This window comes from Dysidea avara, chromosome 5 (assembly GCF_963678975.1).
Source record: "Dysidea avara chromosome 5, odDysAvar1.4, whole genome shotgun sequence".
Taxonomy (NCBI): Eukaryota; Metazoa; Porifera; class Demospongiae; order Dictyoceratida; family Dysideidae; genus Dysidea; species Dysidea avara.
This window is the reverse complement of record NC_089276.1, coordinates 27,625,235-27,762,516: the sequence shown is the minus strand read 5'-3', so window position 1 is coordinate 27,762,516 and position 137,282 is coordinate 27,625,235. Positions and strand designations below refer to the sequence as shown.

General features: G+C 37.9%; 2 protein-coding genes and 2 long non-coding RNA genes across 11 annotated transcripts in view; 3 read left to right on the top strand and 1 right to left on the bottom strand.

The window, feature by feature from the left end:
* Positions 1–23,291: 23,291 nt before the first annotated feature.
* LOC136256505 (uncharacterized) lies at positions 23,292–24,575 on the top strand. 8 transcript variants are annotated; one of them, XR_010701520.1, is made up of 5 exons: positions 23,292–23,393; positions 23,458–23,515; positions 23,584–23,939; positions 23,983–24,144; positions 24,197–24,575. It is a non-coding gene; the product is annotated as an uncharacterized lncRNA (long non-coding RNA). The 8 variants fall into 8 exon arrangements; XR_010701523.1 differs by having other exon boundaries at positions 23,458–23,787; positions 23,858–23,939; XR_010701521.1 differs by having other exon boundaries at positions 23,458–23,787; positions 23,837–23,939.
* Positions 24,576–25,427: 852 nt separating this feature from the next.
* LOC136255157 (uncharacterized) lies at positions 25,428–37,231 on the top strand. The gene is made up of 3 exons (XM_066047877.1): positions 25,428–25,640; positions 35,073–37,148; positions 37,214–37,231. Exons 1-3 carry the CDS (start codon positions 25,509–25,511, stop codon positions 37,229–37,231), a joined length of 2,226 nt encoding a protein of 741 aa, XP_065903949.1. The 5' UTR covers positions 25,428–25,508.
* On the top strand, positions 37,086–91,538 carry LOC136256021 (uncharacterized). Its single transcript, XM_066048932.1, has 46 exons — positions 37,086–41,712; positions 41,930–42,067; positions 42,128–42,334; positions 42,391–42,528; positions 42,588–42,794; positions 46,972–47,121; positions 47,173–47,379; positions 47,425–47,601; positions 51,487–51,690; positions 53,746–53,883; positions 53,930–54,142; positions 54,900–55,049; positions 55,101–55,310; positions 55,361–55,513; positions 57,733–57,948; positions 57,993–58,127; positions 58,178–58,375; positions 60,158–60,304; positions 60,356–60,562; positions 60,614–60,754; positions 69,891–70,097; positions 70,154–70,426; positions 70,521–70,781; positions 70,833–70,943; positions 75,311–75,399; positions 75,451–75,620; positions 75,679–75,730; positions 77,354–77,422; positions 77,472–77,586; positions 77,637–77,795; positions 77,921–77,993; positions 78,285–78,384; positions 80,913–81,058; positions 81,113–81,242; positions 81,301–81,407; positions 81,457–81,574; positions 81,641–81,794; positions 81,846–81,912; positions 81,962–82,028; positions 82,089–82,186; positions 82,238–82,364; positions 82,660–82,701; positions 82,745–82,822; positions 82,873–82,918; positions 90,791–90,928; positions 90,979–91,538. Exons 1-46 carry the CDS (start codon positions 37,353–37,355, stop codon positions 91,239–91,241), a joined length of 10,956 nt encoding a protein of 3,651 aa, XP_065905004.1. The 5' UTR covers positions 37,086–37,352; the 3' UTR covers positions 91,242–91,538.
* A 34,871-nt stretch (positions 91,539–126,409) lies between these two features.
* The window catches only part of LOC136256659 (uncharacterized), a 13,436-nt gene continuing 2,563 nt past the window's right edge, over positions 126,410–137,282 (bottom strand). The window contains exons 2-3 of the long non-coding RNA XR_010701587.1: positions 126,919–127,695; positions 126,410–126,872 (exon numbers count right to left, since the gene is read on the bottom strand). This is a non-coding gene — a long non-coding RNA (uncharacterized lncRNA). The remainder of the gene's footprint in view (positions 126,873–126,918; positions 127,696–137,282) is intronic.

Here is a 137,282-nt window from a genome sequence, read left to right as displayed (position 1 = left end):
AACTACCTGTTGGCAGCAATCCCTGCATGCTACATACAGTCTAGTATTTTATTACTAGCATGGATCCCACTACCTATACTCTCTTTGGCTGTATCTGAATCAGTTGGTTGACACATAATACTTTCAATTCTCTGTGGTGAAATAGTAGTTACTTGTTGTGCCTTAAAGTTGAGGTTACAATACACATCAGATTGTAACCACTTTGTGTTCTTAATTTCATTATCTGATCTGGGGCTTATGTCAATTACCCTGCATTTTATTGGCAGCTTCATCACATACAGATTTTGTTGTTGTGATGCTTCATTTCATAACCAGTAAAGCAAAATACAGAAGAGACCAATAGACAACCGATAGACAACATGTGTGTTCATCATTGTATGTGTCATCCTGAATTCCATCTATGTAAGCATTACTCGTTCCATCAGCTACAAAAAGCTGCCAAAGCTTGTTGGAAGCCATTAATATCAAGTGAACATCTTTTTTTAGAACTGGCAAAGAATTGGTAAACACTTAACATTGCTCCATTGGTTGTTAGTTGTACAGTAACAGCCATCTGATTGCTCCTCACTTATCATAGGAATTCGATCTTAGCTATTGGGGTCAGATGGCATTTAATTTTGTCCCATATCACATCAGTTTTTGTTAGTGTAAACCATACATATGATATCAAATATCAATCTTATAGTCACTCATCTGCCTATGCTTGAATATATAGTAGCACACCTTGAAGTTATATAATAACCAGGACTGAGGTGTCCCATACAGAATCCAGTAATTGTTTTGTACACTCCACAGCGGTGGATCAGGGGTTCAAAGGATTCCATGAAATCCCCCTTTTGGTAGAGCCTTAATGTCACTTGATGAGCTGCTGACAACTTAAATTCAGCAAAGCTAAAATCAGTTATTCAAAACTTATTACACAACAAAACAGTCATTTTACCTCTCTTTGCTGTAATATCAATTGAAACTGTTACTTTGCACTTTCATATACAATAAGCACCTCTAAAACAATTATCGTCTTTATGCTATAGAACTATTGCAGGTAAGGTTAACAGTGAAACATTGCTGGGGAGTGAATATTTGTTTCAATAATAACTAGGTACCTAGACTGGAGTCACCATTAGCTAACATGCTCCAGAGTGGCACCAACTCAATGTGCAGTACTGCCAATATGGTACGTCATGTACAGCTGACCCACAGTCGTACGCTTAACTAACCAATCATGACTGTTGATCAACAGGTAGTGCTACCATTTGTCTTGGAGTACTGCATAGAATAACAAATGTCTAAAATCAGTGTTGATTTTCACATTCCTGTGCTATGATCCTAGTAACAACAAATTACCCAACTAAAAAGATTTAGTCATAAAACATCCAGTGAGTCATTTATTGGAACTAGCTATGTGAATAGATTTCACAGAGTAGTTGTTCATCTATAAGCTAGGGATGACAGCCACACTGATATAAACTAAAAGGCACAGGCACTACTAGACTCACTGGCACTAAGCTGGGTAAATTATTGCACAACAGCTATGTTGGGAGATGCTTAGCATTTCTAGCAGTGATAAAGATACTATTGTACCCATAGATCAGTAGAACATTTGTTTAAACCCTAGACTTCTGTTACAAACTCTTGCAGCCTAGTGCAGATGGTTGAGGAAACAGAGGAATAAACACAAAGTGCTTTAGTGCACAAACAGTGTAGTCATGGGTAGGAGTTGAAATGTGCACTGTGATGAAAAGCAAAAATACAAGTTCACTAGAATAACTGTGTATACATGTTATAAGGCTTCTACCTTTCTTGTGGTTTACTAGAGGTAGGATGTATTAGGGGAAAGTTTACCAACTCAGCAAGCTTCACATGCCTACACTATGATATTTTAAAACCTCTTTTACACTACACTATAAGTGCATACTTTTACATAAGCAGCTAGGGGACAAAGACTAACTGTGTATACATAATATTATTATTGGCTACTATTACTTTGTGAATGATATGTGTGTGTGAATCTAAGTTGCCAAAGAATTAACTTCATAGAGGAAGCAAGTTGCATATGTCTATTGTAATCCTTTTTGGCCAGACTGTCATAGCACATACTTGATAACAGTTTCGTCACTTGGGCCTTCATGGCATCATTTTTTAAAACTTTACAGTCAAGCTGTGTTTGGATACATACTGTATACAAGTAAAGCAAATGTTTAGCTTCATGTGTGAAACTGTAGTAGTGATCTTTAGCAATTTTAGGGTCACACACAACTTTGCATATAATTAGGTAAGTCTAAACACCATTGCAGTGTATATATACATAACTGACTTAAGAACATTAACATCACTGAGTACAGTATTCAGGTATCTGATAGTCTGTAGGTTGAATCACACTTGAATTAGTCCATTTTTCTTTCTTTCACCCTTCCTAGTCCCACTTTCACCATTCACTTGCTTTTAATCATTTTCTCTATATATGGTAAAGTGATGACATCACTACATCTACTTATAGACCAACTGCTGACACAACAAGGTCAGTATAGTTGTAGCAGTCAGAGATGAAGTTAGTAGTAGCTGGTTTGTTGTTGGTTAGTTTGTGTGCTTGTACTGGTACCTACACTAATGCTGTAACAGGAGTATTCAGTAGGACCAACAGCTGTGATGAACTGAAGTTACCCAGTGTATCATCAAATTCCTTTGCACCAATTCATGCTCTAATTACCACTGTCTACATCACCCAGCCAGCCTCAGTGTTTGTACACTACCAATTGAATGTTAATAACACTGCTACTTTTATGACCAAATTACAGATTGATAACTTCGATGTTGGGTCTATTGTACGTGTTGGTACTCAACTGTACAAGACAATGACTGGGTTTTGGATGGGACACCTCAATCCTGGATATTATACCTTCAAGGTGCTCCATTCTGGATCAGCGGTCTATGTCCCTGTAAACATGGACTGGCAAGCAGCTAAGTTGGATATAATTTGGTTTACACAAACTACCACTGATGTACTCTATGATGATATCAAATGTTATCCTATTCCAATAACATCAAATAATTATGATAATTGGGGGCCAATCACAAATCTAGCTGTTAATGTACAGTTACCATCTGATGGGCCAATGTTAAGTGCTTACCAATTTTCTGCTAGTTCAACAAACACCATGTTTGCTTCGCTTGACATTAATGGCTTCCAGCAACCTTCAACAGCTTTCATTGCAGACAGTGTAAGCAGTTATTATGTTGATGTTCATGGAATTTGGGCAGGTGATTATAAAGATGGCATACATTACTTCAACGTTATTTATCGATCTCCTTCTGTCTTTTATTTTACTGACTGTCAGTTAAAACATCGAAACAACAAAAATCTTTATGTTATGATACTACCTACAACATGTAGCGTGATTAAAGTCAATCCCAGGTCAGATTACGAAGTCAAGAATACAACATGGTTACAAACTGACGTATGTTATGACCTCAACATAACTAAGACACAACATATAATTGTCTTCTATCAATTCACCACTGAGAGTGGAAATCACTACGTGTTCAACCGACTGACTATCAGCTCAAATCCAATCAAACACACAGCATCTATTACAGGTAATGGGAGGCATGCTGGTAATACTGGACTGTGGCAGGGAGCACTACCACCAGGTATTTATAAGTTCTGTCTGGAGTACACCAGCAATGTTGAAATACCTACTATCAATACTGATGTCCCATGGCATACTAGGTCATTGACCATTGTATCTTGTTGAGGAGTTACAAACCAATAGTACACAGACATTGATGCATTCCACACATGTATGTAGTTTAATGACAAAATCAGCTTTTTTACACAGAGTGTCATAGTACATGATATTATGTATGCGTTCCATGCGTATTGAAGTGTGTAAAAATACATTACTCATGCATGCATAAAAATAATGGTGTGTATCTTTGTACTCAGATATGTTTGTATGTATAGCTGTACATTCAACAAAACTGCGAGTACAGGTCATTAAGTTGGGTAGTATTTGCATGACCTTAAATATGAATATATTACCTTGTAGAGAGTTCAGCTGCAAAGAAATCACTCTGTATAAAATTCTGCCACAAACAAATTGCCCTGTAGAAAGATCAGCTAGAAGAAGTTACCTTGTAGATAGTTCAGCTACAAACAAATCTCCCTGTAGAGAGATCAGCTAGAAGAAATTACCTTGTAGAGAGTTCAGCTACAAAGAAACCACCATGTAGAGAGTTCAGCTGCAAAGAAATCACCCTGTATAAAATTCAGCCACAAACAAATTGCCCTGTAGAAAGATCAGTTAGAAGAAGTTACCTTGTAGAGAGTTCAGCTACAAAGAAACCATTCTGCAAAGAGCTCAGCTGCAAACAAATCACCTGTATAGAATCCAGCTACAAACAAATCACCCTGTAGAGAGATCAGCTATAAGAAGTTACCTTGTAGATCGCTCAGCTACAAACAATTCACCCTGTAGAGAGAGCAGCTAGAAGAAGTCACCTTGTAGAATGTTTAGTTACAAAGAAACCACCATGGAGAATATATGTATTATATATATATAATTTGTACATTTACTGATAAAATCAGAAATATTTAAAGTACATTTGCTTCATCTTTTCTTCTTCCTGCGGTAAAGAAAAAAGATAGGTTAAAAAATCCCAAAGCCGGCCGTATACAAATGCAAAAAGAAGTGAAATCTAATCCAAAACAGCCAAGCTGTAAAAAAAGAGTGCGGCCCTCAAAAAGGCTATGGTGAAAAAAGATGTGAAATCCAAGGTGGCGGCCAAGAAATGGCTGTGATGGTAGGTTAATGGTAAAAATTTTAATAACGACAATTCAGCTGAATTTTGGTGCCGCTTGGTCTAAAATTCAGCTGAATTGTCGTTATTAAAATTTTTACCATTAACCTACCAACCATCACAGCCATTTCTTGGCCGCCACCTTGGATTTCACATCTTTTTTCACCATAGCCTTTTTGAGGGCCGCATTCTTTTTTTACAGCTTGGCTGTTTTGGATTAGATATCATATTGCAGAACACATCAATTTGCTAAAGCACTGCATAAAACATACATGTAGTGATCTACGAAACATTGTGTGTTTTAAGCATTTAAGTATTATAGGATCCATGTATTACACAATGCAGTGTTATCAATACACTACACACACATCACATGTTCAACATGCATGTATAGCTATGTATACTGCCATACACTACGGTAATCACTGACCTCTAGATAGAGTAGAAACATTACTAACAGTGTGTGCTGCATGTGTATTTCTTGAGGCCCTTATGAACCCTTTGTCACAATGGATCATGCAGTGACACAATCATACTCTGCAAATCACACCAACATAATACAGGATTGTACCCATGATATCAATAAGCTGATTTTGGTAATTTGGTGATTTTTTGTTTCTCATCAACACCCGCATGTATTTTTGCTGTTGCATGTATTTCCCCATTATTACAAATTTAACCATTATTTATTGAATAACAAACTATTGAACATGTACAGGTCAGTTTTAGGATTGCCACACTCATACAGTAGATAGCTGCCTCGTGCACTGTAGAGCACCAAGCAATGCTTATGGATAAGCAATGCTTAATGGATTGTCAGATTTATGCAGTGAACCTTCCAGCATTATAAAGTTTACAGAATTTTGCAAGCAAGGTATATAGCTAAACTAAACCGACTAGTGTCTAACAGACATCTTGAGTGCCACTGTGCATGTCTGTGGAGCTGACTGTTCATTGAATACCTTGTGAAAATAGGACATAGCCTAGCTATTGTGGTATGTAGCTAGTGTGATAGCTAATGGATAATGGTAACGACCTGCCTGTCTGCCCACTCGCTCTCAACTTTTGGGAAAATCACCAAAATAATAGCTAGCTAGTGCCCTAACCTACAACTACATACTTACACATGTAGCTATACATGTATATATATGTATCTTTAAATGTATGGCTACATCAAGTATTGTAAATCTCAAATCAGGGAACTCTCGGCATTGGACTTGCAGGCTTTATTTAGTTCAGTGAGTTGTCACAGTTTCTCACTGAATTCTGAGCAAAGTGCTGGTATGATATGTACTGTGCTACTTGACAATAATGGACCCAGACCCTACAAATTGCAAACATGCTTGAGCTAGGTGGCTAGGGGTCACGAGACTAGGTACTGTATAGCAGGTTATTTTCGAAGCAGAAATTTTTTTGAAGAGGCAAAATCTGAATTTTGTAGGTTTAAATTTTGAATATCACATATTTCGAAGTCCTGCCAGTAGATTTCAAATAAATGGAAATTTGTGTCACAAATTTATGAAGTACTTACGTGCATTCCTGACTTACTGGTGTCAGATATCACTAAAACTTCACAGTGAGACATTTTACATCCTCTACAACAGTAAACTCAAGCAAGTAACTGATGCTAAATATCTAGGTGTTATCATTGACTCAAAACTATCATTTAATTAACATACTGACATGACCTGTAAAAAAGCAAATAGCACTTTATCATTCCTTAGACGTAATTTATACCATTGCCAAAGGAAAGTCAAAATAGATGCCTATCAAAACTTATGTAAGACCTATCCTGGAATATGCAGTGACAGCATAGGCTCCTCACACTCAGAGGAACATCAACAAGCTCGAAGCATAATCCAACGTCAAGCAGCAAGATTTGTTATGGCAGACTTCTCAATTTACAGCAGTGGTACAACTATGTTATCCAACCCAAAATGGGAACATATTAAAATTTTAGTAGGGCTGGGTGGTATAGAAATTTTGCTATCACGATATATCATGGGAGAAGTATCACGATATTACTAATTATCACGATATATCATGGGAGAAGTATCACGATATTACTAATTATCACGATATATCATGGGAGAAGTATCACGATATTACTAATTATCACGATATATCATGGGAGAAGTATCACGATATATCATGGGAGAAATATCACGATATTTTTCATAGTTTTATTTTGACTGGTGCTCTACTATGAAACCACATCTGCCTACTGCACAAGTTACATAACCTGCAGCAACATGAATGGATATTGGTGTGCAAAATTACACAATACATGGCATGTACACACCATTCAAATATCGAGCTATGCATGGAGATATAGACATCAGGTGTAGACCTACGATTAAGTGTAGTGAGGATGTGTCTTGTACACCCAAGTGCTTGATATAAATTCAGGAGTTCTACAGATTCCTATGCATGACCAATAGACTACTAACTGAAGCTCATACTGAGTTTTCCATCATCCATGCATGCACATTTATATCCATGTAGAATTATTCTTTCCTCAATAAAACTCCAAATAATAAAATTCCCTTTAGTAGTTACTATCATTTTCGCATAAATGCTCTATTAGAGTATACAGGTGACTGCTCTATTAGAGTATCTCGATCTATAAAATCTTTAATATCCTGGATCTACAATCTGGACCTTTCCTGGATCCTTCCCTTCAGTCCTGGAGCTAAAACAGCAGCAGTGTGACGTCCTGCCGTATGCATGTTTACAGTGGTTAGCTAATACGGATATTATTGAAGAACACCGCGGTAATCACTAGTCTCGCGTGGCCAGACCGCTTTTTTTTCTCTTTGTCTTTGGGTAGGGAGAAAAAGGGTCTGGAACAGTTTGAATTCCACACTCGTCTTGGCACTATCCAGATAATTGGGGGTGTTAGCCAAAGAAACGTGATGCGTTTTCAAAAAGCCGCTTCGTCAATCAATTACAAGCGCGTATTTGTAAACCGATCAGCATCTAAAGCTTCCTTTGAGGCAACAATAGACGGAATCGTTGTTAGTTGTTTAGGTAAGTTAAGTCTTTGTTTATTGTTGTGCTATGGCATTCTTGTTACAATGGAATTTTAAGTGCATGGGTTGCAGATTATGACGTAGCCTCGTGACGTGTCAAGACGATTGTGGATTCGAACTGTTCCAGACCCTTTTTTCTCCCTACCCAATCAGACCTCTCAACTTGGAAAGTTAACCTTGAGACACCCCAAGTGCATGGCCTCATGCAACAGTGGGGTTCACGCACACACATTTTATTAATAATAGAATGTCAACTAGCTATACTGCATGCATACTGCTGTTAGGCCAATGAAACTTGATTAGCAGTTTTGCGTCATCGCCCGCATGCTTTTGATACACCCGCATGGAATTTCATTATTGGTATTTCAGATCGAAATACTCTAATAGAACGGTCACTTTTACTCTAATAGAGCAATCAGCTATACTCTAATGGAAAAATCACTTGTTATAGATTAGTAACGTACCTTAGCTATTTAATGCAAGAGTAATCAGTGTAGATCTCACTGTTTTTTGGCAGGAATCTTCATGTTTGGATGTGTGTTGTGCTTTTGGAAAAATAATGAATAATGAATAATAACTGCCCGCCCGCATCAAATTTTCAAAAATCTGAGCGAGAAACTGGTAATCAAGTTTCATTGGCCTTACTTGCAGCTTTTTTCTGTGCTCTATGGTGTTAATCTATACTAGTCTCGCGTTACCAGACCACTACGCCAGGCGCTTATCGATATCCTGATTATAAGCATCGATATCATGATTATAAGCATCGGCTGTTATTATTACAGCCGGCGCTTATAATCAGGATATCGATAAGCGCCTGGCGTGTATTGGTTTGGCAACGCGAGCCGGACTAAATCTATACATGGAATCTAAGCAACTTGGAATTCCAAGCACGGTGTACCATCACCTGAATCATAAGTCTGCTTATTCAGCTGTATGCCTATCTTTAGGCCCCTATTCGGTGATTATTAGTTTCTCATCCAGCCTTTCTAATTATTATGATGCGGGCGGGAGGGTATTACCATTATACCATTATTTTATAATATTAATGTTCTATACCATATGCGTATTTTGTACCGTACCATACGCGTACGGTATAGACATACGCGTACTGAGGATTTTCTGTCCGTTCGAACATTGCGTACTGCGTGTTTGACTTACTTCACATGGATAATAATTCAGTACGTAATACAGCTGTACGCGATACGCAGTACGCAATGTTCAAACGGACAGAAAATCCTCAGTATGGTACGTACCATATGCGTATTATGCCTTTTCTCAGTGTCTTCTCGACTCTTCTAGCCTTGCCATCACCTAGCTACAAATGGACTGTCTTTACAAGCATTTCTAGCTGAGTAAACTTAGAACACAACATAATACTCTGCTTATAGCTACTACTGAGCTGTAACTATAGATTTATTCATCAGCACACACATGCATTTTATCAAAAATGCAAAAATGTACCTTTTTTACACACAAAATTTTACCCATGCATATTTTGAACTTCGTGGTTTCATAAGTGTTTGAACATATACCTTATAATTGCCTGCAATTATCCATGAGTGTACAGTAGCTACTAGTATCTAGCAGCATTTTGATACTAAGAGCAAGTTTACACACCATACCCAGAAATGCCTCCCATAGACATCAGTACAGAGGGCATTATTCATCTTTTAGAGAATCTTGATACATCTAAAGCTCCTGGCCCTGATAAGGTTCCAACTAGACTTCTAAAGGAACTTGCTTTTGAGTTTGGACCCATCTTATCTGTGATTTACAAGGCATCATTGGAACAAGGTCAATTACCTCATGATTGCATGGAAGAATGCAAATGTGGTTCCAATATATAAGAAAGACGATAAGTTTTGCCCATTGAATTATCGGCCGGTTTCCCTAACATGCATATGCTGTAAAGTGTTCGAGCATATTATTAGTTCTAACATTTATAAACACCTGGAGGATAATAATATCTTATGCAATAATCAGAGTGGTTTTAGAAAGGGTCACTCTTGTGAAACCCAACTTCTATCAACTGTGGATGACTTTCTACAAAATCTGAATTCAGGCTTGCAAACTGATGTGCTGTTACTAGATTTTAAGAAAGCGTTCGATAAAGTTCCACACCAACGTCTGTGCCATAAGTTATCACATTATGGGATTCGTAACAATACCCTCAATTGGATTCAGAATTTTCTGACAAATAGAACTCAACAAGTGATTATAAATGGATATAGCAGTAGCCCTAGTAATGTGATATCTGGAGTCCCTCAGGGGACGGTCTTAGGGCCATTATTATTCCTCTACTATATCAATGATCTACCCGGTAATGTTAAATCATCTGTTAGGCTTTATGCTGATGACGTGTTGCTCTATCAAGCAATACATTCTGCTGCAGATCATGATATTTTACAACAAGACCTGCATTCACTAACACAATGGGCAAAAACATGGCAAATGACGTTTAATTTATCCAAATGTGAGCTACTGCGCATTACAAACAAACAAAACCCCTCAAGGTATTGTTATCATATGGATGGTGAGGAGGTGAGATCAGTGCCTAATGCAAAGTATTTGGGAGTTATTCTGGATGAGCATTTAACATTTAATGAACATATTAAGAAAATTGCTAATAAAGCAAACCAAGTTAGGGTTTTTTTACAAAGAAACATTAGTTCTTGCCCAGCTAGGGTGAAAGAAGCCTGCTATATATCTATGGTGAGACCAGTTGTTGAATATTCTAGTGTTGAGTGGTCACCTTTTACAAATAAAAACATAAACTTAGTTGAGTCGGTGCAGCGTAGAGCCGCAAGATTTGTGACTGGTGATTATGGTTTTATGTCTAGTGTCACAGGGATGTTAAACTCACTTGGATGGACATCTTTGGAGTGTAGGCGAGAAATCTCACGGGTTATCATGCTTTTTAAAATATTACATAATGAAACATCCATTTCCAGTTACCACTTTCCTATGCCAATAACCACATGTACAAGAGGGCACTCTTACAGATTCAGACAGGTATCAGCCCACTTAAACATTTATTTGCACTCTTTTTTCCCTGCCACTATCAAAATATGGAACAGCCTCCCAGCTACTGCAATTGAAGCAACCAATGTAGATGACTTTCAGAAAAGGATTGTAGACTATTTTTGTATTAATCCAGCTATATAGTTTAAAATGTTGTACATTTTGTTTTCTTGCATGTATCTGTGCTTTATACTCCCTAATGGAGGTCTGCACAGTATTAATAATAAATAAATAAATAAATCAGTGTAAGGAGTCAAGTGTTACACCATTTTGTTTGCTGGTACGTAATATGTGTAGAAAAGGTACACTGTTAAAAATAAGGAGTAACCACCACTCTGAGAGTTCCCAGTGTAGGGAGGATTTAACACCCCATGGAGAGTAGCCAACACTCTGAGAGAATAACCATTACTCTGAAGAGTAAGTGACACCACCTTCAGAGCATGTGTTACTCCCCAGTTACTCCTTTAGAGTAACGGTTACTCTCTAGGGGTGTTAAATCCTCCCTACACTGGGAACTCCAGTGAGAGTTGTGGTTACTCTTCATTTTAACAGTGTACCTTTTCACAAATCCGGTCATTTTAACTCAACTATTCTAAAGAACGTACAGTATACCAGCTTGTGTATTTTCAAATCAATAGCATTTCCACATACTGTATGTAGCTAGGTGTTATCATGTTTTTCGTAAAGCTTCCAACCCAGACGATTGACCTTTATTAATTTTGACTATGTAGAATTCCATCAGATCCTACCAGATCAGCAGGACTTAACACAATTCAAGACTGGATCTGCCAACAGTGTGATGAATTCATGATTGTTTTTATCATATGTTGTTCTAAATCAAGATGCATGTCAGTTTCATCACTTATATATAGTTATGCAAGATATCATGCCATCAATATTCTTTTATTTTAAGGAATGCTTTATTTTAAATAGGTTTATTATTATTATTGGTAATACTGTGCAGACCTCTACTAGAGTATATAGTGCACAGGTCACAACATACATACATGCAAGTATACAAAATAAATAATAGCTAGCTATAGTTTTTGTTTGAACTGATCAATATCATTGCATGGAGTCAATCACATTTTGGGGTAGATCATTCCAGATTTTGATTGCCGAAGGGAAAAAGGAATAAAAAATCAATCCGTGTCATTGGTTGCATAAATCTCATATTATGCATGACCTCTGGTAATATGGGTGTCAGAAATGGATTGGCTGGGATATCAACAAGGTGGTTCATTTGCATCATGCATGCAGTAAAGCAAATTATACCTTAATCGCAGTAAAGCTAAATACATCTCATGCAGCTCTAGAGAATAGAATAGCTAAATATGATTGCTCTATTAGAGTATCTCGATCTTCACTGAACAGAAATCGCTAAGCGAGACTATAGCGCCTCCCCCTCCCTCTTCCCCTAAAATAAATGAAAGCAGAGTGCCATCCGGGGTAGTCAATAGGTATGGCAGTGCAAAAACCTTCTGCTTGATATTATACGCATACCAGGTTAGCTATATACTCAGATGGTACGATTTTCCGTACCATACGCGTATGGTTGTACCGTACGCGTATACGCATATGGTATGTACCATACGCGTATGGTACAAAATACGCATATGGTATAGAACATTAACACACTGATTTACAGACCTTGTCCAAATTGTCTTTTCTTACTACAAACATTTCCTTCACTACTTTTCGTGATCACCAACTGTTTTTCGACAGTCAACTGAAAGCCTGCTTTGATGAAGTCGATAGAGCACAATTGCAACTGGAACTGTAGCAATTTTCTAAGGAAAACAACAGTTCTCCTGGTGATATATAGCGCAATATAGCGTTCATCAACAAAAATTATAACAGTTTGGTATCACGTGTTCTTCTGAGCATGCGCAGAGTAAATAATGGCTTACCATGCGGTAGCTTAAGAAGGATGCGGGCGGTGGATGAGAAACTAATAATCACCAAATAGGGGCCTTATGATGATTGTAGGTATCACTAATCCTTTCACTAGGTCAGAATCTGGCCTCTGCTCTGGCACGTGATAAGGTAAGTGCGCCCATAGATATTATTATTACTATTATTACTAATGTTTTACAGCACATAGGTACTGAAAGCCAATGGAAAGTACTGCCAAAGGCTAAATTACACTAACATAAAATTAATTAACTACAAAACTTAAAGTACACTAGAAGATAGAATTAGATAATTAATTAGTTACAGAACTGATTAGTTTCTTATAGGAAAAGTGGGGAGGTAAAGTTATGGTAATTTGTTGTAAAGTGGAGGTTTTGTCGTTCTAACACACTGGCTACAGGGACAGAGGTAGTGGAAGGTATGTACATCATTGTCATTAAACTCTTGTATGAAGTGATTCCACATATAGATGTACAATTTGTGCTTGATAGATGTTATTTGAGCTGTTAAATCCACTGTAGGTAGAGAGTTCCACAGGTGGGGTATACGGTGGAAGTAAAAATGATGAGTTGAGTTTGTGGAGCACCTGTGGTGAACCAATTTTGCAGATGAACCGAATCTAGTGTTCGATGAGCTAAATTGTAGATAGTTGTTAATATTGAAATGAGAAGTTGGTGACTTGTATGACTTGATGAAAAATAAGATGTCATTGATTTCATATATATACATTAAAGGTAGCATCTTTAGGGTCACCAAGCGAGACTTATATGTTGAATGAAAGTCATTCAGAATAAATTTAGTTGCTCTCCTCTGTATTCTTTCAAGAATGTTTGTGTTTGATTAATGAGGGCCTCCAAATTTGGGAACAGTATAGGAGCTGAGATCTCACAAGACTGATGTATAACTTTCTTCTAGCTGAAATTGGGCAACTAACTGAGAAGCTTCTTCTTATGAGACCTAACATCTTGTACGCTTTACCTGATATTAGTTTATAATGACTATCCCAGGATAGATCCTGTGCCACTAGCACTCCGAGATCTTTAACATACTCAGCAGTAGCGATGGGTTTGCTATCCATTGTGAAGGTGGTGTTGAATGTGTCAAGTGTGGTTCTGGACCAAAACTGAATGTGGACAAATTTTGCAAAGTTAAAACTAAGATCATTATTTATAGACCAATGAAAAGCGTTGTTTAAATCTTGTTGAAGGAGATCTACTTCAGATATGTCTGGATTGATTGTGTGTTTAAGGCACTTGGTATCATCTGCAAAAATAAATGGCAGAGAGGACTTTAGGCAGTTAGGAAGATCATTGATGAAAAGGACAAAAAATAGTGGTCCGAGAATGCTGCCCTGTGGGACACCAGATAGGACAGGAAGAGACTCCGAGCAGCTGTCATTAATACGAACATATTGGTGCCGATTAGTTAGGTAAGCCTTAAACCAGTTAAACAGTTTTCCAGCAATTCCACATGATCTCAATTTGAGCAATAACTTACAGTGAGACACAGAGTCGAAGGCTTTTTTGAAATCTAAGTAAATAACATCAGACATCTTGTTGTTTTCTTTGGCATCAAGAAGCTCATTAATAAATAATAACAACTGTTGCAGGGTAGAGCGACCAGGTAAAAATCCAAATTGATGTGGAGTAAATGAGTTTGATACAAATTGAGTAGTTTCCTTGAAAATAATTTTCTCAATAACCTTGGAGATGATACATAATAAAGAAATGGGGCGATAATTTGAAATAACAGTGTGATCACCAGTTTTGAAAACTGGAATTATACAGTGAGTACGCCACTCAATAGGCAAGTAGCTCTTAGTAAGAGTTAGAGAAAAAAGATATGTTATAGGGTTGGTAAGGATGTCAGCACAATATTTTAGCACCTTGGGACTGATTCCATCGGGGCCCATTGCCTTGTTTGGGTCTAAAGAGGACAAAGCCTCATAGACATCTGTTGGTGTGATGGATATGTTATTTAACAAAGTATCATCAGAGCTATCTTCAGTTGTAGACTCATTTATTTCTGAATGTGGGCTTCTAGTAAAAACTGAATAAAAATAATTATTAAACAGGCTAGCTTTACTTTCGTCACAAGTAGCTTCATCAGAACCAAGGTACATACATCGTGGAAAGTACTCACTTTTAGTAAGAGATGATATATATTTGAATATAAGATGGTTGTTTCTGTTGGCAAAATTATGGATCAGATTTGATTCGAAGTTGCTTTTGGCTTCAGCCATTAGTAATTGAAGTTCGTTTTCTGCATCTTGCAGCTTGTGCTTGTTATTATTTGTAGGGTGTTTTTTGTATTTTCTCCTTAAGGAATGAACACAGTTAAGATGGTGTTTGATGGTAGGAGTGAACCACTTGGGATACTGCTTTTTTCTGATGGTAAATTGGGGAACAAAATTGTGGATAGCATCTTTGAGAATTTCCTTCAGTATATTCCACACAATCTCAATATTATCAGATTTGCAGTATTCATCATCAAAGTTATAATGCTGAACAAAAGCATACAGACCCTCCCAGTCTGCTTTAGAGTAGTCATAAGTGAGGTATGAGACATGAGGTTCAACAGTGTTTTCCCATTTGGATACGTTAAAAGTTACCATAAAATGATCAGACGAGAGGCCCGGAGGACAAGAATCAAGCACAGTTGGCTGATCAATATTAAAGTTAGTTAGTATGACATCAAGGATGTTACCCTTGATGTGAGTGGGCTTGTTGACTGACTGCTCTAGGTTCATATCAAACATCATATCACAGAAATGACAGGAAAAGTCAGACTGACCTTGGTAATTGTCCCAGTCTATGTCGTGCAAGTTGAAGTCTCCTAAGATCATTACATGATCATAACTGGACAAAGTAAACAAATAGGTCAGAAGAATGGAGTGATAAACTTGGTCAGCATCAGGTGGAATGTATAGTAAACATATGACAATTTCTTTGCTGTACAGAGAAACTAATACTGTGATGGCTTCCAGTATATTGTGACATTCTATCAGTCTTGAGGTGATGTTGTTGTCTATAGCAAGCATGACTCCTCCGCCACGAGACTGTCGATCATTTCTGTAAATGACATAACCAGTTGGCAAGATTTCGTTGTTTAAAATGTAGTCCTTAAGCCAGGTTTCAGTAATAGCTATAATCTGGAAATCAGAACTATACACATAGTGCTGAAAATTGTTCAGTTTATTAACTAGACTACGAGCATTCCAAAGACAGAAAGGTACTGTACCATGGTCAGGTAGTCCTTGACAACGGTGACCACCCTGAGCTAGTCAGGTGGAATTCATGGTTTCAGTGCCTGTATGTGAACTTTGATCTGGGGGAGAGGCACTGGCAGATCTGCCTTGGCTGTTAAGTACTGGAGAAAATGACTCAATATTTACAGCATTAGAATCCTTTTGAACCCTACCATCAATAACACTAGCAAATATCTTTCCGTTTAGAAAAATGTTACTCCCTCTGATTCTAATTGATTTCCGGTCGCAACCGTCCTGTATAAGTTGCCACCTTTCTTTCAGGAGCAGAGATTCAATTTGTCTGACTTGAAGTGGTAAGTCAGGTTTCAAGTTAATGCCTTCAGGGCATTGCTTTTTATTGGCTAACAAGTTAGAAGCATAAGCTGTAGAGTTGAGTTTCACTAAGATAGGTCTAGGATGTCTAGGACTGGAAGAGTATTTGCCAAGACGCACAGTGTGACGTATGGCACTTCCAGAAGTTCTTGAAGTGTCAATAGCAGAACAGACATCTAACACCTTACAAAAATCATGCTTTACTCTTTCTAGTTTGTCAGTACCAGATGCACACTCTTCGATACCGAAGATCACAACATTATGCTTTCGTAGATCATCGTCTGAAATGTCTTGAGAAAGATTGTTGTTTTGAGGTTGCAAAGCATTAGCAGCAGGATTTGTACTTGGAGGATGTGCTGTAGAGTTTCGGGAAGGTAAACGGGACAAAACAGAATTCAACGAGTCTTTCAATTGCTTAATTTCGGCTGCTTGGTTAGCCAAAACACAGTAGACACAAAGAAATGGCTCAGATTCATCTTAGTTGGAGATTTCGGCAAAAATACGAGCTGATAAACCCGCACAACATCTGTGCATCCAGCCTTTACACCGACCTTCACAGTATATTGCTTCTACATCCTGGCCGTTAGCTGCATGCTCGTCAATGATTTTTGAACAGATACAGCAGAAAGTGGAATTGCTACTGTTACTTGTTCCTTTAGTAGTAGTTTTCTGGACTTTGGAGCTTTTGTCCTCTCGACCAGGATTAGAGGAGAGACGCCGTTTCCTGGTTCGTTCCATTGATCTCCAATTAAAGCTCACTTATACACACGGAGACCTCCAATTCTTCTTGCTGGGATGCAGAATCGCCGGTGAACTTTTTTCTTCCAATAGTAGCCACAGTCCAAATAGCAGTTAGGTAGGATTGGGGGTAAATTTCTCAGAGATCACAGATTGACAATTAAGGAACACAATCACGTGGTTATACCTTACTATGGTGCGCCTAATTCCGGACAGTTCCTAACTCCGGACACTTCCAATGTTTGGCGTCATATCTCCAAAACTATCTACAGCATTTACTTGAAATTTTAGGTGATTAATGCTTCATATACAATGATGCTGTAATCCTATAATCAGCTTAAAAGTCCTGCTAGATTTTCTAAACGAGGTGATTATTTATTGCCGCGTGTAGCAAAATTATCAAAAATTCTTCGATAATCGCTGTTTATTCCCAAACTCAAAGAGCTATCTGTCTGATTTTCATACAGTGCAGAGGGACAAATATGCCTTACCACTGTACCAAGTTTCGTTTGCAAACAATCAGCCAAACACGTGCTATGGACGATTTTGTAAGAGCCAGTTTCATTGGAGCTGCATAAATATTTGCGTAAATACACCTAGATTTGAAATACTCATAACTCGGAAACGAAAGGTACTATGACTCTCAAAATCGAGTACCGTACGCAAGGAAATTTTGACGTCAAAAAAATTTGACGAATTCAGACTTCAGCAGATTTGACGAATAAAATGTTGACGAAAATGAAGAAATTGTAGGCAAAACTTGTACTTTTAAGGGCGTTTATAAACATTTGACGAATTTAAATTTGACGAATTAAACCGATTCGTCAAATTCGTCAAATTTTTTGGACGTCAAAATTTCCTTGCGTACGGTATGAGGTGGGAAATAGATGTACGTTTAACGTGGCGGTGTTTAAAATTCGAAATCAACTTCTGAAGTGCTGTATCAGGCGTGATAAAAAGTGTCCGGAGTTAGGAGCATGCGCGAAATTTACACATAGTTGAATATTGGAGTGCAGCTCCTCGACGGATAGAGATATTTTGATGAAATTTGCAGGACTGATGCACCATAGGATAGGCTTTATCACCATATTTTAAGGATTGAGAAACTCGCTTGCATGGCGGAGATAGAGCACCTAAAGCAAAAACTGTCCGGAGTTAGGAGCACTTACCTGCCGTCTATCTTAGTAACCAAGTCCATTCAAAGTTGATCAATGCTAGAAACACTTATTTACTGCTAAACGAAAACGAGAAGTCACCTTACTATGCTGTCTTGGGTTACAGGTTGGCTCCAGTCTTTTGTAGATTTGAGCGCCTATCACGTGAGTGCCATTTCTTATATTGAGTTGACGAAAAGTTTTCGATTGTGGGTTTGAATTTTGTTTATAGGCGAAAACCTTAAGAATTCTTGAGATCTGGAGCGTGACCTTTAGAAATTAGCACCTAACCGTGAGACCTTGAGAAGAGGCCCAAAAACTTGAGTCTAGAGTTGAGAGATCTGCGGGCCAATGACAAAGAGAAAAAAGCAGTCTGGCCACGCGAGACTAAGTAATCACCGCGATGATTTGTTTGCATGTAATTGAGCAGGATTCACAGGCTGTACCTTTTCCTGAAATTAATACTAACCACGATAACTCGATAATACCGTTTCCAAGAATTTTTGACGATACTCGTATCGTTACAGCAGAATATCGCGGTTTCACGATATAACCGAGATACCGCCCACCCCTACAATTTAGTCGAATTATCATTACCAAATTATATAAATTCCAATTCTTGCACCACCAGAGGCCATGATTACAAACTGTCCATCGCTTTCTCAAGAATTAATAATTAAAAATATGCTTTTTTTCCATCTATAGCTACCATTATTATTATTATTATTATATATTTGATTAGCAGAGCCCACCTGGGGCATAAAGCTAATTTACAGGTACAATTACAAATATGAAATTATAGTATCTGTTCAGCAAAGTTCTGAAACTATCTAATTGATCAGCATGGGGGCAATCGGTTCCATTCGGGAATGGTACGTGGAAAAAAGGAATACTTAAAACAGTCTATGGTAGGCTGGTAATGGAGGAACTTCATGTCATTTCTTGATCTGGTGGTAGTAATTGGTTATGGAGTTGGTAGATAATTTGTTGGAATTTGTAAGATATTATTGATTATTTTATAAAGTAAAATTAGACAAGTGCTCTCTCTTCGAAGTTGTAAGGTTGGCCACTTAAGTGATGACAACAATGAACTAATACTATCTTTAACATTCTTTCTCCAAGGTTGGTTCAATACAAAGCGAGCTGTTCTATGCTGAATCATTTCAAGTTTATTAATTTGATTTTGGTGGTAAGGATCCCAAATAGATGAAGCATAATCTAGTATTGGTAACACAAACTGCTTGTAGCTTAATTCTTTCAATGCTTTTGAGCAAGTGCGCAAGTCACGATTCAAAAATCCAATTAATTTCATTGCTTTGCCACATACATAGTCAACATGTGGTTGCCAAGAAAGTTTATGGTCAATGATAACTCCAAGATAGGAATGTTGTTCAACGATGTTAAGAACTTGACCTGACATTGAGTATAAGAATTCACTTTTGTGGTGGTGTTTGGACAGTTGCATAATACAGCATTATTTTATTGATGTTAAATTTCATTTTCCACTTGTCAGCCCAGGAAGAAAACCTTTGTAGATCTTCCTGGATCATTTATATAAATCAGAAACAAGGTGAGCCTAACAACTGAGCCCTGGGGGACACCTGATGTAACTTTGCATTGGGTAGAATATGAGCCTTTGACTACAACTTGCTGTGTTCTATTAGACAAAAATGAATTTATCCATTGCAGTGGCTTCCCTCTTATTCCATAGAATTGCTTTTGTACAAGCCTTGAATATGCAACCTTATCAAAGGCTTTAGAGAAATGCCAATGTCAACCTGGGTTCTATTGTTCATGAACTGGGAGAAGTCATGTATGGTGAGAAGTAACTGCGATTCACATGAGTGTTTTGTTCTGAATCCAAACTGGTTGGGACATAATATTTGTTGAGTTTCCAAGTGCTTCCATCTCTACATGGAACAGATTGCCAGCATTAAATGTAACAGCAGAGACAATTGTTTTACTGATTTAATTAATTAATTATATGTAATGCCTCGACATGCAAGTGTAAACGTACATGTAAAAGTGTGTTATGTGTGCAAATATTATTAACTGTTACTTAATCACAATGTGTGCAATCTAGTGATTGAGAGGCTAGTCAATTGCTGGAGGTATCCAGCTCGTGAGGATTGAGAATGGATGAAGACAATTAATAACTTCTCCATCCAACTTATTTTGAATTAAAAGTTTATTTCTGCGTATTTTGATTGCTTTATGTTGTGTTCCCTTTTGAAACAGTAAATTCCATCTTTCTTTTAAGAGAAGTGATTCAATATGCCGTTCTTCTTGAGACATGTCTGGTTTAACCCTGATGTATTTGGGCAACTTGCTGACTTTAGATAACAGTGATGTATCAATAGCTCTGTTGAATCTGACAAGTATTGACCAAGGTTTCTGAGATTGATCATGGTATTTACCCAGTCTTAAAATGTCTCTTATAGATAGAGGTTTTATTGTAGTACTGCTTTCAGTTTCAGTGACTATAGTGGTAACTTTATCTAAGTCATGATTAAATCACTCACGCCCTAGGTGTTCCCTTGCTACACCGTAAATTACCACATTGAATTTACGGTCTCCTTCATTGGCTGTTTGTCACCTTGGTGGTAGTAGATGGCTGGATTTGTTTGTTAAAAGTAGGTTTAAAATTGTTGGAAGTTGTCTGTGTTTCTTGCTGAAGTTGATGCTGAGAAGTAGAAGATTGAACTGGTTGATTTTCAGATGCTGTGGCTTTACTAAAGTAAGACCATCTCCTTTGATAGGTCTTCTACCATAGTCTTCAACTCCTGCAGCTGTTTATCCCGTGTGATCATTATTATTATATTATTACTGTGCAGACCTCTGAAAAGAGTATGATGCACAGATCACAAACAAACAAATAGCTTAATCAATATTATTAATTGTTGCTAGACCAGCTAGTCTTTGCTTAAATTGATCAATGTCCTTAGAGTCAATCATGTGTTGGGGTAGAGAATTCCAGAGTTTGATAGCGGAGGGAAAGAAGGAATATAGATAAGAATCAATTCTTGTCATCGGTTGTATAAATCTCTTGCTATGGCCTCTTGTACAGTATCATGTAACATTGGTACAGGTGTTAGGTAAGAATTTGCTGAGATGTCAATGAGGTGATTAGTGATCTTAAATATCATAATAGCTTTCTGCTCTTCTCTACATTCAGCAAGGGTCGGCCAGTTAAGGTTTGTTAGCATTTGTGTAACACTGGCATAATGGGAGAAGTTATTCATCACAAATCTAGCTGCTTGTCTCTGACTTCTTTCTATCATATTGATATCCTTTTTTGTGTGTACATGCTGACCAAATAATGGCTGCATAATCTAATATAGGCTTTACCATCGCTTTGTAACAATTACTTTTAATTTCAAGTGGGAAGTTATGCAAATTTCATTGCAGAAATCCTTTGGTTCTGTTAGCCTTGTTGGTAATTTGCTTTATATGTTCAGACCAAGTAAGATTGTGACTAATTAATAGTTACACCTAATGGGCAACTTCCTTAATTTCTTTGTTTTGAATAGTTTTATATTGGTTTAGAATTGGATGTTTTTTTTTGGTTATTCTGAGAAACTCACACTTTTGAGGGTTAAGTACCATTTTCCATTCATCAGCCCACTTTCCAAGAGAATCTAAATCTGTTGGCAGTCCTGCTCTGATTGAATAGTAGCATAAAGTAACACATCATCAGCATACAGTTTAATTTTGGATAATATCCCATTTGGCAAATCATTATTAAAGCACAGGAAGAGCAATGGGGCCAAGACAGTGCCCTGGGGTACACTGGAAGTTACTGTAGATGGATCACTCTGCTGACCCTCAACTATTACACGCTGGGATCTTTGTAGAACAAAATGTTGTATCCAGTCCAGTAATTTTCCTCGGATACCATAATGATAAAGTTTGTGGAACAAATGCTGGCGGAATACTTTGTCGAATGCCTTAGATCAGGCGGCAATGGGGTCAGTAATAGGGATCTTCACTTTCTTGTAGTATTTTGAATAGAGCTTGAGATAGTCCAGCACATTGCCAGTGAATCCGAGGGGTCCGCAACTCTCTTGAAATCTCGACAACTTCTTTGAAATCTTGATGAAATCTGAAATCTCAGGTTATTTTAAAATCTGAAATCTAAGAAAATGTTGTTAATTTCTGTACATTTCCGGTTATTTTCTGTATACGTTAATTTTAGGTTGGTTACGCGCCCGCAGCCGGCTAAAAGTGGTTTGAGGGCGTGCGCTGTGTCCTTTCCAATGCCACACATATATTTGATCAACTCGAGTAATGAACCAGCTTTAGTTTACATAATAATAAGCTGTTTAGATCGGTTTATTATGCATATACGAAAGTTGGCTTTTGTATTAAATATTTGGTTCATCGAAGAGGATGTGCCCTAGTCTGGCACAGCTGCCCTTCACAAACAGGAAGGGTCTGGAGCATAGGCGATTCTAAGGGGGGGCCAGGGGGGGCCAAGGCCCCCCCTGTTAGAAAATAACTTTTAAAAAATCTTGGGGAAAAGTTGCTGTATAGATTGGCATTGTTATTTTTAGCATTTTTCATGTTTTTAGAACAAATTTTAGGCTGTTTTCAAGCCTTTAAATTGCAAAAATCCTGCAGCTTCTGGGGGTTGCACCCCCAGACCCCCCTGAAAATTCTACTTTATACTATAGCCAAACAACAATAGTTATGCTGTTCCCTACTGGCCCCCCCCTGTAGGTCAGGTCTAGAATCGCCACTGGTCTGGAGACTCTAGCATAGTGTACTTGTGCGAATAGAATGTAATTAGTGGGAGAGATGTGGTTTTCCGCAATTAGATTGCACCATTATCATTACTCATTGCGATATTCATATCCATGAAACGCTCAAAAAAACTCACCACTTCTAACTTACAAGACTACTTATTATGATTATTGATTATTATTATTACTGAGCAGTCAACCCTGCTGGTGTGCTCAGATTTGCCCAAATACATGCACAATAATGATTGTAGTCCGGTTCTAAAAATGTCAGCATCTGCAACTTCAATAAGATCTACTGGTATAGATTTCCAATCATTAATTGTTTTTGAAAAATAACTATTTTGGTGTGCTGTGGTAGATACATGTGGTAAGATGTAGTGCAGTGGATGGTACTGTCTCGTGGATTGTGATGTTGGTAGGTAGTATGGAGGAATTGTAAGTGATATCTGTTGGTAAAAAACTTTGTGTAATGTTTGTAGTCGAGATAATTTGCGGCGAGTCTGGGGAGTTGGCCATGATAGCTGATCTAACACTGAGGTGACAGAACTAAGTCTACCATAATCATTCATTACCCAATGTGCTGCTCTTCGTTGTACTTTTTCTAGCTCTGCAATATCTCCAGTTTGGTGAGGGTCTCAGACATCAGATGCATATTCTAGTTGAGGCCTGGCCATTGCTAGATAAGCAGATTCTTTAACTTGTTTTGAGCATTTGTTTAAATTGCGTTTCAGAAAATTAAGTGTTTTAGATGCTTTAATACTAGAAATGTGTGGTGATCAAGATAGTGATGTATTAAGGATTACTCCCAAGTAAGTATGTTGATCAGATAGATTTAAGATGTGGTTATTGAGGGTATAGACGTGATTGAATGGTGTCAAGGATCTTGTACAACATATGACAGTACATTTACTAACATTGAATCTAAGTTTCCAGGTGTTTGCCATTCTGATAACCTATTCAGGTATGTTGGCGTCTTCTGCACTGTTAATAACTCTGTAAAGTAGGCAATCATCAGCAAACAAGCGGAGTGGTGAGTTGATATCTTTCGTAATGTCATTAATGTACAACAGAAACATTAATGGTCCGAGCACTGTGCCTTGTGGTACTCCAGAAAGCACTGGTACTGGACTCGAGGATTCACTATCTAACACAACACACTGGGAGCGGTGAGTAAGCCAAGTTTGGATCCAATTATAACTATTACCATTAATTCCATAGAATCTTAATTTAGTCAGTAGTCGCTGGTGTGGCACTGTGTCAAATGCTTTGGAAAAGTCTAATAGGATGATGTCTATTTGTGGTGATCTAAAGCAAAGGATAAATCTTCAGTTAGTGTGATGAGTTGAGTTACACATGAATGGTTTGCTCTGAATCCATGCTGATTTTCAATTAGTATGTTGTTCTGATTTAGGTGGCTCATGATAGAGTGATATATGATAGCTATGCTCCATGACTTTAGCACAAATGGAGGTTAATGAAATAGGACGATAATTAGCAATATGACTACGACTACCCTTTTATGTACTGGACATATAATTATTAGCTATTAGCCACTTATCGTACTCTTTGTACTTTTTTTAATATGCCATCCTTATTCCTTCACGATAAGTCGAGCGATAAGTTGCCGGCTCTAATTGGACAAGACTCGTGACAAGCAAAACAGAAGCCATAGTTCCCCGCCTATCAAGTGAGCCAAAACGGATATCCACGTCACTAAATGAGCAGGCAAGCGATTTGATTGGACGCACCAGTTTTCGGTAAGTTCGCACAGGTACACAGTGCTAGAGTCCCCAGACCCTTCCTGTTTGCGAAGGGGCGGCCGCGCCGGACTAGGTGTGTCCCGCCCCTGAAAAGTCTAGTAGGAGAGTACAGTGAGGTTGCCTTTGTTTTGCAGAAGTATTTCGAGAAGATTTTGGTTTTGAATTGTATAGCAAGAAAATTCAACCATTTCTACTTTAGTAGCTATAGCAAGTAGGCGTGGTTCGTATCCGATAAAACTTTTAAAATTAAATTAAAACGGATTTTTTCATAATTACGTCACAACGCAAAAATAACGAAAAAATGTAGGGGCCGAGTGGGGTACTTTGTACAGAAGGGATAATGTTTCGAGATGTTCCACGTGAAGAAAGCACGAGAAAACTCTGGTGAGGCTTATTAACTATCTGCTCTTGTATTTCCGATCCACGACAACGCTAAAAAATCGATCCATAGGGATGTGAAGATGTTTTGTACCTGCTATCAGTCAAAATTTTAATCGCCTAGTGTGTTGTTTTGAAGAGTTATTTGCTCTGATAGGGCCTATCATGTATAATAAAGTTGATAGCAATAGGCGCCCGCTTCTCTGCAAACTTTTGGGGTTGCTGGACGTAGCATACGTGACCCTGAAAATACGGAAGTATACAGGAAATATACCGAACTTTAACAATTTCAGATTTCAAAATCAGAGATTTCAAAGAGGGCTGTACGAGATTTGGAGTTGAGGACCCCTCACTATATGACGATATAGCTAGGCGATAGCTTAACGCGACTGATGGAAATGTCGACTAGCAGAAAAGTGGTGTTGGTGATGGTTTTTCATTGTGTTATACTGAGGGCTGTTCTTTCCAGCCATTTTCGTGGAGCAGTCATAATGGCAAGACCCAGGTTGGACGGATACAGAAAGGTGATTCATGTGCTGTGTAGCTAACTTACAATTCGTGAGGAGGAGCATGCCTCTTTTACCCCCCTGGTAAGGCCACACCAAGTCAAACCTTAGTTTCTGGTCACCCGCCCGCATGGTAAACCTGGAACCCTAGTTTATGAGGACTATTATTAATATTACAGGTGCTTAAGTGCACGTGACCCAGCAAGACACTTATTTTTTACTGCAAAAGATCGATATACTCTAATAGAGCAGTCAGGGATTCCAATAGAGCAGTCACACTACTCTTAACTCTAATATTAGGTATATATGCCACACTAATAAAATGTTTCTAACTATAGCTAGTTTTGTCCTTGATTATATAGCTGTTCAGATTATAACTGTTACTAATGCTTCTGTAACCAAAGTAATTTCAGTAGCATTAACTACTAGTCCATGCAGATGGGCCATAGCTTTAACTTTATAATTCAAATGTAGTCCTCTAATGATTAGTCTAGTAACTTCAAATTCCTTATCACTGAACACTACAGGGGTATGGAAAGCCGGCAACATTTGGTGAGCTTAAACTTAAACTTTTCCATAACTAAAATTAGATTGGTAAGTAGAAACCCTTATAGTTTAAACATTCCCAGATGATCACTAAAAAACACTAGTCTGGAGCACTCAATGACTCAAAACTTTGACAGTTACTTTTTTCAAGGTTACTGAATAGAAGGCTGGAAACACATAGCTAGTGGGCTAAGACTTCACATTTGAATGAAGAATTTCTGATGTGAAAATAGAAGTTAAATTTCATTTTGGATCATGATCATTTGAACAACTTAGCTATAAGTCATAGTAATACTTTCCTGACATAGCTAATGAGACATTTATTTCACTTGGAAAGCATAAGTATAGCTACATGAGTAAAACATTTCCAATAGTATATTCTAAATAAATAAATAAATAAATATACTTAAATGCTATACATCAGTGTATAGCTAGCCATGATCCATCAACAACTTTCCTAGTGCATTTTTTGCCGAAGCACAACTACTTATGTTGTTGGTTAAGTTTGACTAAAAACAAAATCAACATGAATTTGCTAAATTGAGCAAACAATAATACCATACAGTATGTTGTCACAGTAGAGTCTATAGTCCTGAAGTCCTGATCATCCGCCCGCCCGCATCCATTTGTAGGCTTGGGAGTGACCAGAAACTAAGGTATGACTTGGAGTGGCCTAATGTCTGCCTCTGGTGGTCTGGCTCATGAAGCTTCTGTTTTTTTATCAACACTTGGCTCGTCAACTTTCAATTAAGTGGGGCGATGATTACTCTGTTGTCATGGGGTGGTTAAGGTGCTGTCTATCTTTCTCTCTCTTGCGGTCCTCCATACAATGCATCCGCGGAGCCCGCTCATCCATCGGTCGCTATGTTAAGACTCCCCCAATTGTGGAGCTGATTCGGGCAGAGTCTCAGTTTGTCGTGGACTAAGAAAGTCCCGGTTTGTCCAGCACATGCCATTTATGGGCTGGGGGTGGTAGGCAAGGGCAGTCCATCAAGCCCGGGAAAAAAAACAAAAAAACTTAAACTACAATACCGTATAGCCTAAACATTTCGAGGGGCAAATATTTCGAGGTTGAGCAATGTTGCTAAAAATAAAATTTTTGCGGATTTACAAACACTCTCAAAATGTATTAGACTATATGGAGGTCTAAATAGAAATTTTCACTGATAACACCCAAAACTGCGAAATCAGCGAAAATTTCCCCCATCGAAGTATTTAGGCTACACGGTACACATAGCTAGCTGAACTAGCAGGTGCTGTTTGAAGCGGATAGTTTTCAAGGCAATGGCGCAGTAATATAAACACAAATTATATTCGTATTCTATGGTTAAAATAATGGTAATTACCACAATAATTTTGTTAGCTTAATTGACTTGATGTGTCAAAGCTAATTATGTGATGAATATCATACAAAGTCATACTAGCTATTTGAAAAAAAATTAGACGACTACTTGCTAAAATGAGACACACTTTAATGCCTTGGCTAGCATCTTGAAATGAGACCATCAAATTAGTCAAAAGTAGGGATAAAAAGTGTGTCTTGTTTTAGCAAGTAGTTATTATTATATTTATTACTATGTAAACTCAATTAGAGTACAAACACACAGATATTAGTTATAATTACATCAAAGGCGTAGGAACAGTTTTCAGAGTGGGGGGGGGGGGGGGGGGGGGCAAAGGTAGCCATAACCAATCAACCATAAACTGATTAATACCCATGCAGACACACAGGGTCCAGCTCCTCTGTACCCAGTTCATATGTGCGTTTATATAAAGGTGCTGTGGGGTGTGTTATCACTAGCTAATAGCCCTACACCTATACTACATAGCTATATCTCTTCACTCCCTATCCTGCCGCTATGCTCCTCTACACCTACTGCATGTGCTCGATGCATGTATATATCACGTGAGGAATCACGGTCACGTGAAGGTCTTTTCTTTAGGCGAGCTTTACGTACTTCACACTGCAAGGATTACAACATTAATAGTGGTTATCCGCAAAGTGAAACATCGTTACCTTTAAGGAACTACAAGCTGGGATGTCTGCTCTAGCAGGTGTTCCCAAACTGAGTGAAGATCACGTGAATACCACACTGCGTTCACAGTTGGCCACTTTGAGTTTCAACATCCTTGTTTGTTTCTCTTGATAAATCTTCACCACAAAGTCTTAATAATTTCTGGTTTAATCGTCGGTAATCAACAACTCCCTTACACTCACGCACTACAGTGTGACTGCCCTCTTAGACTTAGATCTGTTACCACCAGAGTTAAACTTTCCCACATCATATAATGCCACGGATATGACACTCTTTCTACTGTTTAAACTTCTCACTGCATGGGATCCAGAAAATATTTGAACAACAGATATCATGTGCAAGCATAACAGAAATAAAATTACAGGCGCTTTTGTGTTATTTAATCATACAATGAATGGCTTGACAGTTGTGGTGGACTGGTGATGCCACACCCCAGAGCGCTTTTGCATGATGATTGTATGGCTTCTTGTATGGAGGTATGTATTTCTGTGTGTACATATAACTTTGACTGATTGGCTACTAGTACTTGCCCCAAAAAGTGGGGAGCCAAAACATGCTTTTGAAAATAGTGTAGGGGCCCGGTCCCCCCGGTTCCGATGCCTATGGTACATCATTAAATAATCAGACAATTGCTCTTTAAAATGTTTAAGGATGATGTAGTTACTAAATGTTTGGGCAGATTGTTCCAAAGTAGTTGTCTAATCTTGTTTCCTTACTTTTTATTGCTGGATTGTTTCTCATTTCAGCTGTAACATTTTTGATTTTTGAGCTTGTTTCCTTGCATGTATATTACCCTACTTCCTTTTAAATTTTTTCAATACCTAGTTTGTTTACTTTTTATGTCTAGCTAGCTAGCTAGCTATATTATATTTTGTTTTCCATATAGTATAAATATCACTTGAAGCAGCTATCTTTTACCTTTTGTACGTAATAAGCACCTCATTTTGTCTTTTAAAGCTATTACAGCAACTGTTAAAGGCTTCAGCTGCATTTCTAATGGCCTAAATGTTGATGATTTAATAGTAAACATGGCTGGAGAGTTCACCATTAAGAGTGGAACCCTTGCTTTTAGAAGTCTGGACCCCGAGGTGGATCCGCCCCTCAAAGGCGTTAATAAATAAATGGATAAATTAGCTAGTTACCTTGCAAAAAAAGCTAAACTGGTAAGACTATAAAACGACTACCCAAATGCTAGAGACAATTCCTTGGGTACTACACCCATTCACCTTCGTCTTATGCACACGTACTTACAGTTTGTTAAAATCACGTCTTTGGGTTGTGAGGTGCCGCAGCTATTAATTATCCTTCGAGAAGAAGAACCGAATGAATGATGAAAGCAAACAGCATGGTGCAGTGGACAGAATGTAATCGGAACAAAAAATTTGTGAATCCGCTGTCATTACCTTGGCTGTCTGAAATTTCTGGAGCATACACCTAGCGCAACGGGTCTTAAAGTAGGCAGGCAGGCAGGCAGAGTGAATTTCGAAAATTTTAAAACTCACTGTACATTGAAACATTCGACTTTTTGCTTTGTTTAACCAAGTTTTTTTGGGTAAAACTTATTGCAAGGCTGTTTTTTAAAGTGCGAAAAATTATGAAGTCATATGATTACCAATCCCTACTTACTAAGTACTACCATACTTAATGATAAAACTTTTTGTTATGAACTCCTGATATCACATGTTATCCATTCATTGTGCACATAGTAGCAATTACACAATTCCATAAATTTTACAAAATATTTAGCCACCTGTTGGTGACTGAAGCTTGGGTTCTTAGCTTTGCTCTCTTCTGAAGTCTTGGACACTGCATCAATCTGACGTTTACGAGTCTTCGAAGCCCAAAACTTTGCAGAATTCTCTCAAGGCTTTATATGAGGTTTTAACTTCTCAACTTGTCACACAAAACATCCACAGTCAATTAATTGTCCTAAAAGCAGTACCACATTAATAAACAACTGATAGCAAATTATACATCACTCTTAGTATACATGTGTGTTCATAATATATCTATTTGCAGTATATCTAAACATTTTGAGGAGGGGGTAGGGGTTAATATTACAGATTATCAGTGCCTACGACAAATTTTCATATGGATGGCTCTATATGTGTTCTTCATCAAGTAAAAACATAAACTTTGAAATTAGTAAGTTTCCCTTGAACAATTCAGACATTAATACCATACCTGTTTCACTGCCCATACAAAAGTCTCAATAGTAGCAGTGAAATTTATCCCGTATTTCACTGACAGCAGTGAAAAAGTTGTAATTGCAATTTCATTGGCTAGAATTTATGTTAACAATGTAGCGCCAATTAGTGTTGACGCGTGTTTAGTACATAGTGACAAATTGTGTACATAGCAACGCTAATGCACAGCATGCATAGCTATATGCAGCTATATGCAGCGAGTATGGTAATAGCATGGGTGGCAGTGAAATTTGGGATAAATACCACTCTTGTTGTATTGGAAATGGTAAATTTCCATAATGGTAAATTTCCAATACAACACTCGTGGTATTTATCCCAAATTTCACTGCTACCCATGCTATTACTAGTACATATATGATACGTACAGGTTATCTAATAACACATAATGCAATATCACATTATGCTTAATAATACACAATTACTGTAATTCAGTAAACTTTTATAGTGCATAAATTTTCATGTGAACATACAATGTTGGAAACGACACAATTTTTTGTACCACAATATAAAATATGCACGTCTGCCTTGTTCTAACTATCAAGTTCACCTCCTGGTGGAGACTTAATAATTGGGATCAAATACATTACATTGCCTATTATATTCTCCAACATTGTGAAATGGAAATACAATTGCAATACTTCTATCAGCACAGCATTATGCACATACAATTAAATACTTCCTATATAAGCACATGAACTTATAAATACAATTAATTGTGTTGCCTTGAATTATGGCTGGTCCAATTTGATTGCCTGGTCATATTTATTTGCTGGGGGTATAGAGCCTTACAGTCACAAAAGAAATATCATATAACAGGATAATTTCGAAGGGTAGAGCAGCTGTTAAATTATATTTCAAAAGATTTAATTTTCCAATGTTTTACCGTCATGCGTAACATCACTAAAAATAATTTTGTAAGAGTACATTAGATTAAGTGAAGACAGCAACCATGAGTAAATAGTACATTTGAAGTTGAGAGTCAATAGATGTTATTATATTTATAAAGAAATGTAGACCACTCCACTAGGACAAAGTTGGTTTTGCCAAGGAAAAGCAAATAGCTAGTCCTCATGATTGATTTGCTGTAGGAGTAGCTGTTACAGTGTTATTAAAAAAAGTGAAGTTGTGACCAGGTGCAGAAGAGATTTTGTCTATTTATTCTTTACCTGGGATAATAAGATGTGAAGTTTTCTGGTAGTAGACAGTATCTGTCCAACTTGGCAAAGGCAGCTTTATATTCAAATAGTTAAATTTTTGTAGAAGCTGTGCTCTTCAAATATTTCGAAAATTAAACTCCTTCAAAAATAACCTGTTATACGGTAAACGCTGGGTTTTGAATAAACACCAGGTCTCAAATGAACACTAGTGCAGTAACAATTCTATGCAGTGTTTAGAAGCAAGAAAGTGAAGAACATTTATCAAGTTTCTTTTTACCAAGTTTCTGTTTTGTCCAATAGCATCATGCGATAGTCAGTGGAACAGCATAACTACTAGTCTTTCGGGACAAGGAAAAACAGCCACTGCATCATACAGTATAGCAGTACTGGGTTTGTATCTTCCCACAAAAAATTGACTTTACAATTACCTTTGTGATGCCTTGGAAGTGTTGGTTTGGTGCAGTTAAGTCAAAAAGTTCCTTCACTACAACCTGAAATACTTTTTATAAGTTGCGATGAAATTAGATTTTATTATTCTGTGGAATTTTCTCCTGACTGGCTGACTTACTAATGTATTCACACAAGTGCTATTCAATAATACGTAAGATTACAGGCTTGATCTCTTAACTGTTAGGCTTTACTTCAGCCAGACAAATGCCTTATAGCATACCTCTGTATGTACACTGCACACATCATGCATTTATCCTTGTCCTCACTCTGGCTTAGTATCACAATTCTCTTTATTGATGGTACTGCAAAGGTGTCAGTTGGCCGTTTTGGATTCTGAATCCCAAAATAGATACAAGGTGTATATTTTGGGATTCATTGAATCTAAAATTGAAGGGTCAGTAGAAAAAGGGGACATGTGCCATTTTAGATTTTCCATTTTCTAATAATTAGAATAGCTACATGAATAATGTTGTCACTAAGGAAACAACAGAATTTGAAAGTTCATGGCAGTCTCAAATTAATTTTTAGCAAATATCACAATAATCAATTATGTCCCTAAATTATGTTTAATGCCCACTATGTGGTCACCTAAATTTTCAGATGGCACTTGTCCCCTTTTGCCGCTGGCCCCTTCAATTATATTCAATTCTTGAATAGTGATTTGGTTTTCCATACATTTAGTTCCAATAGTAGGAGTGCAATTAATTCCAAATTGCACTGGTAGTTTCTGTAATTGCACTAATACTGTCACTCCGACAGTATGGTGTGATTCTGTTGCCATAGTGATAGGTTCCCATAGCATAGCAATAATATGGTTGCTTAGCTATGGTTGTTAGGTAACCATTGCTAAGGTAAAGTAATTTTGCACCATAGTAATGGTTGCTAGTGCAGAAGGGTGGTCACTATGTGATTAGTAGGCAATCACACACATTTTCATGCAATTATGGAATAATTGTACTCGTAACAGCCAAAATTGCACTCAAATGTGTGTGATTACCTATACATAATTAACCCGGCAAATTGTATTCAATTCTTGAATGTAATACTAGTATTTTAAAAATTGCTAATTTGAAAATGAAGTAGGGATATATGCAATAAAAAGTAGTGAAACAAGAGATGAATGATTACAGCATAGCTTGGTGGGAAAGTCCCTACTTTGGCATTGAACAAAATTATAGCTAATGTGCCAATGTAGGAACTTTCCACTGAGCTATGCTGTAATACTATCATTCATTTCTTGTTTCACTACTTTTTATTGCATAGATCCCTACTTCATTTTCAAATTAGTAATTTTTAAAATACTAGTTTGTTTAGTTTTTTTGTTGTAGCTCAGCTAGTTATAGTGCCACTTGTAACTGTTCTATTAGAATATCATGCATGACTGTTGTATTAGAGTGACTGTTCTATTAGAGTATCTTTAGTCAACAAAGAGGTGTGCAGCTAGCTAGACACCGTTGTTTGCTGTTAAGCTAGATTGTTAAGAGGTGTGGTCTCTGCACTCGTATTGCCATTGGTCCACCTAGATCTTTATTTTGATGGGTGTGGTCATGAATCTATCGCGAATGGGATCCCAATTGTGAAGTTGCAGCTATCTAGCTAGTATGCCTCTTATAGTAATGCCAGGACTGAAGTGCTTCTGAAATCCAGCTCTGAAATAATTCTGTGGCATTTAAATATGCTGCTAGTGTTGATATGGAAAATTAATGCCTTGATATGGTTTCGTTGGATGAAGAAGACAAGCATCTTGATTGAAGATAAAAGAAATGACAAGGAGCAGAGAGCCTACACTTGTCAGAACCCCAAAAGGCACATCCCATTGGTGAGTTTATTATTGTGGTGTAAAATGGTGGCTGTGCGCTGCTTTGTTTGGCCACTAGGTTTGTGACTGTGGTCAGTGAGTGAGTGAAGTGAGTGAGTGAGTGTGTATGTGAGTGAGTGAAGTGAGTGAGTGAGTGAGTGAGTGAGTGTGTGTGAGTGAGTGAGTGAAGTGAGTGAGTGAAGTGAGTGAGTGGGTGGGTGGGTGGGTGGGTGGGTGGGTGGGTGGGTGGGTGAGTGAGTGAGTGAGGGAGGGAGGGAGTGAGTGAGTGAGGCAGACCAAATTTCAAGATTTGGCAATTTAAAAAAAAAATTCTATATCCGGTCACCGGTAAGTGTTTTCTTGTTTTTAATGCTGTACTTCATGTTAGATGGACTAATATTATTTCATAAAGGTTATTTTTGTGGTGTAAGATGTCTCTAGGATGATTTTTGAAGGCGGCATTTTAGGCGGCACGCATCATTTTCAGAGGGATCCCTACTTAAGCAGTACTACTGTACTATTTCATAATTTGCCTTTCAGTAGGCCGACATTTAGTCTTATAGTATAAATTGCTAACTATTTTTAACATTTCTCTAAATAAAAAATATTCCAACAATAAGGCCACCCAGGCCCATCACGAACAAATGTGACTGGATTTTGGAGAAACGATCCAAATCGCACATTAGAAGTTTCGAGATAAACAGTTTTAAAGAATTCAAGCCAGCATAACTCTCCAAGGATAGCAAGCATGCATATGAAATTTACACTAGTTTTCTGTGTAGAGCTGTAATCGGCAGAACATACTGTAGTCAAAACTAAGTGAACGAGCATATTTTGTGATACAGTGGAACCCCTCTTTTAAAAGACACCCCTGAACTGAAGACAGCCTCTCAATAAAGGACACATGTCTAGGTCCCAAATCAACAGTACCAGTGCTTTATGAACCCCTGAATAAAGGACACCTCTTCATGAAGGGCAAAAGTAATGGTGTCCGTCTTAGAGGGGTTCCACTGTACAATTAGAAAATAATGTCTTGTACTCTTCTTTCTTGTGATGTGGTGTTATAAAAGTTCACTAATGTTGAATTATGCTACAAAAGTAAGCCAACTAACAAGTATATGAAAAAGGTACCAGCAAGTTTATGAAATATTATAACAGAAAGCAAACAAAGGTGATACATACTGTACCTGTATATACAGTATGCATATTGTGTGTAGTTGATAATGACATTCCATGTGATAAAATTTTGCTTACAGATGGAGCTTTCTTATCATGTTTCATGGCGAAGAGATTCTACAGCTGGTAGTTTTTGTGATGCTAATAAAATCAGGACTGGTAGTTATTTACCTGGTGAAGGTAGCCTTACGTGTCAGTATGGATGCTATGGCATCATCACCCCAATGTCATACATTTGTACTGACTACAGTACTGAAGAGAACTGGTCATTTGGTGAACGTCGTTTAACTGACTCATTTGGACCATTTTTAGGGGACACTATTACAATAGGTTATGTAGGATGTTGCTGGGTTGCACCATTTAATAGCAGTTGGAACATATTGACAACATTTTCTCTGACTACAAGAAGTGATACTGGTCAAATAAATTCATCACCACGAGCCATGACTTCTCCTGTTCTGCGTTTACAGGAAGGATGTAACCACACTATTCCTCTAGCAGTTAGTGATCCAGATGATGACATCATTAGGTGTAGGTGGGCTGTGGGTAGGGAGTGTGGGGGAATTTGTGATGCATTTCCTGGAGCAGAGCTTGATAAGGATCAATGCATTATAAGTTACAATGCTAATATGGGTACAGGATATAAAGTGGCTGCAGTCATGATAGAAGATTTTATCCCAGGTTCACGCCAACCTCTTAGTAGGGTTGCCATCCAGTTTTTAATACTTGTTGTTCCTTCTACCAGGCTATGTTCTCAACAACCAGAATTTATTCATCCAACTACTCAACTGGAATCTTGTGTTTTACTCACACCAAGTGCAACTTTCACAACTCAGTTGGTAGCTGACAGTGGTGGTACAAGTGTTTCTATTATAGAAATTCAAACTGTATCACCACGTGGAACCAGAAAAGGAGACCTGTTAAATATACCAGGCACTAATCATTATTATGTGAATATCACTTGGATACCTGAGACTAGCCAACTTAATGAAACACATCCATTTTGCTTTGCAGCAATCAACTCAGTAGGCCTGTCTAGTGAGCAACTGTGTATACAGCTAATGGCTGGCTATCATCCTCCTGTTCCAATTTCAGAAACTGCTATCCCTAATCAACAACTAGTCCATCCATCTAAAACCACTTGGTACATTAAATTTGACAAGGAGGTGCAACGTCCTACAAAGATGGCTTTTATCATCTTTCATGATATGAATTTGGAAAGGATGGTGTACAAAATTGATGCTTCATTCTCACTTGAGGTAGCCTTCAACCATTCAACATTGGTATCAATTATGCCAAGATATAAGTTTAGGGAAAGATCTAGCTTTTACATAACATTCGAAAGAGGAATAGTTAAAGGTCTTCGGGGGTGCGGACCTCTTAATGAGCAAGTTACAAATAAAACATTTTGGACCTTTAGAACTTTGGATGTTACTCCAGCAGTAATAAGATTACTTGTAAAGCCTCGAGTAACTAGTGGCAACATAACTGTAACATGGGAGAGTAATAAAATTGTAACATGGGAATGTAGTCTTGTAGTAAATTCCACAACATCTTCAGTCAATTGTTCAGGAGCTAACTGGAGAGGATATAATCTCAGTGAGGGTAGGTATGAATTAATGATCACTGCAACTGATGATGCTGGGAATATGGCAACATTAGTACACACATTTAATATTGATCTGACACCACCTACTGTTACTATAGTACAAAAACCAAACCCATTGTCCAGTGATATTAGACCACTGATAAGGCTAACATGTAATGAGGCTTGTTCTTTTAAATGTCAACTGTACAATGGTTCAAAGGAGAATGCAATTTCTGTGCCATGTAATGGTGGAAGACTTTTTACACCTATCTTACAAAACAATGCCAGCTACATGTTGTCTGTGGTTGCCATGGATACTGTTGGTAATAAAGGTCAGCCTGTAAGCTATCAGTGGGAAACAGATTTTGTCAAGCCACAAATTTTTGGCATAAGTAACACAAGTGTCCCTTGTAGTAATATCAGTCCAGACCATACAGGCAGACCACAAGCAACTGATGACAGGTCAGTGATTTCTTCATTGACATACTATGATACAAACATTGACTGCTCAATTAGAAGGACATGGGTAGCTAGAGATGAGGCTGGTAACACAGTTAATCTTGTACAGGTGATAAGACGTGAATACTCTCCATCACTATCATTTTTGCCACGTTTTTCATACCCCTGTGAAAGTGCATCAAGCACAGTTGAAGTACCGACAAGTACTGCTATTGCAAACAATCCATGTAGGCTTCCTTTAAGGCTTACATTTGAAGACTCCATTGATGAACATAAGTGTCCAAGTGAATTTGTGCGTAATTGGACACTTAATATGTGTAAGACAAATGCATCTTATTTACAAGACATAGTTTTGTATGATGTTTGTCCACTTTATGCTTGTGGTAGAAATGAAAGTTCTCCTAGAGGGTTTTGTGTACTTGGAGAATGTGAGTGTACTAGACCATGGTATGGTGATGACTGCAGTCAGCTGATTTATGTACCAATAGCTGGGCAAGTGAATGACTCCGTAATGCAAGAAGCTGAACAATACTCAGTTATGTTAACAATATCTCAAGGCTCTCCTCCTTTAACATGGAGTTTGGTCTCTGGACCACCTCAGCTAAGGGTAGACCCATTAACCGGGTTAATTAGCTGGAACAGAGCACAAGCTGGTAATCACACTGTTACTGTGCAAGTTGAAAATCAAGTTGGACGAGCACAGTTCACATGGGAACTGCAAGTAATCCCAGGATACACTGCAATTTTAAATCCTATTTCTCCTAAACTTTATCCTCATTCACAACAAATTGTATTCATTGGAAGAGTAGAATATGTAGAAAACAATTCAACTCAAAATTTTCTTGCAGGCTTTGTGCCAGTTGATATTGACATTATCAGCAATGGAGTTACTAGAACAATACGGACATTCACTAATACAGATGGCAACTTTACAGTGACATTTTATCCTGCAGTTTTAGAATATGGTTCGTACCAAGCTGGAGCAAGACATCCAAGTCAGTTATTAGCTCTCCCTCAAGCACAATGGGGATTTCAAGGGCTGAAAGCTACTCCAAGTGCAGTATCATTGACTGGAGAGGCAGTCAGTAATTTTGAAGAGGTCTTTTATAATGCAACTTTTGTACATAATGATGGACCAGGAACATTGAGTGAATTAACTGCTATTTCATCATTAGCTAGTTCAGAACTTTTCAGTGTACAGTTAATACTACCATCCAATGTTATACTACAACCAGGTGATAAAGTGTCAGTAGATATCAAACTTTCAACATCAGGGCCAGTGAGTGGGGTTTTTTTCATTACTATACAAACCATTCCAGGAACATCATTGCAAATAAGGGTGAACTTCCAAATTGCACCAATCCTTCCTAGCTTTGTGATTAAGCCATCTTCAGTCAATATTAGAGTACTTCGAGGTAGATCGCAAGTGCTGGAGTTTAACATAACCAATACCGGTAGAATTACTGCTAATACTACTCGAGCATTACTACCAAACAATGGATTTATTTCATTTATTAGCTTTGGCAATCAACCAAACATCACAGCTGGCTTAAACTTACAAAGAGGGCAAAGTGCCATTCTGTCTGTATTAATCCAAATTCCTACTAACCAGCAACTTGGTGACATCTCTACCTCAATAGCTATAATAAGTGCTCAGCTGTCAACATCAGTCCCCTTTAGAATAACTGTATCTTCCAATGTGTTGATGAATTTGACAGTTATTGTGGAGGATGAGTTCACATATTTTGCATCTGGTGGACCATTAGTCAATGATGCAGCTATTACACTGATCAACTACCAACGTGGTATTAGGATCACACTAACAACTGAGGCTGGCAATGGTACAGTGACATTTACCAACATTCATGAAGATCGTTATGAGATGTTTGTAGAAGCATCTGATCACCTATCGATTCGTCAGGTCATAGTCACATCAGTGGATGATGAAGTGATGACAGTGTTTATGCAGAGACAAACAGTGATGTACACATGGAGCGTGACTCCTGTTACATTTGAAGACAACTATGTTCTCACTGTTGAAGCAGATTTTGTAACACATGTACCCATACCAATAGTGACAGTAACTCCAGAGGAAATAGACCTCGAACTATTTGAACTAGGTTTCTACAGTGCTTTACAAATAAACATCACCAACCAAGGTCTTATCAGAGCAAATGATAGTCAGTTACAGTTTCCAGATGGTCATCCATTTCTGGAGTTTACCTCGGATACAACTGAGCTGGGTTATATAGAACCTCTCTCATCTACTATTGTAACCATTAATGTATCACGTAGAAGCATTCAGAAGCGTATATTACCAGCAGCTGCAGTGGCAGGAGCTGTATTAAGAGTGGGAGCAGGTTTAGCAGCTAGGACAGCTGGAGCAACAGCAAGAGCAGCAGTGGCAGCAGCAAGGAGTGTAATACGAAGAACAGCGAGAAATGCAGCAACCTCAACAAGAGTTCAGTGGATTACCTATGCTATCCAGGTAGCATACAACTATGTGTGTGGCGGCTTAATAACACGAACAACTCCAATAGTGTTGAAGAAGCTGGTGCTTATTGAGTCACCAGTGCCTCAACCAGTTATAGCACAAATTGGTTGTGGTGGCTGTGGCATAGGAAGATCAATTGGTGGGCCTACATTTAGCTTCAATGGATTTTCAGCTAGGACTCCAGCTTTTTGTGACCCATGTATTTCAGCCATGGTTGCTTGTGCTCCAGCTCCTAGCCTTCCACTTATTGGGTGTATACCATTGTACTTAGGTGGGTCACGTCCTTGGAAATCAACTCTAGATACAATCAATTGGATTAATTGTGTAATAGGTAGTATTTGGACACATTGGCTAACTTGTGGGCTCAATGTTGCTGAAATGTGTCTAGGTGTTGACATTGTTAAAAAACGACAAAGTGTGGGTAGAAGTGTAAACGAGTTAGTCGAAGCCATATATCCTGTTGTTCAAAGTATGAACCTTGCTATTGAAGTGCTTGGAGATGAGACTTGGTTGTATGTTGGAGATCCCTTATGGGTATCAAATGCTTTACAACCAACCTTGGATGACAGCAGTGAAGCAGGTGTACTGATATCTACTACAGAACTCTCTACTATCCTGGCTGGACCTCCTCCTAATAGAACAACAACAGAAATGGTTCAAAGATTAGTGGAACGACTAAACAATACATTACATGGTTGGAATAGTGGTCAGTTAGAACCAATAGAAGGAGCAAACATGGCATCATTTAGTGCTGTAGATGAACTGAATAATTACATAAACACCTACAATGATATAGCTATTGACAAGGGGTTCTCATCATATATAGAGGCTTACAATTTTGCTAGTAGTGAAATTAATCAACTAGAGAGTTGGGAAGAGGAAGAAGGTGTGTGTGCTGTAGTTAGGATTCGTATTGAACAAGAATTGGCAGTGACTAGGACTGCATTCCTAGCTAGATTAGAAATTGAGAATATGGAGGCTGCTCCACTTCAAGATGGGCTGTTGGACTTTGTAATAACTAACTCTGGCATTGGAGAACAAGCCACTCACTTGTTTGCTATTGGTAATGGAAGTTTGTCTGGTTCACTGACTGATGGTGATGGAGGGTGGACACTACCTAGCGAAGCATCAGGAAGTGTAGAGTGGCTCATAATACCATTTTCTGAAGCTGCTCCAGAATCTGATCGATCTTATGCAGTTGGTGGCACTCTAAGGTATTCTTTAAATGGTGAGGATATCACAATTCCTCTAGTTCCAACAGTTATCACTGTTACACCTGACCCTTCTCTACTAGTTCACTACTTTTGGGAAAGATTTGTAGTTGGAGATGATCCATTCACTGATGAGGTGGAAAATTCTGTGCCATTCACTCTTGGAGTTGCTGTGAAAAATGCAGGTCACGGAGTAGCCAGTAGTCTTCAGATCACTTCAGGACAACCAGAAATAATTGAGAATGAGAGAGGACTGTTAATAAGTTTCATGATAATTGGTGCAATGATCGGCAATGGAAGTATTGAGCCATCTTTAACAGTGATGTTTGGAGATGTCCCTCCAGACACAACCAAAGTAGCAAGATGGCAGATAATATCAAGTTTACAAGGAGAGTTTAGGAATTACTCTGCTACATTTGAGAACATCAATCCACTTGGTGATCCAAACCTCTCAATTCTTGATGAATTGGAAATTCATGAACTGATCAGAAATGTAAGAATATACAATTCACCAGAAGATGACGGAGTACTAGATTTCCTTGTTAATGAATTAGATGACCTTCCAGCATTCCCTGATGCTTTGTACAGTAGTAAAACACTTGAACGTTACAATGTTAGTGGTGGTACCATATTGTCTGTGAGTAGTATAACAGCAACAATACTGGAGGTGAGGACATTCACTAACACCACAGGATGGGTCTACTATAGATATGAGGATACACAAGGGATTTTCAAATCAACTGCTTTGACTGTGAATGGCTCAAAACAAATTAATAACCATACTACTTCTATGCCACCTGAAAACTGTTGGATATCAAGCGGGGTCAAGAGTTTAAACAGTGACACTAAAACATTTCATTTGCACATTTTTGACACTATTACATCAATTGGTGAAGTTGTTTTTATGATGAATTTGTGTGGATCAAATTGTCATGGAACTGAAATGACCTTTGTAAAAGTTCCAACAGGTAATTCCATTTAGGAAGATGTTTAATAGAATGTGTGTCTGCTGTATGTTGTAAATGTTTATGTGCATGAATTACGTTGTATCGATTAATTATTTGCTGGTGACATGCTTTAATATGTATGTGGTTTACATGTAAGTCATAATTAATAATTGTAAATTAAATTATCTCTGTCAAATGAATTATTACAAATCTTTGTTATTAAATTTTGATTCACTAGCACCCACTGTGAATTTCAACCAGTCAACATACAATGTTGATGAAAGTGATGGACCAGCACAACCTGTACTAGTTCTTAGTAACCCATCATCAACTGATATTACTATCAGTGTGTTTAGTACTGATGGATCAGCTACTGGTAAGAATACATTATTTTCTTCAACTCAACACATTGAAGATTCCTGTTTATATTTTACAGGAGGAGGTGTTGACTACAGTTCTGGACCATACAATGTGACAATACCTGCTGGACAGATCAGTGTTCCATTTGATGTTCCAATAAATGATGATAATGTGGTTGAGGAAATTGAAGAATTTCTCCTCACAATTGATCAATCCTCATCACTCAATGGTGTGATTATTAGTAGTCCAAATGTAGCAGTTGTGAATATATCAGATAATGATGGTGAGTAGCAAATTGGAGTCCCTTTTATACTGAACTGTGTGATGCACCATATATAGAACCGATGGTGAGCTTCAACCAGTCAACATACATTGTTGAGGAAGATGATGGACCAGTACAACCTGTACTAGTTCTCAGTAACCCATCATCAACTGATGTTACTATCAGTGTGTTTAGTACTGACAGATCAGCTACTGGTAAGAATACATTATTATTACCTTCAACCTTAACACATTGAAGATTCCTTTTTATACAGGCGGAGGTGTTGATTACAGTTCTGGGCCATACTATGTGACAATACCTGCTGGACAGATCAGTGTTCCATTTGATGTTCCAATAAATGATGATAATGTGTTTGAGGAAAATGAAGAATTTCTTCTCACAATTGATCAATCCTCATCACTCAATGGTGTGATTATTGGTAGTCCAAATGTAGCAGTTGTGAATATATCAGATAATGATGGTAAGTAAATTACATGCGAATGTATCATGTACTGTACGGTGAGTTTTTTTTTTGAGGGGGAATATTTTGCAAGTTGCCACCATCCAAAATATTGAGGGGGGATATTTTCACTCTACAGGATGCAGAAATACATAAACAATGCCATTTTGATCTAACTGCAAAGTTTGAAGGGGAAAATTTTTGCAAATAGCTGCCAATCCACAAAAATTTCCCCCCTTGAAGACAACCTGGTATAAGGTATCAAAGTAGGGATTGCCTCAAAAATGACAAGTGCTGCCAAAAATGCTGCCTTTAAAAATCATCCTAGAGACATGTTCCATGATGAAAATCACCTTTGTAGAATAATATTGGTCCATCTAACATGAAATATAGCATTAAAACAAGAAAACACTTACCGGTGACCGGATATAGAGTTTCTAAAAATCACCAAAGCTTGAAATTTAGTCTGCCTCACGGCCTGCCTCACTGCTTGCCTGATCACAGTCACAAGGCTAGAGGCCAAACAAAGCAGCTCATGGCCACCATTTTATGTCACAACAACAAATTCACCGGTGGGGTGTGCCTTTTAGGGTTCCCGATGAGTGTACACCCAGTATGCCTTGTCTTTCCTTTTATCTTCTGTTCTTCTTCTTCATGCAGCAAAACCATATTGAGGTGTTAATTTTCTTTATCAACACTTTCCTTGAGCAGCATATTTAGATGTCACAACATTATTTAAAGCGCTTGTGCTACTGTATAGAGGTATTGGACACCCGGATAGCTGTAACTTCAACTATGTAATAGCTAACTGTCAAGCACATCTTAACAATCTATTTTCGAATGGCCATACCACTTATTGGTCTGGCTGTATTATAATGAACACACCCCTTGATAGCGGACTCAAGATACTCTAATACAACAGTCACACTAATAGAATGGTCACATGTATATAGCAGTATGCTATAATAAAAAAGAAAACTAAACAAACTAGTATTTTAAAAATTGTTAATTTGAAAATAAAGTAGGGATCCAAGTGATAAAAGTTCTGAAATAAGAGATGAATGATGATATTACAGCATAGCTCAGTGAGAAAATCTCTACTTTGACGTTGATCAAAATACTTGTTATTACATGCCAGTGTAGGGATTTCCCCACCGAGCTATGCTGTAATACCATCATTCATCTCTTGTTTCAGTACTTTTTATCACTTGGATCCCTATTTCATTTCTAAATTAACAATCTTAGTTTAAATTTTCAAGACTTTTGAATTACTTTAATTTACTGTATTTTTTGGGTACAACAAATTAATATATTGCAATATTTTCTATCACAATACAATACAATATGTGTGATGAAACATATTGATAATGGTTAATTGTACTATTGTGTGCAGATCCAGTATACAGGCTCTGCCTTTACCGGTACTTTAATCATAATCGTAATCATATATTACATATTGCAATATATTGCTGTGTTACAATATAACATGTAATATTGCAGGGTTGTAATGGGCTGTGGCTTGTGGATAATTAACCTATTCAACTGCCACACTCCTGGAGGGCTGGCACCAAAGCCACCAGAATGTAATAATTGTTGATGTTTAGTGGTGACTAGAAGCCACATATCCTAAACAAACAGTGCTGGTTGCAGTACTGCCTACTTGTATTGTAATACTATGGCCATAAGCAGCTTTTGGCTGGTTGGTGTACACCACATGACACTATAATGCTATCTGCTCTATCTTACGTAGCTTATATCCATGAGTTATTAACACAAGTATAGCACTTTTACATCGCCAAAGGCCCTATTCCAAATATTGCAAAACAGCAATATATTGCAACATTTTAAAGGCAATACGTAATATGGTATTCACCCATATTGTTGCATCCCTACTGTATGTACTAGCCTTTCTGTAAAAACATTTAATAATTTTAAAGTGTGTAGTTACATGTCAATGAATGTTCAAACTCAAAGTCATTAGCTTGTGCCAAAAATGTTTTGATGTATAAATATCATCTCTGTCACTTAAAAGGAATAGAACCATTTGCTGGAGGTACGTATGTCTAGCTTACTCAAAAGATAGTTGCTTAACTGACCCTAAGAAAAGTGACAGATACAGTGGTTGTTGTTCATTGCTGAGTTCTTAGTAATTGTTGCACAGCAGAAATTTCCATTGTTCATGAAGTGCATATCTTGTCAAAGGTCCCTAAGACAATCAATAAAATGGCATTTACACCATATCACAAGGTTTTTGTGAAACCTGCACACTTACATGACCAGCACATTACCACATAATATCCAATTCGCTCAACATGCACAAACTGTTGGCTACTAACTATCATATAGTTAGCACTAAATATTGGTGTTGATTTCAAGCACTAAATGTTTAACAGTAACATAATCTTACAGTATGGTAGTACTGTATGTTAGGGATCATGTAATGGAGGTTTGCACTAAAAATGTTCTCTAGAAACCAGCCTCACAATACCTTCATGGTGCCTTGGCCATATTATTTAGGTGTAATGAGCCCAAAAGTGCCTTCAGTGCAATCCAAAACACTTCCATTAGGTTACAACATTTTTAAAAATTATTCAGTGAAATTTTCTGCTGACCAACTGAAAAAAGCTGATGCCGCGGAGGAATTAGTGATGGGGGGGGGGGGGCTTACACAATCAACAACCTGGACAGAATTCCCATCACCTTCCAAGGTCAAGTGCTTTCCGATGCCCAGCAGAACCTACATATAGTTTGATTCTGCATATAGTTTGAAATTTAGAAATGTGTTATGCACACTTAACTATATACTATTGTGTGTGAGTTTATTTACACTAGCTAATGGCTATGGCTATGTACTGTACACAGTGCATCACTTTTTACTTCATCCGCTACTCCTGAATCACTGTGATACCACCTTTTATGCAATAGGCCAGTCGAGTGATCAGCAAAGTTCAGTAGGTCACATGATTTAAATTGGATTCAATCACAATAACTCAAATAAAGTGTTGGCAGCCTTCCTTCAATGTACTGTACGATATTAGTTGTGATCTATTCACCCAGGTTCAACCAGTAACTGCTTTCCAATTAGAATAACCCAATACAGTTGCTGTTCCCATCTAGTTTATTCATGAAACACATTGCTGTTGTTCCCATACACTATTACAACAATCAATTATCCTTGGAAACAGCACCCCAGCTGACTGGTCACAGAACACAATTTAAACCAATTCCTGACATGAACTTCAACTGTGTGCACAAAAGTATAGGAATCAATTGTGGGCTCCCATTGGATGCATCATGTGATTTGCTAATCGATAAGTTGGGATCTACATATGTACGTAAGTCAGTCAGCTTTCTAGTACATTAGCATCCTACACTTACTATGTATTGACACTGCTTAGTACTCTAATTTTCACACATTTCTGTTACTGTGAATGCTGTGAATTAAGTTTCAAGCCAATTTTTGGGGCACTGCTCCGGGGCTTATGCCCCCCTGGCTCCTGTTCCGCTGCCCTTGCTTCAGACCAGTGTAACTTTATAACAGTTAATTAAGGCTATGAGCTTGGGTTTTCAATGAGAGACGTCACTTCAGCCCGACAGGTGCATTCTGACATACCACAGCATGCATCATGGACTTAGTTTGTTCTCTTTGTGTCAAATTTCTTTGTTGATTTACAGTAGAACATATATGGTTTTCCTGTGCTGACTATCACATTTATAATGGTAATCGTCAGTATTTTCATATTGACTGAATTGATTGCAAGGTTGCTTCTCGTACTTTTCTTCATGCTGCATAAATTAATTATGCATATCAACACATACCCCATCCATCAAAAAGTGAAATGGTCATTGTGTTTCATTTTCAACTATGTTTCACCCGTTAATGAAACACAATGACCACTTCACTTTTTGATGGATGGGGTATGTGTTGATATGCATAATTAATTTATGGTATGTATGTTACCATTCTTTCACTTGATGTGGTATGCATAGGTTCACCAGTCAAAATTATGTTTTAAAAAGTAAACAAACAAGTACAAGGAAAAATGAGGAATTTAAGTTTGATTAGGCATCACAATAAAAGTTGTGAAACGAGGGAAGTCATCCATACACATGAATTATACTAGTGCACATTAATTCCCTATTTCAATCACCCACTTGTACAGTAATGTGTTATCTATTTTGTATTTGTTCATTGCAGTTTTGATAGTGAAATTCTCTCAGTCTATATACCCTGGGACTGAGTCACTTGGTAGAGTTCCTGTAACTTTGTTGTTAGAAGGAGGTACATCAAACAGTGACATTAGTGTAACTGTGATGCCATCTGACCAGTCACCATTATCAGCTGAGGGTAAGAGATGTGTGTCCTAAACTGACTATATAGTTAGTGTTGACTGAACAGGTAATGGAGTGGACTACATTTCTACTCCTATCACTGCCACCTTCACGGCTGGAACTAATAGTACTACAATTGATGTACCAGTTAGTACAGATGACAGTGCAGAAGGACCAGAGACGTTTGATCTTACCTTTACCATTCCTTCATCATTAAGTCGTGTTGTTCCTGGGGACATTGTTATGGCTGTTGGAAACATTACTGATACCACAAGTAGGTGCTAAGCATTGTATTAATGCTTTATTGTTTCTTAAATAGCTACCGTAAACTTTAGCCAGCCATCATACAGTGTTGATATAGCTACTGTAAACTTCAGCCAACCATCATACAGTGTTAATGAAACTGCTGGACAGTTGAAAGTTGTACTTATTCTCAGTAATGCATCATCAACCATCATTACTGTACAAGTGCTTAGTAGTAACATATCAGCATATGGTAAGTGTCATACTATGAACTGCAGCAGCTATGTTTTAGATACTGTGAATTGGATTTTATCTAACTTTTAAATTGAAAACCTAGTGAAGTCAGTTACAATTGAGGCATCCAAGGCAGCTGCCTCAGTAACAGTAAGGATACTGAGGATAAATTCCTGCAAAATATTGAAATGTAGTAGTAGAACAGTCACAGATTCTAATAGTGACCACCATATCAAGAAGTTTGCGGAAATTTGCTACGTTTTTGCTCCAGCCGCACCGATTTGTTCATTATAAAGTGGATAAATTCTATTGTACAGACACTTTATACTCACGTATCTTTTCACTCCAAATACGTATTTCAGATTCCCAAGTAGCATGAGAAAGAGCAACTCATGGTGAACAGAATGATACTAAATGAAGCTCGGTACACGAAAAACCCGCTCGTCATTTCGACAATACAGGAACACAATTGATTTCAATACATTTCCTATCGGGCATTTTCACTATTCTTATAGATTCGATCATATCTCGTGACATGTTTGGATTTTTCAGGATTCCCTGCTAGATTCTTGTAGCCTATTCTTGAGCATTTCTAACAAGCCATAGTGAGCACTTCTAGCGTAAACTATGTTTCGTCAAAACGATGCCAAAGTCAGAGGTAAAATATGTAGGCGATTCTGAGCGAGATTAAAGTTGTGTTTTGGCACGGAATTCGTCGAGTTAGGTTTGACAAGCAACTCACAGCCAAGCTTTAACTATAAATAACTTCCCAGAAATAATCCAGTACTTTAAAACAATTTTATTAATGAAACACTGTATGTGTGCAAAAGTTCTAGTACACCAATACATCTGTCATGAACTGGCACTATGGAAGGATAGCTAATCTTTGACGCTCAGTGTAGTAGAGATGTCCCAAAACCTATAAAATGAAAAATCAGCAACAATAAAGCCTTTAATCAATGAAATATAGCAAGTTGAATCAATTACAGTTGCTTAATTGCTTTAATCTTGATTGGACAAATCCCCTAATTAGTCATGGCAGCTGGCCTGAAAGTTCCGTTTTTGAGCAAAACTTCTTCATATGAGAGCTGTTGACTCTAATTAGCAGGTTTCAACTATAATCTGTGTTCTAGCAGTCATTACATGCCTTCCATGGCTTCTACCAGCTGAACCGCATGTTGCTTCCAGGTATTAACCATATATAGTGCTACGAGGTTGTCTGTGTAAATAGAAACCACTTTAATGATGCATGAATATAGACAGTGGTTTTCTCTATATTGCTAAGGCTTCTACTACTCTACTTATAGTATCTTCTAATAAGGCCATCCACCATACTGCATTGAGAAATAGCCAGTTCGATTAATTCCAATCGTAATTATGATTAAAGTACCTGGTAAAGGCAGAGCCTGTATACCAAAAGGCCTTATAAAGACCTAAGATGTTTATATTAACTTCACTAAGTATGTTTGAAAAGTAGGAGAAAGAAGAAAAAATCCATGACTGGACCTGGGCAGCCTTGAACCTGCAGCCATCCGATTAACGCTTGAACGCTCACAGGAGTCTGTCAGGCGGTCAGAATTTTCTTCTTATGTTTTTATGTATTTGTATCCATAGAAACCCTAGAGAGTGACTTATTATCTCTAAGTACTCCAAGTGGAACCAAATGGACATTGTTTTATTATGATTAAAGTACCTGGTAAAGGCAGAGCCTGTATACCAGAAGGCCTTAGATGTTTATATCAACTGCACTAAGTATGTTTGAAAAGTACGAGAAAGAAGAAAAAATCCATGACTGGACCTGGGCAGCCTCGAACCTGCAGCCATCCGATTACCGCTCGAACGCTTACAGGTGTCTGCCAGGCAGTCAGGATATTTTCTTCTTATGTTTTCATGTATTTGTATCCATAGGAACCCTAGAGAGTGACTTATTATCTCTAAGTACTCCAAGTGGAACCAAATGGACATTGTTTTATTATGATTAAAGTACCTGGTAAATTCGTTAGATATTTTCTAATATGAGCCCTGAATAGCAATGATGAAAACCAGACTGGATGGACACTGCAACTGATAGACTGTTAACTATAACACAAGTAAGCCTGGCTTGTACGTTGCATTCAATGACATGAATTCTAAAGTGTCAAGTGTGTGAGTCTGTCAGTTATGGTTATCATCCATGTTTGGTCAATGGTGAAATGTAAAGCTTAGCTTATAGCTCAAATGAATGACCACAGAATGACTCTGAGCAGTCTTAGAAATGATGGAGTGTACATACGCTACAACTATATTATAATCTCGTGTTTGCATTAGTGTGCAATGGGCCCATGTTGAGAGAAATTTGTGTCAACACAATGATGTGTGAGAAGTTTATTTGCATTTCTGCATTTAAGCAATCTGAGACTATTCTCAGGACATTGAATATTAAACCTTTCTCAGCATCTGGGGGCTGTGCCCCCAGACCCTCACATCAGGGATCACCTATCACTTCAATTTATAACCCCCCTTTTGAAATTCCTGCGTATCGGCCTGATAACAAATATGATATGCTATCATTCCTACTGAACTAATTGTTTACAGTAACTATGATACAAACTGTATTAATAGAAGTATAGTTGGAGTTATAGCATGCAAACTAATCATGTGTAACAAAAGTTTGAATAAGATACCCTAATAGAGCAGCCTATAAACACATATAAAAATGGCTATTTGATTATACTAGTTATATATGACCAGCCTTTCCCCATATTAGTTTTAATACTCAACTCTCCACATTATAGGGCATATAGAATCTAAGAAAGGTGAAGGATAACTGGTGCTGTTCACTACCTGGATGGCTTGAAAGCTTTCTTCATTCTCTAATAGAGCATACACATGTTAGCACAATAATATTGTTGTTTAATTTTGCCTTTTAGATGAAACTTCTAATTTAAAAGTTATGGAAACATTTAAAAACTTTAGAAGGTTACAAAAATGGAAAGGTGCATACAGCATTAGAGTGACTAGTGCAAAACTAAATGTAAGCCTTAAAATTGGCCTAGACCAGAGCTTGTAAATTTAAACAATCAAGCTTAGTAGCAGCTTTGCCAAGATTTAAATGCTCATATCTATGATTTACAAAGGTCACACCCTTTTTCATAGTGCAGCTGTTTTAGATGTCATCGAATATACATGGTGTATGCCTGTGTTGTCATGACATTCTACAGTGGTTTACAGTAGGATTCTCAACACTGTTTGCTTTTGCTCCCCAAATTTAGAACCATCTGAGCTTTAGCCACTTTGCACCAGGTCACACCAGTGGTTACACATGGACTTACAGTGTGTTGGCGGGTGAACATCACACATAACTATAACCAGTACTTGAATCAACTGTATAAAAATATCAACTGTATAAAAATGCTACTGTAACAAGCTTGACACAGTTGCAAGGCTACAGGCTTAGCTACAGTACATAGAGCATGACTACCATTTCATGCCAGGATACTAAACTCATCAGTGGCATGTACCTTTTTGGCTTCTGTTATCTGTCCTCTGCACCAGCACTTTGGGTGATTTTCCTTGTCCTTTCCCTACATTTCTTGTTCTATAGGTAACCCACCCACCATTGCCCACCCCTCTTCTACCACCTGTAATATTAATGCTAGACTGTGCCAAATCGCAGGTGGTATGCTTGTACTATACTAGTACAATTCAGTAGATGCCAATGTATGTAGCTGTATCATTGGTGAAAGGTCATGGATGTAGCTTTATCCACTGGCAAGCTATAACTAATTGATAATTTTGCAAATACTGTACATTTGCATAATTATAAATTTGCAAAATAGTCAGCATTTTGCAAATTGGGTCGCAATAAATTGGTAAGATTTCAATATAATATGTATTTATTATCAGTAAAAAATATTTTCTACAGGAGCTGTTGATTATGATTCTGGACCATACACTGTCATGTTTCCTGCTGGAGTGACCAGTGTTCCATTTGATGTTCCAATAATTGATGATATTATATTGGAACAAAATGAACAGTTTGGTCTCACTATCGTATCATCCTCACTACCTAATAGATTTACTGCTGATAATTTTAGTGAAGTTACAGTGACTATTATTGATAATGATAGTGAGTGGCATTCGATATTACATGTAGAATTGTTCATCTCAAATCATTACTCCTGTAATGATAACCATAATGAAACAGTGTGGTAGTACTGTTTAGATCAACACTTATTAATTCCTTGTTTCTTGTTCCCAAAAGAAATTCAACTAGTGCGGGTATGCGGCTATTATTATTAATAATTAAAATTTATTATTTTTGAAAATCATCAAAACACTGCAGAACAAGTATCGCAGATAGCCAGCTGGCTGCCTCAGTGAAGAGAAATGAACCATCTGTAGGCTCAAACAACCTGCAAAACGATTGGCTTTGCTTGTGAAACTCCAATAAACAATCATATTTGTGTGCTAAGATATGCTAACTTCATAGACAAATGCTGGAGGCACACAAATTACAAATAATTTCCATGTTTTTAATTATTTATAAATACCAAGTACAATAATAATTACCAATGCGGGTGACAAAACTGGACGCCAGCAGGTGACGAAAACAAGGTATTAACATATGTTGGCCTTAAGTAGGATTGGCATTTGCCACTTAAAATCTGCCTTTAAAAGAAGCCTAGAAACATCTTACGTGACAACAATCACCTTTACAGAATAGTATTAGTCCATTTCACATCAAACGCGAATAGAACAGTCACTCTAATACAGCAGTCACCCTAATAGAACGGTTACATGTGTATAACTATATGCTACAACAAAAAACTAAACAAACTAGTATAAAATTGTAAATTTGATAATGAAGTAGGGATCCAAGAAAAGTACTGAAAAACAAGAGATGAATGATAGAATTACACCATAGCTTGGTGAGAAATTCTCTGTGGTGTTTCTTGTGAATATACTCTCCTTGGAGAGTATAACCCACTTCTGACACCATGTAGTGTTCCTTGTGAACATACTGATTATATGTCAGCTCATATGTGTTTTTGTACTACAAGAAGGCCAGGTATGTTTACAGACATAGTCATATGATAGTCCTTATATCACATCTCCCTTCCTTGGGTGACTTTATCTTCTCATCTTCAGTAGGTACTGCAGGCTAAGTATTCTCAGTTGACGTCTTACTTTTTGGTCTGGTCTCCCACATTGACTCGACTGAGTCTTGACTGCTCTCAAGTAACCTTGTGTGCCCTTCCTTGGGGTGACTTTCTCTTCTCATCTTTAGCATGCTCAGTGTTCTCAGTTGAACCTGGACTTGACTGAGTACTATTGAATAGACTGCTCTCCATTAAGGGTATCCTTGTGTGTGCCAACAGCTCTGACTTGCTGGTTAGGTGATCCTGTTCTTTAGCCTTCAAGGCGACAGTGTACTGAGCAATCTTCAGCAGGCACCTCAGGCTAAATGTTCTCAGTCGGCTTCTTACTTTGCAGTCTGGTCTCCCACCTGGACTCATCTGCATAGACTGCTCTCCTTTGAGAGTAACCTGGCATTATCTGACATGACATGGCCTTGCTGAGTCACGACTAGTGAACCTGCCTCCTTTTCCATAGATTCAGGCTTCCTTTGTGGCTATTACCAGTCACTCTGTGGTGACTAATCCACTTCTGACACTATGTATGAGTAATACTCATTATATGTCAATTCATACATGCTTTATACTACAAGAGGGCCAGGCGTGTTTACACAGGAATGCGCATAGACATAGTCACATGATAGTCCTTATGTTACAATCCCTACTTTGGCATTGATCACAATCATCATTATGACTTGCCAATGTAGGTACTTTGTCACCGCGCTATGCTGTAATGCCATCATTCATCTATTTATTTGTTTATTTATTTATTTATTCATTTATTTATTTATTATTGCTTTACAACACCAGATGCAAGATTACAGTATTAAGATTGATTGTACAAAAATATTGTAGGGTCAGATGGCAACATGTGCCAACTGCTCTTGTTCAGTACTTTCTATCACTTGAATCCCTATTTCATTTTTAAATTGAAAATGCTAGTGTACTATAGTAAAATCATTCAGGGTTGTAAATGGGTCAGTAATGCCGACCTGGTTATTTAGCTATTCATGTGAATTATTTTTTTATCATACTGTTCTATGTAGTAACTGTGGTAAGTTTCAGTCAACCATCCTACAATCACAATGAGGGTACTGGGCCAGCACATCTGGTGCTTGTTCTCAGTAACCCTTCATCAACTGTTATTACTGTGGAAGTGATGGACACTAACATATCAGCTATTGGTAAGATAGGATGTAAGTATATATGAATTAATGTTGTCTTACACAGGAGAAGGTGTTGATTATGATTCTGGACCATACACTGTCACATTTCCTGCTGGAGTGATCAGTGTTCCATTTGATGTTCCAATAATTGATGATAATATTTTAGAAGATGATGAGGATTTCCATCTTAATATTGTCAGCATTACAACATTGCTAATAAACCGTGCATCTGCTAGTGGTCAAACCCAGACAACAGTCACTATAATGGATGATGATAGTAAGTCCAGATGTAGTGTATCATGGAGTAGTATCAAAATTGTATTACCTAGTAATGGTGATTGAAATGTGAGCAAATGCACACCCTAACTATCAATTACTAAAATACGAAGCAAATTATAGTGATGCTCATTATATATAGTGTTTCAAATGAAGAGCAGTACAAGAAACACCCCTACAATCAATCCAGTTACTATAGAAATCATGGACAATTTTTGTGATATAGTAAAAGCAGTATAGCATGCTAATGGTGCATCAACACACCTAGCTATGCAGTAGTAGAAACAGGATGACAAAGGTAAAACCATGATGCATGATTTGCAACTGCTACAGTTAATAAAAAGGTATGTCTCAGACCAAAGTGACCTTGACTATTAAGAAAATCAAGCTGTGTAGCCTTAGTTAATTGAAATGAAAACTTCTAGCTGAAAATTTCTTGCTAGGGTTCAATATGGATAGGAATGGTATTTGAAGATTTGAAGGCACAAGGCCTAAAAAAAATTTAAGGGACAGTTAACAGTCTAAACTTTCACCCAAAGTGGAGATCTGTGAGGAATAGTAGTAGATGAATCGTGCTTGATAATGACATGACAAACCTGATCTATATTGTGCTAGAGACCTTTGAGAAGACTAAAGTCTGTAAATGTTGGAAGTGGAATTGTGACATTCTACTGTAATTCACATATAGAATATAAAATCAATGATGAAAGTAAAAAAGGTCTGAAACAATCTAATAATGTGTGTGGACTATTTTGCAGTTTTGGTGATGCAGTTCTCTCAATCAACGTTCTCTGCTTCTGAGTCAATCGGTAAAATTTCTGTAACTTTGTTGTTAGAAGGAGGTACATCAGACAGTAACATTAGTGTGACTGTGATACCATCTGACCAGTCACCAATATCAGCTGAGGGTAAGAGATGTTTTGTGTTAAACTGACTATTTATTTAGTGTTATTGATCAGGTAATGGAGTGGACTACACTTCTACTCCTATCACTGCCACCTTCACTGCTGGAACTACTAGTACTACAGTTGATGTACCAGTGACCAAAGATAATATTGGCGAAGGATTAGAAACATTTGACCTTAGTTTTACTTTGATTCCTTCATCACCAAGTGGCATTGAATCAGGGAGTATTACCACAGCTATTGGTCAGATTATTGATACAACAGGTCACAATGTTGGTTAAATTGGAATGTTAGTCAATTTATTGTTGCAACAGGTCTGCTGGTTAATTTTACTAGTAACAACTTTACTGGTTCAGAAGCAGCTGGTTTTGTTACTACTGAGATTATTTTATCATATTATGAAATAGCAAACCTCTTAATTGATATCAAAGTAGTGGTGTCAGAGTTTTCATCTAGATCAGCAACAGGTGCTTCACTTATTGCATTATATCTAGTAGTGTTGTATATTTTTTAATAGAGCACTATGTAGTGTGTAGGTTCAGGATGTTATGTTATGTGATTATTGTACTGCACAAACTTTGCTATTATCTGCCATTCAGCAGCAGTTTTGTCTTGTAGTATGCTCCCAACTTGGAAGCATTGGTTAATTTGTTGTAAGAGGTGTACCGATAATCAGATCGGTTAAAATATCGGCCACCGATATGGTAATTTTTACCAATATCGGTATCGGTACAGAACAGCAGGAGGACTGATATCACTACTGATATTTATACAGTAGCAATAGTTTGTACATAAATGGATTATGTGTTGGTTTTCTATGTTATATCCATGTGGCTCTTCTGTCAGTGGTTTATTGATCACTCTACAACAAGCGCTACACTACGAGAAGCCATATAATACACACAATTCTAATAGAACAGTCACCACACATAACACTATATTATATTGACTAATCCTCCATAGTTGCTGAATATGGAACTAGCATATGCATGCACGGGCACACTTAACTTGCTAAGAATATTTTGCAAATGAAATGCACATGGTCTTGTGTATGTCAATCTTTAGGCTCATAATGTATAGCAATCTCATGACTGTCACTTATCCCTATACAACTCTTGGGCACTTAAAGCAGTATGATTTAGACATTTGTGCATAAAACCACTCTACATCAAAATTTTCTGTCCCAAGATGTGTGGAATAGCTCTGGCTTTGGGGGGGGGGGGGGGGGGGTGGGGGTGTAAAACCCCCTACTCCATATATACCTACTACCTTGGTGCACCCCCTCCCCTTTCCAAAGCCTGGATCCACCCCTGTAAGCTTATTACAGTCTTTACAAATGAAGCAGTTATAGAGTACCTGATAACCAAGGAAACTTGCTGTATCAACTTTCTCACAAGCCATTAAAATGCAAAGTAATGCAGAAATATCTGTTTAAGGTTTCATGGTAGCAGTATACATAAAAATGTTTGTGGATGCCTAATTTCACAATAGAAACCCAAGCTGTATATCCCGGATTTCAAGTCCGTTGTCCTATTCAAACTTGTGCATGTGTTTCATTTATGTAAAGATGGCTGTCAGTGACAGTCATTCAAATGCTCACACCATACGCATGCACTACTTTAAATAGGACAACGAACTTGAAATCCAGTGTACCACCACTGGCAGAGTATAGCAATGAATACATGCACATGTTATTGTTGTTATTGTTATGTTGTAGGGTATGTAAATGTACACTTTTGTTTGCTTAAAACTAGCTGCAATGCAAATATCGGATCAACTATCAGTTATTGGCTTTTTTGGTGGCATCAATATCGGATGTCGGTACATGCCAAAAACTCATATCAGTACGCCTCAATTTGATTATCTTTGCAGGTTATGATGCACTGTGTAACTTATATTAAGCTTGGAGTACTACTACAGTTGGCATTAAGTATCTGTGAGTTGCAATAATCAACTCTACCTGATTAATCCACTGGAAAAAGTTCTGTAATTAAGAATGCACTGTCAGTTCAAATCATACTAAAGCATTTGACTTCTACTGCAACAATCTCCTGACTGTTGTATTAGGGTATATACTTTGTTAGGGTATTTTGATCTATCTGCCTGGTCTCAGGTTAAGCTATTTAACCTGATAAGTTGTTAAGAGAGATGGTATAATGGTGCTGAACATTTGCAAATTGATATAAGTGAAGCTATCCACTCCTCGTGTAATAATGTAGCAAAACACTTCTTGTGTTTTCTGTATTATACATCTACAAGGAAGTGTTGGTTACTGCATCAGTGTGGTTCCTCACAAAAGATGACAACAAAATAATTGTACGTAAATGAAAATAAAGGCAGGGAGTGGACATTTGTTAGAACCCAAAATCTCATGCCCATAAGAGAATGTTATTATCATGTACACCCCCTGGGTTGTACAATGCATCATCCAATTTCTATCACTTCGTGCAGGTAAGCAGAGAGACAGAATGAAAATCATTTTTTGCAACTTTTAAATGTTTGCTTTTGAGAAATATTATTCTATTTCCAATGCTAGATTTGATACAAAAATGTGAAGACATTTTTCACAATGTAAAATATTTCAGTGACAAATTTAATGAGCGTATCGTACTATTAGTGTATGGTAAGGCTTTTACTATTTAGTGTACACATGGCTGTTGTGTTAATTGTTAATTATGTTACTTAGGATCTGGTATTGACTTTGAATCCACCTCAATAATGGTCACATTTAATTCTGGAGAAAATCAGAAAATGGTCAATGTACCAGTGACTTGTGATAAACTAGTTGAAGGAACTGAGATATTTAACCTCAGTTTATCAATAGTATCAGTATCACGTAATGATGTGATAGTTGAATTGGGTCATCCATCAATGGCTACTGGAGTAATCATTGACTCAACAGGTTAGTACTGTGCTAATGGATAGTTTAACATTGTCAATTTACAGTTGAGATGATGTTTGATCCACCATTATACATTATTAATGAAAATGTTGGGTCACTATCACCCACAATCAGATTAAGTCAGCCAACCCCTGAAGCATTCAACTTGATTGTTACCTTAATGGATGTAAATACAACAGGTAAATTTATATGTGATGGTGTAAACATTTTACATCCCGTAACAACACAGTAGGAGACGACTATACACTACAAAGTGTCACAGTACCAGTTGCTAGAAATGCCTCTCAGTTACTCTCATTTGATATAAACTTGAATGATGATGATGTTGTTGAATGTACCGAAGTGTTCGACGTGATCATCTCCCCTAGATCTTGGTGTGGACTGGCTAGTGGCAATAATGCTCAAGTAATTATCATCAATGATGATGGTAAGGTAGTTGTGTGTTTCTTGCTATGTGAAAACCCATACATACGTAGGGTGATGTTTAATGTACAGTGGCGGTTTTGTTTACTAGGTTTAGTTAAATGCTATTTAATTGTTAGTTCAGTAGTAGGCTGTTAGTTTGGCTAGCTCAGCATTGTTGTGTTGACATCATAAAGTACACTGTATAGGGATGATGAAGGTGTGGGAATGTTCTCCTCACAATGACATTACAGCACTGGTTGGGTAAAATCGAGCCCAAAGTGCCTTCAGCCAAAACATTTTCGTCAAGTTGCTACAGAATTTAAAAAAAATATTCAATGGAATTTTCTGCTGACTAACTGATGCGTTCATCAAGCGTAGTGGAAAACTGGCTACAACTACAGCCCTAATTCTTTCACAGAAACATTTCAAATTCACTTAAGAAGAAACTATTTCCATATTGATACAAATACAGTGCAGTTGATATTGTCATACCTTTTAGCTATCCTCCTTTACCATAGGCCTTCAGTCAAGATTCTCCACCATAAGTATAGGGCTTCCATTTACAGGCACACACATAATATTGAACCAATATATTGGAATTCATGTGTTGGTAAGCTGTTCTACATTTTTAGGAAATACACACATGTAAGTGAAATTAGTTTAACGATTTTTATGTACTGCTACTTGTCAACTAACTGGCAAAGTTTCATGACTACTTGCATTTCTAGATGCATTAGCTGTGACAAACACTAACGTACGTTTATTTGTTGCAAAATTTGTGTGTGTTTGTGGTAGCTATGCACTGGAGTGTAGCCAAAACCCAGGTCTGAGCATGGGCACCAGCAATTGTACACTACAAAACATCAGAATCAAGATACTCTAATAGGACAGTCACCCTAATACACCATGTACCCAAGGAAATAGTTATTCACTAATAGTGGCCATTCTAATAAACTGTTAAAGCCAACCTCCAATTCAATTTCAGAAGGTAGATGGTATATGTATTTAGCAGAAAACAATTTAAGACCGAAGTACTCTAATAGAGCAGCCACCCTAATACAATCAACTGAATAATACAGTACCATAAACAACTCTTAGATTTAATCTTAAAGGGCCTAATTTTCAAAACTTTTCTGGGGGCATGCACTGCTTGTAGCTGCTTGCAGAGTTTCCTGCCAAATAAGATAGAAAATCTGAGCAGTTGGACGAGCGAAGTAGTATCACGAGTGCTCACAAAGGGGTGGTGGGGAGGGCAAGAGATAGACTTCAAAATGGACGATTGGAGTCCGGACACGAGATTACAGGGCTGTGCTGGCTTCTTAGTGGCTGATATGTAGCAAAATCAACAGAAAAAACGTCTGGCCAACATTAACAGGCCATCAACCAGTAAACCACTGATTCTTGCCAAGCTAGGTCCTCACAATGCCAGAAACCACCATTTGAGCTCTCCACATCACCCAGAAAAGACATCTGTTAAAACCAGCCTCGAGTAGTTTGAGTAGTACTGAGGGTCAAAACTAGTAGTACGATAGTGTAGCTATCCACTGGTAGTGTTAGTTTGATTTTGCCTGATGTGCGATTTGGATCGGTTTTGTAAAATCTGGTCACATATTAGCTGTAACACGGGCATTCGGGCTTTGCCTGGTATGCCCTCTTGCCCGTGTTACTGCTATTACATGTGTGTGTGTGTGTGTGTGTGTGTGTGTGTGTGTGTGTGTGTGTGTGTGTGTGTGTGTGTGTGTGTGTGTGTGTGTATGTATAAAGCTAGTGGATAAATATGCATGTGCTATTTATGCACATTTAGTGGCAGCAGTTGACGTAATGTTTACTGAAGAACAACCATGTACAGTACAGGAATCTGGTGGTTCATTTAACATGGAGTTCACACTTGGTGCTATAACTTCCCATGATATTCCTATCATGATCACCATCACAGACATTACTGCTACAGGTAATATATGCTATATTTAATGGTACACTGAAGTCATCATATTTTGGGTAGCCGGATCAGATTACAGAATATCATCACCACTAACTGTTACCATCCCTAGTGGAGAACTGTCTGTCTCATTTAGTGTGGATATCATTGATAATACAGTACAAGAAAAAAATAAAACATTATCTCTGACTGTTGATCTACAGTCTGGTTGTCTTCCAGTGACTATTAATGGTGACCATTCCTTCACTATTACTATCATTGATGATGAAGGTAATGATGTACTAGTATGTTGTATGTATTATTATGTGATTACTCTAATAGAGTTGACTGTTCAGTTTAATGACACTAAATATTTTGGAACAGAAGAATCTGGTTACATAATAGTGAGCATAGATCTACTCGGAGGAACAGCAAGCCATGACTTTAATGTTTCTGTGATTACATCACCTGTGACTGCTACTGGTGAGTAAATAACATTTTCTATATCAAGAAAACTCTTTGGAAATCTACAATTCAGTAGGGATCATATATATAATTAAAAGCAATGTAACAATTTATCATCTATGTACACCTGCAGCTATACTAGTAAACATCTAATTCCTACTTAAGTCACGTACAACCTATCAGTAGTATATCCATGACTGAAGTAGGGATTAAATGATTAAATGTCTAACTGCAGAAGCACATATATCTACCTTGTTTTATGCTTTTTATGATCCCTCCTAAATTTCCAATTTTTGCTTACACTTGCTTGTTCATTTTCGTTTTTCAAAATTGTGACCGGATCTGCAAAAACCCGGCACAATCGTGCAAGCCAAAATTTACAGTATAAAGCATTGAATACAATGGAAGAAATAGGGCGTCACTATTCAGTGGACTGGACTACTGGACTGGAACACTGGACTGGACTACTGGACTGACATATTTTTGGTTTTTGCACATTCTATGGTTGGATTTACGGAGTCTTGCTAGTAAGAACTCTTTGGGCACCTGCAGCCCACTTCTAAACGCTTCTAAACACTGAAGACAAACAGTGGAATATGCGAAAACTGTCTCTTAATAATTTCGCTACTGTTCATTATGCCACTATACAACACTTATTCCTTACCTGGTGTGTAGTAATGCTGCAGGCAGTGCAGGGAATTCCGGCAGTGAACGTGACAGCAATAGTTAACCAGCAATCAACTAGCCAGTAGACAATATCCTTCAAGATATATCCTTAGAGCAAGCTTGAGGAGCAAGCTTGAGGAGCAAGCTTGAGGAGCAAGCTAGTCTCATTAGTCTTGCTCTCACTAGTCTCGCTGTTTCAGTGTAGGGGCTTATCAAATAAAGATTATAAGTGCCCATGCTGAAAAATCTCTAATTGGTAAGTCCCTGCACTGACTAGAGAGGTCTGGCCAAGGATATCTCGAAAGGTTGTCTACTGGCTAGTCGATCGCTGGTTAACTATTGCTGTCATATTCATTTCCCTGCACTGCCTGCAGCATTACTACACACCAGGTAAGGAATAAGTGTTGTATAGTGGCATAATGAACAGTAGCGAAAATATTAAGAGACAGTTTTCGCATATTCCATTGTTTGTCTTCAGTATTGAGAAGTGGGCTGCAGGTACCCAAAGGGTTCTTACTAGCAAGACTCAATAAAACCAACCTCAGAATGTGTAAAAACCAAAAATATGTCAGTCCAGTAGTCCAGTCCAGTGTTCCAGTCCAGTAGTCCAGTCCACTGAATAGTAACCCCCGAAGAAATATTTGCATATTATTGAAAAAATTCTGTAAAATTTATAAACGTCTTTTTCATAGTGAAAGAAGGGACTAACAATAAAACCTGGATATCATCATATTTGCCTATTGGAAAATCTGTGTTTCGTTGCAGTAGACCCAAGGATATGCATTATGAGAGTTTGTTTATGTTACGTCAAAGCAATCATACGGGATCAATTTTCTTCATGCATTTCACCTTTTTATGCAATGGAGAAAGGCACTAAAAGGTATGCTTACTGTACAAATTGATTTTTCTGTTGTTGCTACTTTGTAGGGCTGTAACTCTGAAAGTTATTGGCATATGAGGCTGAAACTTTACCAGATGGTACACTTGGCTAAGTAGATTATAAATATCAAGACACACGGTAGTGTGTCGTGCGGCCCAAGAAGCCGGCGCGCCACACCGTGAGTATATTTACAAGAAGAAAGTAAACGCGATTTTCACACCTTTGTAGCTCCGTGATTCCTCAACCGATTGAAACCAAAGTTGCTACAGAAGTGCCGGCTAGGTAGGGGAGTCCACATTCCAAATTTGAAGAAAATCGCTCCAGCCATTTCCGAGATACGAGCGGCCAAAGTTTGGGTTTTGTTTCTTCGTTTTTTTCTTCTTCTTTTCGCACACTTTGCAAAATCCGAAATAAAACACGAATGCGTGCTCCAATCGGGCTGAAATTTGGCAAGGGCTCATTAAGGCGAACCTCAGTACCCAGTTTGGTAGGAATCCGATGAACATTCACGGAGTTATGACCTATTATTTGCGTAAAATAAGGTCGAAGGTCTGTCACGCCCACAGGGTAAACCGCTTGAAGGAATGAGCTGAAAATTGCTATGTAGATGGAGTAACTATCGTAGGAGTGCCTTTTTGTGGTTTGAAAGGAATCCAGTTAAATGCCATCGAAATACAACACAAAACCCAACCTGTGTCACAATTACACGATCGATTTTTATGAATAAAAAACTAATAGTTTTCACGTCTACCAGGTAAACCGCTTAGAGTAGTGAGCTGAAAATCGGTGTGTGGCTGGAATAATTATCATAGAAAGTCCATGCAGTAGTACAGAAGAATCGGATTACAAACCACTGGGTTATGATTCCACAGCCAACTACGTGTAGCATATGCGAGATCGAGATACTCTAATAGAACAGTCACCCTAATAAAGCATTCAGCTACGTTTATAACTTACTCCATTATAGAATTATATTACATTGCAAGTTATTCTGTAGGGAGTTCAGCTACATACAGTTAATCTTATAGACAATTCAGCTACAAGCAAGTCACTCTGTAGAGAATTCAGCTACAAATATGTTGCTGTAGAGATTCAGAACATTATAAGTCACACTGAAGAGAATTCAGCGATAAACAAGTCACCTTGTAGAGAGTTCAGCTACAACAAGTCACTCTGTAGAGAATTCAGCTACAGACAAATCACTGCGTAAAGGGTTCAGCTACAAAAAAGCTACCCAGTAGAGAGTTCATCTTGATCAGCTACAAACAAGTCATGTTCAGCTACAAGTAACTCACTCTGTAGAGAGTTCAGCTACAAACAAGTCATTCTGTAGTACAAACAAGTCACCGTGTAGCTGGAGAGTTCAGCAACCAATCAAAAAACCACTCTGTAAAGAGTTCAGCTATACAAACATGTTATAACTCTATAGAGAAAGTTTTAACTCTATATTGAGATCAGCTAGAAACAATTAGTCATCCAGTAGAGAGATCAGCTACAAGACATCACCTTATAGATAGTTTAGTTACAAAAAAACCACCATGTAGAGAGTTCAGCTGCAAACATATCACCCTGTAGAGAGTGCAGCTATGAACAGATCACCCTGTAGAGAGTTCAGCTAGAAAAAGTCATCCTGTAGAGAGATCAGCTAGAAGGATCACCTTGTAGAGAGTTCAACTACAAACAAATCACCCTGCAGATAGTTCAGCTACAAACAAGTCACCCTATAGAGAGATCAGCTAGAAGAAGTTACCTTGTACATACAAAGAAACCATCGTATAAAGAGTTCAGCTGCAAACAAATCACCCTGTAGAAAGTTCAGCTACAGATCACCCTGTAGAGAAATCAGCTAGAAGAAATCACCTTGTAGAGAGTTCAGCTACAAAGAAACCACCATGTAGAGAGTTCAGCTGCAAACAAATCATCTGTAGAGAGTTCAGCCAGAAACAAGTTCACCCTGTAGAGAGATCAGCTAGAAACAAGTCACCCTGTAGAGAGATCAGCTACAAAGAAACCATCCTGTAGAGGGTTCAATTACAAACAGATAACCCTATAGAGAGTTACTAGAAACAAGTCACCGTGTAGAGAGATCAGCTAGAAACAAGTCATCCAGGAATTAGCTAGAAACAAGTCACTCTGTAGAGAGATCAGCTAGAAACAAGTCACCCTGTAGAGAGATCAGCTACAAAGAAACCATCCTGTAGAGAGTTCAGCTACAAACAAGTTACCCTACAGTGAGATCAGTTTGAAACAAGAGATTTCAGCTACAAACAAATAAACCTGTAGAGAGTTCAACTATGACAGATCACCCTGTATAGAGTTAAACTAGAAACAAGCTACCCTATAGAGAGATCAGCTAGAAACAAGTCACCCTGTAGAGATTTCAGCAACAAACAGATTATCCTGTAGATAGTTCAGCTAGATACAAGTCACCCTATAGAGAGATCAGCTAGAGGAAGTCACCTTGTAGAGAGATCAGCTAGAAAACAGTTGCCTTGTAGAGAGTTCAGTGACAAAGAAACCATCCTGTAGAGAGATCAGCTAGAAACAAATCACCCTGTAGAGAGATCAGCTAGAAACGAGTCACCTTGTAGAGAGTTCAGTGACAAAGAAACCATCCCGTAGAGAGATCAGATAGAAATAAATCACCCTGTAGAGAGTTCAGCTACAAACAAATCACCCTGTAGATAGATGAGCTAGAAACTAGACACAATATAGGGAATTCAGTTACAAGCAAATCACCCTGTAGAGAGTTCAGCTACAAACAAATCAACCTGTAGAGAGATCAGCTAAAAACAAATCACCCTGTAGATAGATCAGCTAGAAACTAGACACAATATAGGGAATTCAGTTACAAGCAAATCACCCTGTAGAGAGTTCGGCTACAAACAAATCAACCTGTAGAGAGATTAGCTAGAGAAGGTCACCTTGTAGAGAGATCAGCTAGAAGCAAGTCACCTTGTAGAGAGTTCAGTGACAAAGAAACCATCCTGTAGAGAGATCAGCTACAAACAAAACACCTTGTAGAGACTTCAGCTGCAAACAAATCAACCTGTAGAGATTTCAGTTACAAACAAATCACCCATTGTAGAGAGATCGGCTACAACCAAATCACCCTGTAGAGAGATCAGCTACAAACAAATCACCCTGTAGAGAGATCAGCTACAACCAAATCACCCTGTAGAAAGATCAGCTAAAAACACATCACCCTGTAGAGAGTTCAGCTACAATAAATCACCTTGTAGAAAGTTAAGCTATACAAACAAATTACCCTGTAGAAAAATCAGCTACAAACAAATCACCTTGCAAAGAGTTCACTTACAAACAAATCTACCTGTAGAGATATCAGTTACAAACAAATCACCCACTGTAGGGAGATCAGATTACCCTGTAGAGAGTTCAACTACAAACAAATCACCCTGTTGAAAGTTCAGGTATAAAAAAGTCTCCCTGTAGATAGTTTTGATACAAACAAATCACCCTGTAGAGAGTTCAGCAAGATAAAAGTCACCCTGCAGAGAGATCAGGTCACCCTATAGAGAGGTCAGCTAGAAGAAGTCATCTTGTAGAGAGTTCAGCTACAAAGAACAGAGAGTTCAGCTAGAAACAAGTGACCCTATAGACAGATCAGCTAGAAACAAGTCATCCTGTAGAGAATTCAGCTACAAACAAATCATCCTGTAGAGATTTCAGCTACAAACAGATCATCCTGTAGATAGTTCAGCTATAGCTACAAGTCACCCTGTAGTAGCAGAAGTCACCTTGTAGAGACCAGCTACAAAGAAACCATCCTGTAGAGAGTTCAGCTACAAACAAATCACCCTGTAGAGAGTTCATCTATGAACAGATCACCTGTAGATAGTTCAGCTATACAAGTCACCCTTTAGAGAGATCAGCTAGAAGAAGTCACCGTCTAGAGAGATCAGCTAGAAGCAAGTCACCTTGTAGAGAGTTCAGCTACAAACAAATCACCCTGTAGAGTGTTCAGCTAGATAAAAGTCACTATATACAGAGAGATCAGGTCACCCTATAGAGAGATCAGCTAGAAGAAGTCACCTTGTAGAGAGTTCAGCTACAAAGAACACACTCTGTAGAGAGTTCAGCTAGAAACAAGTCACCCTGTAGAGATTTCAGTTACAAACAGATCATCCTGTAGATAGTTCAGCTAGATACAAGTCACATTGTAGAGAGATCAGCTAGAGGAAGTCATCTTGTAGAGAGATAAACTAAAACAAGTCACCTTGTAGAGAGTTCAGCTCCAAAGAACCCACTCTGTAGAAAGTTCATGGTACAAACAAGTTACCCTATATAGAGATTAGCTAGAAAGAAGCCTGTAGAAAGCTCGGCTACAATCAAATTACCTTGCAGAGAGTTCAGTTACAAACAAACCACTTTATAGAGAGATGAACTAGAAACAAATCACCTTGTAGAGAGGTCAGCTACAAAGAAACCATCCTGTAGTTCAGCTACATTTCAAGTCACCCAGTAGAGAGATCAGGTGCAAAGAAATTATCCTGTGGGGAATAATTGACATTTAATAAATATATGTATATAATGTGTATAATTACTATATAATAGAATCAAAAATAGTTGAAGTATTAAAAATCGTCTTTAAGTTCTTTTCTTCTTCCTGTGGTAAATAAAAAAAACAGATGGGTTAAAAAAGCCCCAAAGCCAGCTATAGGCCGGCTTTGCAATATCTAATCAAAAACAGCCAAGCTGTAAAAAAAGGTGCGGCCCCTAAAAAGGCCATGGTGAAAAAAGATGTGAAATCCAAGGTGGCGGCCAAGAAATGGCTGTGATGGTAGGTTAATGGCAAAAATTTTAATTACGACAATTCAGGTGAATTTGGTGCCAAATCCTAGTGGAGGAGGCAACGCAAATTCACCTGAATTGTCGTAATTAAAATTTTTGCCATTAACCTACCATCACAGCCATTTCTTGGCCGCCACCTTGGATTTCACATCTTTTTTCACCATGGCCTTTTTAGGGGGCCGCACCTTTTTTTACAGCTTGGCTGTTTTTGATTAGATTTACTTAACAGTAATTCAATAAATGCGCCACATATCTGGTCACAATTTGTCAGTGCATATAAAGGGCACAAAGGCTTATTATAAAAATTGAATGTTGGTTATTGCATACGCCCCAGTATCTACATTTTTTAGAAACCTGAGGAATGGTACAATACGAAGCCCCAACATAATTATTTTACCATTCCAAAGTCCCTGAATAGGGTAGATACAGTATTCAGATGTGAACAATAACTGCTTTAGAGTACCATACAGAGGGAAACTTTAGTGAATTGCTCCAAACTTGCCAAAGTTTTAATTCACCAATTAGATGTCACGTGCAGAACCACATTGCACGCTGTAAGTCAAATGTCAAATCCTTCAGATGATATAATGAGTTTACCAGAAAAAGTCATGACGCCTTCAAGATCAATAACAAACTGACTGAAATAAAATGTTTTACAGAAACTCGTACGTACAGCATACAAGTACACAAAAATTGGAATTTTCAACTAGAGTAGGGACCATAGCACATCGATAAAAAGTACTGAAACAAGCTGGAGTAGTGCACGATATTAAATCACAGTAAAACAATAAAAAGTGTTGTATCCCTACTGTGCTTTTCCATTATGGTATAGCACAGTAGGGATATAACACTTCTTATCAGTTTACTGTGATTTAATATTGTGCGCTACCCCAGCTTGTTTCAGTATTTTTTTATCGATGTGCTATGGTCCCTACTCTAGTTGAAAATTCCAAAATTTTTTGTGCATATACTTATTTGTTAACTGTTTTGTAAAATAAAATTATTATGACTGGTGAACCCATGCATACCACATCAAAAGAAATAGATGGCGTTGTGCACCCCAGCTAACAATTATCATCTGAAAAGTGAAGCATCCATTACGCTTCGTTGTCAGCTATATTCAACCTGTTACACAGCAGTATAAATCAAGAACTATTCGAAAAGCACCTTTGCATTTAAAGTAGTCAGTATGAAAAATACGGACGATTTCCGTTACGAAGAGAAGCCATCACATGTTACCGCCAATTCGACACTTTTCACTGTCAGCAAAGATAAATGGTACACAAAGGAGAACACTGATAAGTCCATGAAGAATGCATTGTACATACCGCAGTATTCCAAAAGGCACCTCTTGGGCTGAAGCGACATCGAACAGTGAAAATCAAGCCTGTAGCCTTAGCCGTTATCGAGTTACGCTTGTCTGAAGGCATCAGTCAGTCAGTTACTCAGTCAGTTAGTCAGTCAGTAGAAAATTCTGTTTACTAATTTTTTAAATAGATTTTATAGCAACTTTTCGAAAGCATTTCTGAAGGCTTGTTTGGGCTTAGTTTTACCTAACCAACACTGCTTCATCATCATCCAGGAAAGTGAGACTGTTTTTTGGGCGATACTTTTCATGGGCCATGCCCATACCTTTGTGGTCCCTACTTGATACCAGTACAGCGGATTTGGAATTTTCCATATATTTTTCACTTTCAAAGTCTGTAACCAAACAATTAGCTTTTATACTGTAGACCTAGGAAGATTTTTAATGAGCTGGTTGTGTGACAAGCATTGCATGCATGTGCAATATGGATCACCGCAATACAAATCCCAATGCAAGTAAACTGAAATCTAGTGGAAGTGAGTTTGATGATTCGCTAAACTTTATTTTTCCAAATGGTCCAGGATTTCTGGTGGTATTTTGCCAAAGTTTAACCTCGCCTAATTTTCTCTCTATATGTGTTATATGCATGGCTGAGGGTGTTGTATAAAATTTAGTAAATTTTAAAATTCAACAGCAACATGTCAGAAGCATTTTGGTCCCTATGAAAGCTTGGTTTTCCTAACCAATATTGCTGCATAAGTCATCATGAAGGAAAAGTGAGGCTGGTCTCTGGGTGATATTTTATGGCAGTAAAATGCCAATCTTTGTGATCTGTATTAAAGTACTATATGTGTATTTATTGTTATGCGTAAATGTTCCACCCTTTTGAAAGGATTGGTTCCACTGCTTATACCATTTGTTGTAAACAAAAATAATAACTGCAGTTGTGTGCTAATTAATGTATGAGTATATATAATGATAATTATGTGTATTAGCAAGAGTACATAACAACCAACAGTATCAAATGGCATATTGATTACCCTGTGATAAATGACTGCATAAAGCAATGGATATTTCAGCTTATGTTGTCATTAATAGTTGCTGTATTCAGCCACGAAACCAAGTGAAAACACAATAGCATTATATGGTTTAATTTTATAGTTCTAGCACTGCCAGGCAGTTTCCTAAAGGTGTGGCAACACGCCCACTTGTGTCATCACTTTCAAAAGCAAAGCTGGAGTCATCTCAGGTCCTTACTACACTTCTCTTGTACAACAACTGTTGAACGCTTGATTGATTGAATAACCCACAAAATTGGTGGTCACCATGTACACATTTCAAATTACCATTTCACATGAATGAACAATTACTGAAGTATCTGGTGTTTCTCTATGCAATCATTTATCACAGAGTAATACGCCATTCAATAGTCTTGGTTGTTATATCATGTAGTCTTGGCATTAGTGGTATGTATTCGGTGAAATGTGTAGCTGGTGTTGATTATGAAGCTACTCTTTTGACTGCTACATTTAATATTGGAGACATCATTGCTACTGTGACAATACCAGTGGTGGATGATGCTATGGTCGATGAAGAAGAAGAGGAGTTTAGTGTAACTTTGGGTATAATACCTGATACTGGTGTGAGAGTAGAACTTGGTAATGTCAGTACTGTAAAAGGAATAATACAGGATACGAGTAAGGAAAGCTCAACTAAAAAATTAGTGGTGTAACTTTATTCTATTTTTATGCAGCTCGACCACAAATCACTACTCATCCACTCACTAAACTCATTGAAATTAATAATGATTCTACAAATGTTCAGTTTATGTGTATGGCGGAGGGAGCATTATTTTACTACTGGGAGAGAAGTGGACATATTGATATTCCATCTAATGCCACAGGAATACAAACCAACACACTCACACTTGTTAGTGTATTACCTCCTGATGCAGGTCAATACAGATGTGTGGCTGTAAATCAACATGGAAGAAATTTTAGTGATTACGCTATTCTTATTATTGAAGGTATAGTAATGACTGAAACATATTTATTATTGATGTGATGAAAATCATGAAATACAAATTTTTCAGTGGCCACTTAGTTGTTTTAATTTAACAGTACATGATCCTGTGGCAACTATCACATCATCCGGGGAAAGGGTTAATCCAGGACAACAAGTTGTATTTTCATGTTCAGCTACTGGTCTCGGTGCTACTTCATTTACATATGGCTGGTTACTGAATGGAGCTCCTATTAGAAGGGAGACTGAGGAAACACTCAAGGTTGCTGCTTCAGAAGATACGGCTGGAGACTATCAGTGTACTGCTAGGAATCAGTATGGAGGATTTGGCTGGTCAAACTTAGCTACATTAATACTGAGTAAGTGTACAATATAGTTTGTAGTTGTTTAAAAATAATTTATTTTTTAAGATCAATTATGCAGCCCAGTGATAGTGAACTATACTGGATTCAATGTTACATGGAATGTAACACGTGTTGGTGTTACTGTGGAAGTCCCATGTACTGGACCTGGATTAAATGGTAACTATACTGCAATCACAGCAGTTTATTGTATTAGTTATGAGTTATGACTAGCGTAAATAATAGGAGAGAAGGTCTAACTCCAGTATGGTCTATCAAAAGTGAGCCCCACAAGTCCATAGGCTTCATTCTAATTTAGAGGAGTGTTAGTACACTTTGGTTTACGCTTGCACTGACAATTCAATTTAACCTGTTGCATGTGATAAAGTTTTATTAATTATTTAAATAATATTGCCATTTGGACATGAACAAGAACAGAAGGTGAAGAGCTTGCTTGCTGTCTACTGCTACATATGACATCATGAAGCAAGCAAATTAAGGCTAGGAAACCACACAGCAATTTCTTTGTGAGTCTTCCAAGGAAAATCCTTTTGAATTTCAACTGGAAATACTGGCAAGAGGTAGTTACTACATTGTTAGGCATAATAGGTGTCTATGGAGATGGTGTATCCTGGCCATATCATCTTCACTATTGATATTGCTGACATGAGAGTAACAAATGGTGGCAACACAGGCATCCCTGAACTGAAAGCGCTGATAATAATAAATAATAAATAAAATCTAGTGATGGTTCTGCAACTTGGTGTATTCATGAGAGAATAGACAAAATTCCAAGGAAGCTGTTCAAAGTTTCACTCCCAGCCCACCTTAAATGAGTGTTAGCTCACTTCATCAACACTTACAATCATAAGTGAGAGTTTACTATAATAACTGAAAAGACTTGAGGCACTCATTTTGATAGATCATACCGTAGTTAGACACTCTCCTCTCTTATTATTCACTCTTGGTTATGATAACGATAAAAAACTATGGGTGAAGTCAAGGCTCTCAGTGGAATGGCTATCAAATGGTACGGTAGGACCATTTAAGTAGGGATCGGCCTGAAATTTCATGCATTGCCGAAATTCCACCTTTGAAATCATCCTAGGGACATTTTATATGACAAAAATCACCTTTACAGAATAGTACTAGTCCATATATTAATTAATTAATACAGCATTAAATATAACAAAGCACTTACAGGTGGCTGGATATAGAATTTTAAAAATCACCAAAACTCGAATTTTAGTTTCACTGCCTGACTGCCTGACTGACTACAGTCACAAGGCTAGAGGCCAAATGAAGCAGCGCACAGCCACTATTTTATGCCACAATAACAAACTCACCAGTGGGATGTGCCTTTTGGGGTTATGATGATTGTAGGCCCTCTGTGCCTTGTCTTTTCTTTTATCTTCTATCAGGCTGCTTGTCTTCTTCTTCATCCAACGACACCATACCGAGATGTTAATTTTCCATATCAACACTTTCTTTCAGCAGCCAGAGCTAGCTTTCAGAAGCTCTTTAGTCCCGGCACTACTATAAGAGATATACTAGCTAGATATCTGCAAGTTCGCGCATGGGATCCCATTCATGACCACGTCCATCATTTAAAGGATAATAGTGATAGTGATTGTGCTTGTTGAACCACATTTACAGTGAACACTCATTCTCTTGCCCTAAAGGTGGTTTTCCATCCGTTCGTCATAATGAAATACATGACTTAACTGCCAGTTTGCTTACTGAAGTCTGCCATGAAGTTAAAATTGAGCCCAATCTGCAACCAGTTAGTACAGGTGAGCAGTTCATCCTTGCTACTTCAAACACTGATGATGGCGCTCATCTAGATATTGCTGCAAATGGCTTTCGGGGAAGTCGATGTAAGAAGACATATGTGGACGTAAAGATTTTCAACCCCCACACTCCATCTAACCATTCTACTAGTTCTAGGGCAGTCTATAGGAGACATGAAATGTTTAAGAAGCACTCATATGAGACCCGAATATGTGAAATAGAGCATGGTCATTTACTCCATTAATTTTCTCAGCTACTAGAGGAATGGCTGACAAAACCACTGTGTTTTATAAGTTTCTTGCCTCCCTCCTTTCCAAGAAATGGGACACACCCTTATGTTGCGGGGATGGGTGAGATGTAGTGATGTGCAATAATATCGATTTATTGATTATATCGATATAATTGTATATCGTGATTATGAGTAACAAACAGCTTATATTGCGATATAGTCATGCATGCGCATGCATTATAACCACGTTTTGTAAACAATGGCAAAATGGCTTCCAACTTTGTACCACTTCCTACCAAAGTTTAGTGTTACTTTGGTTTCAGAAGTGATGGAAATGGAACAATAACGAACAGGAGGGAAGTGATTTGCCAGGTTTGTTCACAGACCTTACCTTACTCAGGAAATACGACGAATCTAACTTACCATCTAAAGCAAAGTTGCAATGAAGAATATGTGCTTATTAGTAAGTCAGCTCCATCTCCGTCAACACCCAAGCCTAAGAAAAAGGAACAAACTCAAATGGATTATTTCACGAAAGTCTCCACACTTGAGGTAGCCAACATTATAAGCAATGTGAGGAGTTGGTGATGAAATATTTGTACAAAGACATGGAACCTTTGGCTACAGTTGATAGCGTTCTGTTTCTTTGATTGCTGCAGACACTGGACCCAAGGTACAAGCCTTCTTCTTGTGCCAATTTTACTTGAGTATTGCTACCTGCCAAGTATGAAACTGTTAAGGTATCCATTGTAGATTGTTGAGTAATGCTAGCTGCTGTTCATTGACCACGGATATGTGGACTGGGTGCCATAGCCATTCCTACATGGCCGTGACTGCTCACATTGTCAGTGATGAACGGAAGATGATGAATAGTTTTGTCTTGCAACTTGTGAGATTACTGATTCCCACACTGCTGATAGCATAGCTACTGAACTGTCAGCTGTTATAACTGAATGGAAACTGGACACCAAAGTTATTGAAATCACCACTGATAATGCAAGAAATGTTAAAAATGCTGTGGATAGCTTGGAGTTTACTCACTTCAGATGTATTGGCCATACCCTCCAGCTTAAGTATTACTAGGAGACTACAGCTTGGTTTTGCTTCCTGTGTACTGGGGCGTGTTCATAAACTTGTGGAACATTTTCACTAGTCAACTAAAGCCACATATGCTTTACAACAAAAGCAGAAGCTGTTGGGTGCACACTTGTGCAGCAGTGTGTGAAACCAGTTGGAGCTCAGCATTTGCTATGCTGGAAAGGGTGGTAGAGCAGCAACAGGTGCTTTGTGCTGTATTGCCGGATAGCCAAGACAGGGTTGTACATAGCTTACTTCGTAATTCCTGATGGAGCCAAGTGGAGTGTGATTGAAGAGTTGCTGGTCATATTTAATCCTTTTGCTATTGCTACTACAGTGCTAAGTGGGTCATCCTATGGTATTATTAGTATTGTATCTCCCCTCATTCACAAGTTTTGCTCAAACTTGATGAAAAGAAGATGACAGTGAGAATTTAAAGCAGATCAAGAAGGCTATTCAGTCAGAATTAAAGGAGCGTTACACAGGAGACACTGCAAAACTTTTGCAAGAAGCAGCATTTCTTGACCCCAGATTTAAGCAACTTAATTTTTTGTCTGATGATGAATAAACAGATACAATTGAAAGAATGAAAGTGAAGATGTTACTTGCAGCATCAGACGAGTCTATTCTGCTAAATACAATTTTTTTAAATTCTGTAGCTACTTATTGGAAGTGTTTTTGGCTACTCTGAAGACATTTTTGGCTTGATGATATACACCTTTCCAATACTGCCAAGTCTCATATTGTAAGGCTGGTTTTGGGGTGATATCTTTGGCCAGAAAATCCCAATTCTTCATGATACTGTATGTGATATGCAGACTTATTTATGTTGAAACTTCTCTGTAATAACAGATGTCTGAGAAAAAAAAACAACTAACACTCTCAAATACCAGGTAGTTACTGACAGGTGGCATTTTGTCGTTACCATTTTATTAGAATAATTCCACCTATCAAATACCATTTCTGTGCGCAGCTTTATCTCCATACTAAAGTAAAGCACAAAGAACAATTGATTAGCTAATTGGTTTTGCACTTCTGTGACTTCTTAATTTTTGGTGGATAAATCTTGTATCAGCTATCATCAGAATGAACATATTAAAATGAATTATCATGAGTATTATTATCATCCATAAACTACAAGAAGACCATGAAAATAAATTCACGAAACTTATTATTAGATACGTAATAAATGTCTGCTACTACTAAAATGCTATTACAGGTACGTATATACTTCATATCAGTAATAGTACTTGCCGATACTTCCCTGATAGTTGTAATATCAGCAATGGTGGAATTGATGTATTCCTACTTTTATGCCTGCTTTTAAAGACCATGACTTTTTTCAGCTTGGCATATTTACAGTAGTTGTAATTTTCACTATGTGTGAAGTTTGCTGTCACAGAGATTTGTTTGACAATAATATGACAGTCTGTGTCAAACTTCCTCAAAGGTACTGTGCGAAGAAGATGCAAAGGTGAAGGTGACTGGGAAGAATTTGTTGAATGCTTTAGAGTACAATTTGAACAGTTGATTGAGGAGGTAAACTATAGATTAATAAAATGCTACATAGAGCTATTACTGTTGTCGTAGGCAAACAACATTACCACATCATTAAGTACACTAAATGAGATGGAAACGATCAAGGCAGTTACTGATATTGCAATGACCCTTTCCAATTTGACTAAAACAGAGGAAGTAGGAAAACACATTTTTGCAGAGGAAATTGATATAGCAGTTGATATTGTCAATACCATTGGCAGGTTGTTTGAGTGTTTTAAATACTTACATCTATTATGTGATTTCTTTATTATTGTGCAGTATTGCAGAAACAGTGGTTGACAGGTTGCAACCTGATGATGTTTTGTTCCAGGTAAATATATGTGTGGTTGTTTCTTTACCCAATACAATTATAAATCATATAGTGTACGTGTGTTTGGTATGCAGAATTTACTTTGATGTGAGAGGGGGTCTTATCACCTCCTAGTGAGTGTCTTGTTGGTATAACACCAGTTCCATAATACACTGTTTATTCATTAATAGGGCCAGCTATGGGACCCACAAGAGTAATGAGGCAACCCTTTTATTGAAGACCCAACTTATGCCATAGATCTACAAATATAAGAAAAAATTAGGAACTTTAAACTAGAGTAGGCACAGTGTAGTACAGTACTCCAATAAAAAGTACCGAAACAAGCTGGATCTGGAAGTGGCTAGTACGTAATGTTACTGTAAAGCTATAAGAAGCAAATATCCCTACTATGTTGTGGAGATTCTATAATTGAAATGCACAATAGAGATATTTTATAGCTTTCTAGTAATTGAACATTACGTACTAGCTACACCTGGATCCAACTTACTTTTTATTGGAGGATTACATTGTCCATACTCTTGATAAAATTCATATTTTTTCTTATACTTGTTTATAAACGTTTTTGCCACTATACTACTAACAACCTTGCGTAGCTACAGGCACAACAAGATACTGTTAGATAGGAGGCTCTGTTTAAGGTGGGCATAAAACTAGGTGCAATGTAAAACATGATGTCTTTAGGGCACATCAAATAAATGCCTGTTATCGTTGGTCACAGCAAAAATGCTTCTAGCCACAGAAGTAGTCATGAAACTTTTCCAGTTGGCTAACAAGTATAACAGCACATACAAATCGCTAAACTATATTACTTACACATGTCTTGGCAATAAAGAACAGCTCACCAACACTTGTATTCCAATATATTAGCTCATGATTATTGTAGCAGAATGTGTATGCCCCATAGATGAAAGCCCTACTATCTGCAGAGAACCTTGACTGATGGCTATGGTAAAGAAGGATAAAAAGCATGAGAATAGTATATGCATTGTATTTATATCATTATGCCAAAAGTTTTTAAAAGAAAATTCGAAACATTTCAGTGAAAGAATTAGGGCTGTAGCTGTAGCCAGTTTTCTGCTATGGTTGAATACATCAGTTTAAAAGTAGAAATTTCCATTGAATAATTTTAGAAATTCTGTAGCAGGTTGACAAAAACGTTCGAGTCAATCTGAAGATGCTTTTGGGCTTGATTTTACCCAACCAATACTGTTATGTCGTTGTGAGGAGAATCGTGGCAGATTTTTGGGTGATATTTCATCACGTGCTACACTTTCATTGTCCTTACTATACAGTGCTATCGTACTGTATGATATATGGCTATGCATTTTTGAATGACTAGCTTTGTTTTACTAGCTGATGTTACATTCAGATGCTGTGTTAAGTGATAGGATATAATTTGTTCACAAATTCCTTGTTTTTAGCTATATGTGCTCAGTTATATAGTTACACAGTAGTTAGCAAAATTTGTGATTATGGAGACTGGTAAATGAAAATGAATTATTTTATCATAACTCACATTTATCATAATAATTGTTTGTCATGTTATTGCACAGCTCTAAAATATACAGCAAATTTGTCTGCGGAGAAAAAATTAATATTTCAACAATGCGTACTTTTGCACAGGAAACAACACTAGTGATTGACAATCTTCTTGATAGCAACAACCAACAAAATTGGCGGCAATTACGACAAGTAACAGTACCTCGTGTGTATTTGCTTGTTAACTATTGCATTAATGTAGACTTCACCAGAAACCAGCCAGTCTTTGGTTAACAGTACTGAACAATTTGGAAGACTTTTGGGTGCAACATTAAATAATAAGACACATGAAGCTATCAAAGTAAAGAAAAATATCAGTTAGTTTGCTTGGTCTAATACAAAAACTTCATTATTGTGTTCATTTCAGTAATCAAGGCTTCGTTAATACCCAATGATAGCATACAGGCAGGAGATCCTTATACATTTCCAAGTGTAAGTGACGATTTGAGTGAATTTACTGGAGGAAATACTCAGTTTACATTTCCAAATGCTGTACTAAAAGATGTTTTGGAGAAACTTCCTGAAGGTAAGCATTTGCAATGGATACCAGTAGGGCACCAGGTTCCCATTAGAGTAGCACCATAGTTGTAGTAGTTTAATTAGATTTGTTTTTTTGTCTAATAATTTTCATTTACGTGTCACTTACTGTAGATACTACAGGATTTCCAATTACCAGTACAATAGTCAGAGATGATTCCCTGCAGTTGCCAAATCCTATTGATGAGTAAGCGCAGTGGAACCTCTCTTAAAGGATCCTCTGTGTAAAGGACACTGTACATTTAACCTCTTTATAAAGGACAGTTTCTGAGGTCCCTATACGTATATAGACCTTTGAACACAATTTTACCTCTGAAAGAGCATAACCTCCTTATAACAGTAAAATTTCATTAAGATCAGTTGGTCCCAAAGTGTCCGTTAAATAGAGGTTCCACTGTATAGATGATTACTGTATAAATCTAAAATGTGTTAAGGAAACAAGTAGGTTAAAAATATTAGTTTGTGCTTACTTTTATAGATCTACAGCAGTTTTACCAATTTCTCCAATTGTTTCCATTCAAGTGCCAGTATCATTTAATACTACAGAGAACAATCCTATTTCAGTGACATTTGCTGTGGTAAGTATGTTGTACCAGATTTTGCAAGATCAATACACTATCAGTACAAAATTGCTGTGTATATGTGGAAGGAAAAATTTTAACCTGTAACTGATGATGCAAGTAAGAAAATTGTCATCTGACATGGCAGCATTCAAATGATAAACTCCTTGTTTTGAAATTTCTATTGTAATAATTCCTTACTAGTTTTTATTTTCAAAATTCCTAAGTTTTATTTTTAAAACTCCCAAGGATTTTTTAATTGCTTTTCTACTTAATCACATAAAAATAAACTGACTTCTAGTTTGTTTGTAAGTGCAAGCATCCTGACTTCTGTAAGTGTGAGTCTCACTTTAGTGTGAGCCTCTATAACATTGATCAACCATCCAATGGCTTTAAGTGTGACTACAGCCATTTACTGGCATAGCTCAAACCATACCGAAATGATTGACACATATTTATCCATACAAGTTCATGCTAACTGCTTATATTTCATAAGTATACAATGTTTAATTTTAAAACTTGTGTAAATAGTAAACGTTGCAATAAATCCATATGCCCTTCCTACCCCCTAATAAGCACAAAGCAATGTAGCTGAATAAAATGGCACTGACAAATAAGTTATCATGAAGTGTGTGCTCAAAATGTCTCTTAGCCCATAAAACTATCATACAGTACGATAGTACTGTATGGTAGGGACAACGAAGATGTGGGCGTGGTTTACAAAAATAAATCAAGCCAAAATCATCTTTGCAAACCCTTCACAGCCACTTGACAGTATTGGTCAGGTATAAACAAGCCCATACATGCCTTCAGAACGACCAGAAGCATTTTCGATTAGGTGCTACGAAATTAAAAAAAATTATTTTTTCGCGAATTTTCCACTACCTCACTGCCTCACTGCTGTCTGCCTGCCTGCCTGCCTGCCTGCCTGCCTGCCTGCCTGCCTGCCTGCCTGCCTGCCTGTTTGCCTGCCTGATGCGTTCAGTCAAGCGTAGTGGAAAATTGACTACAGCTACAGCCTTACTTCTTTGGTGGAAATGCTTCAAATTTCATGGAGATGAAACTTTTAGTATTTTAAATATCCTACAATGTATGCGCTATTGCTTACTGATTTTCCTTTGATCCTTCTTTATCGTGGCCATTGCTCATCAGTAGGGCTTCCATATCAATAGGGCTTCCATAATCATTGTGAATACACGTGTTATCGCATCAAACTTTTAGAATACGTTTGTGATTTGACGTTTGGTTTATACAGGACCTATCGTACGTCGTTGACAAGATACACCCGTAAGACATCTTGTTTAGTATTGGTGTGTTTGTTGTTTAGCGGCTAGGTTTAACTGCTTGCATTTCTAAATGCATTTCTTTGCGACTAACACATTCTTCGCTATTACAGTATTAACACTTCTTTATGTATCCTTGCATGTGCTTACTATTGTCTACACAGTCAGCAAAACCATATACATACATGATTGGAATAGTAAAATAACTATCTAAAGCTGTTAACACTATTAAGTGTAAAAATGCATATACAAAACTTCTAATTCAATGCATGAATAATATTGTATTAAGTGCATAATCTCATAGAAACCCTGCATATTATGTTTTGTCACAATTCCCTGTCAGTTGTCAGTCGCTCCAGCAGCATCGTCCTTAAGTGCAACAATTACTTATTGTGTTCCACAATATTCCCACTACAATGATCAATGTGTACTGTATACTGAGCTAACCTATGACAGGTACAAAGACAGCATAGCTTATTTGGTAACATCATTGTTAACAAAGTTATAGCTAACGAATGTGTAAAAGGTAGAGTAGGGCTTATCATACAGTACGATAGTAACTGTATAGTAGGGACCACAAAGGAGTAGGCGTGGCCCACAAAATAATATCACCCAAAAATCAGCCTCAATTTTCCCTTACGATGATGAGGCAGTATTGGTGAGGTAAAACTAAACCCAAACAAGCTTTCAGATCGACCCGAAACGCTTTCAACAAGTTCTTGATTCGAAATGCTGTGTAACGGGTTGAACATAGCTGACAACGAAGCGTAATGGTAACTTCACTTTTCACACAATAATTGATATAGCTGGGGCGCGTGGTGCCTTTTCAGATGCGGTATGCATGGGTTCACCAGCCATAATAAAATTATTTACAAAAAAAGTTAACAAACAAGTACACGAAAAAATTTGGAATTTTGAACTACAGTAGGGACCATAGCACATTGATAAAAAGTACTGAAACAAGTTGGAGTAGTCCATGACATTAAATCACTGTAATAAGAAGTGTTATATCCCTACTGTGCATTTCCGTTATGGTATCTTGAGCACAGTAGGGATATAATACTTCTTATTGTATTACAGTGATTTAATGTCATGGACTACTCCAACTTGTTTCAGTATTTTTTATCAATGTGCTATGGTCCCTACTCTAGTTGAAAATTCCAAATTTTTTCGTGTACTTGTTTTTATATAACTTTGTACTCTAATAATACAGCATTAACTTACATATTGTACTATCTTAATACCCTATCTTACTGTCAACAGAAACATGACTCAAAAACCTTTGAAAGTTTGAAACTTTCCAATAGCCTACCATCCACTATACAGCCAGTTGCACAATCAGCAGGAGCAAATCTAGAAAAAAACACCACATGTCAATTTTATGATCACAACTTATTGGATATTCAGCTGTAAGCATGTAATAATAATTACCATTAATTGTTTGCTGTTTATGCTACCCATAGTAATCTGGCTGGTGGTTGGTCACAGGAAGGAGTAAAATTAGATGATGACAAATCTAATGACACAAGGGTAACTTGTCTTACTAACCATCTGACTAGTTTTGCTGTACTTGTAAGTGTACGTGGCACAGAAGTAAGCAGATACAATTGGCTAAACAGAACATTCATTTGTAAATTTATTACTCCGCTAGCCAACCCCAGCTGATGAAGCTTTGTCAGTAGTTTCATATATTGGATGTGCTATATCTCTCATGTGCCTTTGTCTTTCTATTGTTATACTGACATATGTTATGCTGAGGTAGGAAAATATTTCAGTGTTAATAGATTTTATGCTTTATGTATAATAGAAATAAAACAAAAGATAAAAAGAATAATGTTATCTTCATCCATCTTAACCTGTGCATTGCACTTGCTTTGGGTCTGATAGTATTTGTTTCTGGAATAGAAACTGCTACAGAATACCGGGTGAGCATTTAACATAACGCACCTGTACTTGAAACAACAACATTTAAGTAGAAATGGTTTTGCTAGGCCTCCTGTATAATTGTGGCAGTACTTCTACAATATTTCTTCATATCTGCATTTTGTTGGATGCTGTGTGAAGGAGTAATGCTTTACATGATGTTGGTAACTGTGTTTGGTAATAAACTGAATCGTCGCCGTTTCTTCTTCATTTTGGGCTGGGGTGAGCATCAGTAATCATATATGCAATGGCTGTACATTTACTACACTGTAGGTCCAGCTATTCCAATAGTTGCGATATCAGCTGGAATAGTTCACAGGCATTATGGAACCAATGATTAGTGAGTGAAAATGTTAGCATTTATTTTTCAATTTCAAAAAAACTTTTAGTTGCTGGATTAAATCAGAGGATGGAGCAATTGCAGCATTCATTGTTCCTATTGTGACTATGATCTTGGTAATATACATATTAATATTTCTGCTTTGTGTAATATACTGCATACATATTATAATGCAGATAAACTGTGTATTTCTTGGCATTACCCTAAAAGTTTTATATCAGAATACACGAAATACAATTCGTGAAAAAACTTCTACTAATGCAGCCACAGCAAAGTAAGTACTAAAAGTAATGCGTGAGTGTACTTCATTATGCTAGATATCTAGGGACCTCTTCAAAGCTGTGGTAGTATTACTTCCATTACTTGGATTAACATGGATAATTGGAATTCTAGCTGTAAATAATGACACTGTAGCATTTGCTTGGATATTTGCAATCCTGAATTCTCTGCAAGTATGTACTAGTCATGAAATGTGCCATTCATAAGACATGCACAATCTCATGCGTATTAAACAGTTATCACTGTAAATTGTTATGTTCTGCTAAAATATACAGTACATGTATTAAATTTCAGGGCTCCACTAAATATCAATGTTTTCACTGACTATTACAATAATTATTAGTAGCTAGCTCTACAGTGACTACAGGACTGATACAGACATTATATATTTGTAGTTGTAATATGTTGCTTTACAGATTTTGTCTTGCAAAGCTATGCATTGCATTACTACAAATATTTAATTTCTAGGGTGTCTTCATATTCATATTCCATGTTGTCAGAAACAAACAGGTATAACTAAAGCAATAGTACAGTATATAGTTGGTCATTTAAGGTTGCCAAAGAATTTAAAGAACAGTACAACTTTCAGAGGGGCAGCACACTATACAATTTCTCCAGAAGAATGCGTTCAGTAAGTGGTCTGTTGTAATAAACTTTACCTATGCATGGTTTGGTTTACAGGAGCGTAGAAGCACAAGTACTATTAAGAGTACATTGAAAAGCAGAAGTACGTTTGTATGCATGTATATATGTATGTATGTATGTATGTATGTACCACTCTGCGTGGGCAGTTCAAAGGCACCGCCAGTGCCATAATTTGTATATTGCACTGCTGCAGACCGCAGCGAGTGCATTATAACTTATAACGCACTGGTTGTGGTTTTGTAGACCACAACGAGTGCATTATAAGTTATAATGCACTGACTGCAGTGCAATATACAGATATTGCGGTTTTGTGCAGCATAGCACAAGTGCCAGTGGTGAAGACCACTACGACACTTCACCTAATAGGTGGAAAGACACTTCACAGATCACTCGAATTCTTTTATAGCCTGACATGTAAAGGTCGATTGTGGGCCATAACATCACCAATACATATAATGTTTACAAGCAGCCAATGGCGATCAAAAAGCCAACGCGGGTGGCCACAACTCTAGTCTACATATATATAAACGTACTTATACACCTTACTAGTCTGGTGCCATCTTAGCCCAGATTAAACTGTAGTCCACTTCGACAATGACTCAATAAAACAAATATATTCTAAATAATACTAACCTTTACGTTTGATTGTGGTAACCAGTTTTGTCATGCCACCAGATTCGAGTTTAGCCAGTATGAATAGTAAGAATTAGACTAGTATTAGGTTTTGTTTACTTAAACCATCTATTTAGCTGCTTTTTTTCGCTTGAGAGAATCACTATGGCGATTAGTCTGGTGCTTAGTCTATATGGCATGCTGAGCACTACATGATGAGAGTCGAACAGCGAATGCAAGTTAGTGATATAACCCATAGCGTACTAGCTTTCAATATCTCAGGTGGCTGCAGTACTGCAGGGGGAACGTTATCGCAACGTCCGGCTTGGTTACCCACAATCGATGTTAGAAACCTGGCCTTTATAAGTGTTACAGCTATCTTGTGATACTCTCCTCACCTATTGGGTGAGTGGTACATAACAGTTATACAACGTGCACTCGTGCTCTGCCTATATAAACGCACTTGCCTTCGGGCCTGACGGCCCTCAGGCTCGTACGTTTATATCAGGTAGAGCACTCGTGGCTGTTGTATAACTATATAATGTATGTATGTATGTATGTATGTATGTATGTATGTATGTATGTATGTATGTATGTATGTATGTATGTATGTATGTATGTATGTATGTATGTATGTATGTATGTATGTATGTATGTATGTATGTATGTATGTATGAAGTGACTAGTGCATTGGCCTAAGGTTCCAGGTTTGATCCCTGGTTATGCTAAATCAGCATTGTTGTAGTTTCCTTGAGCCAGAAATTGCTCCAGTCTACTCAGCTGTTTAAATGGGTACCTGGTGGCGAAGGTCCAGGTGGGATTTCAGGTGCCCACACCTTCATCTGTGAGTCATTGTACAACCTCATGTGGGTTACTAGTCCTGCCCCAGGAGGATTTGCTGGCATTGATTCAAAGCACTTGAGTAGTGCACAGGTGTCCCAGTTGGGTGTGCATGGTTGTGCTAGCAGCAGCTGAAGCCTTTGCTTTTCTTTTTGCTTTGTGTGCACATGTGTGTTTGTGTGTAGGGCTGAGTCAAATATGCTCAAAATTTTACCCAAAATGCTTTCAGGAATATTTCATATTGGAACATTTTAATTGGTGAATGCTTTATTAGAGTATTTACAAAGTGACTGTTCTATTAAAGAGTATTGATCTAAGGAGCTATTATGCTGACATATTTGATGCAGACCTATTTGTGTGTGTGTGTGTTTGTTTGTCTATCTGTCTGTATGTATACACGTACGTATGTATGTTTGCAAATATGTACAGAAAATACAGGTGACTACCATTATAAATCTAATGATAAGGTATAACATGTTACCGCAAATCAACATTTTGTACTATCAGCAAAAAGAAATGGGACACAGAAGATGGAAAAGATAAGCCCATGATGCATGCATTGTGTATACTGTGGTATGCCAAAAGGCACCTGTCGGGTTTAAGTGCTATGCAATAGTAAAAAAAATTGAGCCCTAGTCTTAGCCATTATTAAGTTACATTTGTCTGAAGCAGTGGCAGAGGGTGAGGGAGCTGACATGAGTACAGAATCTCTGGCAGCAGGGGGTCTGGGGGCAGAAGTTGTAGCCATTTTAGCTTTACCAGAATCAATATTTAGGTGTAATTTGACTGAAAAACCAACTCATTTAGCCGTAAGTAATTACAACAAGCCATTTCAGTCAATGACATGCTGTTATTAGGTGTTCTATATCTGTGTAAAGTTAAAAACTTTGGCATATATAGGCCTGAGCCTATTATGCTTTTGAAATTGCCTATTATGGTTTTGAGCAATGCTCCAAAATTTCCCTTATTATACTCTAATTATGCCCAGTTGTGTCCCATTATGCTCCAAATATTCTCATAGAAAGTTGTCTTAATTGACTGCTCTATTAGAGTATCTAATGCATCTATGAACATTCTATCTATTAGGATACAATTTAAGGAAAAATTAGGTTAAGTTTGATTAGGGATCATAGAAAAAAAGTAAGGAACTAGGGAGGTTGCCTACTGAGTTGCCTACACCTGCAGATATACTAGTGAACATTTAATCCCTAATTCAGTCTATACCCCAAGACCAAGACTGAATTAGGGATTAAATGTTCACTAGTATATCTGCAAGTCAGCGGCGTAGCCAGACCCGGGCAAGCCAGGGAATTTCCCTGGCATCAAGTCACTTTGCCCTACCATCAGCTACCCAGAGTAACTAGGGAGGTGGGCTGAATCACTGATGAACAATCACTTAACAAGAATACTAACACAACTTATTGTGTGTCCACTTCACCAATGCTTTCTTTCTGGCTGGCCAGCAGTAACCGGGTTTCCCCTGGGGTTTTACTATTTGATTGTGGTATTATATTAATGGCTAATAAAAGCAATAAATAGAAACGAGATCACATGATTAAAACGTGGGTCAACATCATGACAAAGAACTAAAGACAGAATTTTTCTATACAGATAAGGACAGTGTGTCTTCGTGTTTGTGGTGAAGTGTGGACTGTGTGTTGAAAACTTTTATGATGAAAACTCGAGTTGATGCGAAGTTATGAAATGTGGGAACCCATTCAAGCTGTGTGTATGGATACTGGGGCTTAGTCTGATAGTTTAGATGGTACGCAGTACTTGTTTATAGTCAGCATTTACCTCTTTTTTCCTGTTTGTAGACTGATTATCTCCAGTTTAAAGTCATAACGTGATGCGGCCTCTGTGCTTTCATTCAAATTCCCTGCTAGCCTGGTATTAAGACACCGCTGTATGTATGTGATAAGAAGACAATAGCTAGCTAGCGGTCACAATTAGTAAGATTATTATCTTGGTGTAGGTAGAGTATGTACGTAGGTAGTGATGCACAACACATATGAAGTTGGGCATGTGTATGTGTGTTGCACATAGTTGAATGGTTTGCCCGCCCAGTACCCTCGTCTTAGGTATTCACACTTTGTTAAAATCACGTGTTTGGGCAGTGATGTGCGCTGCAACTATTAAGCACTGCAACTATTAATAATATTAATCCAATGAATGATGAAAGCAAATAGCATGGTGCAGTGGACAGAGCATAATCAGAATAACAAATTCGTGAGTCTGCCGTCATTACCTTGGCTGTCTGAAGGCAGGCAGGCAGGGACGGGTGTAGTAGCCAAGAAGTTGTTTATTAATGCTGTTCACGGTAGCACGATGCATGGCTTCCCTACAGTACGTTTGTCAGTAAACGGGAATCATCCATATTTTCCATGGTGACTGGATTGATTGCAGAGACGATTCTAACACTGTTCTTCATTTGTAACGCTGTGTAACGGACTGTTCTTCGTTTGTAACACTGTGTAACGGGCTGAACATAGCTGAAAGCGAAGCATAATGGCCACTGCACTTTCAAGGCAGTAATTGATTTTTTATATATATAGTTGGGGATGCGCGAATCATCGTATCTTTGTGGTGATTGGATTGTTGCAGAGGCACTTCTTCTACTGTTTTTTGTCTGTAGCGCTGTGTAATGGGCTGAACAAAGCTGAAAGCGAAGCATAATGGCCACTACACTTTCGAACAGTATTTGATAGCTGGGGTGTGCGTTCAGACAAAAACATTAATTTTGATGCCATCTTTTCTTTTGATGCAGTATGCGTGGATTCACCAGTCATAATAATGTTACAAAAAGTAAACAAACAAGTTTAAGGAAAAATTAGGAATTTTAAGTTCGATTAGGGATCATAGAAAAAAAGTAGGGAAACAAAGGAGGTTGCTTACTGAGTTGCCTATACCGCAGGCAGGCAGGCAGGCAGGCAGGCAGGCAGGCAGGCAGGCAGGCAGGCAGGCAGGCAGGCAGGCAGGCAGGCAGGCAGGCAGGCAGGCAGGCAGGCAGGCAGGCAGGCAGGCAGGCAGGCAGGCAGGCAGGCAGGCAGGCAGGCAGGCAGGCAGGCAGGCAGGCAGGCAGGCAGGCAGGCAGGCAGGCAGGCAGGCAGGCAGGCAGGCAGGCAGGCAGGCAGACAGACAGGCAGGCAGGCAGGCAAAATTCAGGTAAATTTCAAAACTTTTAAAACTCACTGTACATCAAAACATTCAACTTTTCAGTTCATTTTACCAACATTACAGCAGTACTAATGCATTCCAGGTGGTTTACTGAAATTGTTTTCTTAAAAGTGTGTGTGTGTGTGTGTGTGTGTGTGTGTGTGTGTGTGTGTGTGTGTGTGTGTGTGTGTGTGTGTGTGTGTGTGTGTGTGTGTGTGTGTGTGTGTGTGTGTGTGTGTGTGTGTGTGTGTGTGTGTGTGTGTGTACCTATATACCTATCTACCTATGTTTATCCGTACGCACCCACGTGAGCAAAATCGTTCAATAATGGTAAAAGCAGCTTTTACGTAAGAAGTAAAAGTGAAATGAAGTCTGTATTAAACTTCTGCACAGGTGAACTTTGTTCTGAGATGGTTTCTTTTCGGCGGACTGAAATACAGGTGTGGTGACTTTCCTCAGACTACCTTCCTCTTGAGGTTTTCAGGCGTTTAGCAACTGAATAACAACGGTGCAGGCCTCGTACACTACCAGGAATAGTCTATCTCTTCAAGTTGAAAGGGGGCGTATCCCTTACATATGCGAACAAAAGTGAAGAGCAGCTTTGAGGCTTTGTCAAGAGAATTTGTGGGAAAAAACACGTCAGTCACACTATAAAACAGTTCAGAAGATACTTCTGTGTGTAATATGTTGGTAAAAGCAGTTTGTTTAACTAACGCTTCCTTAGCAGTGCATAGCAACGTAATTGAAAGAATTACAAATATTTCATAAATTACGAAATACGAGAATTAGCTAATAATATTATTGCACAACCCAAAACTATCCTATTGTAAAGTAGTAATACATAGTTGGTTAATTCAGAATACTGTCTATCGTTAATTCCAGATAAGTTAGCTAGCTGCAAGGCGCCTGGTTTTTAGAAGTAGCACAACATCAACCTGTTTCAGGTAAAACTTATTGCAAGGTTGTTTTTTTACAGTGGAAAATTTTATGAAGCCATAATATGTGACCGGATTTCACATAACAAGGCTTCCACACACACAAAATCAAACTTACGTCTTTACCAGAAATGGATTGCTGGCCTAATACACTATCATATTCCACACTGTACTTCCTTCAGGACTGGCAAGTCTGGTTTCTGTGGCAGCTTTCTTCCGACCCTGTCAAAGCCACGAGTGGGAGATTGGTGCCATTGAATTGCCATGGCTTTGTGACAATGGTGTGTAGTGAGCTGGGACTTCACAGAGAGCTCGCCAATAGTGTTCTCAGTCAATTTGGAGTGATTTGAGGGCCATGGAGGGCCATGGAGAGCCCAAACTTGGCCTCTGGATTCCAATCATCTTCTTGCTTCATTTTATACCCCTATATTAAGCCCACCCCCCACCCTCCCACCCTAAAGCTGCCCAAAACAGGGCTAATTTTGGGTATCAGAAATGTATACACCCACTCAGTGATAGCTAGTAAATAGATGCATACTTGGTGCAAATTTTGTTTGCACAGCTGTAGGCACTGGGAAGTTATTATACAATGATTACTTAAAATCGCCATATCTCCTAAAGAAGCTTTGTGCGTCGAAGCCGGGTTTTGTCACATTCAGTCACATATATGACTTCTTACCAATCCTACTATACAGTACTATCATACTGTATGATAATATCCGTTATCTGATTCTGAGGGGGGCTTCCCTTGGTGGACTGATGGGGGCTTCAGCCTCAAAGCCCCCACCCTTCTGCCATCTATGGCCTGAAGGCTTTAGTAATAATAAGTAAAGTAAGTTAGTGAAAATTATTCTAAATGAATCATTTTAGAATTTCATAGAAACCTATTAGAAACATTTTGTGCCACATTTAAGGCATTTTTTGGGTTTAATTACACCTAACCAATACTACTAAGGTGCTATTAAAGGTTTTGCTTTAAGGCTGGCTTTTCATCAATATTTAAGGCACAAATCTTTATGATTGATTTATTATACATTATAATAGACTAGCAGACTGCTGACACTAATGTGCTCCTTTTAGACATTAGCATATAGCAGAACCATGTTTTTTCATGTTCTTAGATTCTTATAGAGCATGTTTATTCATGCTCTTATATTCTTGTGTATAAATACCATACTGTACTTGGTTAAGTTGGTTGATTAAAAGTCTTTTGTGCAGTGATAGTATCACACACAGCATGTAGTACTGTATAACAATAGCTTAGTATAGGGGCACAAGTTTTGCTGTACAGTTATAACCTCATACATCTATACCTTCATTCTTTCCTTTGATGTGCATGGTGTTGTAGAAGTTCACTAATAATGAATTGTGTTACAAGCAATAGTTGTAACATACCCATGAGGTTTGTATCTGATTTGTAAACACGACACCCGAGGGCCGCAGGCCCGAGCGTGGAGTGTTTACAAATCAGATACAAACTGAATGGGTGTGTTCTAACTGATTTGTGGTATGGGACATGCACAGATCAAAGGTGCCCATTTGTAACATGGAAAGAGCAAGAACGCAAGGCTAATATTGGCTACCACTGACAAGGAACGATACTAATTACTGTCTTGATGATTAGTTAATTCATTGTTAACTAGCTTATTCATTGGTAGCGTGTTTGTTGTATTGATGCCAATCACTCCAGCCATTGTACAGCTTCCGCATCATTTAGACGGGTGTAGCTGAAGTGTCTGATATTCATTGTTGAGAGGTGCAGCGCTATAATAGCCTTGGTTAGCTTAATTTATTGGCGAACGAGCATGTGGTAGATACTGGGCTCAGCCCAACAGTTGTACTGCTTCCCATTCACAGGTGCAGTGTTGTGTGTTCATTCGTTCCAGAGCAATTTACATCCTTATTAGTCCTTGATGTATTAGCCTTGTATTTTGACTTCCTGTGTTGGTCTGGTGTTTGAAGTCTTTGAACTAATTATTGGCCATACTGTGTGGCCAAAAGGAGGTACTTAGCCATGTTACAACTATTTGTAAACCGGTTTACAACTGATTTGTAACACTGGCGGCAGTCTATGATCTGCCCACACACCATACTACAATGACTAACAAACAATTGTAAGGGAAAAGTTAGGAATTTTGCAAGCTACAAGAGATCATTACAATAAAAGTGCTTAAACAAAGGGAATTACCACCTGAAGTACAAATGTAATACTCTACTGTATGTAGCCAATGCAAATGGTAGTTAACTAGCATGGATATGATTAAATTTGTACTGCAGATACCAATCCCCCTCATTTGTGTTCTTCTTCATAAAGATCCTTCATTGTATGTAATTATTTGTTACTCTTGTGTATGTTTGCATAAATATGCATATTAATTAGCATACTGATGTTACTGTTTTATACGTACCAGCTTCACAAAGTGATATTAGTCTTCATGGTAAGAAAATATCAACCACATCTATGGAAGGCAGTACAAGTAGTGGTGATCACTTGAGCACCACACTGGAAAGGAGACGACCATCAAAAGAAATTTCAGAAATTGCATTAGGTATGTTAAGACAATTAACGATTAGCTTAATAAAGTTTATTTGCAAACAGAAGACAGTGTGTTTGCTGAAGAACCACCATTGAAACTGAAGACCTTTAAACGAGTAGGAGAATCAATCATTGAAGAGGAAGATGGTGGTAGCGAGAAAGAGACTAATTTCAAGGAGGATGAAACTGAGGTCAATGAATCAACACCCAAGAAGTATGAGATGGAGAAAGAATCAACATTTATAGAGGGACATCAGTTTGATGATGATGCAAAACCAATGAAAGATGAGGATGTGGAAAATGCAAGCAACATAGCTGCTTGCTAAAACAAAGCCAGCTGTTTTATCACAGACCAAGAAGTAAACAATAATGTTTTAGTAGTGTTACTAGGATGTTTGTAATTTACTTGGCATCCCTCTAAGTCTTAACAACTACCTCAACTATATATATCAGTGAGTATTTTATGGTTTTTGTAACTACACCAACTCAAGTGTGGTTGTACTGGACTTTTCATAACTTCACTAGTTAATAAATAAATAATAAATATGTGCACGTAACTACATGCACACAGTAACTTGTGAAGTTTTGTGGCCTTTATACTACTTCAGATCAGTTGTATACAAACTAGCTAATGTTTTTTCTTTTTGTTCTAGTAAACATTATGCGGCAACTGGCTTGTAGTTATTGTAAATGTAAATTATGCAAGTGGGTGGCCTGTTCATTTTAAGGGCTGCACTCAGTTACTGTTACCGTTATTACTATTACTACAGTGTCCAGCACTGAGGGTTTGCAAGTAACTTTTGCTAACTAGTTATTTTGTTGAGCAGGCACTATTTAATAATACATTTTCAAAACATTTTCTAAAGAACTAGTTGTTAGCTATGTGCAGTGTTGGGAAAGTTACTTTGTAAAAGTAACTAGTTACATATTACATATTACTTGCAACTGAACTATTTAGTTACAGTTACATATTACCCATAAAATAAAGTAACTATAATAATATTACATATTATATTACTTTGTGTCCACAGCCTTAAGCTGTCACGTGTGAAACTACCACTTTATCATGTGACATATTGCGTTGTTGGACAATGTGCACATCTTGGTTATAAGTAAGAAGCTGGTGAATAAGCTTCATTCAGTAGGTTTCGTTACTTCGTTGTGGCTAGGCGTTACTCAGAGGATAACTAACGAGATCAGTAACTTCGTTACTTGTAGTAATAATATTACGTAATATTAAACTCGTTACAGTAACTATATTACTTAGGTAACGCGTTACTTTTATAAGTAAAGTAACTTGCATTATATTACTCATTTTTATAGCGTATTTCGTTATATTACAGTACTTAGTTACCCCAAAAATAATAATATTACGTAACGTGTTACTTATGTAATGCATTACTCCCAACACTGGCTATGTGGCTACATCACATTAAACGTATATAATTACAGCCACATTTCTTGGTATTAACCAGTCAGTAGAATGTGGAAGTTGAAGGTCTTGCTGCAGCTGCACAGAGTTTACATTAGTTTTGCATGGCCATACCACATTTCTTTTGGTTGTGGGTGATCCAGCCATTAAAAAGTCAAATCTAATTCCACCTGCATATTCTACATTCAGTGTCAATAACTTCAACCATTAATTTAGAAGATTTGGTTTAACAATTATTAACGCATGAGTTCAATAGTCTGGTCAACCACTATAGTCTAATCCATGGAGTGATTTAAGATGTCAAACAATGACTTTAAAACAAACATTTAAAATAAGCCAAATTTCACTGCATACAATTGAGTTCAATTTCACTACAATTAGACAACATAAAGTTAAATCAATCTACTGTATTATATATGCTGGAATAATTTTGGAGATGGTTGATGGTAACTATATTTTTCTATAGCTATATATAATATATACTACAAAATTGTACTATAGTGCTGAACATCATAACTTTCTAAAAACACGAAGCACAATATAATTTGAACAGCCGTTACGCATGCATGGTTGTAAACAAAGTGACATAGTTTTCAAACCATTGATTCTATGGCTACACAATCAACATCATTGTACTCCTGATGTAATAAGGATTAAAATGACACCTAGGAATTTACCTTGCAATGAAAACGTAAGGACCAAAATATGGCGTGAAAATAAGTTTTAGTTTCTAATCATGCAATTCCTTTACATACGCCTTTAGAAAAGATCTATAACTCGTTGGCAGTTGATCCTATTCACTCCAAACAACTGTTGGTTGATTCGCCATTCAATGGCGAGTAAGGCCATATACAGCTCATGTGATTCAAATACTAATTAACATAGCACATGAAGCGTGGAATGTGGAGTTTTGATAAAACCAGTTGTTGTTCTTCATTGCTTTATAACAAGTAAGCCTCTGTTGTTACAGTGGTTCTTTAACCTTCTCCTAGTAGCCCTATGAACAAGCTTTCTTTTGATATCTGGTTTTTGGCTAATGGAGTTAGGTAGGCCATAGTAGGCCAAGATACCTGGATAAACAACTAAGCTGGTTTAATATAAATACACATTCCTCAAAAAATTTTGTGTGGCTTTAAAGGTCAAGGTTGCATCATCTGTGTATTACAAACTGTAATTCAGGACTGTGGTAGTTTTTAAAAAAATCTGCCTTTGTACATTTTTTGTACATGCTTTATTGTGTCTGTGTACCAAATGTCACTGTCATTGTTGTAACATTGGGTGAGAAAAAGTGAGCTTTTTGCTATCCTTCAATTGACAATAACATTGAAATAAAGGGTGATATCAACAAACTGTTTCTGTACTCCTTTCCCACCAAGATTCAGGTTTGTGGCTTGCACCTGTGAAAAAGATGCAAAATACTAAAGCTAATTGGTTATTACATCATAGCGTGAAAAGTTTGCATTGGTATGGCTTCAACTTCCATTTGTGTAACCACAATGGGTATATTCCCCACCTGTCTAAATTTCATTGACATCGAGCAAACCCACATAAAGTTATGGCATTATAAACGTAGAAAACAACTTTTGGAAACTTATGATGTCCAGCATTATATACAGGGGCGTAGGGAGGGAGTTTCCCAGGAGTTCAGGACCCCCCCGTAAAATTTAGAGTTCTGAGTTTACAGCAGGACCTTATCACATGCAAAATGAATCCATGATTCCATGCTATGCATATTTGTTGTTATAATGTTTTGATTGTAATTTGTATCAGTAGTTTCATGGTCTCTATACTAGTGGGATACCTATCACTTACAGATGCCTATATGTATGTGTCTCTGTGTGTTATGCTGCAGCTGCCTGTTTCCACTAGGTAGCTTTATCTAGTACTAGCTTCATCCCAGGGGCACTTATATGCATTACAAAATATAGCAATTTGTTGAGTTTTGATTCATTAAAATGTTGAAAGTCTCTCAGCGGCTGGGGGCTATGCCCCAGACCCCTGCTTCGAGTGAAGCGATCTGCTTTTGCTGGCTACTTTTTTAAAGCACAGTGGCGAGCCATACAAGTGATCTGGGGTCTTGATGGAGCCCTGGCCAACCAGGAAATGTCTGTGTGTGACTGTACAGCTCTGTGGTGCTGGACAATGACCTGTGCTGTAAATTTCCTTTCATTTTAGCCAGTTCTGAGCCCTGAATGGCCCACAACTTGGCCTAATTCATCCCAACACGTTTCTTTTCAATTTTTGAACACCATCTTGCCTGCCTTCCAGGGCCCCGCCTCCCACCCTTCTGGAGCTTGCTTGATACAGACAACCTCAGTTTAAAAACTATCTAAAATGGCAGGAAACTTAGCTGTTGACTACTTCTTCAGTGGATGATCAGGAAGGTAAGAAATTGTTGTGAAACGTGTAAAAATTTGGTATGCGTAGCTACCACCATTGGCCAGCTACAACACTCTGAATATTTAAAACCAACGTTTCTCGATACTTTTAAATGGGCGATAAGACCGGTTTTCCCAGAGACAGTCACAAATTGGGAATTTTAAAGTTGGATTAGGGATCAAAAAAGTAGTGAAACAAGGGAATAGCTAAAAAGTAATCACGTTGCCTATACCTGCAGATATACTAGTGGACAGTTAATCCCTAAATATAAGTGTAGGGATTAAATGTTTACTAGTACATCTGCAGGTATAGGCAACCTGTTACTTTTTAGCTATTCCTTCGTTTTACTACTTTTTTGATCCCTAATCCAACTTTGAAATTCCCAATTTTTTTGTTTGCTAACTTTTTTGCAACATAAATATGACTGGTAAACCCATGTATACCGCATCAAAAGGAAGAAGGCCACCTGACATATGATACGTCTGGGCATGTGCCCCAACGATTGATTAATTAATATGACAAGTGAAGTGCCATTAATCTTTGTTTTCAGCATGTTCAGCCCTTTACACAGCTCTACAGATGGAGAACAGTATGAAAAGCATCATTCCAGTTACTACAGAAAACACGGACAATTTTTGTAGTATCACAATGGTCAACAGAGAAGAAACCATAGCTATGCACTACCGCAAATTGACGGGGGTTTACTAAGTTCACTTAATTGGATGCCCACATTACATCATTGCACTCGATCACAAGTGCATCCTATAAAATACAAGCCAGCATGTCGGTGTTGCGCAAAGTGCAATATGGTGTGTTCCCAAAGTGGTGATGATTCATGGACTGCCGGGTTGTCCTTGAAGGGTCATGGATGCTACGTAGGCATTGTGAAAGATGTTGAAAGTTTGTTAGAGAAGTTTCAGCAACAGAAGGTAACTACCTGGGGTACTCAAACTTCTACTACAACTGCTAGTAAAGTTATGGTATGTTCAATTGATTTGTGTCTTCATTAGTTATATATATATTTTACTCAGGATTGTAAGGTTTATTGGTCTAAGGATGGCTTATTATTTGAAAGCGCTCCTTTTCATCCTTCTGAAATTAGAAAATTCTGCTGTCAACATGGCCCTCAATATTACAAGTCAAAGCAATGTAATACAGACAGGACATCAGTGCAGAGTACCAGATAACTGAACTGTTCTGGTGTAGCAGTTATCAGGGAATACCAAATATTTTCATCATTTGCTATCAGCAGTGATGAAAAGTTGGCTTGTCACCAAAAGGACTAAGGAAGTTGAAAGAATCATGTTTACAAGGACTAAAGAAGTCTCTGCAGGATGAGGATGCAGTTGAAGTCTAGACAATGTACCATGTATCGCTACCTTACAACAGGGTCATCGAGTTGGAGTATCAGCAGGAATGTCACAGCGAATCCACCAGCAGGTTAAACAAAAGATACCACAGCTTGTTCAAGAAGGACCGACCAACCCAAGGAAAGTAAAGAAAAGTCTTGTGTGAATATGTAAAGATTGAAATGAAAGAAAACTGTCCAGATTTGTCAAACCGTTCTTTTTATCCAACTTCTTGAAGATATACATAATCATATATACTTAGCAATAAAGCAAGGAATGGAGTATTCTAAGCTTGATCAAGAAACTCTTCAGCTAAAGATCAAAGAATGGTCACAAGATAAAGATTCAAAACATTTTTAGACCTTTTAATCAAGTCACAGACGAGCCTGAGCAAACTTTACTTTGGGTGCATCAAGAAAGCTGGCAGCAATCCTTACTAGTCAAGTATGGCAACGTGTTTACACTATTAGATTCCACATATAAAGCCACCCGTTATGATGTGCCATTGTTTTTTGTATGTGTGAGAATGAATGTTGGGTACCAAATAGTAGCTGAATTTGTGGTATGGAGGGAGTCTGAAGAGCAGATCCTTGAGGCTATTAATTTACTAAGGGAACGAAATCCCTCTTAGAATCTGCCACTACTAATGTGTGACTATTCCGAAGCTGAAATCTGCATTTGAAAGTGTGTTTCCATCAGCATCAGTTTTTTTGTGTGACTTTCACAGGGAGCAGGCCTGGACAAGGTGGGTGCGTGATCGAAAGCATGGCTTGACTGATGAAGAAGGAAAAGAACTGCTTTCTCTTCTCAGAGACTGTACCTGGGCATCTGCCCCAGAAGATGAGGGTCAACCTCTTTACATCGACTACAGAAAAGCCAAGACAAAGCTACAGGCATCACGAGTATTTAAGAAACACGTACCAGAAAGTTTGTGCTTGGTTGTGTGCAAATTGGCTGACGACACCAGAGGTAGGGTTTATTTACATGATATAATTAAATCATGGTGTGTCAGATGCACTTCATTTTTATAGTGCATTACAAGTAATAGTTGTAACACGGACATGGGGGCTTTGCCTGATATGTATGCCTGACTGCCTGAGGGCTGCAGGTCCGAGAGAAGAGGGCATACATATCCCGAATGCCCCGTGTTACAGCTAATATGTAATACTTATCAGGCTGATAGCCTGTACAGGGCAATCAATCACCCAAGCCAATACGAGAGCAGCCACGGGATATATCAAGAAAGCTGGCGCGCCATACCGTGAGTACATTTACAGGAAGAAACAAAACATGGCTTTCATGCATACGTAGCTCCGTGTTCCCTTCTTGAATTGGAATCATTTTTATACTTCAAACTCCCTCCACCTTCAGGACCCCACATGCCAAATTTGAGCAAGATTGCTTAACGCAATCATGAAATATAAGCCTTCAAAATTTGGCTTAATTTCTTCGTTTGGGGGGGGGGGGCTTAGATTCTTCTCTTCACACACTTTACAAAAACCATTATAAAACACAAATGTGTACCTCAATTGTCTTGAGCTTTGGTACACTTTAAGAACATATTGCGGCACAATCACGTACCAAGTTTGGTGCAAATCTGATTAATGTTCATAGAGCTATGGACAATTATTTACATTTAAAAAGGCTAACTTGTTGTCACGCCTACAGGGTAAACCACTTATGGGAATGACTTAAAAATCGATATGCGTATAGGTTAACCATCATAGCTCAAACTTTTTGTGGTTTAAAAGAAATCACATTGACAGCTACAGAGTTACAAGGCAAAAACCAAATAACTGTAAATCGCGGGGTCAAAATACTCTAATAGAACAGTCACTGCGAGGAAAAAAAGGTGCAAAAAAATGTCGAAAAAAGTTACTGACCAGCATTCGAATGAGGGACCTCCATACTGAACACCCAAATCCTTAACCATTGAGCCACTGCTATCACGGCTGATCTCCTCACTTTATTTCTACTTTATAAATGAAAATTCTAGCTAAAATCTACTCAGTAGTCAAGTTCATAGTTTTTCATAGATCTACCAATAGAGATTTCCAACCAAATTAAAAATTTGACATCCCTTAAATTCATTGGTATAGCAAATATTGTGCTATCTATTAGAATCATTTTAGTGCAAACTGCACCTCAATCAGTGGCTCCTACCAAAAGATATAAACAAAAGAAGTCAGCAGAGCAGTGATTTTTGTGTACGACTATTTTAGGGCTTTTCTGTACATTAACGTGGCACCAAGCACAATATCCAAAGTGCCATAAATTTGAGTATGAATCTCCTAATGACATGAAATTTTCACCACATAACCATTTAATGTACTAAAATGCATGAGCTAGGTAAAACCTTTCTAAAGTGACCACTCCTTTGTAGAATGACCACTTGTAATATTTAATTTTTGAGTCAGTAATTACTAAGAACAGTGCGAGTCCTGTAAATACAAATTATATACAGGTACCCCAAACATATTAAATACAGATGATTAATTAGTGATATTGTATTACAGAGTGACCTTTGACATTACAGGGCACAATTAACAATTACTTTGCAAAATATGACAATCAGATTCCAACATATATGACCAGTATTCTTCAATATTATTGATATAGCAATTTTTTAATACTACTTCACTTTATTTGCCATGCTAAAAGTACAGAAGATAGTAATTATTACATAATATGATGACATCATTGCATAATAAAGACTAACAATAAACTGTCTCTGACTATAGAATTATAGTCATGCAGCTGCAACAAAATAGATAATAATAGTAGTGGGCATATAAAGCATGCTATAAAGCAATTCCTCACAACACAACAAACTACAGTGACATGGTACAGGAATTCCACAATTAATTATTGCATGGAATGCAAAATACTGGAGTGAAAATGTGGGCAAACTGAGAAATAGGACTTATATAATTCTCACATGTTCAGTGCTTGTAATTTAGGGATAGTTCATCAGCTCTATGGAGACCAAAGTGCTGAGTATAATATTATTATTATAATACAATCATCCCCATGTACTTGTGAGCCTATTACAGTGACAATCAGATGTTGCATGTCAAGGTTGACAATGAAGGGTTGCCAATGCAATGACATCCTTTGTGTTTTAAGAAAATGAATAAGCAGTTACAGCTAGTAGTTGTCCATCAGTTAACACAGTTGATATAGTATGCCTCATGGGATTATTCATGAGTCTTAGCTGGACCATTCCATGGAACTTGATTTATGAAGTTGTCAGTGGTATACATACCTATACAAATAATACCACCATGCCTCCAGAATCACTAATTCTATGTGGTATATCATAAATAGCGCACCGCTTATAATCTTCAATTGATAAGCGGCTGCGTGGAAAGGGTCTGGCCACGCGAGACTAGTATATCATGTGGTATTTTTCATTTAAAATGTCACCAAGAGCATATAATGAGGAGGGCCTGATTATATACTCTTGGTATCATCACATGTATGGTCACAAATGTATTATAGCTACACACAGCTATGCAATACAATTGTACAAAATAAAGAGTTCCCATTTTTATGTGTTAGTCTTGATGAAATTGATTAGAACACTGTTACTTTCTTGTTACTCTTTATAGGAACTCTGTACTCATTCAATATTATTGAAGCTGACACTAAAAGCTATAATTGTAGTCAGTGGGTTGAATGTGAATACCCAGCCTACATAACTAGATTGATAAGACCAAATAAGAGTTCATAGCAGTGGTAGAGCATTGGTACCTTAAACCTGAATGTGTGGGTTCGAGTCTAGGTCACATCACACTTTTTTTCTTCGTTTCTTAAACCTTTTTGTGTCACGATTTTATCTAAGTTTTTTTTTTAAATTGCAGTGACCGGCTAAATATCAACAGCCAATATTGTTGCTGCAACGAGTCTAATATTACATAATATTATTACTACAAGTAACGAAGTTACTAATCTCGTTAGTTATCCTCTGAGTAACGCCTAGCCACAATGAAGTAACGAAGCCTACTGAATGAAGCTTATTCACCAGCTTCTTACTTATAACCAAGATTTGCACATTGTCCAACAACGCAATCATGTCACGTGATAAGGTGGTAGTTTCACATGTGACAGCTTAATGCTGTGGACACAAAGTAATATAATATGTAATATTATTATAGTTACTTTATTTTATGGGTAATATGTAACTGTAACTAAATAGTTCAGTTGCAAGTAATATGTAATATGTAACTAGTTACTTTTACAAAGTAACTTGCCCAACACTGCATATAGATCTAAGGCATGCAGGTACATCGTCACAATTATTGCATGTTGTGCAATATGCACGAGGTGTTACTCATGATAATATGAACAAATTGGGTAGACAAAAAATCTTACTCCTGTTGGGTTACCATTCACTTCACTATTACTTGTTCAGATCTTTGTCTGCATAAGAAATGAATTAATGGTAGATCCAATATGGGGCAAATGTCCCCCTCACCTCTCGTGGAGGAACCATACTTCTTTTGTAAACCTTTTCAGACAAAATTAGCTTAAATGTAACTTATAAAAGTATTGCTGGATTTTAAAATATCTATACCTTTTAAACAGCTTTCTAAGACTTCACAACCATCTGTGGCTAAAAGCCAAATGCCACAAATCAACAGTGTTTATTTTATTTATTATTTATTAGGCTTTATAACACAAGTGCTGAAGGTCTGTAGGACACCTGGTCTTATACAGCCTTATTACATGAAGTGTCACACTAGTGACACTAGTAAGAGGTGATTATTTGTTGCTGCAAAAATAACAAGAGATTCTGCTTTCCCCTACCACATACAACTTAGGCTGTTTGTACCGCTCCCCTTTCCAGCTCCTGGATCTGCCCCTGAAAATGTTTCAGCCAATCCACTTACCTTTGATGCCATAATCCTGGGCTTTAAAGGAAAGCTGTTCTGTTATTTAGATTAATAGTCAGGTCATTGTGTGACCAGAACAGGCATGGCAAAAACCATGCTGCTAATCACACAATAATATTCTGCAATGATAGAATTAATGTTAGTATGTATATGTGAGAGTATAATGTGTTCTGATAATTTCAACAACAAAACATGGGTTAGGGACTGTTCTGCAGTTACTGCACTAGCCGTATAGCACTGTAAGCAATCACCTTTCTTAAAAATTGGTGCTTAACAATACGGGATGGAAGTTTGATGGATTGAGGCTTTTGGTTGCTGAGATGTTTTAGAGACAATAATTTGATAAGGACTGCCTCATGATCATGATTTTCCAGGTCAGACTTTTGTGATACCAGGGCCTTGTTACATAATATTGTAGCAAAAATTATGTCAAAGCTAAGGAAGGCATACTTATAATGTGAGAAGCATGCATGTTCTCCTTGGGAGATTTTTGAAAAGCATGTATCCTCTGAAGTTGAATTTGAGAATGGTTTCAGCAGTTTATCATATTACTATTTGACTGTTGTATTAGGTTGACTGCTCTATTAGGGCATCTTGATATTATGATAAAGTTTATTATTCATTTTATTTATTTCCGCTAATGTACCACCTCAGATATGGGTATTGTTGTACATATAATGCAGATGTAAATAGTCTCTCTTTGAAGGTGTTGAGGTGAATTTATTAGGTATTGGGGTAAATCATTCCATAACTTGATCGCTTGTGGAAAAAGGAATAGACGTACGCATTCACTCTGCAGGGTAGTTGTTGAAGTTTCTAAGTATGTCCCCTCGAGGAGCTGTAAAATTGACTGTATGGCACATCTAGCAAGTTCATAATTTTATACATCATAACAGTTCTTAGGGTGTTGCATCTGCTTTCCAAAGTGGGCCATCCATTGTTTTGGATACACTTGCATACCTATTGTGGTTGTTTAATGCATATCTATCAGCATGTCTTTGCACCATTTCTATTGCTTGTACATTACAATGATAGTATGGTGACCAGGTAACACACAAGCATTAAGTAACATGATGCTTTTACATCTGGTGAACACTTCCTGAGAAGAGCTCTCTCACTCTGTTTGCCATATATACTTACAACTTGACTTGTGTGCTCATTCCAGTTCAGATTTTGATCTATAGTCACTCCCGAGATATTTGGCATGATGTAGCCAGCTGTATTGCTGCATACCATTTATGTAATAGAAATTAATAGATAAAGGGTACAGTTTGTTTGTAATTTTCAAGTATACACACTATTTTGTGTATAAAAATGTAATCTGCTAAGCAGATGCCCATTAGGTTAGCATATACAAAAATTTTGTTGTAAAATATCCTGATTTGCTTTGGAATGAATTTTCCTGCATTTTAATAATGCATCATCTTCATATAGGCTTATGTATACATATATATATATATATACTAGACTTAACATAATTTATTTGGGAAACTTTATCAAAAGCCTTCAACACTCATATATCTAGTAAAATAGCATCGATTTGTTCACTGTTATTTACCAGTTGTAAGTGGAAAGGTATAAGCTGAAAGGCCGCAGTAATATGGTTCCACTCTACTCCCATGGTAACTGCACTGTCTACCCAATAACAAATCCATACACTTCAGGGGCGGATCCAGGAGGTGGGCTTTGGGGGCTGAAGCCCCCCCTTTCACTTTTAGGCTTTACTTGATCAATATGTTGAGGATTATAATAAAATTTTATCTTAGCATAATTATATGATCACTAATAATACAAATACTCATAAACCCACCTTATTAACATCTTTCCAAGACATTATCACTGGAATTATGCTAAAGGTTATGCAACAAGGAACCAGATCAGCATTGGAGGTGTATAAGATCGAGATACTCTAATAGAGCAGTCAATTAACTACTCTAATAGAACATTCAGCAAATACATAAAAGTTGGTTCTGCTATGCATATCTGTCTGCACCTGTACGTACAATAAAGTGTATTGATCTGTTTAAAAGGTTTGATTCATCTACTTTAGTAGTTATTATGTATGACAATACTTACACAATTTCCATTGAAAATGCTCTCAGATTCAATTTTGTATCATTCAAATTTCAAAATTTTCCACTTTCAACATTAATTATTATTCTAACTAAACATGCATCTATTGTTGTGCAATTGTATCATGTGCTTGGTTGTCTGAATCTACCCAAACCTTTTCATTAACAAATGCTTCAGAGAGCCATACCTAATAATCTAAAGGTAGTATATAAAATATCTGCAGGCAGAAATATGTATTTTTATGTGGAAATCTCTGCAAATTGCAGTATTTTAATATCTATTTTCAATTTTTTTCTGGGGGGGAGGGGGGCATGCCCCCAAACCCCCCTAGTTCCAGCATGCTGGGAGGTGTGCCACCCAAGAGATTAGAATCTTGAGTTAGTCCCCCCCCCCTTTAGAAATCCTAGATCCACCCCTGCACTTTATATGATTATGGTGATTGGAACATGATGCTGATTCATCCTATTTACCAAGGCGTTACAGAACATTGTCAAGTGCAGAAGGTCTGCAGGACACCTGGTCCTACAGCCTGTTTAAGATTATAAGTATATTTGAACAGTTGTAGAAAGCAGGAAAAAAATCCATGATTGAGCCTTGATCATGTAGCAATCTGATCACTTCTAATAAAAAAAAGTGAAGATAAAAAAGAATAGGGAAAGTGATTAGAATAAATGTTACTAACTAGGATGGGCTTTTGATGAAGTCTGGGGCCCTCCTTGCTCTGCTACTCCATCATGTGCATTCGGGGTTCTCTATCACGTTTGTGTTCCCCCGGCAATAGATTTTGCTTTTGAAGAGGGGTATTTACTGGTTTAATTACCTGTATGTTGTTTAAAAGGTATCTTTTTTATACAGGTAGATTCTTGTTTTGACAATTTTCATAGACAAAATTGGTCCAGTTTCAGCAGTGAAAGTGTGCAAGGGTGTCGGATACATCGATACCTCGGTTGATACCTTAGCTACTTGTCTTGTGTGGCCAGACTGTTGTTTTTCTCTTTGTCATTGGGTAGGGAATGACTAACAAAGAGCTCGGGTCTGGCCACAAGAAGCTAGTCAATACCATTTGGTAAGAATACGCATCAGTAGACTTGATATGTTTTATGCAAGGATTTGTTGTACTTGATCTGCCACAAGAAATCACCCTACTTAACACTATTACCAGGACATGATTCAAGATTCCATATTTGGGAATTGATGTGCACAAAATTTAGTTTCTTCCCGGCCACTGTTAAGTTATGGAACAGTTTACTAGTCCCTGCTGTAAGGTGGAAGATTTCGTACTGCTTTAATGGATTGTCATTGTGTAGTAAATAATTATTTTTTTCATGCACCTATTTATTACTTATAGCTAACTGCTATACATTGACTTACTTACTAATTTACTTTTATAACTAAGTACATACAGTAGAAGGATGTCGAATTGTTCAGACATTTGGCAAAATCATTCACTGTGGAAATCAATTGAGTTTCACAGTTCTTCTCAGTCTTACTAAATCCGAGACGAAATCCATGCTGTTCGTCACAAAGTATTTGGTGGTGTTCTAAGTGTTTGGATATGGCACAATAAACAATGTGTTATAGAATTTTGGAACAAATACAAGTAAGGGATACCGGTCTGTAATTGCTTGGCTCAGTTTTACATCCTTTTTTATATAGTACTAGCTGTAGTACCTGCCCTATCGTGCAGGGTGGTATACATATAGAAATGAAATGAAATTACAGTTTATTTGTTTACATCAGTAATGGACTGGTGATAATTCAGTGATGATACATGAGGCACTGTAAGAATGTCATTCCAGGCATAGGGTTTTGTAGACATTGCATACCATAGAATTAAGGATTTGGTTACTGTATTTGTATACACTGTAAGTGATAGGGTTATTGAATCATATAGATATGAATTCACTTGGTAGCTATACAGTGGGATTGTGCAAGATAGCTACTATGTATATAGTGCAACATGATAGATGGCACTTTGTCCAGCATCACAGTGTAAGGAACTGTGAGGGTAGCTATGCCTGTTGCCATTGGTGACAGCCATGTCCATTCTATTGCATGGGATAGGCATTGTTGTTGACTACATAATCCCATAGTTTTGCTGTTAGGCATGTATAGCTGAGCTATTTCATTAGCAGGATGATAAACAACACATTAAGTTTTTACACCTATATAAGGTACTATGCTATGTTGGAGGGGGCCTGGTCAATATCTACTTAGCAACAACTTCTTTGTGATTGTACAGTGAATTTGATTGGTTAAATTCAACATAAGATACTTAGCAACAACTTCCTTAGTGACTGTATGATGAATCTGATTGGATAAAGCCATCTTTGCTCAACTGAGGATCAAGGGCGAAAATGATAGACTTTGTCTGAGTGCTTTTGATGACATAGTAATGAAAATTGCTGAAAGATACTTAGCAACAACTTCCTCAGTGACTGTATGATGAATCTGATTGGATAAAGCCATCTTTGCTCAACTGAGGATCAAGGGCGAACATGATAGACTTTGTCTGAGTGCTTTTGATGACATAGTAATGAAAATTGCTGAAAGATACTTAGCAACAACTTCCTCAGTGACTGTATGATGAATCTGATTGGATAAAGCCATCTTTGCTCAACTGAGGATCAAGGGCGAAAATGATAGACTTTGTCTGAGTGCTTTTGATGACATAGTAATGAAAATTGCTGAATTGCCAATGGAGAAGATCACTAAGAAGGCACTGATCAAGGTGGATCCTTTTGACATGAAGTTCAGCAATGGTGTCATTTACTATGTTTACCGCAAGTGACTGATTAACATGTTTAGCTACTGATTAATAGCTAGTTGATTGATACATAATATTCTAATATAAATTGATTGAGGCATTATTAATCATTTCATAATTAACAGGGGCTGGGGTTAATGATATTGTTAGAGGTATGCACTTATAGTATTGGAATATTTTGTGACTTCACATATTCATTGCATCGCTCGAATTCTATAATCCAAAGACACCATGAATTACTGTAATCTGCACTACAATGATGATATCCCCTATGAAGTTCAGAAATGCGCTGCAAAGACCCATCCCTATAGTGCAAAACTATGTCCCTATTATTTACATTATCATTAGGCATTAGCACTCCTACCTCGTCACACATCGGGCTATTATACCTCCTAGCATGCTCTCCTACGGGCCGTTTGTTCTCGTTAATCACTACCCTAACATTCGCTGGCTCATCATGCTGCTCAAATATTTCTTTAGCTACTTTAATAAGCTAAACATAGTGATTATTGTCATGCAAAAGCTCATTAATGCCCCTAACTATGTCAAGCCTTAACCCATCAACTATTCCACATCTAGTAGCTAATTCAGTTTGCTGATTGTCAATAAAATAAAATTGGGAAAATTTAGGAGACTCACCTGCTGATGGAACTAAACTACCTATACGATGATAGACCTGACCCTGTACTCTAAAAGAAGGATTGAAGCCAGCCATAGTTATCTCGTTACAGCCGAAGCTTGTCATCTGAAATGCACTATTGTACTTACGTATGTTATGTAGAAAATGTCTACCTGCCGAGTCCGTACCTTCATACAGGTGTCTTAAGAATGACTGAGGCTGTGGAAATGCCTCTAACTGGACATTTCCCTTCAAGCAACAAAGGGATTCCGTCTCCTCGGGAAATTTTAATGCGCCACAGTGTGTGCATTCTACACTAAGTGCGCCTACATCTGTAGTGTTGAAGAAGTTCTGTGGCTGATGGTTAAACCCCCTAAAGCTTGGGTGTGTGCTTGCACGTACCTGTTGTCTGCGTGTGGTGTTAGCCTGCTGCTCCTGAGCTCTGTAGCGTGGATCAGCCCGAGATTCTTGATGAGCAGCTGTATTTTATTGTTGCTCCTCCCTCCTTGTAGCTGGGTCTTCACGCGCAAGTCGACGGGCAGCTGTATTGCGCTGTTGTTCTTCTCTGGTGGCTGGGTCCTCACGCGCCAGTGGACGGGCAGGCATCGCGGATCCGTTCCTGTGATCTTCTTTCTTCTTCCTGGCGGGCCACACGATGGGCTTCTGCGTCACGTTGTCTTCGTCTATGTTGTGAGTCGACTTCACACCTGGCACTGGTCGAGGTGGTAGCTCGAGTTGAAGCCTCCTGGCGGCGCAGTCTTTGTCATTCTGCTTCTTCCTGTCTCTTCGCTGGATCTAATCTTTGGTTCTGCTTGTGTCTCTTTGCTTGAGAAGCACAAAAGGTAGACGATCGTTTTCGCTTAGGCGGCATGCTTACACAGCACATCAAATGAAATTTGAATTTGCAATATCACGTGTGTACAGTCTCGGCAAAAGTAACGTGTATGATCATGTGTTTACAGTCATATGCAGTACAGGATTCGAACTCACGGTACACATTGAAGTTTCAAAAGGTACCCAGAGTGACTAAAAGGTGCACTGAAAAGGTACCTGAACGAAAAAAAAAAGTGTACTGAAAAGGTGCCCAAATCGAAAAAAAGAAAGTTATCACCAACTGGAATTGAACCCACAAATTCTACACGTAAGGCGGCTGTCTAACCCATTCACCTACCTGCCCTACACCCTAGGTTACAGCTTTATTTTTGTCTTATAAAGACCTGTACAAATGGACTGAGATAGGTGTCTACTTGCGGTTTATAGAAAGAATTTAAGCCATTTTTCTTCTACACCTTCGCGTTTAAAGAGCGGTAACGGACAAACGATAGCTTGCACGAACTTTTCGAAACCGTCATTGTAGAGCTGGATAATGAGCGCTTATTTAGACACAAAGACGCTTCGAAACGTACAGCGGTTCAAGAGTACATGCCTGACATCAAATGGAATGCAGACAGACGGACGGCTTTTCAGTCTTATAATATAGATTGAGAATGTCTACATTTTACGGACCGGAAGTTCCTGTTTAGCAAGCCAAGTGTACGTTTAATACGTTAAAGTTTATTTTACGGACCAGACTAGAAATAGTCTGTGTGCTAGCCCACGATAGTCTCGCGTGGCCAGACCCTTTCCGCGCAGCCGCTTATCGATTGGAAATTATAAGCGCCGCCGATAAGCGGCTGCGCGGAAAGGGTCTGGCCACGCGAGACTAAACCCACGAGCATTTTGCCAGCTCTGTCGTGCCCGGATGATTGTATAGCTTCGCATTGGTCTGGTCACTCTCGTGCTGGGCGTACGTATCTAGCTAGCTAGCTATAGCCCAGCAAAGCCATTTCAACTCGCATTTTAACTACAGTAACTGTAGCCAGTAAATAGCAACCTCGATAGCAACTGTTCACGGGTGAAGCTTGCACGTTCATAACAGCGACGACGATTATCTTAGCAATCTTGCTAGCTAATGCCCTAGCTACCTGGCAGCATGCAGCAGCAGCAGCCAAACGTTTCAGTAGCTAATATAGTGTCGAGCATGTTGTTCAGGTGATAGAACAAATCAAATGATTGCAAATAGTGGCTACTCAACAATATTATCAGTCTGTACATGTAGCAGCTTGAAACTTTTCATACAACCAAATAATCAAGCATGTGTAGCTATACCTATAGATAATGATTTGAAACACTGACTTATTTTTCATGAAAGCATGCAATGGTCGCATCATATTCAAGCTACGTGCATTAAAGCAAACACATCCTTAAATTTTCTTCAGCGCAACTTAAGTAAATGTAGTAGTAATGTCAAGCAAAATGCCTACATTTCCATTATAAGACCATTGTTAGAGTATGCAGCTTGTGTCTGGGACCCTTATCATGAATACTTAATATATGACATAGAAAAAAATCCAACGACATGCTGCAAGATGGGTCCTTTCTGATTTTAGTTGGTACATAAGTGTGACAGATATGTTGAACTTCCTTGAATGGCCAACCCTACAAGAGAGAAGACACATTAATAGGTTAAGCCAATTTCACAAAATTCAGTGTTTATCAGCTTACTCCTTCCATACAGCTACCATCTTATTTCTTACCAACTCAGTATCCAACTAGACAGCTTCATCAACATCGATTTATCATCCCAGTCAGTTCCACTGTATCATATCAGAAAAGTTTCTTTCCGAATACTTTAAGAGAATGGAACACTTTACCTAACAACTTTATTGAAGAGCAATCCACAGAAATTTTTACCAACCACCTTGTCATCACACAATAAATAATTTTATGTATGCATGTATGTGTTAAATGTTTTTCTTTGTTTGTAATTACCTGGGTCAATTATCAGCTATGCTGTCTCGACCCAGTATATAATCATAATCATAAAACGGCAGCCTGAATTTGTAAGCCACAATACTGACTAAGGAACATATCTGTTCCAAGCATCTTTGTTGCCATAGTGGCTACCACCGAGGCCCGAGGGTACCACTTTTCATCAGGTCACTGATATCTGGTTGCCTTGGGATGTAGAATCGCACTGTTTTGCTGTCCGACTTTAAATTCCCTCTTCTTATAGAAGTTACTTTACTATATAGGAAATATTGAAAACTACAGTGCTGATTTTGAAGACATTTCAATAAATTCCCACAGCTGGTCATAAAGTAAAGATCCAGGTTGTTAACCAAGGCACAAAGCAATGGAATAAGTAATGCTAATAATTTATATGCCACAGTCATCAAGATGCCTGCGTATGCATGCACGTCTACAAAATTTAGAATATGCATGGACTCTCTGTCTGTCGCAAACAAGCCATTTGAGCTCAAACATGAGAGCTAGCTACATGCTATATAACTTAAACGTATGTAATTCCTGGTCAGGTTACTGACAGTTAGCCAGTGATGTCTGTCACCATCATGTAGCATTAAATTTTTGTATATAATCATCACTGACTGCTGAGTATGTATAGCTCATTGTGAGTCCATTAAAAACATCTTGGCTGATTGCACAGGGTAAACTGGCTGGCAATGATAATACTGCAATTTGTCCATGCTCCTGTGGTGATCACTGCATGCTTTATCAGAAACCCTGAGTATAGTGACTTGTATAATAATGCACATACATTATTATTACTAATTGTGTTTTACGTACGTAGCTATAGCATGCTAGATTATAAAAAACTGCTGTAATATTACACAGTAAGCTGTAACATTTCATGTGATTGGTTTGTATAATTATACACAGAGGACTAGAAATCTGACCATATGGCATATTGCATACTGCTATCAAAATGGAACAAAAGAACTTTCTGGTAGAGCTCAAGAAGGTTCACAATGTGTGTGTGTATGACACCAGATGGAAAGGACATATGTGCAAATACTTGACTGGTTAAAATTAATATTACCTAAGTCTGATTCATGCACAATACCACAGTGTACATATAGCAGTCCAGTTTTCACATGAAACTTATAGATCAAGGTGTTATAATCACTCAAAAAATTCTAATCACACAATAGTTACAATAAACACACAGGTACATCCCTACTTTGAACAAGACACAACAGCATGAAACTACAGCAATTCTTACAAAACTGAAACTAAGTTGTATTATGTCAAGGTGCATGTGATTTGGTGTAATTACAATTAACAATGTGTGTGCATTATTACAAGTCATTAGCTACATCTCCTCCTCCTTTGATTGATGGAGCAATTATAATTAAATAGTAAATCATTTTGATACCTTTTATACATTTGGTACAATTATGTCTTGGGACTTGGGTTACGACGTGGCAGAAAGGAGGGAACAGTCTCTACTATTGGGCCATGATGTCATCTTAAAATAATGGTCTTGATGTCTCCTCCATATCATGTCCATGGCCATCTAACAAGCAAACTTTAAATGACAATGGGCCACTCATGATTGGTGTAATTACAATTGCAAGTATTATTATAAAAAGGCCATAGCTATTATTTTTGACTGGCCAATTTTCCTTGATCTGTATCAGAAGAAAAAGTGTTAATTAATTTGATCAATGCTGAATCAGTGTGCAGTTGGTTACACACTGAAACAATGTTTTGGCTCCGGCATGCAGCAATAGCTAACTATCCTTCTGAAAAATTTCTTGCTCAGACTGCTCAGCAGCTCAGTGACACCTAGCTAGGCAACAACTAGCAACAGAATAGCAACAAATATAGCTATAGTGGGAGTTTACTTTCGTGGACTACACTCTTATAGGCTTAAAAACATGCTTCCCCAGAGAAGTCACACATGGCCTTGCTGTAATCTCTGTCCCTGAATCACCTGCACTGAAGCTTTAAATTAACCATCTTACAACTTCGTGCATGTACGGCTAAATCTTCACTCTTGTCCACAAACACCACAGCATATCGAAATAGCTAGCTACTTCCCAAGAACTATCATTGATTGGAACTCATTATCGACCTCATTAATTGAAATGACTGATAAGAAATTATTTCTAACTGATTTGTAGCTAGCTAATTGTGCATATGTTCCCCCCTTGTAAATCCCCCCCCCCTCCCGCTTGTAATTTCCCCCCCTAGGCATAATTAGTAAACACTGCCTGCCCAGGAATAATAAATCAATAAATAAACTTCAAAACAATGACACACTACATTATACTGAGATAGCTACTGAACGACTAACTCGGATGGGGCCCGAAAACCCGCGAAAACATCAGCTCTCACAAGCTTTCGGCCTTTAGATCCTTGCACACGGAATTCAAAAAGCACGCACGATCATGAAAGCATCGATCCACGTGCATGCATGCTTTTCTGGTCTGGTCCGTAAAATAGACCTGCTAAACACCTAGCTTGCTAAGCAGGAACTTCCGGTCCGACGGTCCGTAAAATAGACACCCCCCGACTGCAGCAGTTCTCCAAATAGTTGGTAAGTGGCCTTGGTCTAACGATGCTTGGAAAACAATTGCTAAAGCAGGAGCAATCTCGCAAGGGCGGATCCAGGGGGGAGGGGCTTTGGGGGCTGAAGCCCCCCCCCCCCCCCCCCCCCCTTCATATTTAGGCTTTACTTGATCAATATGCTGAGTATTATAATGAAATTTTGTCTTAGCATAAGTATATGATCACTAATAATACAAATACTCATAAAACCACCTTATAAACATCTTTCCAAGGTATTATCAGTGGATTTATGCTAAAGTTTATGCAACAAGGACCTGGATCAGCATTGGAGGTGCACAAGATCGAGATACTCTAATAGAGCAGTCAGCTAACTACTCTAATAGAACATTCACTGGAAACATGTAGTTGGTTTTGTTATGGAATTTTTCTAAATCTGCCTGCGTACATACAATGAAGTGCATTGGTCTGTTTAAAGGGCTTCATTCATCTACTTGTGTAGTTAATATGTATGACAATACTTAATTAAGGTGCACAATTTCCATTGAAAATGCTCTCAGATTCAATCTTGTATTGTTCAAATTTCAAAATTTTCCACTTTCAACATTCTTATTCTAACATGCACATATTCAGTGTTGTGCAATTGTGAGAGGGGTGCATCATGTACTTGGTTGTCTGTACCTACTCAAACTTTTCCATTAGCAAAATGCTTCAGAGAGCCATACCTATAACCTAAAGGCAGTATATAAAATATCTACAGGCAGAAAATATTATGAATTTTATGTGGAAATGTCTCCAAATTGCAGTATTTTAGCATCTTTTTTAAAAATTTTCCTGGGGGGGCATGCCCCCAGACCCCCCTAGTTCCAGCATGCTTTGCATGCTGGGAAGTCTTCACACACCTCTACCCAAGAGATTAGTACCTTGAGTTAGCCCCCCCCCCCCTTTTATAAATCCTAGATCCGCCCCTGTCTCGTTAGCAACTTCCTTGAGGTAACGAGCAGGTAAATTGTTTGTCTGGTCCACTTGCTAGTCTCGTGCCCAGACCGCTTTTTTTTTCTTTTTGTGTGGGGGCGGAGAAAAAAGCTCCGCCCCCACACACACAAAAAAAAAGCGGTCTGGGCACGAGACTATCCACTTGCTTTGTGTGCGGGTTGGATCCTTCAATATGGACTGTTAAGGTTGATACGGCCAGGGCTGGCTAACGAGACTAAGTACGATTACTTAACTAGTGTAGCTATATGCTTACTATTTTACTGTACCATACTTCTTTGAACGGGAACCGAAAGTAGATTATCCGTTGATCGCGAACAATCGATTGTGGTTTCGTGGTCAGGTGTTGTACTGTTCAAGTAGTCCTAGAGTTGAGCACTATCGGTCAACTACATATAAAAATTGGCGACCTTATTCTTCGGCGGTTTATATGGCCGATTCAGAGGGGCCAGACCATGGACCCATTACGCAAGAAAAGTCGGGTCGTGGAGTAGGTGATCGTTCCCTTGCGACAACCACACAATCTTCGAGTAAGATTGCATGTATACCACTTCATATTCGGTGGCATTCATACTACTGTACAATAAAATATTTCAGGTTGTTTTGCATACAGCATGCTGATCGTGAATATGAGATGGCAGGGTAGCTAACACTGAAGCAAAATTTAATGCAATTTTTATTAAGGACAAATTCTGAAGTGCTAATTCATGAAATGGATCATAATTCAGTCATGGGAAAATGATATGCTTGGGATGGGAGTAGGAATCTCCATACGTGCCTCTACTATCTATGGAATTACGTTAGATTCTTTTAAACTAGCCTTGTGTTTAACCTTGTGTAATGTATTTTATTGTATCATAGCTATGGTTATATTTTTAATTGTAGCTATCACAGTTTATCGTTCAAGAATGCAATTGGAGGTCAATTTAAAGTGAAAATTTCATGCATTAATTTTACTGTGGCTTACATAAACTGTTAAAAAGGCAAAGGAGAAGGCGTTCCCTATGATTGTCACCACCCTGCTAAGTGTATAATATTATAGACAACTTGACTTTTTAGGGAATGTCCCCCATGTAATGTGTGCTTCTATTTCATATACAATTATAAGATATTAACAGAAAATTTATTTGGAACATGTTTTTAACGATACAGATATTGGTACGTAACAATTTAACCATTTTATTTATTATTCTAAGTAGTGGTGAAGTCTTATGAATCAGTGAGTTTTCACTAACCTGAGATACATGAGTCATAGGGTAGGAATGTTCTTTCGCCTTACACGATGATAGCTCAACCCTTACTTGCTGTACTAAGAGCCGACTAGCACTACCATGCTACAACTAACCTAAATGTTTGTCACTGCCATATTCTGTAATACAATTTTTGACCTACAAAAATCGGAGTGTCACAGAAAGATTACATTTAAATGAACATGCCTCAAAAAGGCAACCGATTGAGTGACTTGCCAAATAAATTAAAATATAGTAATTTATTATAAAGAAACTGTCACTATTCAAGCTTCCACTCTCACGAGTCTTCTAGAAGACTGTCTGTTACATGATCCTTGGTCTACTCTCAGATACTCTCAGATGTGGATGTCCGGACTCCACATACATAGCTTGCTGGTCTATTTTTGGTCTAGTTACTCAATTACTAAATATGTTTCTGACAAGTTCTCTAAGCAAAATAATAACTAATATAGCTACTATACCCTCCCTCTATTATTTACTCTTTCTACTACAATTGGCAGGCTACAATGCCTTAGCTGTGATGTGAGTGTTCTACTTGGTACACAAGCTACAGCTATATAGTGTAAAATAGTGGTCCTATTATTTGTGTGAGCTCACAATTAGCAGAAACTATTGTTAACTATTATTATATTGTTAATAATGATTATATCAGTAAAGCCATACTTCAAAGAGTTTACTGGAACTGTATGGTATCTATTGTCCAGTCAATTGTTACCAAGAATTCATAATAAAATTATTTGTTTGAAATATTATGAACTCCTGGTGTTACATTACGACTAAAAGAATTGTAAACGCAGAATGCATTTATGCAAGTCGTATAAATTATCAAGCAGTATACAATAACCGCACAAAAACAACCATGCTGTGAAAAAGATGCGGCCTTAAATGCCTGGGTAAAAAGTTGTGTAATCAAAGGTGGCAGCCAACAAATGGCTGCAATGATGTTAATGCTAATAAATTTTAATAATGCACACAGCCATTATTAGCATTGCAGCCGCCACTTTTGATTTCACAACTTTTTCATCCAGGCTTTTTAAGGTTGCACCTTTTCACACTTGGCTGTTTTTGTTAGTGTTGCACCGATATGCATTTTTTCACATTTACCGATACCGATTATTTGCCTATTCCTGTAACCGATATGCCGATATTTACCGATATTCTTCAATTCTTCAGAACAGGAGAGGAGGAGCAGAAAATCACCTAAAGTTTATGTGTATAAACTGCATTTGTAATATCAATGTAATTAATTGCGTGGGTGGCAGACTTTTACCATTTTTCTACAGTTTTGCAACTAACTCCTTTCATGGAAAAGGAAGCCAAGTAGTTATAAAACAACTAAGCCAGCTTATCAAACAGTGTTTTCAGTGGGACTCCAGACCATTTGTGAAGAGTGATCAACTAATTGCGTGGGCGGCCGATAAATATACACAGCCTACTATATAGCCTTGCAACCATACTTGTGCAAACAAACAAGCCAAAACAGTTACAACCACTTACTGCTACATTCATCACCTTCTTTCTTTACTTTCACCTGTTCATTGCCGTAATTAACGATTGATTGTGGGTTTCGGTTAATCGGCAAATTATTTCCGCTTCGTAGCCGATACCGATACTTGTAAAATTAGCTAATATCGGCTGTTACCGATAATTCAACCGATTATCGGTGCAACTCTAGTTTTTGTGCGGATATTGCTTCTTTTGTAATTGCAAGTTGCAAAGGTGCAACCTTTTTAAGGTTGCACCTTTGCAACTTGATAGTTGATACTTACTTTTAACTTTTTCCCCCTTTACTACAAGAATTGTTGAAGACTGCGTGGCTACTGAAATAAGACGAATTTTGAAGGCGCATATATCTAGTGCTGAGCGATAGTAAAAAATTTACTATCACAATAGTTACTCATTAAATATCACGATAGTGAATACTATCCCGATAGTTCATGAAACACTTTGCTCTTAACAAAGTCTTAGTTGTATAGCTATGATTTGCAGTCATATAGAAAGTTATTTTGCATGCAGAGGACATTTGTTAATTAACTGTGTGGGCGGCCAATGAATATGGACTTTTGGTAAAGCTTTTACAGGCCACTCCTTTGTAAGAAAGCTGGTAATACCAACTGTAAAACAGTATAGAAGGGTTGTTGATACCATTTCAATGCAGATCTGAGCTTATCATAACTATCACGATAGTGATATCCCTACTATCGCGATAACGATAGTGATTTACTATCGCGATATATCGCACTATCGATACTATTGCTCAGCCCTACATATATCCCAATGATAGCTGGGAAGATTCTACTTAAATTAGGAATGGGAGATGTCTTACCCTGAGGAAGCTTCCACAGCAGAAATGAATTATACTGTTCCAGTGGTTCAAGCACTATGGAGCTATGGATACATGAAAAGGGCGTTTTCTGGTTTACGTAAAACGAGTATGTCACCAGCCGCACGACCGCACCAGCTGTACTTGGCTGCACGACATACCTGTTTTCATAATTTTTGTAGAAGTTTAGTAGAGCACACAAATTTTCTGAGCACTTCAATAATGCATATAGAATGTTCTAGAATTTTCACTGATAGATCTACGAGTTTTCATTCTAGCGTACTAAACTAGAATTTTCATTTATAAGGTAGAAATTAAGTGAGGTTAGCAACTGACAGCAGTGGCAGAGTGGTAAAGGGCTTGGGTATATAGGTGTGGAGGTCACTGGTTCGAAACCTGGATAATTTTTATGATGTTTTTTGCACACAGTTTTACTTCTCATTGACTGTTCTATTAGAGTATCTCGCATTGACTGTTCTATTAGAGTATCTCGATCATGCTTTATTTTACATGTTTGGTTTTACTTTATATCTCCTTAGCTAATACTCTCAGTACTGTCAAACAACAAAGGTTTGCACTACGATAGTAACTTCATGTACAGACTGATTACCAAGTTATTCGTCAAGCAAATTACCATGTAGGCGTGACAACAAATCGCTTTCATAATTTCAAATCACCCATTGTTCTTAGTTGTATCTGTATGAAAATTGGGTTGCAAATGTGCTGTATTATGTTCTTACTGCCCTCCAAATTTGAAGTCAATGGACTAAAGCATGCATGAGTTATTGCAATTTTTTATAAAGTGTGCAAAAAGAAAAATTTACGTAAGAAGATTATGAAGAAAAATACAAAGAAAATAAGGAAAAATTTGAAGGTGCACATCTCGGCGATGGCTATGCAGATTTAATTCAAATTTGGAATGGGAGGTACCCTACACTGAGGGAATTTCCGCAGTAAAACTGGTTAATTTCCGTTCAGGCACTATTGAGCTACGAATTTGTGAAAACAGCATTTTCTTGGTTCCTATAAAATACATACTTGTCTGTCGCGCATCCGCATTAGCTGTACTTGGCCGCACGACACACTATCATGTGTCCTGATTAAATTGCTAGTTTATTGCAGCATTCATACTATATCTTAATGATTAACACTTGTTCTCAGTTCTACTTCTGCTGTGATGATTAACTTTTGAATGCTACATAATATAATGTAGGTCACTGACCACATCCTTGCATGTCAACATTCTTCACAATAGTGCGATATTGAAATAAAATTGCGGCGCCACAATAAAATTTATACTTGCTGGAGATTGGTGTCGAATGCACGTCCTACTATGAGTGCAAAATTTCCCTGATAGATTAATTTCACCGTCTGGTTTCATGCTCTTCTTAAAACATTCCTGTCAAATGCAATGAAGGATGACATCCTTTATAATATACAAAGGAGCTTGGACAGTCATCCTTGCTGCATATCCATCATTTCTTTCAGAATGAACACAACAAGGCATGGCTCATCAGGATATCTGATAATCACTGGTTTGCATAGATGATATTGTTACAAGATGGAGAGGGTGGATATTGTTAGACAAAAAATGGTTTGGAGATGCTGATTGATTGCAATCTTAAGTTTCATATTTTTTTCTTTAGACTTCTTGGCCTTATTAAACATTTATGCAGATTTATTTTCATGCATATGCAAATTATCAATACGTCCTATTTTGGAATAACTATGGTAACTTGGTTTGGGGACCTTACTATAAAGCAGACATCCAAAACTTAGAAAATCCAGCGGAAAGCCACTAGAATGATCAAGTCTATAAGACACCTTGATTATGAGGAATGCTTAACTTACCATCACTGCATTATAGATGTTGCAGAGGTGACACGATTGCTGTCTACAATATGCTACATGACAAGGAATGAATCAATGGCAGAATACCTACAGCATACACAAATATTGAAAAAGGATCTCTATGGGTAACACCCTGCTTGCTGAACAAGAACTCAGAATGTATGATATAATTTTTTTTAAACTTTTTCAACCATTATCCATACCAGAGGTCATGCATTTAAGTATGAACAGATACCAAATAGTTACCCATTTAAGAATGGATACCAAATAATTATGAGTTGTTGAACCATGTTACCCCAAGAAGTAGTTTGTGCAGCATCAGTTGATGATTTTAAGAAATTGATTGACTATTATTCATCTAACTATATTATGTATGCAATTAATTTACTTACCTGTTGATCAGGTGCAACAAGCTGTCTAGCCTTACAATATACCTATATAATGAATGATAATAAACTGTGACCGTTGTGTTGGAAATTTTGTGTCATGGTGTTTGAGAGTGGTCGATGGAATGACTGTTGCTAGAACTGCCTCACTACAACAGAGGTTTGAAGCATGCACATGAGCCCAGTGGTTTTGTATTAAAAAGTGTACTGAGCATCTTTGGGTGCTAAGTTACTTTCTGACTGATGAAATAAATTATGATGAATACATGGCAATGGCACATTAAATCCTGTTAAGCCCCACTAATAGGATGTTTTAACTTGGTCTATACCCAGATATCTCACACCAGCTGTATATGCATGTGTTTGATGAGTGAGAAAGACAAAAAGAAGAGTTCCACTCAAAAGATGGTATGACTAAATAAACACCCAAGAAGTTGCCCTATGCAGTGTACTCCACAAAGACTGTAGTGGCGTGTGCCCTAGTTGGGACAAGACGAGAAAGAAGAAGAAAGTCTCCAGATAAATGATAGCAACCACAAAGAAAGTTATATGTACTGTATCACGATCACTATTCAATGCTGCTGCCCTCATTCAATGCTACAGTGGAACCTCGATTATTATCCGAACTAATTGGGGGGAAAGGGTGTTCATATACTCGAATAGTACGTAAAATCGGACTTCCATACATTTACATAAAGAGCTTTGCTCAACTATAATAAAGCATACACTTGTTGACAAAATACCCTAATTGAGCAGTCGATTTGGTGTTTGGATAATCAAGAGTTCGGTTAATCAGTGTTTGGATAATTGAGGTTCCACTGTATACTAAACCTTACAATCTCAAGAATGAAAAAAATTAGTGATCCTTGTTATGCTTCCGACTCACTACATTTGTTGGTATATAAAAGTACTCTGGGTAGCTTACATGCAACCCCCAAAAATACAGTGTCAATTTTTATGGGGATGCTTTCAATTCTACTGGTACAGTAAATGGGATAGTAGATGGAAGAGGACCACAGTACCCTCAACAGGGGCATTGCACAGATTAATTCATGAAACATCCAGCCATCAATTAACTAGTCATCATATCCCATCAGCATCAAAATCATAATTTGTCATGATTTTAGTCGCCACATTATTCATTAATGATACAACATTACTGCTTCTATAACTCTTAGCTACGTGTTTCTTGTAATTAAATACCTTTACAGTTTTATCAGGTTTTGCTTTTTAAAGCTTCACATCTTCCCGTAAATGTGTTTGATGTGTTATGGTGTTAGAGAAGATGCTTACAAAGCTTTCTGTATAGCAGATACAAGTCTGATGCATATTGTCTAAGGAACTACCTCAGAACACTATTCTAGGGCACTTGTTACTTTCAATCATTGTTAATGATCTTCAAACTGCCATTACTGATGTTAATTATTCTGATGATACAGAATTGTATTAGTGTCATAATGACTTTATAGACAACTGGAACGGACTCTTTGCTGTGCCATTACACAGCTTTTTTTAATCTGGCTATTGCCAATAGATTAAAACTAAGTGCTCTAAATTTATGGTTATTGAGTCTTGACACCACACCTGTAGAAGAACAAAAAAGTGCAGCTGTCAAAAAAGCCAGGGTGAAGAAAGTTGGGAAATCAAAAAGTGGTGGCCAAAAATGGCTGTGATGGTAGGTTAACGACAAAAATTTTATGACAAGGTGAATTTTTTACTGAATCCTAGTGAAGCTTGGAGGAGGCAACACAATTCACCTGAATTGTAACTTTGCCATTCACTTTTGATTTCCAACTTTTCACCCTGCCCTTTTACACCCTTTTTTACAGCTTGGCTGTTTTGATTTAGATAACATTAAACATTTGCAAATTTGGTGAATTGTCCTTTAAATATTAATTTTATCAAGATGATTTTTTCCGCCAAAGTATAATAATTTCAGCTAGTTAGCTATGTCGATGTGTAGTTACACATGACAAAATGTGGTGACGGAATTGTGATGACAAGAAGTCCTGTTTTTTTGGGCAGCTACTGCATCATTCAGTAAGGATTAAATTGTATGTTTCAAAGTTACTGACTGGCTGTACACCGTGAACAAGGTTATTGTTTGATACTCATGGTATGTAGCTATCTCCAAAGCATGGTAACGATTGAACGATAACACCTTCAGCTATCTGAAATCTTATTGGTTGATTTCATTGGTACTACCTGCTGGCACTACAAGTTGAGCCACAAGTTAATAATAAATGCCAAATGTAAGGTTAATTTATAGAGGTTAATACAGCAGTCTAGCTGGTGCAGCCAGCTGATAGTCTGTTACATCACCAACCCTTTCTGCAAAGGATACTTGATTATAGATTATAAGCAAAGGTGCTTAAAAATCCATAATCAGTAAGGGTCAAGGGTCTGTGAAGACTACCCAGTTGAGAGATTGGTCAGTTGTCATGTCCATGTGCTGCATGGACACCAGGACATAGTTACAAGTAAATGAATAATCACAAAACCCTTGTAGCTAGTTATAATTATGGTTAGCATAGTTTTAGCCTTTTACAGTGGTCTTTGCCAATTTTCTTACTGACCAAGCAATTCACAAAATTAATACTCTTTTGCAAATCAAATTAATTGCCAATTGGATGGATTCATTGTACTATATGGTACATTCTATACTTACCCCTGCAAGTTACGGTGCATTGTTTTCTCTATCACGGTGCCTCATACAATACCTAGCTATATGTTAAATTAAGTGTCTACTCTGGGAAAGGCTCTGGAATGCCTTTGTATAGACCATTCACTGTTCACATATCCTACTACATGAGAATAATCTTGATTTCTAATAAGCCTTCACCTTCTTGTGCAACATGAACCACAAAGTCTCCTTGTCCAGCTGCTTGTATAACCTCAAATGTAACCTGCTGTGATGATTCTGCATAATCTTATTTCCCTTGAATAGTTGTTTGTACAAAATTAGTAGCTGAAGGCACTGTTAATATAATCCATGCAAAAACAGCCAAGCTGTATAAAAGGTGCGGCCTTCAATGAGCCTAGGTGAAAAAAGTTGTGAAATCAAAGGTGATGGCCATGGTAGGCACTGCTAATATAATTAAACAGCATGACTGACCAGCTGTGGTCTATAACAAACATCTTTTGTTCTGTGTTTTGTATTTGGCTAAAAAGGAAGTATCTGATAACTGTAGAAGCTTGCATGTGTTTTGAGAATGAGTAAAATGAGTTTTTCTTTATTTGTGGTAAATTGCCAAGAAGCACAACTTATCTTGCAGGGATCATGTAGAACAAATGCTTATGATACTGAAGCAGTCCCCCCCAAAGCTTTTTACCATGTAGCTATACGTAGGTGTAAAAGAGGGGAAGGCTGGAATTAATAGGAAGAATCAAAATCATACTTTTAGCATTAAAGCTGCTGAAAATCAAAATACTAATAGAACATCCAAAAGGATTTCATATTAAAGTTGTCTTTGACTCGGATTCCAGATTTTTATTAAAGCCCTGTTGGTAAAAAGGTTGATATGTGGACTGGAATTAATTATCTTTCTTCTTGATCTCTGTATTTTTATTTCAACATTATATTGAAGCTGTCAGGCCAAACATTCTGCCTTTTGAAGTTGATATTATAAGCCTTTATTGTTCTGATGATGATTTTAGTGAATAATTTTCTAGATGTTGAAGTCAAAATGCATATATTTATAGTTGATATAATAATTCTAGTAGAAATTTAATGCTTCCACAAATGAACAAAGTTAGAGTGTCTCCTGCCAGTAGAGATTCTATCTTAGTGAGTCTTCTTGAATTTTTGCATTACCATAACTGTGGGAAATGAATTATAAGATGTGGGAAATGAATTATAAGACAAAAGAACATTATCATTGCTGCAAATAATTTAGCACATGTCTTGTAAAATTCACTTCTCATGGACCAATGCATGTATGAGCTTTGCAACTTGTTACTAAAACACACGCACACAAGTCTATTGTACTTGTTCCTTGAGGCATCTTGTTTCTAATAAGTCTATGTGCAAAAAGAAAACATTTTAGTCATTAAAGACAAGTGCAAAATCTAGTTGCAAGCTAATTTCTGTGGCTTGCATATATAGCTGTTTGTGGCCTAAAAATTATTGCAATTATGTTAATGTGACCACACGTAAGTGATATATACCCTTACCTAGATTGAGAATTCCTAAATCCTTTATGCATTTGGCACCCCATGTCGTGATGGCATAGTTACCAGCTCTTGGTTACAAAAGTGTTTGGCACAATTTTTTGATTCTGAAGAGATGAAAAAATGGAAGTAGAAGTGGTAGTAATGTCTAAAGTAAATTAAAAGGAGCAGCCATACTTTACATTTTGTACATCTCTGAGAAATTGCCAAAAGCAGAGGACTTATTAATGACTGAGCAATCATGTGATGGCCATGATCCCATTATTTGGCAGGTAGCTAGCTAGTTGTGTGCCTATTAAATTGTACAGTACACTCTTGTGTGCACTAGCTGGTTTGTCCAGCCTGGTGTGTATACATCACTCATAGACTACGAGACAACAATATGCTCATACTGTGTAGAGCAGTTTGACATATTGCATGATACTATACACTGACCTTATAATAAGTCATTCAGGTATTGTTTACTGGCAATCAACCGGTATGTTCATGCAAGTCTGTAAAGAACCATGTTGCTCCTTTTAAATGCATATCATATTTTTATGACTCTTTGCTAATAAGTTGACATTTCACTACTATTTTGTGTAAAGTATTGTCAATGAGTATAGTACATATATTGTACTAATGATCTTCGAAAGGCTTTTCTCAAAGAGACCTGACCTCGTAACCATCAATACAAAATATGAACAGAGAGTGTTCAATGAAGTTGAAAAAAATTCCATATATGATACATATACGAAAGTACTTTAAAAGCATGACAATTTAAATAGTTTACTGCAGCACTTTGGGAAACATTTTGCAGTAGTATACAAGCTACATCTTCATACTATGATTACATCTAAGTGTGGAAAAGAATTCAGTGGGTTGAAAATTTATCTAGTGATACTTTCAACTGTTTCATAAGTAGTCACATTGAGAGAGGTTATGAGAAACAGTGTCTGACAATGGAAATACCAATTGTGGTTGTAGATCAGTTTCTGGAAACCAGTCGGCTTTAAAAATGAAAAGACTGATGTACTCTAATAGAATAGTCAGAGTAATGTGTAATCCCCTGGGCCAGCTTTAAAGCCAAAAATATTACTTATTTGCATAGTTTTAGAGTGATCAAACCTTACAAATAGCTGCAATTTATCACAAAATCATCCAATTTTGTTTCTCCAGCACCTTCAAGCATACATATCGATTACCTCTAACATGTAGCGATGTCAACTTCTTCAGTAATAAATGTTTTCCATGTTATTCACTATTAAATTATCCACCTTTATAGTACTAGTGCATATGATATATCTACATTTTGGCAGGGACCTACAGTACAAACAGGTGACAGTTATATTTTCTCTTTGTCTTGATAATGCTGCTGTTTCTCCCACTTGCCATGAATTTTTGTAGTATCAGTACCTGTGCATTGGCTTTGTACGATAGTACTGTATAGTAGGGGCCACAAAGGAGTGGGTGTAGTCCATGAAAACATCACCCAAAAACCAGCTTCACTTTTCCCACGTGACGATGAGGCAGTATTGGTTAAGCTAAGCCCAAGCAATTAAGTCTTCAGATTTACCCAAAACACTTTCAACAAGTTGCTACGGGATTGTAAAGACAAATTATTAAATGGAATTTTCTAGTGACTGACTGAATGAGTAACTGATTGACTGATGCCTTCAGACAAGCATAACTTGATAACAGCTAAGGCTACGGGCTTGATTTTCACTGTTTGATGTCACTTCGGCTCGAGAGGTGCCTTTTGGCATACCGCAGTACATACAATACATTATTCATGGACTTAGCTACCAGTGTATCATTCATCTTGCTGTCAAGTGAAAAGTGTTGGTTTGGCAGTAACACGTGATGGCTTTCCTTTGTAATGGAAATCGTCCGTATTTTATTTATTTATTTATTAAAACTTTACAACACAAGTGCTGAAGGTCTGTAGGACACCTGGTCCTACAACCTGTTTAAAGTTGTTGCAGAAAGTATGTTTGAAAAGGTGGAGAAAGGTTTTCATAGTGACTACTTTGATTGCAGAAGTGCTTTTTTGAACAGTTCTTGATTCATACTGGTTGAAAATAGCTGACAACAAAGCGTATTGGATACTTCACTCTTCAGACAATAGTTGATATAACTGGGGCATGCCCTTTTCTTTGATGGGGTATGCTTGGATTGCAGGGGGTGCTTCTCAAACAGTTCTTGATTCATAATGCTGTGTAACGGGTCTAACATAGCTGACAACAAAGAATAATGGACACTTCACTTTTCAGACAATAATTGTTAAAGCTGGGGCATGATTTCTTTTACGGTATATGCATGGGTTCACCAGTCAAAATAAAGTACAAGCTGGAGTAGTGCACGATATTAAATCACAGTAAAACAATAAGAAGTGTTTTACTGTGATTTAATATCGTGCACTACTACAGCTTGTTTCAGTACTTTTTACCGATGTGCTATGGTCCTTACTCTAGTTGAAAATTCCAAAATTTTTGTGTACTTGTTTGCCTATGTACTGGGCAACTGAAGAGTTGTGCCCTCTGTCCCTTTGTTTACCCTTAAGGCTATCTTGATACACCATTTGGTTGAAATGTACATGTTCTGCCTCCTTGTGTGACAAGAGAATTCTGAGCATGTCAGGTAGAGAGGAATCTGCAATACAGTAGTATCACATGTATGTTTATATTTTCACAATAATTAATAACATACCACACAAATTTTGATCCCCTCCAAGGTCTGCAGTGGTAAAGTACGGTACCCTTTCCTTTCTATTATGTACATATGGAGCATTATGGACTCATTTACTGCCATTGATTTCTCCAAATTATCATACAGTATGATAGTACTGTCTAGTAGGGACCACAAAGGTTTGGGTGTGCCCCATGAAAAACATCACCCAAAAACCAACCTTACTTTTCCTGACAACGATGAAACAGTATTGGTTAGGTAAAACTAATCCCAAACAAACCTTCAGATTGACCCGGAATGCTTTAACAAGTTGCTTTGAAATTTTTTTTATAAAAAAATTATTAAACAGAATTTTCTACTGACTGACTGAGTAACTGACTGATGCCTTCAGACAAGTGTAACTCAATAACGGCTAAGGCTACGGGCTTGATTTTTTCACTGTTCAATATCGCTTCAGCCAGACACATGCCTTTTGTCGTACTGCAGTACGTACAATGCATTCTTCATGGACTTACCAGTGTCCTTCTTTGTGTCCCATTCATCTTTGCTGACAGCGAAAGGTGTCGATTTTGTGGTAGCACATGATGGCTTCTCTTTGTAATGGAAATCGTCTGTATTTTTCATAGTGGCTACTTTGATTGCAGAGGTGCTTTTCAAACAGTTCTTGATTTGTAATTCTTTGTAACTGGTTGAACATACTGACAATGAAGTGTAATGGATACTTCATTTTTCAGATAACAATTGATAGCTGGGGTGCACAGCACCATATCTTTCTTTTGATGCAGTTTGTGTGGGTTCACCAGTCATATTACTTTTATTTTACAAAAAAATGTAATTTAAACTAGAGTAGGTACCACAACGCATCGATAAAAAGTAGTGAAGCAAGCTGGAGTAGTGCACGATATTAAATCACAGTAAAACAATATGAAGTGTTATATCCCTACTGTATCGATGTGCTATGCTACTCTAGAAAAAAATTCCCAAATTTTTGAGTACTTGCTTAGATACTATAAGAGTGTAGCTTGAAGCTACTAAACATTAATAATGAGTATGCAGTTGAAACAACATGATTACATTCCTCTAATCTGGAGTCTGTAATTGATCTAACTGGTTTCAAATCAGGCTTCTTTCTTTCTTCTTCAGCGATAATGTGTTAAAGATGTAAAATATTTGTCAAACATGCAGCAGTTGCTGTTGTGTCCACCTGTGTCTTCTTGAACCTCAAATGCATCAGCTACACTATTGCTTAACACCCACAAACACCAAGTATAATGTAGTAGTTTGTACTGCATATTTGATACAACTGACTTGAACAGCCAAACAAACTGCACTTATCCGGAAGTAAAATCTGTGTTCTCTGATTAGTTTCCTTTCTATTTGAAGGCAAGAGTTAGTAGCTGCCATCTCTAACAGTTCACAAGATGTGCTGGTCTCATTTCAATTCAATTATTCTAAAAGTAGTAAAAGTTAAGACGGTACACTTATAATAATACTCACCACTAAATGCCGGCTCCTGTTATTTTGTTCCTGTTACAAATGCAAATGGTCTTATTTGTACAGTGTTACTCAGCAATATTGTTGACATTGTCCTGTAGACATTGTCCAGTAGACATTTTGGACAAAGAATGTTACTCCTGCTTTTGTGTGCTGCTCCATCTTGTGGAGCTTGAAGAACCTTCTGTTAGGAATAGCCCATCAACCACAACACAAAACACTTGCAAATTTCTATTCTGAAGTATCCCTGCACACCAGGTACATCAAATAGTTAGCACATAGAATACTACATTTAGAAGGAATTGTGTATATACATGACCTGTATCAAACCTGCGTCTGCAAAATGACATAAAGGGAAAGTCATTTTAAAATCCCTCTAACCATAATGTATGATTAACATTTGCATTGCTACAGGAATGGGAGGATCTGGGTACATTCTTCTTGCAATGCCAAGCAACGTTCATTCAAACTTTGCATACCGTTATAAGCAATCCCACGACTACACCAGTTGTCTCATCAAACACTATAACACCTTCCCAGTCTTTCATCTCATACAATGATAAGATGATATGCATATTAGAACATATCATATATTTTATTTGCTAATACTGCCAATCTGCCAATGTATGAACTTGGAACTCTTTTCTCAGATGATTGACTACAGCAGCATCAAAACTTGCCCAAATTTTGTACCAGTGGGTGTAATCATGCAAAGTTCTCTTAGATGGCAATTGAACAAAACCAGAGGATGCCACTCTTCTTTTCTTTGCTTGCATTCACCTTGAAGATAAACGTACAAACTTTTGTCACATACTTGATTATTTTGGATACAGTACCTACTACCTCGATTTGTAAACTCAAATTTCAGAGCCATTCTTTTTGGTATGTGTAGTATATCAAGACACACGGTAGTGTGTCGTGCGGCCCAAGAAGCCGGCGTTCCACCCGTGAGTATATTAACAGGAAGAAAGAAAACGCAATCCCTTATCCGATTGGAACCAAATTTGCTAGAGAGGTGCCGGCCAGTAAGGGGAGTCTACACACCAAATTTGAAGAAAATCGGTCCAGCCATTTCCGAGATACGAGCGAACAAAATTTCGTTTTAATTTCTTCGTTTTTTTCTTCTACTTCATTTCGCACACTTCGCAAAATCCACCATAAAACACGAATGCGTGCTCGGATCGGGCTGAAATTTGGCACACTTAAAGGGCTCATCAAGGCGGATCTGTGTACCAACTTTGGTAGGAATCCGATGAACATTCACGGAGTTATGGCCGATTATTTGCGTAAAATAAGGTCGAAGGTCTGTCACGCCTACAGGGTAAATTCCTTTGAGGAATCAGTTGAAAATTGCTATGTAGATGGAGCAACCATCGTAGGAGTGCCTTTTTGTGGTTTGAAAGAAATCGGGATAAAGACCACGGAGATATGACACAAAACCCGACCTGTGTCAAACTTACGCGATCGATATTTATGAATAAAAAACTATTAGTTTTCGTGTCTATCAGGCAAACCGCTTAGAGCAATGAGCTGAAAATCAGTATGTAGCTGGAATAATCATCATAGAAAGTCCTTGCAGTAGTACAGAAGAATCGGATTACAAACCACTGAGTTATGATTCGAAAGGCAACTACGTGTAGCAAATGCGAGATCGAGATACTCTAATAGAACAGTCACCCTAATAAAGCATTCAGCTGCATTTATAATTTACTCAATTATATTACATTGCAAATTATTCTGTAGGGAATTCAGTTACAAACAAGTCACCCTGTAGTCAGATCAGCCAGAAGAAGGTACCTAATAGAGAGTTCAGCTACAAAGAAACCATCATGTAGAGAGTTCAGCTCAAACAAATTGCCCTGTAGAGAGATCAGCTAGAAGAAGTTACCTCGTAGAGAGTTCAGTTACAAAGAAACAATCATGCAAAGTGTTCAGCTACAAACAAATCACCCAGTAGAAAGTTCCGCTATGAACAGATCACACTGTAGAGAGTTCAGTTAGAAACAAGTCATGTTGTAGAGAGATCAGCTAGAAGAAGTAACCTTGTAGAGAGTTCAGCTACAAAGAAACCACCATGTAAGAGAGTTCAGCTGCAAACAAATCACCTGTAGAGAGTTCAGCAGGAACAAGTCACCCTGTACAGAGATCAGCTAGAAACAAGTCACCCTGTAGAGAATTCAGCTACAAACAAATCACCCTGTAGAAAGATCAGCTAGAAGAAGTTACCGTGTAGAGAGTTCAGCTGCAAACAAATCCCCTGTAGAGAGTTCAGCTAGAAACAAGTCACCCTGTAGAGAGATCAGCTAGAAACAAGTCACCCTGTAGAGAGTTCAGCTAGAAGAAGTCACATTGTAGAGAGTTCAGCTACAAAGAAACTACCATGTAGAGAGTTCAGCTGCAAACAGATCACCCTGTAGAGAACTCAGCTACAAACAAATCGCCCTGTAGAAAGATCAGCTAGAAGAAGTTACCTTGTAGGGAGTTCAGCTACGAACAGATCACCCTGTAGAGAGTTCAGCTACAAACAAATCACACTGTAGAGAGTTCAGTTACAAAGAAACCACAATGTAGAGAGTTCAGCTGCAAAAAATCAATCACTCTGTAGAGAGTTCAGCTAGAAAAAGTCACCTTGTAGAGAGTTCAGCTGCAAATAAATCACCCTGTAGAGAATTCAGCTACAAACAAATCACCCTGTAGAAAGATCAGCTAGAAGAAGTTACCGTGTAGAGAGTTCAGCTACAAACAAATCCCCTGTAGAGAGTTCAGCTAGAAACAAGTCACCCTGTAGAGAGATCAGCTAGAAACAAGTCACCCTGTAGAGAGTTCAGCTAGAAGAAGTCACATTGTAGAGAGTTCAGCTACAAAGAAACTACCATGTAGAGAGTTCAGCTGCAAACAGATCACCCTGTAGAGAACTCAGCTACAAACAAATCGCCCTGTAGAAAGATCAGCTAGAAGAAGTTACCTTGTAGGGAGTTCAGCTACGAACAGATCACCCTGTAGAGAGTTCAGCTACAAACAAATCACACTGTAGAGAGTTCAGTTACAAAGAAACCACAATGTAGAGAGTTCAGCTGCAAAAAATCAATCACTCTGTAGAGAGTTCAGCTAGAAAAAGTCACCTTGTAGAGAGTTCAGCTGCAAATAAATCACCCTGTAGAGAATTCAGCTACAAACAAATCACCCTGTAGAAAGATCAGCTAGAAGAAGTTACCTTGTAGAGAGTTCAGCTACAAAGAAACCACCATGTAGAGAGTTCAGCTGCAAACAAATCACCTGTAGAGAGTTCAGCTAGAAACAAGTCACCCTGTAGAGAGATCAGCTAGAAACAAGTCACCCTGTAGAGAGTTCAGCTAGAAGAAGTCACATTGTAGAGAGTTCAGCTACAAAGAAACTACCATGTAGAGAGTTCAGCTGCAAACAAACACCCTGTAGAGAACTCAGCTACAAACAAATCGCCCTGTAGATAGATCAGCTAGAAGAAGTTACCTTGTAGGGAGTTCAGCTACAAACAAATCACCCTGTAGAGAGTTCAGCTACAATGAAATCATCATGTAGAGAGTTCAGCTGCAAACAAATCATCCTGTAGAGAGTTCAGCTATGAAAAGATCACCCTGTAGAGAGTTCAGCTAGAATAAGTCACCTTTTAGAGAGTTCAGCTACAAAGCTACCACCATGTAGAGAGTTCAGCTGCAAAAAAAATCAATCACTCTGTAGAGAGTTCAGCTAGAAGAAGTCACCTTGTAGAGAGTTCAGCTGCAAATAAATCACCCTGTAGAGAATTCAGCTACAAACAAATCACCCTGTAGAAAGATCAGCTAGAAGAAGTTACCTTGTAGAGAGTTCAGCTACAAAGAAACCAGAGTTCAGCTGCAAACAAATCACCCTGTAGAGAACTCAGCTACAAACAAATATGCCCTGTAAAAAGATCAGCTAGAAGAAGTTACCTTGTAGAGAGTTCAGCTACAACAAAACCATCATGTAGAGAGTTCAGCTACAAACAAATTACCTGTAGAGAGTTCAGCTAGAAACAAGTCACCCTGTAGAGAGATCAGCTAGAAAACAAGTCACCTTGTAGAGAGTTCAGCTAGAAGAAGTCACATTGTAGAGAATTCAGCTACAAAGAAACTACCATGTAGAGAGTTCAGCTGCAAACAAATCACCCTGTAGAAAGTTCAGCTATGAACAGATCACCCTGTAGAGAGATCAGCTAGAAACAAGTCACCCTGTAGAGAGTTCAGCTACAAAGAAACCACTATGTAGAGAGTTCAGCTGCAAACAAATCACCCAGTAGAAAGTTCAGCTATGAACAGATCACCCTGTTGAGAGTTCAGTTAGAAACAAGTCATCCTGTAGAGAGTTCAGCTACAAACAAATCACCCTGTAGAGAGATCAGCTAGAAGAAGTCACCTTGTAGAGAGTTCAGCTATAAAGAAACCACCACGTAGAGAATTCAGCTGCAAACAAACACCCTGTAGAGAACTCAGCTACAAACAAATCGCCCTGTAGAAAGATCAGCTAGAAGAAGTTACCTTGTAGGGATTTCAGCTACAAACAAATCACCCTGTAGAGAGTTCAGCTACAAAGAAATCATCATGTAGAGAGTTCAGCTGCAAACAAATCATCCTGTAGAGAGTTCAGCTACAAACAAATCACCCTGTAGAGAGATCAGCTAGAAGAATTCACCTTGTAGAGAGTTCAGTTACAAAGCAACCACCACGTAGAGAATTCAGCTGCAAACAAACACCCTGTAGAGAACTCAGCTGCAAACAAATCGCCCTGTAGAAAGATCAGCTAGAAGAAGTTACCTTGTAGGGATTTCAGCTACAAACAAATCACCCTGTAGAGAGTTCAGCTACAAAGAAATCATCATGTAGAGAGTTCAGCTGCAAACAAATCATCCTGTAGAGAGTTCAGCTATGAAAAGATCACCCTGTAGAGAGTTCAGCTAGAAGAAGTCACTTTTTAGAGAGTTCAGCTACAAAGCAACCACCATGTAGAGAGTTCAGCTGCAAACACATCACCCTGTAGAGAATTCAGCTACAAACAAATCGCCCTGTAGAGAGACCAGCTAGAAACAAGTCACCCTGTAGACAGATCAGCTAGAAGAAGTTACCTTGTAGAGAGTTCAGCTACAACAAAACCATCATGTAGAGAGTTCAGCTACAAACAAATCACCTGTAGAGAGTTCAGCTAGAAACAAGTCACCCTGTAGAGAGATCAGCTAGAAAACAAGTCACCTTGTAGAGAGTTCAGCTAGAAGAAGTCACATTGTAGAGAATTCAGCTACAAAGAAACTACCATGTAGAGAGTTCAGCTGCAAACAAATCACCCTGTAGAGAGATCAGCTAGAAGAATTCACCTTGTAGAGAGTTCAGTTACAAAGCAACCACCACGTAGAGAATTCAGCTGCAAACAAACACCCTGTAGAGAACTCAGCTGCAAACAAATCGCCCTGTAGAAAGATCAGCTAGAAGAAGTTACCTTGTAGGGATTTCAGCTACAAACAAATCACCCTGTAGAGAGTTCAGCTACAAAGAAATCATCATGTAGAGAGTTCAGCTGCAAACAAATCATCCTGTAGAGAGTTCAGCTATGAAAAGATCACCCTGTAGAGAGTTCAGCTAGAAGAAGTCACTTTTTAGAGAGTTCAGCTACAAAGCAACCACCATGTAGAGAGTTCAGCTGCAAACACATCACCCTGTAGAGAATTCAGCTACAAACAAATCACCCTGTAGAGAGACCAGCTAGAAACAAGTCACCCTGTAGACAGATCAGCTAGAAGAAGTTACCTTGTAGAGAGTTCATCAGCTGCAAACAAATCACCCTGTAGAGAATTCAACTACAAACAGATAACCCTGCAGAGAGTTCAGCTAGAGTCAAGTCACCCTGTAGAGAGAATCCTGTAAAGAGTTCATCTACATACAAGCAGATCACCCTGTAGAGAGTTTGGCTACATTTCAAGTCACCCAGTAGAGAGATCAGCTGCAAATTATCCTGTGGGGATTAATTGACATGTAATAAATATATGCTCTCTTTTTATATTATGAACTCTTGATATATGCATTATCAAGACACACGGTAGTGTGTCGTGCGGCCCAAGAAGCCGGCGCGCCACACCGTGAGTATATTGACAGGAAGAACGAAAACGTCATTTTCACACCTTTGTATCTCGGTGATCACTTATCTGATTGGAACCAAATTTGCTACACAGTTGCCCGCCAGCCAAGGGAGTCTACATTCCAAATTTGAAGGAAATCGCTCCAGCCATTTCCGAGATACGAGCTGCCAAAGTTTCGTTTTTTTTTCTTCGTTTTTTTTTTCTTCTTCTTCTTCGTCTTTTCGCACACTTGCAAAAATTGCTATAACAAGCAAACGCGTGCTCCGATCGCCTTGAAATTTGGCACACAGAAAGGGAGTCCAAAGGCGAATCCTAGCATCAAATTTGGTACAAATCCGATGAATGGTTCAGGAGTTATGACCGATTATTCGCGTAAAACAAGATCGATTTGTTGTCACGCCTACAGGGTAAACCGCTTCATGGAATGAGTTGAAAATTGCTATGTAGATGGATTAACCATCGTAGGAGTGCCTTTTGGTGGTTTGAAAGGAATCGAGATAAAGACCACGGAGATATGACACAAAACCCAACCTGTGTCACAATTACGCGATCGATTTTTATGAATAAAAAAGTATTAGTTTTCACGCCTACTAGGCAAACCGCTTAGAGCAATGAGCTGAAAATCGGTGTATAGCTGGAATAATCTTCATAGAAAGTCCTTGCAGTAGTGCAGAAGAATCGGATTACAAACCACTGAGTTATGATTCGAAAGCCAACTCCGTGTAGCAAATGCGAGATCGAGATACTCTAATAGAACAGTCACCCTAATAGAGCATTCGGCTAATTTATTTACTCCATTATAGAATTTTATTACATCACAAGTTATTCTGTAGGGAGTTCAGCTGCAAACAGTTAATCTTATAGACAGTTCAGCAAGATGACAGTCACCATGTGGAGAGTTAAGCAAATATACCACTATAGAGATTCAGAACATTACAAGTCACACTGAAGAAAGTTCAGCTATAAACAAGTCATGCACTGTGTAGAAAATTCAGCTACAATTAAGTCACTCTCTAGAGAATTCAGTTACACAGAATTCAGCTACACACAAGTCACTGTGGAGAGAGTTCAGCTACAAACAATTACCCTTTAGAGTGATCAGTTACAAACAAAACACTTTGCAGGGTGTTCAACTGCAACAAATCAATTACCTTTAGAGCGATCAGCAATGAACAAATCAACACAAATCTACCTGTAGAGAGATCAGCTAGAAACAAATCACCCTGAAGAGAGTTCAGCTACAAAAAATCACCCTGTAGAGACATCAGCTAGAAACTAGACACAATGTAAGGAGTTCAGCTACAAGTAATCACCCTGTAGAGAGTTCAGCTAAACAAATCAACCTGCAGAGAGATCAGCTACAAACAAATCACCTTATAGAGAGTTCAGCTACAAACAGATTACCTGTAGAGAGATCGGCTACAAACAAATCAACCTGCAGAGAGATCAGCTATATACACACAAATCAACCTGTAGAGAGATCAGCTACAAACAAATCACCCTGTAGAGAGATCAGCTACAAACTACACACAATGTAAGGAGTTCAGCTACAAACAAATCACCCTGTAGAGAGATCAGCTACAAACTAGACACAAAGTAAGGAGTTCAGCTACAAGCAAATTACCCTGTAGAGAGTTCATCTATAAACAAATCAACCTGTAGAGCAATCAGCTAGAAACAAATCACCCTGAAGAGAGGTCAGCTACAAAAAATCACCCTGTAGAGAGATCAGTTAGAAACAAATCACCCTGAAGAGAGGTCAGCTACACAAAAATCACCCTGTAGAGAGATCAGCTACAAACAAATTGCCCTGTAGAGAGATCAGCTACAAGCAAAACACCCTGTAGAGAGTTCAGCAACAAAGAAACCACCATGTAGAGAGTTCAGCTACAAACAAATTACCCTGTAGAGAGATCGGCTACAAACAAATCAGCCTGTAGAGAGTTCAGCTAAAACAAATCAACCTGCAGAGAGATCAACTACAAACAAATCACCTTATAGAGAGTTCAGCTACAAACAAATTACCCTATAGAGAGATCGGCTACAAACAAATCAACCTGCAGAGAGATCAGCTACACACAAATCAACTTGTAGAGAGATCAACTACAAACAAATCACCCTGTAGAGAGATCAGCTAGAAACTACACACAATGCAAGGAGTTCAGCTACAAATAAATCACCCTGTAGAGAGTTCAGCTAAAACAAATCAACCTGCAGAGAGATCAGCTACAAAATAATCACCTTTTAGACAGTTCAGCTACAAATAAATTACCTTGTAGAGAGATCGGCTACAAACAAATCAACCTGCAGAGAGATCAGCTACACACAATTCAACTTGTAGAGAGATCAGCTACAAACAAATCACCCTGTAGAGAGATCAGCTAGAAACTAGACACAATGTAAGGAGTTCAGCTACAAGCAAATCACCGTGTAGAGAGTTCAGCTACAAACAAACCAACCTGTAGAGCGATCAGCTAGAAACAAATCACCCTGAAGAGAAGTCAGCTACAAAAAATCACCCTGTAGAGATATCAGCTAGAAACAAATCACCCTGAAAAGAGGTCAGCTACAAAAAAATCACCCAGTAGAGAGATCAGCTAGATACAAATCACCTTGAAGAGAGGTCAGCTACAAACAAAACACTTTGCAGAGAATTCAGCTACAAACAAATCAGCTTGTAGAGAGATCAGTTACACACAAATCAACCTGTAGAGAGATAAGCTAGAAACAAATCACCCTGTAGAGAGTAGCTACAAGCAAAACACCCTGTAGAGAGTTCAGCAACAAAGAAACCACCATGTAGAGAGTTCAGCTGCAAACAAATCACCTTATAGAGAGTTCAGCTACAAACAAATCACCCTGTAGAGAGATCAGCTAGAAACTACACACAATGTAAGGAGTTCAGCTACAAACAAATCACCCTGTAGAGAGATCAGCTACAAACTACACACAATGTAAGGAGTTCAGCTACAAACAAATCACCCTGTAGAGAGATCAGCTACAAACTAGACACAAAGTAAGGAGTTCAGCTACAAGCAAATTACCCTGTAGAGAGTTCATCTATAAACAAATCAACCTGTAGAGCAATCAGCTAGAAACAAATCACCCTGAAGAGAGGTCAGCTACAAAAAATCACCCTGTAGAGAGATCAGCTAGAAACAAATCACCCTGAAGAGAGGTCAGCTACAAAAAAATCACCCTGTAGAGAGATCAGCTACAAACAAATTGCCCTGTAGAGAGATCGGCTACAAACAAATCAACCTGCAGAGAGATCAGCTACACACAAATCAACTTGTAGAGAGTTCAGCTACAAACAAATTACCCTGTAGAGAGATCAGCTACAAACAAAACACTTTGCAGAGAGTTCAGCTACAAACAAATCAATCTTTAGAGTGATCAGCAACGAACAAATCAACTTGTAGAGAGATCAGCTAGAAACAAATCAATCTGCAGAGAGATCAGCTATAAATAAATCAGCTTTTAGAGAGATCACTTACACACAAATCAACCTGTAGAGAAATAAGCTAGAAACAAATCAGCCTGTAGAGAGTTCAGCTAAAACAAATCAACCTGCAGAGAGATCAACTACAAACAAATCACCTTATAGAGAGTTCAGCTACAAACAAATTACCCTACAGAGAGATCGGCTACAAACAAATCAACCTGCAGAGAGATCAACTACACACAAATCAACTTGTAGAGAGATCATTTACAAACAAATCACCCTGTAGAGAGATCAGCTAGAAACTACACACAATGTAAGGAGTTCAGCTACAAATAAATCACCTTATAGAGAGTTCAGCTACAAACAAATCACTCTGTAGAGAGATCAGCTAGAAACTGGACACAATGTAAGGAGTTCAGCTACAAGCAAATCGCCCTTTAGTGAGTTCAGCTACAAACAAATCAACCTGCAGTGAGATCACCTACAAAAAAGCACCTTGTACAGAGTTCAGCTACAAACAAATTACCCTGTAGAGAGATCAGCTAGAAACTAGATACAATGCAAGGAGTTCAGCTACAAGCAGAATCACCCTTTAGTGAGTTCAGCTACAAACAAATCAACCTGCAGTGAGATCACCCACAGAAACGCACTTGTACAGAGTTCAGTTACAAACAAATCACCCTGTAGAGAGATCAGGTAGAAGAATTCACCTTGTAGAGAGTTCAGCAACAAAGAAACCACCATGTAGAGAGTTCAGCTGCAAACAAATCACCCAGTAGAAAGATCAGCTAGAAGAAGTTA

What these genes read in the sequence shown, in the direction of transcription:
- LOC136255157 (XM_066047877.1), top strand. Translation starts at nt 25,509, where the DNA reads ATGGAAATGTCGACTAGCAGAAAAGTGGTGTTGGTGATGGTTTTTCAT. An exon ending in GGTTGGACGGATACAGAAAG is followed by an intron (nt 25,641 to 35,072) that starts GTGATTCATGTG and finishes TTTTGCTTACAG; the next exon opens with ATGGAGCTTTCTTATCATGT.
- LOC136256021 (XM_066048932.1), top strand. Translation starts at nt 37,353, where the DNA reads ATGTGTAAGACAAATGCATCTTATTTACAAGACATAGTTTTGTATGAT. An exon ending in TTCATCTAGATCAGCAACAG is followed by an intron (nt 55,514 to 57,732) that starts GTGCTTCACTTA and finishes TATGTTACTTAG; the next exon opens with GATCTGGTATTGACTTTGAA. An exon ending in AACTTATTGGATATTCAGCT is followed by an intron (nt 81,059 to 81,112) that starts GTAAGCATGTAA and finishes TGCTACCCATAG; the next exon opens with TAATCTGGCTGGTGGTTGGT.